The sequence below is a fragment of the Urtica dioica genome, chromosome 5, assembly GCF_054948205.1.
Source record: "Urtica dioica subsp. dioica isolate 48M chromosome 5, U.dioica_male_clone48M_v1_H2, whole genome shotgun sequence".
NCBI classification, from domain to species: domain Eukaryota; kingdom Viridiplantae; phylum Streptophyta; class Magnoliopsida; order Rosales; family Urticaceae; genus Urtica; species Urtica dioica.
In genome coordinates this window covers 26833348-26977526 of record NC_142760.1, presented here as the reverse complement: position 1 = coordinate 26977526, position 144179 = coordinate 26833348, and the positions used below count along the sequence as shown (strand labels likewise).

Genomic DNA, 144179 nt, shown 5'->3' with positions numbered 1-144179 from the left:
ATATGATGATAATGAATTTGGATCACACGACCACATTAGTGTATTGGGCCTTGAGGATTGAATTTCATTTCATGGGATTTTATGTGAAAATTCTAAATGGGTTTTTCTTATATTTTCATGAACAAATAAAGAAACATTTAGAAGCCTGTTCTAGAAGCCTCATTTTCGTCCATACCATAGAGAGAAAGAGGGTTTATTTTGTGCATTAATGTATGAAGATACTTGCCAAAAGAAAAAAGATGAAACAAATTTTCTCCATGAGGAAGCAAAGTGGGTGGCAAGCATAGAGGCAAACAAATGAGGAAACAAATCCATGTGGCATGAGCACATCTTGGACGTCCAAGAGGGAGAAAGAGGAAACAATGGATTTGCTCATGAATATGTGATATTCAATAGAAAAGAGGAAACTACATTTTCAAGGCAAACCCTCGTCCTATAAATACCCCACCTCATTCACAATATGCATCACACAAGTTTTAGAGATTGATAGCCTCTCTCTCTCTCTCTCTCTCTCTCTCTCTCTCTCTCTATCTCTCTCTTCTTGCCTTTTCGTTTTTGGCACCTAGGTCCTCACTAGACCTAGCGTTTTGTTTTAGCTCTTTGGCTCATAGACTAGTTCTTGAGTCATAGTGTTTAAAAGTGCCCACACACTAAATCATAACCATACTCGAAAGACTCTAGTGGTAGAAACGTTCGTGGTTGCTCACAGGTTCAAGAAGACTCGTGGGAGACAAGCTAAGTGGGGAGATGAGCGATTCAACCTTCCTAAGGCTTCTCAACAATCAAGCTCCATTCAAGGTTGCTAACGAGTGAAAACTCAAAGTAGTTTTAAAATTTTGAATCATACGCTCATGCACTTTGTCTAGGTAGTAAAAACGTTTTACGAGTTTTTAAAGAAATTTTTATATTCCGCCGCTTGCTAGAAGAGATAATCTTTTCTTAAACCCTAGATCTATTCCAACAAATGGTATCAGAGCTATGGTCAAAGTTTAAGAATGTGCATATAATTTGAAATGTGAGTTTAAAAATCGTTTTCTTAATTTTACTCGAGTAATGAAGTTGCTAAAATTGTTTTTTAGATTTTTTAATTTATTGCTCGTGCCTTTAAATTAAAAATCATGTTGATTTTCTACGCCTTTGGGATGATATTAAAACACATTAGAATCAGTTCTAAAAGTTTTTATTTTTTTCATAATCAAAATCACGTTTTGATAAGTTTGAGAAATTTCAAGTAATTCCATGAACAAGTAATATCGTCTTACTTGCTTTGTTTATTTACTCGCTTGTTTTATTTTAGTTGTTATTTTCTCTTGTGCTATACTATTACCTTGTTAATAAGAAACATCTAAAAGGCTTAAAACTCAATAAAACATTTCGTTACACCAAAATCTTTTGAACTTCAGTCCCCGGTCGAATTCCTGTCAAGAATTCCTTGAGCTTAAGAATACCTACTGTAAAAGGGGTGTATCTCTCTGCTCGGAACTTGGATATGAATGGTTCTAGAACCAATGCCAATAACTACTTCACTAGGCTGAACTCCATGGGGCACAGATTGATGAGGACAATCAGGTGGAAATAATCTTGAATTCCCTTTCGTACAGTTAACATCCAACTATATCATGAATAAGTTGAGTTATGGACTGTCTCAATTGTTGAATGAATTACAGACTTTTGAGTCTATCACTTGACATCGGAAGAACAAAGGGTCGGCAAATTATGCTAACAACAGTTCATCTCAGAAAACCAAGAATAAGTGGACTTCTGGTGCTGAGTCATCTAAGGCACGACCTAGTCCCTCAAAGGGGAAAGCTCCGCTAAGAGGGAACGGAAAAACTTCAAAAGGAGTGGAAAAGGAAAAGAAGCAAGAAACCGTTGATAAATGTCATTATTGTCGCTCATTTTCAGACAACGATTTAAAAGCCTCAAACGGTTCGACCCAAGGCCGAACCGAGTAGTCGCGTTTGGGCTTGAACATGTCGGACCTAGTATCCCAAGTTGTCCCTTAGCTTGAGTGTTGGTAGCATTCGTTGGAATACCTGAAATAAGAGAAAAACACGTGAACTACAAAGCAAAAACAGAGGGTGTGCCTCTGTTTATCTCTCTGACGCTCAACATTAAGAGGATTAAGGTGGAGTGTAGATGTGCTTAGAGGTTCATCGCTCGCGTTGAGTGAAACGAGTGAGTTGGATCTCAGCGGCGTTTTGGTACTCAAGCACGAGGAGAAATTGGTTACCTTTTTGGTGAAGGCCGAGCTCGATAGTTATAGAGCTCGGAGGGGTTGGGAGGCCGGTTGGAGTGGGTGGCCGAGCCCTCTCGGGTAGTGGCCGAGCGGTTCCTGGTGGATGTCCGAGCGGCCTTGGGTGACGGCCGAGTGCCTCGAGCGATGGTCGGGAGGGGCAGGATGGCCGAGCGTCCTCAAGCAATGGTCGAGAGGCCTCTGGTGGATGGCCGAGCGGCCTCGAGCGATGGTCGGGAGGGGCCGAATGGCCGAGCGTCCTCGAGCAATGGCCGAGCGGCCTCGAGCGATGGCCGAGAGGGGCCGGATGGCCGAGCGTCCTTGAGCGATGGTCGAGCCGCCTCTTGATGGATGGCCGAGCGACCTCGAGCATTGGCCGAGAGGAGCTGGGTGGCCGAGCATCCTCGAGCGATGGCCAAGTGGTCTCTTGGGGAGTGATCGAGCGGCCTCGAGCAATGGCCGAGCGACGGCCGAGAGTCTCTGCCGAGTCTTTTCGTCGAGGTGACCGGTGACTCCGGCCGAGTCGTGGAAGGTGTCCTTAGCAAATGTTTTTAAATCTCATCGGCTCAAGACGGGCCAACAACATTAGCCCCCCGAGTTTGCTTTAGAATTGCAAATCCAGACGGTAAACTCAGAGCCTTTACGATGCGTGGAGCTAAGGAGAAGTGTCGTGGTTGCGAGTCGAGAAAAGCCGACATGAAAGGTTATGTCTCGCTCTTCCTTATTTTTTATTTCTTTTTAAGTCGTGTCGCGTGCGTAACATGTGTCGCTCACGTGTCATGGGGTCCCTGAATCATTTCCATGAGGGTCCCCTTGATGAGGATATATTCTCATTTCTCTCATTCTCTCAACCCGACTTAGACAAGTTTTGGGTCCCCTCGGGAGGGTTTTACAGCCGTGCACGTGGCGAGTCTTCGGGGGAGCTTGAGGTTACCCTTTTAGTCCGTCATTCAAGATCTTCTAGCTCGTCTCAGTGTCCATTCGATTCAAATGTCTCCCACATTTTACCGAATCGTGGAGGCCTGCCATATGATGCTTCATAGGGAGACGTGTCGCGATGTCACGATGGAAGACATGAGGAAGCTCGTGACGGTGTATGTCGTCTTTGGGAAACCGAGTTTCTACTCTATCCACCATCAAAAGCAGCTTGTGATCGTCACAAAAGCGCGACAACGAAGTCCCGATACCCTTGGGTGTGGGTTTCTACGAGCGCCTTTGGACGCGCTCCTTTGACCTTTGGTGCGCAGCGGGATTCTCAAGTGACGAGGACGTGGATATGACCGAGCTTGGGATGTTGCTTAGGAGGCTCCCAAGTTCTAGGCGCCAAGCTTCGGTCTTTGAGTCACCCGACTTGATGGCGACTACGAGATGGTTCACCGGTAGTGTGCCTCCGTTACCTCGGGCTCACTCCTCTCGGAGCGACCACTCGGAGTCGGAGTCTGGGAAGGAGGACTCGAGCGCCATTCTTGATGGCACCGGCAGTATAGAGTGTAGTTCATTCTTACTGTTTGCCTCATCTCTTTCGCCTTTCGTATTATGTGTTTGCTAACCCTCGGTCCATTTGTCCAGATGATTTGGCCCGTGAGCGCTCTCGCGCTAGGTTGCCACGACCTCGCTCCCCAACTGACATGTTGGCCATGGCTCAGACGCGAGTAGCCGAGAGGCGGGAGAAGACTCGGGCGAGTACTCCTCCTTGGGAGGAGCGTGGTGAGCGCCCCTCAAAGAGGCGTCCCACTTCATCTTCGACGTGCAACGCTCCCTCGAGCTCTTGGCGCCTTTCCGACGCGTCAGCTACTGGTGATGCCCAGTCACTGCTCCTTGCGGAAGTGGCCGAACTGAGGGATCTGGCTTCCCGAGGGGTCCGTGAGTCTCCTTTGAAGAACTTCAAGGAACTCGTCGCGGTTGATGATGTGGAGTTCTTCCAGCAGGGGGTCCATGATGCGAGGAAGGTACGCTTTACTTTTGTTCTTTTGTTGTTCATATGTACTAATCGTTCTTTTGTCACAGATGCTTGTGCGCCATGAGCGAGGGCAGCGCATCGTTGATGACATGCATCGGTGAATGCGCCTCATGAGAGAAGCGGCGGATCGCATCGCAGTGGAGCATGCTAAGGCCTTGGAGGGACGACGATCAGCCCAAGAGTTTGTGGATCTCGAGGTAGAGCTAAAGAGGGCTCGTGAAGATGCCATCCTCGCGAGGTCGGGGCTAGAGGACGAGAGGGCTGCTCGTGCAGCAGTTGAGGAGTCCGCCAAGGCATTTTTGAAGGAGGCCAAGGAATTTGAAGCGCGAGCCATGGCCCTCGCGGAGGACTTGCGGGTTACGCGCATACAGCTGAGCGAGAGCGAGGCCGCGCGCGCGAAGGCGGAGGAGGAGAACGACTCCTTTCTTGGAGAGAAGCAAGTGGTCCTCGAAGACCGAGACGAGATCGCACGCGTGAAGGCCCAACTGGAGGAGAACTGGGATGTTGCTTTATATGAGGTACGCCACGCGGCCGCGGTCGGAGTGCGGAATGCGACGGAGAGGAAAATGCCTTACGGGGGACTGCCTTCCACTTTCTTAACACCATGTTTCCCGCCCTCGATGATGTGCCGTGCCCCGGAGGGTCGACTAATCCTCGCCCTACCGAGCTTGCCAACTCGTCCGTCCGGAACTCCCTCGAGCGCCCGAATGCATTATTGTCAGAGGTGGACGATAAGCGTGTGGACTTCAGATCCGAGTAGTTTTTATTTCATTTTTGCTCATGCACCTGTTTAGCGCCTTTTTCTTCGTTTCCTTTGCTAGATTCTTGTCATGGATTATGCGCCTCCATTTTGCGCTTACTGCTTTTTGGATTCAACTTGCTTTGATTTATGTCTTTTCTTTGACTTCGAGCTCTCTTCGGTTGTATGTGCGTCATATGTTCTCGATCGGTTGCCAAGGGTCCGATTGATTTGCGCGAGAGGCCTTTGGCCGTGAATAGTGTCACATTGAGCGACTTTGTTTCTCGTGGACGCTGGCCGAGCCAATTGCTCCCCCTCCGGACGCGAACTACCATGAACCCGACGTGGTCGGCTACCTATCGGTGCGCGACTTGTCCCGTCGGGCGGCAAGCATGCTACTCATCTTTGCGAACGTTACGCTTTGGGATGTACGGTGCGTGTGAGGATGAGCCTTTGATTGTGTTCTCGTGGACGCTGGCCGAGACAGTTGCTCGCCTTGCGGACGCATGCTTTGAACCCGGCGTATTCGATTGGCTATCGGCTTATGAGTCGCTTGATCGGGCAGCGAGCGTAGTTTTAAACCCGACGTGTCCAACGGCCTATCAGCTCATAAGTCTCTTGATCGAGAGGCGGGTGTTGCCTTGAACCCGATGGCCTATCGGCTTATGGGTCACTTGATCAGGCGGTGAGTGTGGCGGTCCCTCGGTGGTCGTATTCACCTATCGGTGTTTGCGTCACACTGTCGAGTTAAGCCCCTTGTTGACTTGATCCATTGGCAAGCGTGACACCTTAGTGCGCTGGCCGTTCTCCGGGGTCGTCGTATGGTGCAACCTTGGCACCTTCATGTGTTGGTCGCATTTTATTTTGAGATCTTTGCATCGTCCCCATTAGCCCCCTGATTTTCTGAGGTTTGCTAGGTAGAGTCTGAAAACTAGAATACAAGATATGCAATAACATTTTTGAGCTCAAACAACTTCTCATTGCAATTTGAAAAATTGTAATACCAAAGTCTCGGCGTATTAGCCATTTAAGTAACAACAACAAAACCCAAAATGAAAGGTGATCACAGAAGAAAGTAATATAGGGGGCCATCGATGTTGATTGGCCTCTTATTGATAGTATTGTCTTAGGTGCTCGATATTCCATGGGTGGGCGAAGGCTCGCCCCTCCATGTTTTTGAGCTCGTAAGTGCCTCCGTGAATGGCCTTTCGTATTCGGTACGGTCCTTCCCAAGTAGGCCCTAGGACTCCATCGCCTTTTGACTTCGTGTTTTGGAACACCCTCCTAAGAAAAAGGCTGCCATCTGCGAATTTTCGAAGCTTGACTTTTGAGTTGTAATATCTCTCGACTTTTCTTTTTTGTTCGGCCAGGCGGGTTAAGGCTTACGCCCTCTTCTCGTCGATTAGATCGAGCTCGAGTCTCAAGGCGTCGTCATTTCCTTTTTCGTTGAACGTTTCCATTCGGAAGGTCGGGAGTTCCGTCTCGATGGGGATGACGGCTTTAACGCCGTAAGCGAGGGCAAATGAGGTCTCCCCCGTTGCATTGCGAGCAGTAGTCCGGTACGCCCACAAGACGAAGGGGAGCTCGTCAGCCCATGCGCCCTTCTTCTCTTCCAGCCGCTTTTTTAGGTTCTCCTTTATTGTGCGGTTCACCGCCTCTATGAGCGTTGCTGATCCCAAGCGGATGTCGAGGAGAGGAGAATGTCTTGCTGATCCCGAGCTGGCTGCAAATGTCGCGTAGTGAGCGTTGTCGAATTGCCTCCCATTGTCCGTCACGATCGAGGCCGGGATGCCATGGCGGCATACTATGTTCTTCCAGATAAATTTCGTAGTGTTTGCCTCGGTAATTTTGGCTAATGGCTCCGCTTCCACCCACTTGGTAAGATAGTCGACGGCGACTATGGCGTATTAAATTGTCGTGGAGCCATTGGCAACTCACCAATTAGGTCGATTCCCCACTTCGCGAACGGTCGCGGGACAATGATCATGCAAATGGGCGCGGGAGGCTGCCGTGTGACGTCAGTGAACTTTTGGCATTTGTCGCACATTCTTACCCACGCGTGCGTGTCCTTTCTCAAAGTCGGCCAGAAGTACCCTAACCTGAGGAGCTTTTGTGTGAGGGACGGTCCCGCCGTATGATTCCCGCATAGCCCTTCGTGCACATCGTGGATGGCTTTCTTGGCCTCGCTCTCGCGGAGGCACCGCAGCAGAGGTATCGAATAACCTCATTTGTAGAGGATGTCTCCTCGCATTGTATATTTTGAGGCCAAGCTTTTCAGCTTTTTTGCCTTCTCTCGATCTTTGGGGAGAATCCCCTTCAAGATATACTCTACCAGCAAGGTTATCCATGGCGATGGTAGGGGCGCTTCTCCGATGGCTCCCACGTCTCCTCTCGAGACGTAGGCTCGGGTCAGGACTTCGATGGGAGTGCTCCCTTCTTCTCCCTCATCTATTCTTGATGGGAGCCATGCCAGGGCGTCGGCCTCGGCGTTCTCCTCGCATGGGATTTGTACGATCTCGAACCAGGAGACGGCCTCGAGGTTTTTCAGCGTCATCGTGAGATATGCGATCATATTTGGTTCTTTGGTCGTGTAGTCTCCCCTTACCTGGTTCATGATGAGTTGAGAATCGCAATGAATGTGGAGGTTTTGGACTCCCAGCCTTTGGGCCAGCTCTAACCCTACAACCAGCGCTTCGTACTCGGCCTTGTTGTTGGAAGCCTTGAACTCGAAGCGTAACGTGTATCGCAATACTTCCCGATCGGGATTCGTTAATACTACCCTTGCGCCAGCTCCTTGTGCGTTCGATGCGCCATCCACATGCAAGTTCCATACGGGTACTATCGGACCAACTCCTCTCTTCTTTGACGCCTCTCGCACGTCGTCTTCCTTCCTTGTTTCTTCTATCCCAAGCGTGTATGAGAATTCCGCCACAAAGTCGGCAAGGGCTTACCTCTTTATCGCCGTCCTAGGCTGGAATGTGATTCCATATTCGCTTAAATCTTGTGACCATATCGCCATCCTAGTCGAGAATCCCTTTTGCAACGCATTCTCTATTGGGTGCCCTGTACGCACAATGATCTGATGCACCTGGAAGTACGGTCGTAGCTTCTGTGCACTCATGATCAAGGCGAAGGATAGATTTTTAATCTCCGGATAGAGTGTCTCGGCGTCAAGGAGTGCCTTGCTGACATAATAGATGGGCCACGATCTTCTTCTCGTATGAAGACCACGCAAGTGGCCCTCTCGGACACAGCTAGATACAACAATAGTGGTTCGCCATCCTTGGGTTTGGAGAGGAACAGAGGCGTGGCGAGGTACATTTTCATGTCACGAAACGCCTTCTCCCATTCCTCGGTCCACTCGAAACCATCCATTTTCTTCAGAGCTTTAAAGAAGGGCTGACATCTGTCAGTCGCCTTTGACACAAACCGTGTTAAGGCCGCGATCTTACCGGCCAAGCTTTGGACTTCTTTCGCCTTCTATGGTGATCTCATTTCTAAGACCGCCCTGATTTTCTCGAGATTCGCCTCGATCCCTCGCTTGCTCACCATGTACCCGAGGTATTTTCCCGACTCGACCCCGAATGCGCATTTGTTGGGGTTGAGCTTCATTTTGTAGCGCTGCAAGATTGCGAACATCTCTTTTAGGTCACGAACATGGTCTCAGATCTTCAAACTTTTGACGAGCATATCGTCCACATATACCTCCATAGTTTTGCCAATTTGGTTGGCGAACATTCGATTCAACAGCAGTTGATAAGTTGCACCTGCGTTCTTCAAGCCGAACGGCATGACCTTGTAGCAGTAAAGGCCGCGGTTGGTGATGAATGTCGTCTTGATTTGAATGTTTGCATGCATTCAAATCTGATTGTAGCCCGAATACGCGTCTACGAGATGTTCGATCCTAGGGAGAGGAAAGCTATCCTTTGGGCAGGCCTTATTGAGATCTTTGTAATCGATACAGATCCGTCATTTCCCATTTGGTTTCTTTACCATGACCACATTTGACATCCACTTGGGGTGTTCCACCTCTCGGATGAAGTCGGCGGCGAGGAGTTTAACAACTTCCTCCCTAATGGCCAGATACCTTTCCCCGCTGAACTCTCTTCTTGGTTGTACCCTCTCAGGTATTCTTTTGTTGTCATTGAGGCGGTGCACCATTATTTCGGGGTCGATCCCCAGCATGTCGGTGTGTGTCCACACGAAGAAATCCTTATGCTCTTGCAAGAAGGTCGCGAGTTCGAGCTTGACGTCAGTCGGAAGCTGAACGCCTATCTTGACCACTTGGTCGAGCTTGGCATTATCCAATACGACCGGCGTAAGTTCGTCAAGTGTCTTCACCCTTCGACGCATCGTTTCTTCTCGCTGGTCCAACTCACCGAACGTCCCCCCTTCCTTAATGTCATATGGGAACTCGTCTCCGAGCTGGTACACCGTGCTCACCATCTAGTGTTCCTCATCCTTGACAACCTTGTTGTTGTCCACGGCTCGGACGTAGCACGACCTTGCCATGGCTTGGTCCCCCATCATGTGAGTCATGCCTCCCTCGGTGGGAAATTTCATCATTAGGTGATAGACCAACGTTATGGCTTTGAGGCCAATGATGGTCGGTCGGCTATGACCATGTTGTACGCGACAGGCTCCTCGACTATGAGGTACGTCACGATCTGAGTGATCACAATGTCGCCTCTTGTCCCGAAAGTCACCGGCAGATCAATGAACCCCTCAGTCCAGACCTTCTCCCCAGAGAACCCGTAGAGGGAGGGTCTTGACAGGTGTGGGTCTTACCCCATCGAGTTTCATGTAGTCCAAGGCCGACTTGAATATGATGTCCATTGCACTACTATTATCTATTAAGATGCGGCGAACGATGTTATTCGCGACCATCATTGTCACGACTATCGCATCGTTTTGAGGGTGCATGACTCTCTTGCCCTCAAGTTCGGTGAAGTAAATCGACCGAATGGGACGGACGGAGGCGGCACGTACATGAGGTTGATACTTTGGGCGATTTTCTCGTGGGAGATGGCTCTCAAATATTTCTTTCGTTGGTTGTGAGTATCACCGTATTCTGGCCCCCCACGATTGTCTTCACAATATTCATACTCGAGCTTTCGGGCTCTTCTCTTGCTTCGGGGGCCACTATCGCGGCTGTCCCATTTCCTTTTCCTTGCTGAGGCGGGCGCTCGGTCGGGGTTATCACCCTGGCGGCACGCATGACAAACTCTCTCAGCTTTCCGTCTTGGATTAGCGCCTCGATTTGTTGTCTCAACTAATAACACTCGGAGGTCACGTGCCCGTGATCTCGGTGATACTTGCAATACTTGCTCCTATCCCACATCACGGGATCCTTCTTCAATGGTGCCGACGATCCTAGCTTGTCTCGGTGGAGGGTGAGGGTTCGATCCGGCATAGTGTTGAGTGGGGTGAAAGATGACCTTCTGAGGTCGTCAACGAGGGGCTGTCGCGACCCTGGGATAGGGCGGCCGTTAGGGGCCTAGCTGACCTTGTTCCTTTTGTTTCGCGACTCGGGGCGGTCGCCGCTTCGCTCGTCTCGACGACGGCTGCTATAATCGCCACCTTTTCGCCCTTCAAGGTAGTCCTCAATTCCCATGTAAGTTCTAGCTCTCGTCATTAGCTCAGCCATGTCCCCCGGGACTTTCCCCACGATGGACTTTAGAAAGTCACTCGTCTTAGCCCCTTCGGTTATAGCAGTGATGGCGTCCTTGTCGTCGAAGCCCTTGACTTTATGCGATTTTTCCGTGAACCAGGCGAGGTACTCGCACAACATTTCGCCGATTTCCTGCCTTATAGTCCATAAGTAGGACTTTGGTTTCTTTTACGCCACGAGCGTGGCGAATCTGGCTAGGAATGCCTCTCTCAGCGCTTGGAAGGACGCAATGTTGCCCGACTTGAGACTCCGGAACCATTCGAAGCCCGAGCTCGTGAGGGTCAAGCTGAAGGCCTGGCAAAGGGTGGCGTCGGTTGTCTCTGCATCAGCATCCATGTCTCATAATGTTATATGTGAAAGTAGGGGTCGGACCGCCCGTCGTACGAAGGGATCGTGGGTAACTTGAAGTTCCCGCCGGAGGGTCGCGTGAGAAACTGGACGATGAATGGCGAATAGGATGTCTCCCCCCTATTGTACGGCCCATAAGCACGTGTCCCCGACTCTCACATCTCGAGGATTTGGTTTTGAAGACTGTGGATCATTGTTATCATGTCCAAGTCATTGGTGGGCTCGATGGCCGGGGTCATGGGCGTGACGACCCGCCTCTCGTTGGACGCTTGGTCGACAACGTTGGGCGGGTTACGTCCCAGGGTGACTCCCGCGGTGGTCCCACGGCGATTGTTGAGCCTCTCCCCCAGGTCTTCCCCTTGAGGCTCCCTTTGGGATGTGAGGCGATCCCTTAGATCCCCGTTCGTGGTTCCCACGACTCTTTGCGCGGGAAGAACATCCGGGCATCGTCCTCAACTAACGTCTTGGCTGTCCGCGCCATCTTCTCCTTGAGAAGATTGGACGTGCACGGTGAATCTAGAGCGTCCCTCTCGGGATCTCGACACCGCGCGCTTTTGGAATTCACTCGAATCTTGGCGTCTAGATGTGGACGCTCCGAGGTACCCTCTTGAGTGAGGGTGCGACCCCTCGTGTCCGTGAGCGGTCGGTGATTGGGTTAATGACTAACCCATCTCAGACGTTTTGACTGCGTCGTCTCCGACGTAGTCATGATATTGTGAATCCTCGCCCTCACCTTTGCGGCCTAGGAGGTGTGAGATGAGATCCCTATTCACGCCGGGTGTGAGGTGCGGTCTCGAGCAATGGCCGAGCGACGGCCCAGAGTCTCTGTCGAGTCTTTTCGTCGAGGTGACTGGTGACTCTGACCGAGTCGTGGTGGGTGTCCTTAGCAAATGTTTTTAAATCTCGTCGGCTTGAGACGGGCCGACAACAGTCACCACTGCAACACTGAAGGTCATTGGCAAAGGCACTGTCCTTTGTACTTGGCCGAGCTTGAGAAAAAACAAGAAGAATGCTGGTGTGGCACCTTAAAATTCATGGTTAAAGATATCCTAAAAATGTTTTTGAGGATAAATATTCATGAGCATAGTTCTTCTCTTATTGCGGAGTAGATCTGATGGAGCACACAAGTGTTGATGAGCTTGCTGAACAATGTCGAATTCAAGCCCGAGTTGTAGAAAAGCTGATGCTCCGTCTAAAGATCTAATTTCGTGCTAATTTATTTTTTTCATCCTTTGGAATGATATGTTGAACATATTAACGTGTCTTTATCATCCGAGGTTTTTCTGAAGTGTGGCCTTCGTGGCTATTTTAGAGAGTATGAATCTTCTTTTTTTTTTCTCTTATACATTACATTATGTTTTATATTCTTTTATGAACACATGGTTCTGTCATATGAATATTATCCCCTCTTTGAATCTTGGAATGCGATTGATGTTTTTGTGATAAATGTTTATGCATGAATGCCTTGTGCTTAAAAATGTTGATGTTATAGAGTATGAAGGACTTAGTGATCCGTTCATACACTATAGCATTATAATGTTCTATTAGTTAAATCTCTGTTAGAAATTTAATAAGCATTTAATTGTTTTATTTCTTATAATTGAATATGTTTATATGTTTAAGAACTCTTTGGAGCTCTGAGAGCGTCTAAAGAAAAGTTGTCTTGTTTCGACAATGATTTGTGCCAATAAAAGGTTAGAAGGAAACACAACAAAAGTTAGTGTTGATGAGTTAGTGGGAGCATCTTTGATCCTAGCCACTAATACTTCATTAATTGCGTGGGAGCTTCCTTAATTGGAACCTAGCTACTCTAGTTCTCTAAATGAGTGGGAGCTTCCTTAATTGGAACCTAGCTACTCTAGCTCACCAAATGAGTCGGAGCTTCCTTAATTGGAACCTAGCTACTCTAGTTCTATAATTGAGTGGGAGCTTCTTTAATGGGAACCTAGCTACTCTAGTTCACCAAATGAATAGGAGCTTTCTTGATAAGAACCTAGCTACTCTAGTTCAAGTGGGAGCACCCTTTAAAGGACCCTAGCCACTATGTTTTTCAAATTATTAAGTGGGAGCATCCTTAACTGGATCATAGTCACTGATGTTTAACGATTAAGTGGGAAGTTCCGAATCTAATCACTTGTTATTCAATGTATACCAACATCCTTCGTAGGATCAAGCTCATCATTAATGATGACATATTGCTATCATTAAATAATAAAAAAATTGGATACGTAAGCCACTTAAATGATATGAATTGTAAATTAGCCAACCTTTGGTAAATACTTTGTAAATAGCCAACTTGCATACGTGGCAGCCTATTAATTACCTATTTTTTTACATGTTTGGCTGGATTAAATAAGTCTTTTACTAATCTGTTAATAAGTCAACTTGGCTATTTACAAGAAATTAACCAAATGTGAGCTATATCCTAATTCACTATAGCCGTGTGGCTATATAACTTAATAACCCTTAAATAATTTAAGTGAGAGGTTCCAAACCTAGCCCACCTGTTGTTCAATGCATAGCAACATCCTTCACAGGATCAAGCTCATCATTAATGATGACGTATTGCTATCATTATATAATTTAAGTAAGAGGTTCCAAACCTAGCCACATGTTGTTCCATGCATAGCAACATCCTTCACAGGATCAAGTTCATCATTAATGATGACGTATTGCTATCATTAAATAATTTGAGTGAAAGGATAATTATCTTATCACATGGTTCGATAAATCGATACATAGAACTTAAGGAAAAATGATATTTTCCTCATGAACAGTGTTAATGAAATAGTGGGAGCATCCTTGCAAGGATCCTCGTCACCTCAATACCATCAACAATATCTTTCACTTTATGAAAGATTTGATCACGAAGATCACAATAACTTAAAAAGATGTCATAAACCCAATTTAGTAGATATGCTAGTTAAGTCTTGGACTTAATGGATTAGAAAGGATCTATAAATGATTAATGAATGCGTTTAAGCTTATATAAACCAGAAATGGTACAAAAGGGGTTTGAGCCCTTGATTAGAGACATTGGCAACAATGATGCTCTTCTGATACCACCAACCGATTCATTGGGTCTTTCAATTGGAAGTTGAATTGTCTTTGTTGATAAAGTTCTAAAAAACTTATGACATGGATCAAAGTAGTGAAACTACTAAAACCTTCACAAAGGTTGATCCAAGAATGAAATAAACTAAGTACGATTGTACTTAAGAGTTTATTGAATAAAATCGATATTTCGAGAATGATCGATATGTGTAACTCCTTAAACACGTGTTAATAACTGACACAACGAAATTGACTGAGCTGACCGTTTCTATAACCTAAGTTTTTATAAACAATTAGCTCTTTCCATATTATCTCAAATATACTTATTGACATAAGGTATATAAAGCTCGACTGATGAGGCTAAAGACATTGTCATTAAAAGGTCTAACTATTAGTCCCTTGACAATGCTCAATTTCCGAGAAATCTAACAAGTGTGCAAAACACGATGATTTATGGAAATAGTGAGATACTAAGTTATTATGAATATAGGAGAACCTTGAATCCTGTGTATATTGAATATGAACACGATCAATAAGGATCTGCTATGTAATAACCAAGTAATGGAAATAGGTCAATAACAGTCTTAAACAATATGTTCGATGATATCACACTATAGTTAGTGGTGATGAAATTGAAACATGCTATGGTATAACTAGTCTTGGTGCCAAAGGGATGTATACCTGTGATATGGGACTTATTATCAAGAAGATATAAAGTCTGGTGTATGTTCTAACTGTATGCGAAGTGTTAATATGTTCTATAGTAGATTGATTTACTAATGAACAACTTGACCTAACCTTATAAAGTTAAGTCAAGGATCACTTGTAAAGTAGCATGAACTAAAGAATGTTAAATGAGAAATACGTTGATGAGACAAAATAGATTAAGGTGAGACTCCATATAATGAGAATCTCAATCCTGGTCAGACTTCTAGCTGTCTGTATGACATAATAAGAGTAAAATGGCTAAAAGGAAATGCCGTATCCTCTCTGGTCAAAGTGGGAGATTGTTAGGAATTCTTGCCCACGAGAGATAATAAATAAATGATTACTAAATAGAATAATGGTTTACTTTATTAGCATCATATGATTAGTGGGTTGAGGTCTGAATATCGTAATCAATAGCAACTATTATCCATAGCCTCCATATTAAACTGAGTCACGTGCTGGGCACCTGAGTTCGGGTGGTGTTGCTAAAACATGGTCGATGACTGATACATGCATGGACAGCTGTATCTAAAGTCATATTTGCAGAACACTAGTGAAGGTTGATCACGACGTGCGAGCATTCTACACTTGTGGTAAGTGCACGACCCGGACAGACTTTGGTTGTAGATGTGTTGTTTAAGTACCGTTACGACACACTAACCGAGGTCGCTATGATGGTCACAGTGAGACTTGATCTAAATCTTGAAGTGATCATGGACACTGGATCATGTTACCGAACTCTTTGACTCATTCGCTAAAAAGCTACTATCATGCTAATCACAGCTTATGTTTTGGGAGTTTTCGGAGCATGATTCAAGTGGGAAATGGTTGACAGATACGAAATCCAGTCTTTGTGAAAGAAGGTCAATGTTCACTCACCTAAGGGTTGATTCTAAAACCGATAGATTGCCGGCACTTCCGAAGTATGTACGTTTGGAAGAATCTTTCGCTGGGGAAGCAACAGTGCTTAGGATATATATATATATATATATATATATATATATATATATATATATATATATATATATATCAAGAAAGATATAACAGATTAACTAACCTTTCTCGATATGGGTTGAACCTGGAGGATCTTGATAACGTGCTGACTAGATCGGTGGACACTCGTCACGATGAGTAAATATAATTCTAGTATAAAGGAGAGTTCAGTCTTGGCTTACCTAGGTGGAGTCTGACCAAGATTAGACAAATCGATATGGAAAAGAGAAAGGACTTTTTCGTCTTTTCATCGAATTTGTTAAGCTTCTATTACTAGGTCCATAGTCCCCGATTCAGCTTCGATAATACGAATAAAGAACCTCTAATAATAATTTGTTTCATTATTATAATCTCACTAGCCGTAATTGTGATTGACAGCATCAATTTTGAAATATGGGTATTTGCATAATTAAATCATTATTTATTTAATCAATTAAATAAATAATTAAATATTAATTATTTATTGTTTGATCAAGTAAATAATTAATCAATTACTTATTTGTTTATTGTTGGACCAAGTAAATAAATAATTAAGTGGGTTTTAAGCAATTGGGCCTTGCACATATTGAGGTGGACGAGTTTTGGAAGATCCCAGCACAAGATTTGCGCGAAATCCACCCTGGTCGTGTGCCATAAAAAATGTCCATGCCTTATTGCTACTTACCAATATTTTCTCTTTAGTTGTTTAAATAAAGGAGAGAGAAAAATATTTAAAATGAAATAAGATATTGTCATATATTCTCTTTCATGAATATGAGGAGATAATAATATTTAAAAGAAAATAAGATATTGTCCTTTATTCTTTCTTATGAGTATTAATGAGAGAATAACATTTAAAAGTAAATAAGATATTGTCAGTTATTCTCTCTCATGAATATTAATGAGAATAATATTTAAACGGAAATAAGATATTGTCATTTATCCTCATTCATGAGAGAATAATATTTATAAGAAAATAAGCTATTTCCTTTATTCTCTCATTAATAAATATACTCTATTTAAACAAGAAATAAAATCTCATAAATATTGATCTGATGGCTAAGAGAGAAAGTAGGATTCATGAGATGAGATCCAATGGCCAAGCTTTGATTCACTAGTATGAACACAATAAAAGGAAACAATATATTTTGGAATATCATATCCTATTGTGTAATAAATTATTTGTGAGAGTATCATAGAGATAGTCTATGTTTTTCCTTTTATGGAATATCATATCCTATTGTGAGAAACAAATAATATATTAATTATGTTATTTATTGAGAGTATCATAGAAATATTCTCTACTATCCTATTTATATAATAGCATCTCTTATTGTGGAAAATAAATAATATATTAATGATATTATGTATTGAGAATATCATGGGGATATTTCATATTAATCAGTTACTTGATTATAGAATAAAGGAGAAGTAATAAATACCATATATGAAATTTATATTTTATTTATTAAAGTATATTGAGATATTTGATTTGTTCTATTCATAGAATAAATCTCTCACATTAATTTGAATAAGATCAAAGGAAATCAAGTAAGTGTATATTCTATTTTGGATAAGTTAGAAAGCTATAAATAGAGGGCTTGGAGTAGAGAAAAATTCGCCCAACATTGCATCATTCTACCTTTCGTGCTCCTTACTCCCCTAGTCTTGGACGTTTTTCTTTCTCCCCCGGAGTTGGAAATTTGTTCATACATCTTTCCAAAGAAAGAAAGAATTATTCTGAGACCTTGTTGGAGTAATTAGTGAGAAAAGAGTTAGCCCACACCTGGTCTCTTTCCTTACGGAGATTGCATCTTGGAAGACTACGGTATCGATCGACACGAGCTTGAATACCCAAAGATCCAAGGGGCAAGGAGTCGCCAAGGAATCCGAAGGCTTGGTGATCCGAAGATCCAAGGAGCCGCTGAGGAATCCAAAAATCTTGAAGATCTGAAGATCCAAGAAGCAAAGAGCCACCGAGGAGTCCGAAGGCTTGAAGATCTGAAGATCCAAGGAGCAAGGAGCGGCTGAGATCTGAAGATCACTGCAAGCCTAACACAAGAAGCAAGGATATCCAAAAGCTAGGAGCATGGAGGATCTGTAGCTGAGCCGAAAGGTTTTTATAACTAAATCCTCTTATAGTATTGAGTTGATAATGTTTTTCCAATATTAGATATGTTGTTGATGAATAATTTTGAGTATCTTGGTAATTATTGATAACGTTAAAGATTAGCGATTGTTCATGTATTCTTCTATTCCGCATTAGTAAACATATTGTAATGGATAAGAGATTGGTTACCCAATAATAATTATTGAAACGTTTGTTCGTATTCAATACATGGGAACCTAATTGACCCTAGGAAAGTAATCTACTCATCAAATGGCAACGTAGCAATCGTTCATGTCCGATATAAATAACCTTCATTTTTCAACAATTGGTATTGGAGCGATTGTTCGTGTCCAACACCAATTTGTGACTTTTCAGCAGTGGTTATTAGAGCGATTGTTTGTGTATTATAGCACTTGACTTCCCAACAATTGGTATAGAGCTAGATTAGATTCTCTTAGTTTACCATTTGACTCAAGAATCATAGTTTTTTTTATTATTATTTAAAACCCTTATCAAAGTATAAGATATATGTTTGATCATTCGTCGTTTTATTTCAAAGCTAAAATTATTCAATAACATGTTTGTAATATTTTTTTTATTCGTTCTAGAAACTAGATTCACTGGTTTAATGAAATATGGACTACGTTCATGATATTATATAATTGTATATGATAATATTTTATTTAGTTTGATCGTTTATTAATTAAAAGATCAAAAATTGGCTATGTAAGCCACCTAAACTATATGAATTGTAAATTAGCCAACCTTTGGTAAATACTTTGTAAATAGCCAATTTGCATACGTGGCAGCCTATTAACTGCCTTTTTTACATGTTTGACTGAGTTAAATAAGTCTTTTACTAATCTGTTAATAAGTTAACTTGGTTATTTACAATAAATTAACCAAAGGTGGGCTATATCCTAATTCACTATAACCGTGTGGCTATATAACTAAATAACCCTTAAAAGATTCTATATCATTTGTATTATGGTTGGAAGTCCTACTTTAAATTTGAATTGATTTCATTGATTGGCTATCATCTCTTTTCAGTTGTATAACCATTTGGCATAGTGGGATTCTAGAACCATGGTAAATTGATGCTATTTTCGGTCATGTTCACTTATGCTATTTTTTATGCTAATATGCTCATGAATATTTTTTTAAATTTCAGCTCAAATACTTCCCTTTTTCTGTTTGGTTCAGGGTAGTCACAAACGTCAAAATCAGTTTGATCGGCATGAATCGATTCCACGATACAAATCTGGGAACCAAGTTTCTCTTTTCAATTGTATAACCATTTGGCATAGTGGGATTCTAGAACCATGGTAAATTGATGCTATTTTCGGTCATGTTCACTTATGCTATTTTTTATGCTAATATGCTCATGAATATTTTTTTAAATTTCAGCTCAAATACTTCTCTTTTTCTGTTTGGTTCAGGGTAGTCACAAACGTCAAAATCAGTTTGATCGGCATGAATCGATTCCACGATACAAATCTGGGAACCAAGTTCCAAGCTCGAACCAAAGACCACCACCATTGTCAATGGTATTTGAGTGATTTTGATTGTTTACATTTGTGTAGCCGGATCTTTTTTCGTTGTTGCTTCACTTTCATGTTTTTGGGTATATCTTTTTAGTCTTTGAGTTTGTAGGCCACTCTCGTATACTTGTTTTCCTTACATTTATACGTTTAAGGGTGATGATGGGAAATAATTTTTGTAACAACATTGATCCGAGCTAAAGATGTAATCGACATTCCAAAAACTGCAAATTTGTAACTAAATATGCAATAGTAATATGTGTTTGTATGCATATACTATATATTTTCTAAAGTTAGCTCCTAGTCTTCATTAACTACAACAACTGGGTCTTATAATCTAAGAACTCAAAAGGGTAATATAATTTTTTTTTCTTCTTCTTCCTGATAAGTAAGTGATACCACAAAAAAATTTATAATGGAATAAAAAAACGAGATATTCTCTCTCTCTCTCTCTCTCTCAATTCCCTAGTTTCTTGGCCAGAGATCAGTCAGTTTGTTTGTTGACAGTTCCCTAATCTCCCTTACTTTTTGAGTTTAGGTTTATTTTAAATTGTTGTTTTATTGTAGTCTTTGGGGGTTTTTTTTTTGTTATCATGTTTTGTGTTAGGCTTTTTCTGTTCACAAATTAAAAGTGTATTCTTGTTTATGTTTTGCGATGAATTTGATCCTTTTGCTCAAACCATTTTTCGATTTCATGTAAATGGTTTATGTATCCAAATTACAATTTCATGTAAGTATTTATGGTATATATTTCTCATTCTATCATGTTTCAATATACTCAAAAGATGTAAGTGTAAAATAGCCTTGTCTTATAATTGTTCTTATTTTATTTTAAAAAGAGAGATAAATGGTAAGCATTTCCTAATCCATATATAGTAAACGGCCAAACGCTAACGTCACTACTACAAAACTAGGATTCTACAACGCTTAAAAACAGTTGTAGAATGATTCTACAACGCTTCTCAAGCGTTGTAGAATCCTGCGTTGTAGAAGATTCTACAACGCTTCTCAAGCGTTGTAGAATCCTGCGTTGTAGAAGATTCTACAACGCTTAAAAATCCGTTGTAGAATCCAACAGCATTCTACAACGCTTAATATTCCGTTGTAAAAACTAAGCTTCTACAACGGATATTTAAGCGTTGTAGAAGCTTCTACAACGGTTTGAATCCATTGTGTAATTTCTAAATATTTTCAAACACCTCGCCGCGGCGAAGTATATATCTCGCCACGGCGAGATATTCTACAACGGATCTTCAACCCGTTGTAGAATCATTTCGCCGCGGCGGACATTATACTTCGCCGCGGCGAGTTGTTTGCCGCGGCGAAGTACGTTCCGCGCCGCGGCGACATCATTTTACAACGGATTGTCAAACCGTTGTAGAATCACGTCGCCGCGGCGGGAATTATACTGAGCCGCGGCGAGATTCACGCCGCGGCGACGTAGGTTTTGCGCCGCGGTGAGGGGATTCTACAACGGTTTGACAATCCGTTGTAGAAGCTTTCTGATTATTTTTTTAAAAACCCGCCGCGGCGACGTTGTATCTTAGCCGCGGCGTGTTGTATATCGCCGCGGCGAAACCAAAACATCGCTGCGGCGAGGTTTTGATGTATTAATAATGTGCTCTCGGTATCTTTTTTACCGCGGCGACTCTTATTTTTCGCCGCGGCGAAATGTCTAAGTCGCCGCGGCGAAGGCTTCATTTTGAAGCCGAAATCATTTTTTACACGTACTAAAACCCGGTGTAAAAAATATGGCACCTGAAAATAACCTTCAATCCAAAAAATAATATCTGCATCTTCAAAACATTCAAAAGAAATATTTACATCCAAAATTGAATACAAAAACTAACTAATCATCACAATGAATAAATGTTTGTACATAAGTTACCCATTCTTTCCTAACTCTCTCTAAATCCTCTTTTGTATAGTTTTTCTTACTTTCTAATTTTCCTACACCTCCTACGACTATATCGCGCACATATGAAATAACAAAATACCCGCATTCCATGTTTCCGGTTTGTCTCGGAGCGTTCCAAGCCTTGATGTACGTTGACTGTCCGTTATTATTGGCGTTTTGGTGCTCGAGCTTGAAATCCACAAAAACCCTATAACACGGAAATCATAAGAGAAAAAACCTCTACAATGATTTATAATAAAAATAGTTTAAAAAATCAAAATATTACCTTTTTATCAATCGAGTTAAATCGATTGGAATTTTATTTCTTAACGGGTCGAAGAACATAGCACTATCTCTCCAAGGGTCGAGGACAACGAGCATCCAATGCGCACCTTTATTGTACGGCATCAAAGCTAGTTCACCAAATTTGCATTTTCGTACTATGTTTCCAACGTCCTTGACTCGTTTTGACAAATAAGCGTCCTCGTCGTTGTTTTCGATGTACGAACTTAAGCCCGGATTTATAAAACAATAGTCTCGACTCTTCTTCGCCTTTTCTAGCCTCGAGCGTAGATAGCTATGACAAACAAGTATTTGATTGATCAAAACACTAAATATTGAATATTTATATTAAAAACGCATATAAAGAAAACACTTACTCCATATAGACCGTTATGCTCCCCGCGCCAATTTCCAAGTATTGCAAAAAGTCGGAAACATCTTCAAATGACACCGGAATCGGGATAGCCGTGAGACTTGGACTAACATTGACCATAATCACATCCCCTTCCGGTAACATTACTTTGTTGGCATGTTGAGCGAGCAATCGAAACTTTGGATTAATCATCCTGTACGGAATCTTCTTAGCATCATCGATGCTAGGTTCACTCTCAAAACCGAGCTTTGAGAGTTGTTTGACAACCGGACCGTGACTCTCTATTCCCGTGTCCATTTCGATCAATCTCTTCGGCCACGAGACAAATCCTCATATGGCATCTTCAATGGTTTGAGCTTCTTCGGTGGGAATTGGCAATTTTGCTTTTTTAATCAAAACCCCCAAAACGGTCACACGTACATTCCCTTCCTCCAAAGGTAAAGAGTGAACTACGCTCCCATTTAAGTATGCTCGCCCATTTACAACATGAATCATGCCTCCTTTCACAACATCATCTATGAAAAGAAGACACTCGACGCTTTCATCCGAAGTCGGTGTCACCGGGGTGGTTGGATTCAATGAGCAACTAGCACGAACACTATTGGGTTTTTCCACAACAATAGGATCGATCTTCGGACGATCATCGACATCGTCGTGTTCTAAGAGAATCAAGAATATTATCAATAATTTAATACCAAAACATTTATCTTTATTAATAAATAGATAAAAAAAAAATTAAACATACCTAAAGAGACCGCTTCATTGACGTGTTCTTCAACATTTGCCATCTCTTTATCATCAACAACCTTCGCGTTGAGATTCTCTTCCACACGCTCGACACTAGGCGACTCGACATTAATGCTACCATTTCCACCGAAGGCCTTCATCACCAAAGACTTTAACTCGCTCATTTCCCGATGCATCTTCATTACTTCTTCGTTGGGCGTTGGAGGAACAAAGTACTTAAAACGCGACATGTGTTTGGATTGACCGCAAACTCGCGACGTTCCCAAAGCTTCTTGCAAAACGCTCTTTCCCGATTCCGGCAACCATGTCCCTTGCGATGCTTGTTGTGATAACGTTTTCTACACATAAAATTATTTGAAAATAAAATTACAAGGTTAATTGTTATAACAAAGGTAAAGAACTTACGATTTTTTCTCCCATCAATTTGTCTTTCTCATCCTTGTAGTTATCTACGTCTTTCATTCGCGAGTCAATCCAAAGTTCCTCTTTCGTAGGCCATTCCCCCGTTTCGTCATGCTAATAAGAAGTAATTATATAATAAATTAAAAAATAATTGCAACATTTGGAATAACTAAAAGGAAAAAATGAATCTAACCTTTTCTTGATCAAGCTTTCGATATCCATTTCGGCCCGTTCGAGATTTGTACACACTTTTTTCGATATTTGATTTCCCATGTTCCGATGTTTGTTTGAACATTTCGGTTCGTCTATACTCAACAAATGCTATCCAATCTTCTTCGGTGATACTTGTATAGAATTTCAAAATACAAGCCGGTCTCTTTAAGGCGATTGGTTCGTTGATTATGTCTTTGAGTAGATCGTTGTATATCTCATGACGAAATAACCTTGCCGCTTCTCCGACTCTCATAAGGCAATCGTGTTTTTGTTCGATAGGAATCGTAAATCCTTCTTGCATTTCGTTCCAAATCCGTTCTTTAATTTGGGCGTTGTCTTTACATCTCCAATCACGCATCGAAAGTGGAACGTGTTCTCTTGCTAACACGCCAAAGTAACTCGACAACTCATCACCCTCTTTACCGATTGGTTGCCCTTTATCATCAAATTGTACGGGGATTTTTTTACCAAGTGTTTTAGCCTTATTAACCCGACCCATAAGAGTGTTTCTTCGTTTTCCTTGTTCATCGGAGTTAAGCGCTAGTTGTCTTCTAATTTTTCTTTTACCACTACCGCTAGAAGTAGTAGTAGTGGACGACATGGAATCTAATATACAAAATTCAAAACATAATCTCAATTTCTAACTCAAATCCAATCCGATTCCAACTTAAATACAACTTCAAATCAATATCAAACTCAAATACAACGAATTCAAATCCAATATACTAAAATCCAATACAAATTCTTCCTAACTTCAAATAAATACCAAATTCTAACTAAATAATAACATAAATCAAATTAAATTCAAAACAAGTTGGGAAATAACATACCCGGTGAAGGCGAGGACGTGGCGAGCGAGAGGCGAGGTGGAGGCGGGGCAGGGGCGAGGTGGAGGCGGGGTTGGGCGAGGTGGAGGCGCGGCAGGGGTGAGGTAGAGGCGGGGCTGGGCGAGGTGGAGGCCAGGCTGGGCGATGTGGAGGCGGGGCAGGGGGTGAGGTGGAGGCGGGGCTGGGCGATGTGGAGGCGGGGCTGGGCGAGGTGGAGGCGAGGAAGGGGCGAGGTGGAGGAGGGGCTGGGCGAGGTGGAGGCCGGGCTGGGCGATGTGGAGGCGGGGCAGGGGCGAGGTGGAGGCTGGGCGGGGTCAAGGCGGAGGCAATGAGTGAGGGTGAGGACCGGAGAGAGAGGGGCGGGGAAAAGAGAGTATGAGGGCCAGAGAGAGAGGGGCGGCGAGAAGAGAGGGTGGTGGCCGGAGAGAGAGCGACGGCGAGAAGAGAGAGGGGCAGAGAGAGAGCGACGGCGAGAAAGAGGAGTAGAGAGAGAAGAAGAATAAGAGTGGAGTAGAGTAGTCTTAGAAATGAAACAATGAAAAAAAAACGCTTAAAGTCTGAAAAAATAGGCGGGACGTTTGAAAAAAATGAAAATTTTTGGTTTTAAAACGCTTCTACAACGTTTATTATAAGCGTTGTAGAAACCTCACCGCGGCGACGTGTAATTCTCGCCGCGGCGAGTTGTTTCTACAATGCTTATAATAACCGTTGTAGAAGTCTCGCCGCGGCGACGTGTATACCACGCCGCGGCGAGACAAACCCAGAAAAGTGACGCTGCGGCGAGAAATATTCCTAGCCGCGGCGAGTACAGAATTCCTAAACCTAAATGTCCTCGCCGCGGTGACGTGGAATTTCCGCCGCGGCGAGTTGTTTCTACAACGCTTATAATAACCGTTGTAGAAAGTCCTCGCCGCGGCTAAGTCATATTCGCGCCGCGGCGAGAAACACGAGGCTGATGTTATATATTTTCATTTCTCTTTTTTTTCACTTAGAACTCTCATAACCTCTCTCGAAAAAGATTTCCAGCACCTTTTCGACTCATTCCACTCCGTCCTCATTTACAAGTCTCATCTACACATCCAAATCTAGTAAGTTCTTCTTTAATTTGCTCCAAATGTTGTTCTCTTGTTAGTTTACTAATTAGAATGAGTTTTTTTTTTTATATAATTAGGGTTTTCTATGAAGATGAGAAAGTGGATGTGGGAGAATAGATTAAACGAGATATATCGTAAAGGTGTAGATGAATTTTGTGATTTTGCTAGAGAGAACATGGTAGATGTGAAATCTATGCGTTGTCCTTGTATTCAATGTGGAAATCATAGACATTTTTCGATTGATGTCGTTCGGACCCATTTGTTTGTATATGGAATAATGACCTCGTATCAAAGATGGTACTACCATGGTGAGGTTTTTCTTTCTACGGTAAACGAGGATAACAATGATGTTGAAGATGATATTGATGATATGTGCGGAATGATGAACTATTTGGAGGATGATTTTGTTGAGCGACCGGAATTGTTTGAGTCCATGATGAATGATGCGGAGACACCATTATATGAAGGGTATACAAGCTTTTCGAAGTTGTCGTTTCTAGTTACATTATTTCATTTAAAGGCGTCGGGCGGTTGGACAAACACTAGTTTTACTCTATTGTTGGAAACACTAAAAGAAGCATTTCCGGAAGATAATAAAGTTCCTTCAAGTATGTATGAAGCGAAGAAGACTTTGGGCACATTAGGCATGAAGTACGAGAAATTTCATGCGTGCCCAAATGATTGTGTTTTATATAGACGTGAGTATAAAGATCTGAATGAATGTCCGACGTGCAAAGAGTCAAGGTGGAAGAAGGGTAAAATTCCATGTAATAGGGTTAAAGGAGTTCCGATCAAGGTACGTACATTTTCATTATTTGATTAAGAAATACATGTAGCTCATATTCATTATTAATTATTGAATTTCTTTAAATATATTTCAGTCATTATGGTACATGTTGGAATTGATCTAGGGTTTAAGAAAAAGTTTAACGCTTCGCAAAGCGGCGGAATTTTAAAAAATTTCTTTTCAAGTAAAAAACAGTTTTTTACTAACCTAGACAAAGAGCAAGTACATATAAATAAAAACTATTATGAGCTAAGAAGTTTACTAACCTTTCTTGAAGCTTGAACTTTGAGAAGCTTTTGGAAAGTTGCAACACTCGTCTCCCTCGCAGCACGTCTCTCTTTCTTTCCTCGGCGACTCGAGCAACCACGAAAGTTTCTATCACTAAATCACTCGAAATAAAGGAATTAGTGAGTGGGCACTTTTAAACACTACGACTTAAGAACGAGTCTTGAAGTCGCAGAGCTAAACACTAGGTCAAATGAGGACCTAGGTGCCAAAAAAATAAAACGAAATTGAAGAGAGAGAGAGAGAGAGAGAGAGAGAGATAGAGGATCGGCCAAGTATAGAGAGAGAAGCTCTCAATCTCTAAAACTTTGGAATGAATGAAATGAGAGGAATGAGGGTCCTATTTATAGGAGAAGGGTTGGCCTTGGAAAGAAGTAGTTTCCTCTTATTTTCCAAGCCTTTATGAGCAATCCCTTATTGCCCAAATCTCCAAAATGGGCGCCTACCTCAAGTCAATCCCCAAGGGATTAGTTTCCTCTTTTGTTTCCCTCAATTGGTTGCCTTGGCCGAAATACTTGTTTCCTCATAGAGGAAATTTGTTTCCTCTTTTTCTTTTGGCAAGTATCTTGATACATTTATGCACAAAATATTGTTTCTTTCCTTGGGTGTGTTGGGCGCCTAACACCTTCTAGAAGGGGCTTCTAGAAGCTTTTCCATTTTGTTCATGACAACATGAAAAAAGGCCCATTAAGAATTTTCAATAAAATTATTATGAAATGAAATTAATCCACAAGGCCCAATTAATCTTATTATGGCCGAGTGTTACTTGTCATCAAATGACCATGTCAAAAATTTTATTGACATTCATTTCATCCTATGTCTCAAAAGACAAAAAAACCCTTTTGACAATTTTCGTTCTTGTTTTGACTTAGCTTCCAGTTTAACTATTCCTACTCGATGTGATTCGTGACAGTGACCTCATGGACCCAAATGAACAAAGCTTGAGCTAAAATACTTGGACTCAAAAGTTCACAAACCTTTTCCAAGTTTAGCTTAATGCCAACTGACTCCACTAAAGAGTTGACACTGAAAATCTCTCGGTTCAAATGAATTTATTTTCTACCCAAGAATTCAACCTAATTGTAATGAGCGGATCCACAGAATACTATCAGTGTTTACCCTTCATGAATATCATCAGCTAGTCGGGATTTACAAAATTACCATTTTACCCTTCTAGTTGTTATTTCCTCAACTCCTTTGTCGCTTGTGAATAAGTTAGAAACAATATATTGACGAGGAGCTAACAAGTCACATTGTTTCATCCAAAAGAGTCAAGACTCAATTTGGACACTGGCCAGTTCATTTATTCACACTCCAAGGAACAAAGCATGAGGTGATATACATTGCATTTCAGCAATCTTGTACATGAATTCCATATCCATGAGAACTTCACAAAGTTACTCATGACATTCTCACAACTTAGTACTTCACCAATAGGCCCTGTTCGGAATCACATAGTGAGTCCGAACTCTGACTTTCTCAAATGAGAATACTAAGGTGTGAAATGACATGTCTCATTTCAGGATTAAGGTAAGCACGATGCAATTCATACGTAGTGACTTCGAGACATAAGAGGTTAAATGGTTTGTTCTTATCTTGTCTCTAGAAGTGCACTGGTCAATTCAGTACATTCGGAAGATACCTAGAAGAACTATAGAGTCTCCAACTCTCAATGCCTCATAACCAGACATCATAGATTCTTCTAAAAATCATACTGAGGTCAATAGTCCTTTGACCCTTAGATTGCGAATGTATCGTTTTAAGCAAACTACGAAGAGTTTGTTCATGCAAATCTACATTTGTCTCTTCGTAAGTTGTTTAGTTTGTTTATGGACTAAAGACTAAGGTTTTATCATAAAGCTTTCAAACAAGGAAGATTGAATGAACGTTTCAACTTTTTATTAACGAATAAGCAATTACAAGCAAGAGTCTTCATGAGACTTTATTACATCAAATGTACAATATAAAGATTACAACTCTTCTTGTGGGCACCATTGACAACAAACTCCCACATTCGCTGATGCTTCACAATGGAAATCCTTCGATTTAGAGTATAAGGATTTCAGTGTTAATACTCGAAATTTGCGCCTTGGTCTAGCGTCTGATGGTATGAACCCGTTCAGCATGATGAGCAGTAAATATAGTGTTTGGCCGGTTATACTCGTGAACTACAACCTCCCTCCAAAGCTATGTATGATATCGATGTTTATTTGGCACTGTTGGTCGATGATTTGAAGATGTTATGGGAGAAAGGGATAGAAGTCAAAGACGCTTACCGTGGAGATTCGTTCAACTTAAGGGCAATGTTAATGTGGACTATTAACGACTTTCCTGCCTATGGAAACTTGTCAGGATACTCTGTGAAATGCTCGATTGGTTGTCCGATTTGCATGAAAGACACATCTTCCATCAGGTTGAAGCATGGTAAGAAGACCGTTTTTCTTGGTCATAGAAGATTTTTACCAAGAGATCACTCATATAGAAGGTTGAAACAGGCATTTGATGGAAATACAGAAGAACGACCGCCTCCTAGAATTTTGTCTGGTGAACGACCGCATTTGATGGAAAAAAGAGTCTGAAATTGTTATTGAGGAGTTGGTGTTGTTGGTTTAGTCGTCATTCGGTGGTGGTGGTGGTGGTGAGTGCGCCGGATATTGAGGAGGTGCCATATGCGGTGGCCACTGTGGTGGTGGGTACGGATAGTCGGAGTATTGAGGATATGGAGGAAATAACACCTGGTTCTCTTGGTTGATGTCCCACCGAGAGTAGAGATCGTTCAGTTGGTTGATGTGAGAGGCGCCATACTCCGCTTGTTGGTGCATGTACTGTTGCGTGTGTTGGAACCCGCCGACGAGATAGTTGGAGCATTGAGCTATGTAGTCGATGGTGGTGGGGACGACTACCGGAGGTGCTGGTAAGAACAATCGAGGCTCGTTGACTGGTGGTCCCTCTTCCCCTTCTTCCTCCGCTTCCTCCGCTTCCTCCTCTTGTGGTTCCTCCCTAATCTTGTAGCGATCGATGATGTTATTCGTAATAGGCCCCATAGGACCCTTGATCGTATCCCTTTTCGAGCGTCCTACCCCCGCATTTGTACAAAGGCCGGTAATGATTGACGGATATGGAAAACCGTGTCGTTCATTAGTATAGTCTAGACTCTTCATCCAATTGTAGATGAATCGACCGACGTTGATAGAATAACCTTTTATGATGCAGAACAACACCTGGATACGACCCTCGTCAAGAGTGGTGAAGTGCTTGATCGGAAAGAGGCGAGCGCAAACAAAGTAAATCCAAGCTTTAGCAATCCTGGTGAGTTGGTCACGCTTGAGTACCCTTTTCCCTTTTTCAAGGACCCAATCCTCTCCTGGAATGCACAGCAACCTCGCCATCTCCTCGTGGCTGCAAGTTCTCAACCATTCCCGATTGCCTTCATTCTCGAAAGGTACATCTGAGGTCCCAAGCAAATCGTTGATCGCTTTGACGCTCACATCGACCGGTTTACCTCGGACCGTCACAACATCTCCATTGTGATCTGGTAAGTTTGCGTAGAATTCGTACACGAAGTTTAAGTTCGCCTCGAACTCGGGAACGGCACAATACTTCACCCAGTCATGACCTTGAATACTGTTGCGGATTGACACTCCTATATCGGTGTTAGAGCTCACATTGAATCCCCGCTCAGGGATCACACTGCGCGACGAGATTTTGTCGTAACGATCCTCCGCGGCCTTGCTAGTGAAGATACTTGTGTTATAATCTGCTTCAGGTGACGGTTGACGAGCTTGCTTACTTTTACTTTTACTAGGACCTTTGGAAGTGCTCGGAGCCGTGGCATCCGATGGATTTTTTGTTCGAACCATTTTTCACCTTCACAAAGCATAATCATAAAAAATTCAATCTCGACATCTACAATCAACATAACCATTTTAAATACTAACAATGTCACAACAATCACAAATTCTATATCAATTCCAACTTCATTTAAACATAACAATATCAAATTCATAAACAATTCCATCCTAACACAAATTCTAACTCAAATTCATTCTAACACAAATTCTAACTCAAATTCATTCTAACACAAATTCTAACTCAAATTCATTCTAACACAAATTCTAACTCAAATTCATTCATAATAAAATAAAAAACCCTAATTTTGTTAAATCAATAACCACCTTAAATCAATAACACTAATTTTGTTAAATCAATAACCACAACATGCAACTCGGGGAAATAACATGAAATCCATATATTCAAAAACACGAAATCCATATCAACAACACGAAATTAAATCAATAACCACCTTAAAAACTTAGAAAATCATACCTTACTATGTTAAAGAGAGAGTGACAGGCGGCAAGAGAGAGAGAGGCGCGAGAGAGTTGGGCGGCGAGGACGTAGCGAGCGAGAATGGCGGCGAGGACAAGGCGACGGCGAGATATCGCGGCGGCGAGGACGTGGCGAGGGAATTTGGAAGAGAAAATTAAGACAGACTTGGCCGAAATGGTTGTCTCGCGTTTGTATTTTGAGGAGAATGAGAAAAAAAAAACTGAAAATGGGTTTATATAGTGAAAACCTAAAAACCTCGCCGCGGCGAGAATATGTCTTCGCCGCGGCGAGAGGATCCTACAACGGATCTTATAACCGTTGTAGGATCACCTCGCCGCAGCGGGATTCCTTCATCGCCGCGGCGAGGCAGTTTCATAAAAAACTGCTTATCCACGATATCCTTGTCGCCGCGGCGGAGTATTTTTCTAGCCGCGGCGAGATTATGTCGCCGCGGCGAGAGATGACTATTGCCGCGACGACTAGATTCTACAATGCTTAAAAAAAGCGTTGTAGAAGGATTCGCCGCGGTGAGGTTTAAATCGTGCCGCGGCGAGATCCATCCTTCTACAACGCTTTTTTAAAGCGTTGTAGAAAGGTTTCGCCGCGGCGAAAATCACATAGTGCCGCGGCGACGATTCTACAACGGATTGTGTAAACGTTGTGGGAAATATGAAATTTAAGTTCTTCTACAACGCTTTACATAAGTGTTGTAGAATCACCTAGATTCTACAACGCTTTTCCAAAAGCGTTGTAGAAACACCTGGATTCTACAACGCTTAGTCATAAGCGTTGTAGAAGCGTTGTAGAAACACTAAGTTTCTACAACGCTTATGCTAAGCGTTGTAGAATCCCTAGTTTCTACAACGCTTATGTTAAGCGTTGTAGAAAGTGGGTTGTATAATCCAACATTTGTAGTAGTGCGTATTAAGAATTAGATATTCTCCATATGTTGTGCTTCTTTTGTAGTTGTTTTAACAAAAACTGATTCTTTTGTAGTATCAAGTTGGTAATGAAAAAAATTATATATTCTTTTTTAAAGTAGTAGAAAGATGCAAAACTGAGTATGTCATTATTGGGTGCTCAAAGTGTCAAATTAATAAGTATCATATGAGCTAGTTCTATATGTGATACTAAATTTTGTGCTCCTTCTATCATTTTTTTAGCCAGCTAGAGTATGGTCTATCTCTGAGCCTTTTGAGAAAGATGATAGGGCATGTTCTCAAGTAAACCGGGGAAAAAACTATTAGATCTGTGTCTTTCACTAAACCATCTATTTCACAGGTACATGCAAACTGATTTGTGATTTTTTTGCAACATTTTTTTCGTTTATTTAGGATTGTGAGACTAGAATGCATATTTTACTGTTTTAGTCTTAGGAGGAAAGAGATAATGTGAGAAGGAAAGCAAGCAGTCTAGTTATCGCATATGCAGCACATGATGCGTCCTTACTACTAACACGTAGTCATTTCAATAGAGTACATCGGCGTATCGCTAATCATAGAGATTATGATAGAATTAAATTTATGAATCGACTAGAATATGATGGTGATTGTCGCAGCATGTTGAGGATGGGAATAGAAGTGGTTAGAGCACTAGTACATCTACTCCGAGATACAAATCGCATGCAAGATACTTGGTCTACTAGTGTTGAAGAACAAGTTGCCGAGTTTCTTTATCTAATTGGTCAGAATGCTAGGAATCGAAATGTCAAATTCACTTTCTTCCGGTCCGGTGAGACGATAAGTCCTCATTTCCATGAATTTCTCAATGCTATAATATCTTTGCATGAGATCTTCTTAAGGCCACCAGAGGGATCAGAATGTCCACCATAAATTTTTAACAATGTAATATTCTTTCCATATTTTAAGGTACCTTATCCCGCAACTATTTTTTTACAAATAAAATACACATGATTTTTTTAATATCTAATTAAATTTAAGAGGTTTCACAGGATTGTGTTGGTGCAATTGATGGCTCACACTTTCGAGTCAAAGTACCAGCCAATGTGGTAAAATGATATCAAGGTCGTAAGGACTTTCCGACCCAAAATATATTGGCTGCTTGCTTCTTCAATCTAAGATTCACAAATGTTTTTCCTAGTTGGGAAGGTTCGGCGTCAGATGCTAGGATATTAAATGACGCATTAACAAGAGATTCTGATAGATTAATTGTACTTGAGGTTAAACCATGGCTTTTATATCGCTCACTAATATTCTGATTTTTTTTTAAAACAAAATGTAACTTTGAACTAACAATATAGGTAAATATTTCTTAGCGGATGCTGGGTTTCCATTAAGAATTTGTTTCCTTGTACCATATAGAAGCACAAGGTACCATCTTAAGGAGTTTGATGCATCCGGGCCACAAAATCACCGAGAGTTCTTCAACCTTCGACTTGCAAGGCTACGCAATGCAATTGAGCGGTGTGTTGGTGTTCTTAAAAAATGATTTCCAATATTAGGGAGTGGAACCGAGCTGAACACAAAATGACATTGTGTTTGCGGGGTGTATTTTGCACAATTATCTAATGGGTATTGATCCTAATAAGCGGCTTATTGATGAAGTTGATGCGGAGCTTAATTCAATGCCGATTGCAATCCAAGAAAAGAGGGCTTTGACCCAGCCGCACGAATATGGAGATGGAGAGATTTTTAGAGAGAGAATAGCTATGTCTATGTGGAATGAATATTTTTAGTTATGTCCATGTGTTTTTTATTGCATATTTATTGTTATACAGAGTGCGGAATGAATACTTTTAGTTATGTCCATGATGTCTTGGCTGATGTTTTAAAAATGCTAAAAAAAATTTATATATTATTTACTTTGTTCTCAAACTCTAGTAAATGGTATATTACTTTGTTTCGATGCATAGTATTTTTCCATTTTTACAATTATTTTTTATTATTGAACAAGATGATTATGTAGACAATGAAGGGCTCGGTTCAGTTTGAAAAAAATGTCATGTGGATGGATGATATGGACGATACGCTAATCGAATCGTTGTTGGAACAAATGCAAAAAGGTCTAAAAATAGGTGGAACATTTGTTAGATCCGCATATGTTACAGTAGCTAATATACTCTCGGATACATGTGTGGGGAAAACAATCAACGCAAACCATGTCAAAAATAGGATAAAGACCTTAAAGGGTAACTTTGCCTCGACCAAAGATTTCTTGAAGACAAGTGGATTCGGTTTCAACCATTCTACTCAAATGATTGAAGCTCCAACCGACGTATGGGTGGTTAGAAATACTGTCCACTGAAGATAATAAATAAACATGAATGATTATTGAATTTGACATGAAGTTTACTTTATTAGCATCATATGTTTAGTGGGTTGTTTTTAGAATAAAAATCAATAACAACTATCACCCATAGCCCCCACATTAAACCAAGGTTCGAAATGCCGTTTTCGGTACCGTTTCGAGACTCATGATTTACGGAAAATCGACACGCCAACGGAAAATCGAACAGAAAAATGTGGAAATGGGCAAATGAAATACCGTTTTCAAATGCCTTTTTTATTTATTTATGGAAAACCGACATACCGATGGAAAATCGAACGGATATAATGTTGTAGAATATATTAAAAATATATACATGTATGTATTTTACAATTTTAATTTAATTTATATATATATTCTGTATTTTTTTTATTTGTAGAATAATGTTGTAATATATTAAAAATTAATTGGTATTTGTTTACCTAAGTAAAATTAAAAATTATGATAATATGATTATTTTAGCCTAATATGGTCATAATACTAGAGAGGCATTGACTAATCCACATACACTACACAACGGGAATAAATAAATGACAACTAATGGAGTGTATTCCACACACCAATGGAAGCAAAACTCTCCATGTCATCTGGGCCACACATATCCCAAGAGGGCCACAATTGGCGCGTGCAAAATAGTCTTGCTTGTTTGTAGGCTGTAGCAAATGCCTTGGGGGGAGAGAGAGAGTGAGTGGTGTAAGAGGTGTCTTTATGTGTAGCAACTCGAAATTTAAGCTTAATGTTGTAAATTAAGTTCATCAAAAGGACGAGAAAATTATGTGATTAATTTTCTAAGAATCATTTCCATCATTTTTGGGTTGGAATAACACGTTTATTGAATTAGTTTAAATATATTAAGGTAAAGAGAAATCTCGGAATAAAATGAAGGATTTATCGAGTTCGTCTCGAATAATAAATGATTTTCTGATGAGACATTCTGGAATTTGATTTAAGGAAATAAATTCTCAAGGACGAGAATTATTTCCGAGAAACCTTGAATATATTTGAGTTAATCGAGAATGAACGAGAATTTTCTCGGTTTTAAGCTTTAATTAAAAGTTCGATCGGTTATAGTTGAAGTCACAAAATTTTGTGACAAGGACGTGATTGTAAGGTTTTTCTGGACTAAATTGAAATAAAAAGCTTGAGTTGGGGTTGGTTTACAAGCAGTGGAGCTAAGAGAGATTTATTCGCAAGAATTTGAAGAAATTCTTCTACACTCTTCTTCACCTTTCCCTTTTCTTCTTCTTCGATTCATTTTTTTCTTCTTCTCTTCATTTTTCGCTCGGCACCTGCAAGAACGAAGAAAAAAAAAACATCACAAACCCAAGTGAATCGGCCGATCATCACCACTCCAAGTTTCTTTTTCTTCACCTTCCTTTCTTCTTCTTCTTCTTCTCTCGCGCTCAGCCACCAGTTCCAGCCCGAGACCGCGCGCGCCGCGCGCCCCGCCGAGGAAAGGAAATCGCCGCGAGCTCGCCGTGGCCGATGCCCGAGAAAGAACCGCCCGGAAGGTGAGGGGACACTCCGAGAAGATTGAATCTCCCGAAAATAAGGTAAAGGAACTCAAACTCGAAATGGAATTTTGAGTGATTTAGGGTTTGAAATCTAATTTGGGAATTTTGATTTCAAAAAGAAATTTCGGGAATTGATTGACTTTGAGTGATTGTTTAAGCTTGGTTGTGATGTTGAGTACTCGAATTGTGAATTGAGTTTGGTTGATTGGATTTTTTCCTTGGATTTTTGGTCGAATTTCACAAAGTTAGGGTTCCTCGTTCATGAAATTGGGGCTTTTTGAATTATGAGATTGTTGATGATGTTGGAGTGTTCTCGGATTGAAATTATGCTTGAGAGTATGTTTATGATGTATCGTTTTTGGATATTTGGACAATTGGTTTTGATTTTTGGGTTATGATGTTTTGCAAGTTTTTATGACAAGTTAACGTGTTGGTCTTCGTTTGAGTTTTGTTTATCGAGGGTCTAGGCTCAGTTTAGGAAGGGTGGTTGGGGACGACGAGGACGTGACCGCGAAATGACGGAGCTACAACGCGAGTGTCGACGAGGCGAGGCCGAACAAGACCGGGAGGACGTCGGGTGGATACGGCGTTTCGGTTTTGGCTCGGAGGCTCGCGAAGTATCCGTTTAGGATTTAGTGAGTTATTGTATTATTGTTGTATAATTATGAAATTTATAGTTATTTTGTACGAATCGGTTCGAGTTAGTACGTTAGTGAGTTTAATTTGTTTTAACGTCGGTTTTAATGTAAGTTGGAAAGAAAAGAAAATATAGATTATTCGTTATTATTATTAAGCTCGTTTAAGGATTTTAAGAGTTAAGACTCGATTGTGATTTAACGTTTGATTTCTCGGTTACTTGAGCTTAGTAATAATAAGTTTGAATATTTCTTTTGGAATTCAGAAAAGAGAAGAACGAGGCTTGTTTATTAGGATTACTTCTCGGGTTTTTGAGATTGATTGTAGTTTTCGTTCGAGTTTACACGTTCTCGTATCGTTTGAAGTTTTGTTCCGAGGACTTGGTTTCCTTATAATTGGATATGTCTTTGGGTTCTATGATTATTAAATCATACGTTTGAGTTTGCGTATTGTGGACTACTCATAGGATTCTGATTCAGGATCGGTTTGATTTACCGTGATAGGACTCAAGACTGAAAGTCGTTTAGAGGGTTCACGGAGTAAGTGAACGTCTGGAGTCTCGGTTTTAGTGAATGTTCAGGTTCACAGGACGAGCGAACGTCTCGTGGAAGAGCGACATAGACGCTTACTCTCGAAGTAGGTTATTATAACCCTTCTCTCCTGATTTTATGGTTTGGCCTCAAGTATATATTATTTTCGAAATGAAAATGATTGTGAACGTGCCACGAGAACCTAAACCGTTTTTAAAAAATGTGGCGGAACTTCAACTCAGGATATCCGATCATGAAGTTGAGAATATTTTCGATATTATACATATATCCCGTATTTGCGAAATAAAATGTTTTGTATATCCTGATAGAGCCGGAAACGTATATATATGAAGCAGAGAGTGCAATCGTATATATAAGGGTGTGGAGAGTGCACCATTCTGATCAGAGGACTGTCACGGGTTATGTTGACAGGGGCTCAGGAAATAGTAGAAGTTTAAATGGGCGTAGATGCACATTTAAATTCAATTGCATTTCTTGCATTTACATTTCTAGCATCAGCATCCCGTCATTTACATTTCTGTCATTTACATTTATGCACGTTTACTTTTCTGGAAGGTATACTTGTACGTGTATGGTGATTTACACGTGACAAGAGTAGTATTATTATTAAGTAAATATTATTTTCGAAAATCTTTTTTTTAAAAATCAAACCATTACTATAGCACCTACTGAGCCTCAGACTCACCCCTATTTCCTCAAATTTTTCTTATAATCAGGATGTGAGAAGGAGAAGGGTTAGAAAGACCTCGGGATTAAGTGTGGTCGAGAGTTTGAAGGTTTTCGCTGGATAGACTATCAAGTGTCGAAGGTTGGTTTTATTTTTCGCTTTCTTTCTTTATCTTTGGACTTGTAAAGTAAATAACTGAGTATGCACCGTGGGTTAGTTATGTAAAGTTTATTAGTGTTTCATTTTATACAATAATCACACCCCCCTTTTCCCGGGGCGTGACATTATGATTTGATTTAGCTACGAAGAGAGAGAAATAAGTTTTTTATTTGAGAAAAGGATGGTAAAGTTTCATCGTTCTCTCTGGTTTCTTCTTTCTTCCTTCTCCGATTTTCATTTTCGCCGACTTAAAAAAACGATTTTTGACAGCTTTTAATGCAAGGAGTGAACTAGATTTGGCAACTGTCGTTGGGAGAAACGATAAGTCGTTCCGCCGATTTTCGAACGACTTTTTACGAGGAAACAAAAAAAACGTCTTTGTCGGCCGTTAGTGCTCCGGCAACATTTTCACCGGTGAAAATCGCCAAAATTCGCTGGCATTTAAAACCTTGCGTTAAACTGAATCACATGTTGAGCATCTGAGTTCAGGCGGTGAGCTAAAACATGGTCGATGACTGATATATGTCTGGATAGTTGTATCTAAAATCATATATGTGGAAAACAAGTGAAGGTTGACCACTCTGTGGGAGCATTCTGCACTTGTGGTAAGTGTATGGCATGGACAGACTTTGGTTGTTGATGTTTCGTTTAATTACCGTTATGACACACTAAACAGGGTCGCTAAAATGGTCATAGTGAGACTTGATCTAAATCCTGAAGTGATCATGGACTTCTAAGTCATATCTCCGGGTTCTTTGACTCATTCGTTAAAGGCTACTGAGACGCTGGGATACTTATGTCTTGGGAATCTGGAATGTGATCGGAGAAGAAAGTGTTTGACAGATATGTAATCCAACCTTCCTGAAAGAAGGTCAATGTTCACTCACCTAAGGGTTGATTCCAGAGCCGATAGATTGCTAGCACTTTCGTAGTAAGTAACGTACGAAAGAATCTTTCGCTGTGGAAGCAACGATGCTTAGGGTATATATGTATCGAGAAAGGTATAACGAAATAATTGATCTTACTCGATACTGATTGAACCTGGAGGATCTTGATCAGGAACTGACTAGAACTGACTAGATCAGTGGACACTCGTTACGATGAATAAATATAGTTATAGTAATAAGGAGATTGCTTTCTTGGATTACTTTGTGGAGTACTGAGCAAGATTGAACGAATCGATTGAAAAGAGAAAGGACTATTTTGTCTTTTAATCGGATTTGTAGGAGCTTCTATTACTAGGTCCATAGTTCCCGGCTCTGACTAAGGCGGACAAGTACTCTCTAGTAATAATAAAGATAAATTTTATTTATTATTATTACAATCTCACAGATGTAAATTGTTTAGCAGCATTCATTCGAAAATTTGTCTATTTGCCGAATTAAACATTTATTGTGGAATTAATTATTTATTGTTATATCAAGTAAATAATTAATTAAATTTTAAGTTGGACCTTATGAGCACTGTAAAATTCGAAATTCCTTGGCCCATGACCATGAAGTTGGGCGCCTACTATGGGTATTAATTTCCCAATATTCTTTCTTTAATTAGTTGCTAGATTTGTAGTATCTAATTAAATAAGAGAGAGAATAATAATGGTTGAGATATTCTCTCTCCATCAAATAAGGAAATAAGATATTGTCATTTATTCTATCTCATAATTAATTTCCTAATATCTAGGAGAATAATAATGGTAGAGATATTCTCTCTATTAAATAAGGAAATATGATATTGTCCTCATAATTCTCAAATATCTAGATTCCTTAAATATAGGAGAAAATAAGGAAATATAATATCGCCTTACCGTTACCGTTACCGTACCGGGGCCCCAATTTTAGGGGGATACCGCTTACCGAAGAGGAAACCGAGGGGGATTCAGGAAAAAAAAGGAAACCGATACCGGTAGGAACCCGTTTACCGGAGAGGAACCTGACAAAAAATGTAGGAACCCGAGGGGGATTCAGACAAATATTTTACAATAATAAAAATAGTTTTCATAGTTCATAGTTCATACTTCAAACAAAGGTTCATACCAAACATAAACTGAGTTCTTAAACATAAAATACCATAAGTAGAGTATAAAATTATTACAACACGTAATAATAATCAATTCGATTCAACATTTTAATCTCGGAATTAATTAAAATTCTATAATAATCATCAATACATATGACAATTAACAACAATCAACGTAACCACCATCAAATTAACTTTACACTAATCATCAATTCATAATCATATAACAAAAATCAACAAAATAACCACCACAATAATCATCTACATAACCATAACAATAATCATCAAATTAATTGTAATCAACACTATTATTTCAACTTCATCACACCAATAATCACTAATTCATCATGACAATAATCACAATAATCAACAATTCATAACTAAAAATTGAAAAAAATTCCCAAAAATTGAAGAACTCGGGTGGTACCTCTCGGTTCCCCGGGATTTGGACAAAATCGGCCTCTCCAGGACGGGATCCGGCGGGACGAAGGACGGACTCGAAGGGTTTCACGGGATTTGGCCGGGATTTGAGCAAAACACGAAGAGAGTCGACGGGATCCGGTCGGGACGGGACGCGCAAATTTGTTCCTCGGGAGATAAGGGTTTCGCGAATTTAGGGGCAAATTATTTATAACCAAAACGAGACCCGGTCTGGGGGGATCCGGCCCGGTTTACCCGGGATTCGACCGGGTTTGGTTCACGGGACCGGTTTATGTAAGTTCCGTCCCGGTCCCCTCCGGTTCAGGGGATCCCGACCGGAATCCGGTCGGAACCCGCGGGATTGCGAACCTTGATCTAATGGATGATAGAAAAAGTAAGATTTGTAGTAATAATCTAACGGTTCATGCTTAACTACAAAATATGAAAGAATAAAGGAGAATAATATAGTCTGGAAGGTTATAGGAATATCTCCTTCCACTGCTATTAATAGGGTGTGCCCACACTGTATTATTGTTTGTCCGGAGATTACGTTTCGGAAGACTACGGTGTCATCCAAGGAGATCCAAGAGATTCAGAGATATCCCGGAGATCAGATCGGAGCTCAAAGATTGGAGAGGACAAGAAGAAGAAGAAGGAGAACCCGATTCAGAAGCTTAAGGAGAAACCCGTAAGTTTTCTGATAACTAGTCTATTTAATTCGATTGATTGATAATTTCTCTAATGGTTTGATATTAATTAAATAAATCTCGATCTTGTTAAATAACATTAATTAACTAAGTAGCGTAATTATTTTATCCCGCGTGGTTATGATGAGGTGAATAATCACCAATAAGTGATATCAGAGCGATTGTTTATGTCTGATACCAACCTATTTTTCCAAGAAGTGATATCAAAGCTAGATGATTTATTTAATTAATCGATTCGTTCTCATGATTAAATTTAATATGGTTTGAATGAAATTTTATGTGATTATGTTTTTTTTTCATAAACTTCAATATGAAGATATGTGAATTGTTATTTGGTTTGATCGTAGAATATTTGATTCTCGCTTTTTAGATTTTAGGTTTTTTAAATTACTATTGCCAATTTAACTCATCAATTGGGAAATGGGGCACTATTTATGAGTGCATAACAGTGTTGAGTTATATAGCATTACAATTATAGTGTTGAATTATATAGAATTAAAATAAAAATGGCTTTACAAATGTGATAAATTGTAGGTACACCCGGATGCATCTAAGCTTCAATACAAGTCTATTACGCAAGAGACAAAATGGACTTAGTTTTTGGAGCTGATCGAGCAACATGGGGTATTTCAGTCAGACCGCGGAATCTATTACAATCTATGAAAACTGATGAAGTTACACCTACATTACACAACCTCAACAACACTGCCCATGAAAAACATGAGTCATCGTCGATAGCTGCTTCTTCATCCAAGAGAAGTTCCAAGAAGAAATAAAAAAAATGGAGAATGAAGGTGTGGCCGATGAATTGAAGCTTATCCGAGATGGTGGAAGCTGTAGCGGCAGCATTAGGCAAATCGAGCAGGCTGGACTTTGGTATGGAGCAAATACTCATTCAAGAGGTTGAAAAGATTGAAGGCATGAGCATGCGGTCACAAGTGAAATTTTACAAAGAGCTCACCGAAAACGAGAAGATTTCTCGAGCTTTTCCCGCGATTACCGGACAACGACGTCGCATATGGATGGAGATGCAATTTGGGTTGACGATATTTGATACATGTTAGGACATTCATTTAAGCTTAAACATGTTGTCAATGGTGCCCACAAGAAGAGTAGTAGTCTTTACTTATGTACATTTGATGTAATAAAGTCTCACGAAGACTCTTGCTTGTAACTGCTGAATCATTAATAAAAGCTGAAACGTTCATTCATTCTTCCTTGTCTGTTTGAAGCTTTATGATAATCTATAGTCTTTAGTCCTTAAACAAACCTAACAACATATGAAGAGACAAATGTAGATTTGCATGAACAAACACTTCATGGTTTGCTTAAAACAATATATTCGCAATCTAAGGATCAAAGGACTATTGATCTCAGTACGATTGTTAGGAGAATCTATGATGTCTGGTTATGGGGCATAGAGAGTTGGAGACTCTATAGTTCTTCTAGGTATCTTCTGAATGTACTGAATTGACCAGTGCACTTCTAGAGATAGAATAAGAACAAATCATTTAACCTCTTATGTCTCGAAGTCACTACGTATGAATTCATCATGCTTACCTCAATCCTGAAATGAGACATGTCATTTCACAGCTTACTACGTATTCTCATTTGAGAAAGTCAAAGTTCGGACTCACTATGTGATTCTGAACAGGACCTATTGGTGAAGTACTAAGTTATGAAGATGTCATGAGTAACTTTGTGAAGATCTCATAGATATGGAATTCATGTACAAGATTGCTGAAATGCAATGTACATCACCTCATGCTATGTTCCTTGGAATGTGAATAAATGAACTGGCTAGTGTTCAAATTGAGTCATGACTCTTTTGGATGAATCAATGTGACTTGTTAGCTCCTCATCAATACATTGTTTCTAACTTATTAACAAGCGACAAAGGAGTTGATGAAATAACAGCTAGAAGGGTAAAATGGTAATTTTGTAAATCTCATCTAGCTGATGATATTCATGAAGGGTAAACAGAGATAATATTCAGTGGATCCACTCATCACAATTAAGTTGAATTCTTGAGTAGAAAATAAATTCATTTGAACCGAGAGATTCTCAGTGTCAACTCTTTAGTGGAGTCAGTTGACATTAAGCTAAACTTGGAAAAGGTTTGTGAATTTTTTAGTCCAAGTATGTTAGCTCAAGCTTTGTTCATTTGGATCCATGAGTCACAAGTCATTTCGAGTAGGATTAGTTAAACTGGAAGCTAAGAGAGAGAAGCTCTCAATCTCTAAAATTGTGTGTTGTGAATTGTGAATGAGGTGGGGTATTTATAGGAGGAGGTTTTGCCTTGAAAATGTAGTTTCCTCTTTCCCATTGAATATCATATATTCATGAGCAAATCCTTGTTTCCTCTTTCTCCCCCTCTTGCACGTCCAACATGCGATCATGGCACTTGGTTTTTGTCTTTTTGGACATGTGTTGAAATGAATGTCAATAAATAAGTTTTTTGACATTGTCATATGATGACAAATGAAATGTACCATTCGGCCATAATAAGATTTTTGGGCCTTGAGGATTAATTTCATTTCATAGAATTTTACTTGAAAATTCTTAACGGCCTATTCTTATGTTGTCATGAACAAATGAAGAAAAATCTAGAAACCCCTTCTAGAAGGTGTTGCACGTCCAACATAGCAAAAGAATGAGAGATTATTTTGTGCATTGATGTATGAAGATACTTGCCAAAAGAAAACGAGGAAACAAATTTCCTCTAGAAGGAAAGCTCATTTTCGGCCAAGGCAAGAGAGGAAGCAAAAGAGGAAACAAATCCAAGGCCTTCAAGAAGCATAGTTGGCCATGTGACATAAGAGAAAGAGAGGCAATATTGATCATGAATATGTGATATTCTATAAAAGAGGAAACTATATTTTTGAAGGTAATCTTTCTCCTATAAATAGAGTCTTCATTCTCATTGTTTCTCATCCCACACAATTTAGAGATTGAGAGATTCTCTCTCTAGTCATTGTGGCCTCTCTCTCTCTCTCTCTCTCTCTCTCTCTCTCTCTCTCTCTCTAACTCCTTTCGTTTTTGTTTTGGCACCTAGGTCCTCATTTGACCTAGCGTTTGTTTTAGCTCTTCGACTCTAAGACTTGTTCTTTAGTCGTCGTGTTTAAAAGTGCCCACACACTTATTCCTTCTTACCTCGAGTGATTTATGTGATAGAAACTTTTGTGGTTACTCGAGTTCCCGAAGAACAAAGAAAGACGAGCTGCGTGGGGAGACGAGCGATTCAACCTCCACAAGCTTCTCAACGATCAAGCTTCATAAAGTTTGGTAAATGTGTAATCGCTCTGGGATAGTTTAATAATAACTTGTTCTTTGTCTAGGTTAGTAAAAATCGTTTTATTTGTTAAATTTTTTTTTTTATTTTCCGCCACTTGCTAGAAGTTTTAAATCTTTTCTTAATCCTAGATCAATTCCAACAAAACAATGATATAATAGTAATATGAGAAATCTTATTTTAAATTTGTAATGAATTCAAAATATTTGTTTGAAGTTTGCTATGTTATTTTTTTCATTAATATATTATTTTCATATATTTGTGCATTGTTATTATCATCTTCAACATTTTTTTCTTCTTCTTGTATTGTATGATTTTTGTTTAGAATGAAATTATGCTATAAAAGAGATATTTTTGGTCTATAAAATAAATTTCAGCTACATCAAAAAAAATTATTTTTTCAACTAAAAAAAAATAAATTTATTTCCTTCATATTTTCCATGCTTGAATTTTTAGCACATCCAAACAAGAATGCAAAAATATTACGGATTTCTTTTTTTTTTTTCTTTTGTGTTTCTTGTGCATTTCCCCTTTTATTTTCATTTTCCATCAAATTTTCACTTTCCCTTCTATTTTCCGGGTTCCAAACAGGGCCGAAAGGAAAAGTGATTTCGCTGCGGCGGTGAAATTCGTGGAAAATCGATTGCACTGTGCGTCATGTGTCGCCTCCGACCACGCGCTCCGCTGACTCCGACCCCCACCACCGTGCCGCCCCTCCTCTATTCATGATTTCCTCCAATATATTATTTTTGGGACATACTTTCACTTTCCCACTTCCCACGCAACCTACACATACGCCAAAGCTCAACAACCCCCCTTTTTTTTCTTCTACCCATTTCTCTGCTCATCTTCTTCACCCTCGCAGTCACTCACTCTTACGCAATTTTGTTCAATTAATATTTGATGACTTGCACACTTGGTGGTGGTTTTTTTTTTTTTTTTTTTTTGTAACAATATGAGGTTTTTGTAGCAATATGAGAGCGCAATAGAGCATCCATGCTGATAAAGGTCAATTATTTTCTTTGGTACAGACTTAAACTCGCTATAAAGTTTTTATTTTATTTTTTTGGTCATTATTTGTTCTTAATTATGTTCACGGTAGTGTGGTGTTGGAACAGCCAAGATTTATCTAAAAATATTAGTTTTTCCAAACAACAGAATCAAAATCTTGAATTTGAAACCTTGAAAGTAGTGATTAAATGAATAAGCTATGCAAAGCCATATTATTATGCCAAATGGTTATTCGTAGAATGGCTCTGAAGCATGCCTACGATTCAGGTTTTTTTTTTTTTTTTTTTTTTTTTAACTTCTTAATTTGAAATGCTTGATCAAACCACGGAATATGTTTGATGAATAAAAGTGGATATGGAGTGTGTTTTTTCAACATATGATTAATGACATTTATAAAAGTACTCATTCATGTTGTCTTTTGTTCAGCTAATTGTCACGACCCGTTTTTCCGCACGGTTCGTGATCCGTGGCGTTGCTTCCGCTGGACCATCTTGACTAGGAGGGTACATGCTTCAGGCAGGTGCGTGCGGGACCCTTTTGAGTTAGGCAGATCGACCCGGTTGAGTTTGGGACATTTGTCGCTGATCGTGGATCTGACTTTGAAGAAGTGATGTTACAGACTCATTCGATGGAAAACAATACCATCGACTGAGTCGTAACGGTGCAGCGGTCGGTGGGCCGCGTGGTCCGAAGGCCTAATTGGGCCGAGGTTAATTAATTTCGTTTTTATTATTTAAGCTACTGTTTTGTTTTCAGTATTTAAGTTAAGGCCTTAATCTTTTATTTATGGATTTTTTATTATGTCTTTTATTTTGTTTAGGCCTCGTTAAGAAAAGCCCGGTTGTAAGTTGACCTACATATAAATAGGTCTTTTTCATTAATAAAATTATCTTTCAGCCAAATAATCTAATCTCTCTCACGTGAGGAGAGATTAGGTTTAGCAGAGAGACAAACACTCTAATTTTCGTAATTACCTTCATCACGGGTCCTCCCGTCACGAGATCAAGGTCCCGGGCCGTAACAACTTTGGTATCAGAGCGGCTCGAGATGGGAGACGCACCAGGAAGCATGATGGAGGAGCTACGATCCTTCATGGCTCGATAGGAACAGATTGCTGAAGAGGGACGGAAGAGGCAGGACGCGTTGGAGCAGAAGCTTGCGGCTCTGACCGGCGTGGAGCAGAAACTGGCAGAGCTGACCGCGATGGTGAATCTGACAACATCACTCGAGGCAGAGTCGGCACAAGGTTTAGGATCAGAAAAACAAAGGGGAAGTGATGAGGATGACAAGTTCAACGATGTTGAGCGCACATCGCCAATAGACGAGCGATTGAAGGGCAAACTGCCGGATCAACAAGTGGGGCGAGTCGAGGGGTTCAAACCGAGTCAAGATTTTCGGACTCAAAACGGGGAATCCGGGTTGGGCGGCCAGGGCCATGGGCGTTCTGTTGGTGAGGGAGGCTGGAGCAGAACAATCAACAGCCACGGCGGAGTCGCGGTCGGGGTCGAGCACGCGGCAGCAGCAGCGGAGTATGGCCAGGACGGGGACGGCTCCTAGGAATCGGATTCAGCGAATCTCGCCAAGATTTTCGAGCATCCGAGCCAAGAGCCAACATGTACGGCGCCGACGAAAGAGATTTCGGCGATGCTCGTGGAGGAGTCGTGGTTGCTGCCAGGGAGACAAGCCGCGAAAATCGAGTTCCACGTTTCACCAAGATGGACTTCCCACCTTATGACGACACCACGGAACTAGCCGAATGGCTTCAGAAGTGCGAGGATTTCTTCGACGATCAAATGACGGCTGAAGAATCCAAAGTGCGACAAGCCACTTTCGTGTTGACGGGACCGGCGCACGGGTGGTATCGCAACCTCAGGAGGATGGTTGACCAGCCGTTAACGTGGACCGAATTTTTCGAGATGTGCATGGACCGATTTGGCCCCGAGGAACACGCGAACCCGTTGGGGGAGCTGTTTTTCCTGCGCCAAGTGGCTTCGGTCGAGGACTATTGTGTACGTTTCGAGGCGTGCCTCGGTCGACAAGTGCGCGTGACGACTGAACAGAGTATCTGGTTCTTTTGCGTCGGCCTATGTGATGTGATACGCCGCGAGGTAGAGTACCACCGACCAGAATCTCTCTATGCGGCGATGAAGCTGGCCCGGAAAAATGAGATAAAGCTCATCGACGACAGACGGCCTCGCACTTTTGGAGGCCTTCCGGCGAGCACCTCGCGACCACCTGTCGTCAATAACACGAGCACGCTAAAAGGAGGAGTGACCGGCCAGACACCACGACCTCCATCAGGAAACCCGCGAAGGTTTTTAAAGAAACTAACGAGCGAGGAGATCACTGAACGAAAAGCCAAGGGACTTTGTTTTAACTGCGACGAGTTGTTCGCGCCAGGTCATCGCTGTAAGCCAGCCCTTTTTCACATCGTCTTGGTCGAAGACGGGCAGAATTGCGAGGACGACGACGACGACCTCGAGCTCTCTTTGAACGCGATTCGAGGTGAACACAACGCCCAAACCTTCCAGGTGCGGGTAATGGTTTCCGAAAAGACCTTTTGGGCGTTGCTCGACACCGGGAGCACCCACAACTTCATAAAAAACAGCGCCGCCAAAGAGCTCGGCTTAACCGTGGAACATCGGCCGGGCATATGCGTGGCTCTCCCCGACGGAGGTCGATTGGACATCAGCGGAATTTGCAGGGACATTTCCTTATATGTCCAGGGGTACGAGTTTTCTGCTGATCTCTTCACGATCCCATTAGACGGCTTCGACATCGTCCTCGGCATTCGCTGGTTGAACCGCCTCGGTCGGATAGTATGGGATTTTGTAGCTCGCGAGATGGAATTCACGCTGAATGGTGAAACAATCACATTACACGGCGAGGTGCCTGATCGACGGTCGAAGAACAAACAGCTTTTCCATTTGTCCGACGAGCGTACAGATTTGGGATTGCTTCTCGAGGAGTTCGAGGATATCTTTGCTACACCGACATGCCTTCCTCCTCCCCGCGCTTGTGATCACCAAATTCAGCTGCTATCGGGGACCGATCCGGTGGCAGTATGGCCTTATCGTTACCCCCACATGCAAAAAGACGAGATCGAGCGACAATGCGCTGAGATGTTACGCACGGGGATCATCCGCGAGAGTCATTCACCATTCTCATCGCATGTCTTGTTGGTGAAAAAGGCAGACAACTCTTGGCGGTTTTGCGTCGATTATCTAGAGTTGAATGAGAAAACGGTGAAGGACAAGTTCCCAATTCCCGTAGTAGACGAGTTGCTCGACGAACTACATGGAGCTGCGTTATTTACGAAGCTCGACTTGACATCGGGCTGTCATCAAGTACGCATGAATCCCCACGACGTCGAGAAGACAGCCTTTCTTACCCACCATGGTCACTACGAATTCCTCGTCATGCCATTTGGATTGTCGAATGCTCCTTCGACCTTTCAAAGTTTGATGAACGAGGTATTCCGCGAGCACTTACGGCGTTTTGTTTTGGTCTTTTTCGATGATATTTTGATATACAGTCGTACCATGGAGGACCACCTCCAACACGTCCGAGCAGTCCTGCTTCTTCTGCGAGCGAACAGACTTTACCTCAAGCGTGCTAAGTGCTCCTTTGGCCTTCAAGAAGTGGCATACCTAGGTCACGTCATCCAACGCACGGGAGTCGCCATTGATCCAAGTAAAATCACGGCGATCGTGGACTGGTCCATACCACGTACAACTCGGGCTGTCCGTGGTTTCATGGGATTATCTGGGTATTACCGAAAGTTCATCAAAGATTATGGCATCATCTCAACGCCCTTAACTCGACTTCTTCGCCGGAACGGGTTCCATTGGGATGAGGCAGCAGATGCGGCTTTCCTCGCTCTAAAAAAGGCTCTCTCCAAGTCCCCCGTACTCGCCTTACCAGATTTTTCGGAGGACTTCGTTGTCGAGTGCGATGCATCGGGAAGCGGGATCAGCGCAGTGTTGCAGCAAAAAGGGCACCCAATTGCTTTCTTCAGCTGAAAACTCGTCGAGCGACACCATAAGCTTGCTGCCTACGAGCGAGAGCTCATAGGGCTGGCAAAGGCCGTGACACACTGGCGACCGTACCTATGGGGGCATAAGTTCTCGATCAAAACAGATCATTTCAGCCTCGAGTTTATCCTCGAACAGCGTCTAACGACCTCGCCACAACAACACTGGGTAAGCAAGTTGATGGATTTTGACTTCTCGGTTGAATATCGACAGGGTGCCTTAAACCGTGCGGCAGACGCCTTGTCACGGCGCGGTGAGGAGGACTCGGAGTCAGCGGGAGTAGCGCTCTTCGCCATATCCACTACCAGAATTAGCGTTTTCGATGAGCTCCGCAAAGAGATCGAAACCGATGAGTCACTACGCACCTTGCGAGACAGCGTAATTCGCGGGGAAGAGGGGAGCGCGTGGGTTGTTCGAGATGGCCTTATTTTGTTCAAGGAACGAGCATATCTAACAACCACCTCACCTTTAGTGGCGAGGATAGTCGCAGACTTTCACAATTCATCGCATGAAGGAGTCCAAAAGACTATGGAGCGCATACGTCGTGATTTTTATTGGAAGGGTTGGAAGCGGTCTGTCCAAGAGTATGTTGCGCAGTGTCAAATCTGCCAAAAATACAAGTGGGAAACTCTTCAGCCGGCAGGGCTCCTACAACCGCTTCCTATTCCGACGGCCATCTGGGCTGACATCTCCATGGACTTCGTGGAAGCCCTTCCAAAGTCGGGAGGAAAAACGGTCATCTTAGTCATCGTGGATCGTTTCTCGAAGTATGCACACTTCCTATCGATGGCCCATCCGTACACAGCAACTTCGGTAGCAGACACATTCTTCCGCGAGGTGTTTCGCCTACATGGACTTCCGATATCCATCGTCACAGACTGGGATCCAGTCTTTCGGAGTAAGTTTTGGCGTGAGCTTCTTCGTCTCTCCGGGACGTCCTTAGCCTTCACAACGGCCTATCACCCGCAGTCTGACGGGCAAACGGAAGTGGTAAATCGTACTCTTGAAATGTATCTACGATGTTTGACAGGGGATAAACCCAGAAAATGGCTACAGTGGCTACCATGGGTGGAGTACTGCTACAATACCTCTTACCACACTACTCTAAAGGCCACTCCGTTCCAGTTGGTCTATGGTCGTGACCCTCCGCGGCTACTTGATTATACGGCGGGAACCGCGCGAGTGGAAGCTGTCGATCGCGCTCTCGAAGACCGTACTGTACTACTCCGCGAAGCACGCGATCGCTTGGCACAAGCACAACACCGTATGAAGACAACATACGATGGAAAACATCGCCTCGTCGAATTCGCGGTGGGTGACTATGTGTGGATGAAGCTTCAGCCCTATCGCCAATTGTCGGTGTCAAAATCTGCGCTTCACAAGCTGTCACCACGTTTTTACGGGCCTTTTCGTGTCCTTGGCCGCATCGGACCGGTAGCCTACCGTCTACAACTTCCAGAGGGATAACGCATCCACGACGTGTTCCATGTCTCATTGCTGAAACCACATCGCGGCGAGCTACCATCTTCAACAACAGAGCTGCCTTTAATCCTTGACGGACGTACGCTGCCCAGTCCACCACACTCGGTCCTCCGCGCTCGGTTGTTCAAGGGAAGGCGACAGGTGCTGGTCCAATGGAGCAACGACGACCGTGATAATGCCACCTGGGAAGAGTTTGACACGTTCACTGAAGCTTATCCAGATTTCGAGCTTGAGGACAACCTTGATTTGGAGGGAGGGAGTAATGTTACAGACTCATTCGATGGAAAACAATACCATCGACTGAGTCGTAACGGTGCAGCGGTCGGTGGGCCGCGTGGTCCGAAGGCCTAATTGGGCCGAGGTTAATTAATTTCGTTTTTATTATTTAAGCTACTGTTTTGTTTTCAGTATTTAAGTTAAGGCCTTAATCTTTTATTTATGGATTTTTTATTATGTCTTTTATTTTGTTTAGGCCTCGTTAAGAAAAGCCCGGTTGTAAGTTGACCTACATATAAATAGGTCTTTTTCATTAATAAAATTATCTTTCAGCCAAATAATCTAATCTCTCTCACGTGACGAGAGATTATGTTTAGCAGAGAGACAAACACTCTAATTTTCGTAATTACCTTCATCACGGGTCCTCCCGTCACGAGATCAAGGTCCTGGGCCGTAACAAGTGACTGGACCATCCCTGCACGAACTGGTCGGGGACTGGAGCCGTTCCCCTGATGAGCCCAAGGGGGCGAAACCAGTCGAGATGACCCGTGCTGAGAAGGCTGGCCCGGCGTTGCGAGATTAACGCCGAGCGCCGACGGTCTTCTAAAAGTAAGCCCGTGACATAATGCTAGTTTAGGTTGTGTAGCCGTGACTTTAATTTATCCATCTATGAGTTGAAAGCTTGCTTGCAGTAGCTTTCTTGTACTTCAAGACCGATTCTCTCTGTCTCCGGCGAGTTCGAGATCGACCAGTCTCTGAGAGGACATAACGGCCTCCGGTACATAAAGTAGTAAACAAAATTACTTCAAGACCGATTCTCTCTGTCTCCGGCGAGTTCGAGATCGACCAGTCTCTGAGAGGACATAACGGCCTCCGGTACATAAAGTAGTAAACAAAATTAAAAATAAAAAACTATTTATAATTTAAAAAAATATTATTTTCGTAATAAATTTTTTTATACACTCTACTCTCAAAATCTTAATATCACGTGCCCTTTCAAGTTGAATATATGACCAAAAATTGGTTATATCGCTAATCATATATTTTAATTTTTAAGACAAATCTTAGAAAAGTCCTTTGAGAGGACTTAAACTTTAGTATTCAGAAAATATAAAACCTGTTAAATTGAGAGGAAGGGCGGGTAAGCTTATTTGAGGATACTAAGTTATGGAGTTTTTGGCTCATAGTTTTAGCCCTGGACTTCACACCACACGAACAATGCCCAATCCGTCTCTCACTCCCCCATCAACACACTCTCAGGTCTCTCTCTCCTCATTTCATCTCTCTCGTAGCCATAAATCTCAATCGATGCTTTTCTACGTAGATACGCCGTTCTCGGAGCTGGCTTCGCTGGTCTCTCAGTCGCTTGGCATTTGCTCAATGTCTCTCTCTCTCTCTCTGTCATTTCTATTAAACCCTGGGAGAGATTAACATTGTCTAACTTCCTCTTCTGTTGTTGATTTGGTACAGGAAAGTCCAAAGGGTTTGAATATGCGTGTAGATATATACGAAGAGAATGGGGTCGGAGGAGGTGCTTCGGGAATTTCCGGAGGCTTACTTCATCCTTATTCTCCCAAAGGTTCCTCTTTTTGGTTGATTATTACAAATTTGAGCTTTTTTTTTTTCCATTTCAGTTTTCATTGTAATCTTTTGGCGTTGTTTTTGCAGCGAAGCTTCTGTGGCGAGGAAGTGAGTGTTGGAACGAGTGTATGAAGCTTTTGAGTATAGCAGAAGCTACGGCTACGGCTTCTTCCGGAGATTCCGGTTCTGACCCATGTGGCTGTATTGTTCGGAGAAGGTCTTTCACTCTTTTAATTATTATAGAACTTTCAATATTTTTTTGAAATGTTGTTTAAGTTTGTGCCCGTAATGAATTTCTCTAGTAATTTTTCTCTTTATTTATTATGGAAGTTCCTAATTTTGCAGTGCTTGTTGATTGCAAACTTATTTAGTCTCTCCAAATATTCTTCGGGCACATAAAAATATCATCATAAAGCAAAGAGGATAGGTGTGTTAGTGAGTCCGTGCGTGTTAAAGCATTTAAATTCTAGGAAGGTTTTGCCTTAAGAGCTCTATAGAGATGAGATAATTGTCTAGATGTAGTTTTTACATGACAGTACTCTATTCACAATAGTAAACGGGTATATAAAATGACCAACAAACCAGTCTCTTATGATTTCTTCATTTGCGCAAGATTCGAGTTGTGGTAGTTATAGTTTTTGGTTTAATTGAAACGGTTCTAGATTTCTGATTGAAATGTGTTCGGCTCAGGGGGATCTTGAGACCAGCAGTGAGCGAAAAGAACTTGCTGCTTTTAAGCAATGTAATTATTATCTCTGAACTTTATGCACGATAAAGCGCAAGAGCTTGATTGATGTTTTACGATATATATGGCGACATATGTAATTTTGGTGCATCTTGCTCTGCACGATTAGAATGCTCGGAGCTGCCTTCCCAGCTGTAGAATTGAAACACTTGACAGCGAGGCCTCACAAAATCTTGTACCGAATCTAAGTGTGCCTTTAGACACAGCCTTTTATATGCCTGAAGCTGTAAATATTAATCCTCAGCGCTATGTTCAGGTCTGTATTGTACATTAAGTATATATATATATTTTTTTTTTTTTAATAGAAACGAAAATTTTTATTAAAAACTGAAAAATCTCCGAAGCAAAGGAGAACAGTACACGGAAAAACAAAGCTCAGGCAGGCCTAAAACAAACAGCCACCGAAAAAAACCGAGCCCACAACCTCAGACCAGAGCTGAAACCCAGTCTCTAGACAAAGTAGAAAAAGGGAAATCATAAAAATCTTTACAATTGACATGTAACCAGAGAGCAATACAATGATTAATGCTTTCCATCACCGCTCCGAAGCACCAAACCTCGTCCTCGAAAATATATATATATATATATATATATATATATATTTAATATTATGTTCTAACTTTTTTTTTTTAATCTTATAATTAAGGCCCTCTTCACAGCGTGTGAAAATCGAGCAGAGGAATTCTCAGCTTCTGGCGCCGGCAAAAAAGACTTGTGTTTACTCCGGGAATCTGTCCAGACTCTTCGTGATTTAGAAGGTAATTTTTTTATACTGGTTTGGGATTACTTATTTATTTATTTCAATTATTTAAGCAGAGAGATAATCATATAAGTTATAAATTTCCTTGCTCTTGTAATTGGAAAGTATTATAGTTTGGTATACATTGGTAATTGTAGATCTTTTTGGGGTGATGCTTAGAGAGTTGAGTGAGGTAATTAATAAGTTTGTTCCAGTCTTATAGTGTAGAGGGAGAGATTTCCTTATGTTGAATTGTCGGTTAATTAGATGTAATAATCCACTTAGCTATAAATAAGAGTACAATTTGTGTTCATAATTATCTTGGGTCCTTTTATGAGATGGTTTTTGTTGTAATTTGTGGGCTGATCTCTTTAATTCTGAAGATCTTTCTTTCGTAATGTGGCTTTTTCCTTCATCAATATAAGTCGTTCTTGTTTAAAAATAAAAAAAAATTATCCGGGGTCGAATTACATTACTATGTCTTATTGAACAAAACAATGGTCTTCTCATCTTTTTCTGTCGAAACGTAATGAAAATGCCTTTTTCATAAATGAAAAGTGAAGCATGTTGGGTTTTGGTGCGACGCTGCGAAGTTCGAGTTTGTGTTTAATTTGATTTGTTTAATGTATTTATTTGTGTATGCAATCATACTGAGGTCAATAGTCCTTTGACCCTTAGATTGCGAATATATCGTTTTAAGCAAACTACGAAGAGTTTGTTCATGCAAATCTACATTTGTTTCTTCGTAAGTTGTTTAGTTTGTTTATGGACTAAAAGACTAAGGTTTTATCATAAAGCTTCAGACAAGGAAGATTGAGTGAACGTTTCAACTTTTATTAATAAATAAGCAGTTACAAGCAAGAGTCGTCGTAAGACTATATGACATCAAATGTACATAAATACACACTACAACTCTTCTTGTGGGCACCATTGACAACACTTCATACAGTTTATGTCCAACTATATTATGAATAAGTTGAACTATGGACTGTCTCAGCTGTTGAATGAGCTACCGACTTTCGAGTCTATCACTCGACCCGGGAGGAACAAAGGGTCGGCAAAATATGCTGACAAGAGTTCCTCGCCCAAAACGAAGAAGAAATTCTCTTCTGGTGCTGAGTCATCTAAGGCACGCCCTAGCTCTTCTAAGGGAAAGGTTCCTGCTGAGAGAGGAGGGAAGAAGTTCAAGAGGAACGGAAAGGGGAAAGAAAAGAAGCAAGATAGCGTTAGTAAATGCCACCACTACAACACTGAAGCCCATTGAAAAATGCATTGTCCTTTATACTTGGCCGAGCTTGAAAACATCTAGAAGAATGCTAGTATGTAACCTTAAAATTCATGATTAAAGATATTCTAAAAATATCTTGAGGATAATTAATCATGAGCATACTTAGATCTGATCATGTTATATCGCTAATCATATATTTTAAGACAAATCTTAGAAAAGTCCTTTGAGAGGACTTAAACTTTAGTATTCAGAAAATATAAAACCTGTTAAATTGAGAGGAAGGGCGGGTAAGCTTATTTGAGGATACTAAGTTATGGAGTTTTTGGCTCATAGTTTTAGCCCTGGACTTCACACCACACGAACAATGCCCAATCCGTCTCTCACTCCCCGTCAACACACTCTCAGGTCTCTCTCTCTCCTCATTTCATCTCTCTCGTAGCCATAAATCTCAATCGATGCCTTTCTACGTAGATACGCTGTTCTCGGAGCTGGCTTCGCTGGTCTCTCAGTCGCTTGGCATTTGCTCAATGTCTCTCTCTCTCTCTGTCATTTCTATTAATCCCTGGGAGAGATTAACATTGTCTAACTTCCTCTTCTGTTGTTGATTTGGTACAGGAATGTCCAGAGGGTTTGAATATGCGTATAGATATATACGATGAGAATCGGGTCGGAGGAGGTGCTTTTGGAATTTCCGGAGGCTTACTTCATCCTTATTCTCCCAAAGGTTCCTCTTTCTTGTTGTCGATTATTAAGAATTTGAGCTTTTTTTTTCATTTCAGTTTTCATTGTAATCTTTCGGCGTTGTTTTTGCAGCGAAGCTTCTGTGGCGAGGAAGTGAGTGTTGGAACGAGTGTATGAAGCTTTTAACTATAACTGAAGCTACGGCTATGGCTTCTTCCGGAGATTCTGGTGCCGACCCATGTGGCTGTATTGTTGGGAGAAGGTCTTTCACTCTTTTATTTATTTATAGAACTTTCAATATTTTTTTGAAATGTAGTTTCAGTTTGTGCCCGTAATGAATTTCTATATTAATTTTTCGCTTTATTTATTATGGAAGTTCCTAATTTTGCAGTGCTTGTTGATTGCAAACTTGTTTAGTCTCTCCAAATATTCTTCGGGCACATAAAAATATTATCATCATAAAGCAAAGAGGATAGGCGTGTTAGTGAGTCCGTGCGTGTTAAAGCATTTAAATTCTAGGAAGGTTTTGCCTTAAGAGCTCTATAGAGATGAGATAATTGTCTAGATGTAGTTTTTACATGACAGTACTCTATTCACAATAGAAAACAGGTATATAAAATGACCAACAAACCAGTCTCTTATGATTTCTTCATTTGCACAAGATTCGAGTTGTGGTGGTTATAGTTTTTGGTTTAATTAAAACAGTTCTAGATTTCTGATGAAATGTGTTCGGCTCAGGGGGATCTTGAGACCAGCAGTGAGCGAAAAAAACTTGCTGCTTTTAAGCAATGTAATTATTATCTCTGAACTTTATGCACGATAAAGCGCAAGAGCTTGATTGATGTTTTACGATATATATGGCGACATATGTAATTTTGATGCGTCTTGCTCTACACGATCAGAATGCTCGGAGCTGCCTTCCCAGCTGTAGAATTGGAACACTTGACAGCGAGACCTCACAAAATCTTGTACCGAATCTAAGTGTGCCTTTAGACACAGCCTTTTATATGCCTGAAGCTGTAAATATTAATCCTCAGCGCTATGTTCAGGTCTGTATTGTACATTAAGTATATATATATATATTTAATATTATGTTCTAATTTTTTTTTAATCTTATAATTAAGGCCCTCTTCACAGCGTGTGAAAATCGAGCAGAGGAATTCTCAGCTTCTGGCGCTGGTAAAAAAGACTTGTGTTTACTCCAGGAATCTGTCCAGACTCTTCGTGATTTAGAAGGTAATTTTTTTATACTGGTTTGGGATTACTTATTTATTTATTTCAATTATTTAAGCAGAGAGATAATCATATAAGTTATAAATTTCCTTGCTCTTGTAATTGGAAATTATTATAGTTTGGTATACATTGGTAATTGTAGATCTTTTTGGGGGGATGCTTAGAGAGTTGAGTGAGGTAATTAATAAGTTTGTTCCAGTCTTATAGTGTAGAGGGAGAGATTTCCTTATGTTGAATTGTTGGTTAATTAGATGTAATAACCCACTTAGCTATGAATAAGAGTACAATTTGTGTTCAAAATTATCTTGGGTCCTTTTTTGAGATGGTTTTTGTTGTAATTTGTGGGCTGATCTCTTTAATTCTGAAGATCTTTCTTTCGTAATGTGGCTTTTTCCTTCATCAATATAAGTCGTTCTTGTTTAAAAATAAAAAAAATTATCCGGGGTCGAATTACATTACTATGTCTTATTGAACAAAACAATGGTCTTCTCATTTTTTTCTGTCGAAACGTAATGAAAATGCCTTTTTCATAAATGAAAAGTGAAGCATGTTGGGTTTTAGTGCGACGCTGCGAAGTGCGAATTTGATTTGTTTTATGTATTTATTTGTTTATGCCTGGGTTTTCTGCACATAAATTTTATAGGGGAATACCAGGCAGTTATAGTATGCTTAGGTGCCAAAGCTGATTTGCTTCCCGAGCTCGCTGGAAAGATCCCGTTAAGGTCGTGCAGAGGAGTCATTGCACACCTTAACCTGCCTGATGGCATCGGGTACAATTTCGTAATTTTATTTATTTTTTAATTTCATGCATCAATGGTACAATTTTGGGTACTTCTTTGCTATTGATTCTGTAAAATATTTAAATAAAGTCGTATTGTTTTAATCCCACGAGAAGCATTTGAGTGTCCCAAAAAGTGGATCACAATTTGAAATCGTGTTACGGCGCAAGTTCATTTAGAATTTAACCGCCAGTTCAACATTAGTCTTTTTTTAAGCCTGATATTTTGAAATTCAGAATTTCTATACTCAGAGCTTGATTTTCAGAAGGCAATGGTCACAAAAGCTTTTGGCCCGTTTGTTTCTTCATTTGAAAATTGTTTTTGGCTTTTCTAACTTGAACAGTTTTTTGAAAAAATTGAATTGACTGTTTGTTTGATCATTCTCAGAATACTACTCAAAAAGTTTTCAAACTGTTTTCTGTTTTAATGAAGAAAATCAGAAGACAGTTTTTATGTGTTTTCTAATTTTTTTACTCAACTTTTTTAACTTTTTTTTTTTTTTTTAATATATCCTCTTGACATTTTCTTCTCTCCTATCAACATCATTTCATTTTCCACACTTTTGATTAACGAATTTATTTTCGTTCTCTGGAAAACTTAAGTTTTACAATTATGGCAAACTTTAAACAATCGGAACTCCATTTTACAAACTATTAATTGGTCGTGATCCTCTCGTCGAGCACATGAGTTTTCACTAATTTTAGTCAACATTAGGTATCAAAATTTGATATTTGTTTTATTGACTACAAAGACAAACGGTGTTTTCCGATGAACTTGTGAACAATCATTATTGCTAAAGGTACGACCATTATATTTGCGGCAAAGACTTTCAATTAGTATATATCCCAACGCCTAATTCTTATGTGAATTATTACACTACAATTACAAAAAACTGAATAAACAAAACTGAAATCCTTACCAAACAGTTATTTGAAAACAACTGCAAAAAATTTTTAGACTACAACTATATGAAAACAAAAACAGAAAACAAAAACAGTTTGAGTGAACTACCAAACATGCACTTTGTTTCTCTTTTGGACTTCTTTATAAAGTATCACCAATGACCACCCATGATCCTAAAAGTGTCATCATATGTCAAATAAAAGTTTCGGAGCTTCATTTCACTATCCGACAACAGACAACAACAAAAAAAAACGAATTTAATCATATTTTCTAATGCAGAGAAGAGTATCCCGAGCTCGGGCCCTCGATACTGTCCGACGCCTGGCTGGCGGTCCAGGGCCCTGTAGCCTCTACGTGGGGTCCACGTGGGAGTGGAAATCGCGAAACTCGTCATCGCACGTGTCCGAATCAGAAGCCTCGCAAGCGCTCGATGAGCTCCTGCCCAAGGCCCAAGCAATCTACCCGAACCACAAGACCCACTGGGCCTTCTGTCGGGCGCGGGCAGGCCTGAGGGCGATGCCGCCACTGAGCCCCGAGGGCTCGCTTCCGCTTTTGGGCTGCGTCGACAAGATCGCGGGCCGAACAAAAAAATAAGGATGCAAATACTGGCTCTTCGCGGGCCTTGGCGCGTGAGGTTTGTTGTACCATGGTTGGCTTGGGAAGTTGATTTCAAAGGCCGTGCTTGATTGCGACGAAGGGTTAATCCCGTCCTAATTAACTTCGTGGAAGAGTAGAAATTGATGATGGATTAAAATGGATTTAAGTTAGATATTGCTCTTATTTGTAGGTTACTTTTGTGGGGACAAGTTGTCTATAAGGCGGAACATAGTAGCAATCTGGGTCCATTTTTTTTGACAAACTTGTCACGAAATCCAGTATTTTGTGACAAATTTAGTAATAGAGGTGGGAAAAAACACACTAGATATCAATATTCATGTCCATCACTGTTAGAATAGAGTAGGAGATTACAAAAGAAAATAGATTTTTTGCTTTTCCCCTTACCTTTGCCTTCCATTGAACACAATATCCTCATATAGGTCGGAAGACTGGCAGTTTTGTATCACCGATCAGAGCTATAAAATATTATTATATATAATAGACGGGAGAGAAATATGTCAACTAAAATGTAAAAAAAAAGAATAATTATTAAAATAGTAGATAAACGATGAATATGTTTTTTTTTTGTGTTATTATTTAGAAATAAAATATTATTTAATCTCACCAAAACCGTATTTTAAATATGAAATATTGATTTTGAAGTCCTCTAAATCTTGCGCAATTTAGCAGCTAGATTGCTAAGAATTCTTTTTTCTTTTAATAATATGACAGATTGCCAATAATTCTTGAGCATTTGCGATGTTACTATTTAGTCGGCGGAAATTATTATGCTAGAAAAAGTAGTGTAAAAAAGGTCGATGCAGATGCGGAAAAAAAAATCAATAAATTGCAACGCGATAATTAATTGATTTCTAACTTTAAGGAAATTAACAAAAATACTACAGAGTGATCAAAGATAACTAAAAACCTAGAGATTGTTCTGCTTATCCCTCAAGTTCTGCAACAATTTAGAAAGTTCACCATCGTATTCGTAAAATTCCAATTTTTTTTTTTTTTTTTTCCATTTAATAAGTTATAAGTCACCTTAAATAAGAGAGAACCTTGTGAACTTGGCATAAACATTTAATGATAATAGCAAAGTTAGAAACAAACTCCACTTTTGGTTAATATTATCATCTAGAAAATAATGTGTAGCTAGTAGGTTTGAGCTACCGATTGAGACCCTACGAGCAAGGCAGTTTGAGTGGCAGGGAAGGAAATTCAAGTGTGGACACTAGTACTGGTTCAGCCATGGCCTCCTCAAAAATTATACTAACCGTTCTTTTTTCATTTCATCTTCAACAATTGAACCAAGGAAACCTTCTTTTCCTCAAGTCCTCAAGTTTATCTAACTTTCCTTCTGATGTGAGAACCTCGCGTCGTCCTCAAGCCAACCTGAGCTTCGAGTGCAGCCAAATCTTATCTGGCCTTAGAAAGCTCGAGTCTGGTAGTATACTAGGCAATTAAATTGTTTTCATACGAAGACCTAATCGACGATTGATTTTATGTGCGTATGTTCTTTACAATCTGTCCCTTAGCTTCAACAGCAATGCAATCGTAGAGAATCAATTCATGGCTCTCGCTTAGAATTAAGCAATAAATTCTAATAAGGCCGAGGTTGGTGTTTTTAAGTTTTGACATCAAGGCAGGTTTAGAGTCAAGGTCAACCATGTTTACCTCGCCCAAATATTAATCACTATACCATCAAAACCAACCCTAACAAATAAATAAAACACAAGTACGCTAGATCATAATGTACTGAGTCGTAACTAACATAAGTACGCATGATTTGCAAAAGGGTATAAATAGTGAGAATTGAGAGTTTCGAAGTTCCATAAACAATCGCCAAAGATTACGAGTAAAACAATCCTATAAAGAAACTCAAGGTCATCGTCTTCAACTGATTCCATCTCCAAAATTAAAGCAATCATGACCAAACTTCAAAGTAGATGCACAATAGCTTCGACACTTCTTTGCTCTTGTAACGCTATTGCTGGCAGGGAAAGAAGAAGCATGACGTACGAGAGATGGAGTGAGAGCGATATAGAGACTGATTGCGAGCCGCGTCACTTCTTCAATCTTGTTCCATCGTAAAAGGAGACGACTCTAGTTCCACTGTCGACCATCTACATCAAAGCTGTATTTAACTTTGGAAAAACCTTCGTATATTATCCTATGCAATCGCACGACTGGAAATCAAATTCAAATCACTCGTACTAAGTCATTGTGTGTGCAGTCGATCTATATAGTTCTTATACCAACGTTGCATCTTGCATGTTGATAAAATAATAAATAAATAAAATCTGTAAAAAGGGAGATTGTTGCGATGTTTCCCACATGGATTTTCCATTGAATCAAAGATGTCAGAAACTGCTCTTACCGACCGAAAGCCGGACAAGACTTGGCCAAATTGTAATCTCTCGATGCTTTGAAGGGTTTGGAAGAGAATGGCCAAGAATATAAAAAGGTAGGAACTTTACGTGCGGAGTTAGCCTCGATGAGAACCACACTAATCTTGTGGATAGCCTCATCAAAGCCACATAAGCATTACAGTTAATTGTGTAGGAGTTGTTAGGCTTGTAGTTAGAACTTGTAACTAAAGTAGTTTAGGGAGTCATTCATTACTTGTACTTTGAAAGCAGAGAGAGAATAACATATTTGAAAGTGTTGATGATTAAGTTCAAGTGTTTTTTGGCATGCCATTCGTTCTTGACACCCAAACTCAAAGATAACTTCATGTCCAAGTTATTTTCTAGTTTTCAGCTTGATTTGTTTTCATGTTTCTATTTTGTCACTTTTGTGTTTCTCCACATTATTCTCTAACACCACTTGCCTCGGCAATAGGTGTAGAGATACTGTTCTATTTTTTCGTGATGCATTTGGGTTTCCTTTAAACACTTTTATACTTATTCCACATGCTCGAGTTCGAAGCCAACAACAAAACAGCCATAAAAAAAAATCAAAGACGCATGAAAAAGGGAATTATTGTACATGTGGTCCCAATCTGGTACAGTTACGAACTCGCCCGTGACATGATTGCACAATTGGCGAGTCCTCCATAACTAAACGAAAACAAGCGTTGCAAGTGCTCTCTATTTTATAGACATCCAACTCCAGCTTGTAAATCCGACTTGAGAGCTTCACAAATCAGCTTATTGAGCGTGCTAATCAACAGATTCTTCTTGGCAGCAAACTTCAACTGAGAGAGAAGAATCTACTTACAATCCCCTGCGAGATCCAACTTCCAATCGTCCAAAAGTCGAATATCGCAGCGGAGTGTAAGGTTATTCTTCTCTCTCAGGTGGAGCTTGCTGCCAGGAAGGATTTGCTGATTAGCACGCTAAAAAAAGAGGCTGTATCTTCGAAGCTCAATTCGGATGAACAAGCAGAGCAAGCCGGAGTGGCAAATCCCACCGTTTGTGTCTGCAGATGCAGTGGCGGCCATCACGGTGCTGATTAGCACGCTAAAAAGAGGCTGTATCTTCGAAGCTCAATTCGGTTGAACAAGCAGAGCAAGCCGGAGTGGCAGCCATTTTCGTCCTCGAGCAAGAACACGGTTCTCAGAGTCGGCTCCTTGGCCGGGTTTCGGGCCTAAGACCGGGCCAAATCCAGCTCGGTGAACCGAGGGTCAGAAGATCAAGCCGCGCCAAGACTTGCACACGAGAAGAATAAAGCCTGAATTCTAACACTAATAAGTTAAACATGATAAAATACGTATTCATGTGACCGACTCTGTATTTTTAGAAAAAACTTAAAATAAATTTATATACATTTGTTAGAATTTCAATATTTTCACACCAAACCTCGGAAGGCTGCCTAGATTTTCATTTCCGATTCGAGAAACCAAAACATATATATATATATATATATATATATATATATATATATTAATCTTACTCTGTTCTGCTCAATGACATCTCTTGCCGTATTCGCTTCCATAGTTTACCAACGCAACTCTTTCGATCTCAACGCACCTCCTGAAGAAAAAAACCCAATCAGTGTCAGAAAGACGAAAGTGAGCATCTAATGCAAAAAAGATTTACCGTTTTTCTATGGTTCGGCTGCTGTTGGGACGGTGATATGGAAAGAGAGTGAGGAAAGAGAGTGAGATAGAGGGTGAGGAGTAGGGTTTTGATATTTTATAAGGTTATTGAACCTGCGGGGTTTTAGGGTTGAGTTAATTCGGGCTTTAAAAGCCCTAATTGCAAAGAGAATGTTACGTGTGATCACTAAGCAGCTGGAGAAGTGGGTCAAAAGCCCTAATTGAAGAATACGAACTACCTCATTCCAAACCAACTAAGGCCCAAACTTTTATTTTCCTTAGGAATAAATCTAGGATCATTTAATTCTTTTTTTTTTTACTATTATTCGAAGACACCTCATTATTTAAAAGTATGACTTATAGTAGATGAGAGATAATTTATTCGGTACAAATATACCATTCTTTAATAGTTATTTTAATTCTTTCCATTAATTAATTAATCTTCTTGTAAGTTAACTAACCTAAAATTTTTCCTTCAATTTTCTGAACATCCAAAAGTTTTGGAAACCGTTCCTACTCCGGTGATGGCGATATAAAACAACAATGTGATATTACCAATGTTTGTTGTCACCATCCAGATTTTTGTACGTTGTTTCGGTATATCTCTCGTCCACCGTTGAAAAATTGAAATACATCTGCCACCGCTCCACCCTCAACGTTGTGTATCACCGACTCTCTATCCTAGTAAGTCTCTGTCTCTCCGCCTCCTCAAAAGTTGCTAATGAAGCTTGATTTTGCTTGTATTGTTAGAGCTCACCACTGTTTCCTAAATCTTTTCATCAACCGCTGGCTTTCTAATATTCAAAGACTAGAATTGGCTCACAATACACTTATTTTTGCTTCAGCTGATGGTTACTATTTATTAGCAAATATGTATAAATACAAGTGTATTATTGACAAGCATATTAATAATCAGTGTATTTATTGACAAACATGTCAGAAGTGCATCTATTGACAAAATGTCAACAATCAGTGTATTTATTGACAAAAGGTAGTTACACATAGTTTTGGAAAAAAAAATTAATGGATTCTGGTATTTTTTTTTTCAAATGTTCATACTTTTAGTGTTAGTCAATTTCCTAATTGTTGCTATTTTCGGAAACAGATGTATTAATACCTATGGCAAAACTTAAGCACTGAATTGAGTAACATAATTGATGTTTGGAGCTAAAAAAAAAATGCTTTTCTATAAAAAAAACATTTGAAAAAAATAATTATACTAAAATCAATTAACTTTTTTTTTTCTTTCCAAAACTGTGTGTGACTACCTTTTGTTAATAAATACACTGAGAAAACAAAATTTGTCGTTCAAGTCAACTGATTCCACATATTAGAGCATGGTTAAAATTAATCGGAGTTTATTTACACTTTAACTCCTCGTGTCTCTCACCTTCTTCTCGCAGATGATAGTTATGTTGTTTTCAAGGCTAACTTGAACGATGGGAGACTATTGGTGTGGTGTTAGGGGCCTACGCTCGGGCTTCGGGCCAAGTCGTGAATTTTGAGAAGTCGAAAATCTATTTTGGAAAAGAGGTGGACGAGGATATGAGGAGTCAACTGCGACTTTACTCGGCGTGAAGTTAAGCGAGTGTTATGAATACTATTTAGGTCTCCCGACAGTGGTGGGTCGCAAAAAGAAGAAGGCGTTCGAGTTTATCCGGCAGAAGGTTTGGAATAAACTTATGATAAAACATTAGTCCATAAATAAACTTAACAACTTACGAAGAGACAAATGTAGATTTGCATGAACAAACTCTTCGTAGTTTGCTTAAAACGATATATTTGCAATCTAAGGGTCAAATGACTATTGACCTCAGTACGATTGTTAGGAGAATCTATGATGTCTGGTTATGGGGTATTGAGAGTTGGAGACTCTATAGTTCTTCTAGGTATCTTCCGAAGGTACTGAATTGACCAGTGCATTTCTAGAGACAAAATAAGAACAAACCATTTAACCTCTTATGTCTCGAAGTCACTGTATGAATTGCATAGTGCTTACCTTAATCATTAAATGAGACATGCCATTTCACAGCTTACGTATTCTCATTTGAGAAAGTCAGAGTTCGGACTCACTATGTGATTCTGAACAGGGCCTATTGGTGAAGTACTAAGTTGTGAGTGTTGTCAATGGTGCCCACAGGAAGAGTTGTAGTCTTTATTTTGAACATTTGATGTAATAAAGTCTCATGAAGACTCTTGCTTGTAATTGCCTATTCATTCATTAATAAAGTTGAAACGTTCATTCAATCTTCCTTGTCTGAAGCTTTATGATAAAACCATAGTCTTTTAGTCCATAAACAAACTTAACAACTTACGAAGAGACAAATGTAGATTTGCATGAACAAACTCTTCGTAGTTTGCTTAAAACGATATATTCGCAATCTTAGGGTCAAAGGACTATTGACCTCAGTATGATTGTTAGAAGAATCTATGATGTCTGGTTATGAGGCATTGAGAGTTAGGAACTCTATAGTTCTTCTAGGTATCTTCCGAAGGTACTGAATTGACCAGTGCACTTCTAGAGACAAGATAAGAACAAACCATTTAACCTCTTATGTCTCGAAGTCACTATGTATGAATTGCATCATGCTTACCTTAATCCTGAAATGAGACATGCCATTTCACACCTTAGTATTCTCATTTGAGAAAGTCAAAGTTCGGACTCACTATGTGATTCCGAACAAGGCCTATTGGTGAAGTACTAAGTTGTGAGTCTGTCATGAGTAACTTTGTGAAGTTCTCATAGATATGGAATTCATGTACAAGATTGCTGAAATGCAATGTATGTCACCTCATGCTTTGTTCCTTGGAGTGTGAATAAATGAACTGGCCAGTGTCCAAATTGAGTCTTGACTCTTTTGGATGAAACAATGTGACTTGTTAGCTCCTCGTCAATACATTGTTTCTAACTTATTCACAAGCGACAAAGGAGTTGAGGAAATAACAGCTAGAAGGGTAAAATGGTAATTTAGTAAATCCCGACTAGCTGATGACATTCATGAAGGGTAAACATAGATAATATTCAGTGGATCCGCTCATCATAATTAGGTCGAATTCTTGAGTAGAAAATAAATTCATTTGAACCGAGAGATTTTCAGTGTCAGCTCTTTAGTGGAGTCAGTTGGCATTAAGCTAAACTTGGAAAAGGTTTGTGAACTTTTGAGTCCAAGTGTTTAGCTAAAGCTTTGTTCATTTGGGTCCATGAGGTCACTGTCACGAATCACATCGATAGGAATAGTTAAACTGGAAGCTAAGCCAAAACAAGAACGAAAATAGTTAAAAGGGTATTTTTGTCTTTTGAGACAAAGGATGAAATGAATGTCAATAAATTTTTTGACAAGGTCATTTTGTGACATGTTTCACTCGGCCATGACTTGATCATTGGGCCTTGTGAATTAATTTCATTTCATAAGAATTTTATTGAAAATTCTTAATGGGCCTTTTTCATGTTCTCATGAATAAATGAAGAAGCTTCTAGAAGCTCCTTCTAGAGACATGTTGGGCGCCCAACATACCTAAGGAAAGAGAGTTTATTTTGTGCATAAATGTATTTAGATACTTGCCAAAAGAAAAAGAGGAAACAAATTTCCCACACATGCTTGTAGGAAATTCGGCCAAGTGAGAAAAGGGCAAGCCAAGGAACAAAAAAGGAAACAAATCCAAGCCTCTAGGAGGCAGCCTTGGGCGCCCAAGATAGAATGGGAAATAAAGGATTTTTGCTCATGAATATGTGATATTCTATAGAAGAGGAAACTACCTTATTGAAGGTAAAACCTCTCCTATAAATAGGAGCCCCATTCCTCACAATTCATTCATCCAAGTTTAAGAGATTTGAGAGACTCTCTCTCTAGAACTTGGCCGAAGTCCTCTTCTCTCTCTCTCTAGTTTATTTTCGGTTTTCTCTTGTCTTGGCACCTAGGTCCTCACTCGACCTAGTCTTTAGCTCTGCGACTTCGAGACTCGTTCTCAAGTCGTAGTGTTTAAAAGTGCCCACTCACTAATTCCTTCTTTTCGAGTGATTTAGTGATAGAAACTATCGTGGTTGCTCGAGTTCCCGAGGAAAGAAAAGAGAGACGTGCTGCGAGGGGAGACGAACGTTGCCAACCTTCCAAAGGCTCATCAACGTTCAAGCATCAAAAGGTTAGTAACTTTTATAGCTCATATTAGTTTTTATTCACATGCATATGCTCTTGTCTAGGTTAGTAAAAACTAGTTTTACTTAAAAAGAAAATTTTTAAAATTCCGCCGCTTTGCGAAGCGTTAAACTTTTTCTTAAACCCTAGATCGATTCCAACAAATGGTATCAGAGCTATGGTCAAAGGAATGCATATGCATGTTTTTAAATTATGAGCTTGAAAATCGTTTTCGAAAGTTTACTAATTTTGTGACAAGTTAGAATTGTAATCTTAGATTTTTTTTAATTTATTGCTCATGCCTTTAAATTAAAAACCATGTTGATTTTCTATGAGTTTGGGATGATGTTAAAACACATTAGAATCAGTTCTAAAAGTTTTTAATTTTTTATATTGAAAAACGTGTTTTAAAGGTTTGAGAATTTTCGAGTAAATTTTGTGACTAGTTTTATTTTCTTGCTAGTTTCGTTTATTTACTTGAATCGTTTTATGCATGTTGTTATTTCTTTTATTCTATGTTATTACCCTGCTAATAAAACACAAATAAAAGCTTTAAACAACTTCATAAAACGTTCCGTTACACTCGATTCTTTTTCGCACCTAAAAGGACAAAGCTTTAATTTATTTCTTTTTCTTCGAGCTGGAATGTAAACCCGCATTAAAAGCGGCATAACTCTCTGCTCAGAAATCGAAATTTAATGATTCTTCAATCGAATTAAAGCTCTGTCTGTCCTCTGTCCAATGCCACCGGTTTCGGCTCAAAAGGACATCGGAGCCGCCAGTTATGGCGATTTTACTCCGAGGTGCGCGGCTGTCTGAAACTCCAGTTTTTTTTTGGAATCCGGATTTTCAAACCCCACTACCATGAGTTATAGAACTCTAATGAGAAAATTTTCTTGAGCAAAAATGTTTTTCATATGATTATAAACATGATGTGTAAAGATTAAAAGTTTTGATTTTTGAAAGATTAATTGAAATTGAATTTTTACAAAACTAGTTTGAATTTTGAAAAACCGTTTTCACTTTCAAACTTGAAAATATTTTGTCATCCAAATCAAATAAGTTTTCAAAATGTTTTCAAAACTATATCTATATCACATATGTTCAAAATCTATATGCTCTTGAAAATTTGAGTGGGAGGTCTCCTTGTAGACAAGCCGAAAAATAAAAAGATGTGTAATCTCAAACTTTCAAGTGTTCGAGTGAGTTGAAGTTCACACTTCCCTCACGCACTTTCCCGAAATAGAAAATAGGAAAAGATCGAGTATGTCCCTTGTGCCTTTATGCACTAATACTGCTCTGAACATGTCGATCTAGGATTCTCTTCTAGTTGTCCGCTCTGTCGCTCTCTAACTAGGAAATTTGTTTCCGAACTTAAAAAGAGTCGATGAACCAACTCCAAAAACTAAGTGGGAGGGTTATACTTGTTGTTTGTAACCCACGATCCCCAACACTAATGAAAAGTGCAAGTGTCGCCGGACTAAGAGTCACCCTCGTGGCCCTCTCTTAAATGAGAGTACTCAAGGGCGCTTTGCTCTGATCATTGCTCAATGAGCTACGTCCGAGAGTGAGACGATGATGACAAGACCTCCCCTCGGCGGATTGTTTTTCAAAGTCAATCTTTTGGACTAAGTGGTTGGTTACACACTTAGACTCAATCCCTAGTAATCCTCCCTCGAGGCCCTGCGAAAGGATGTGAGTGATCAAACCAATTTACAAGGTGGCTAGTCAAAATTGATGTATTGACATCTTGGCTATGCATTAATGATGAGTCATTTACTTATGAAAGGAGACTCGTTGCGGCCTTCCCTCGAAGGAGTAAAGTGTCATTTCGTTCATAACACCTTTGGATTTTACAAAAGTCTTAATGAAACTTAAATCCTAAACCAAAGACTAATCATAAACTTGTTTCAACTTATATAGGCAATATGTCTCTCAACCCTCTCTCTATCTTTCTTTCCTCGAACCAACTCGAAAACGAAAACTACATAGATTCGAAACATAACCTCGACATAATACCTACCGTTAACAAGCACAAATGGGTACTCACCACCCCGTGTCCTCCTCTGACGAATGATGATTCAACTCAAGAGGACAATGACGCCTTAGCGGCCTGGCTTCGATCCGATGAGATTGTGAGGTGCTATATCTTGGCATCTATGAACAATATGCTGAAAGAGCAACATCGTGACATCCAGACTGCCGCTAACATGCTCTACAATCTCCTTGAGATGTTTGGAGGGCAAAGGCGTCAAACAAGGCTACAAGCAGTCCGACAGTTTATGAACTGCCATATGCAGGCTAGGACTCCTGTTGGAGACTTCATGATACTGATCATTAGTTTTCTGAATAAAATGGAAATCCTAGGATCTGAGATTGATGGGAAGAATATCATAGATATGATCTTAGAAACTCTCCCCGCATCTCTTGATACCTCCAAGATGAACTACTTCATAAACAAGCTAGAGTACACTGTTACCAAGCTTATGAAGGAACTTCACACTGCTGTAGGTCTCACTAAGAGAAAGAGGAATCAAGGAGAGGCACATGTTACTGAGCAAAAAACCTCTGCCTCTGAAACTGTGAAGAGACCATACAAGGCCGACAAAAAGAACTGTCCCGCCTATCTCAAAGCAAAGGAACATAGTATTGTACTAGTTACCGAAGCATGCTTAGTAGCTGATAATGTATCAACGTGGATTCTTGACTCCGCTGCTACTAACCATATTTGCTGTTCCTTGAATGGTTTCAAGAAAACCAAAAGCTTAGAGGAAGGCGAGTTCTGTTTCAAATGGGGTGATGGGAGCCTGGTGTCTGCAAAGGCTGTGGGATCTGTGACGCTGTCTTTTGAAGACCGCACTTTAAACTTGAATAATGTATATTTTGTTCCTACCTTTGGGAAGAACTTAATATCCGTTGCTCGTCTTCATGAGCAAGATTATTGTTTAAAGTACATTAAGAATGGAATTCGTATTTCGTTTCCTGATAATTCTTTTGTCACTGATGCATGTATGAAGAATGCTCTTTTCTACATCTATCCCACTCAACCTTCTCTTTTAGACACCGAAATAGATAATGATCTAATTAGGGAGCCAAAGAGGACCAAACTTTCTGAATCCTCCGATCTAACAAAATCAACACACCTATGGCACTTAAGACTTGGTCATATCAGTCTAGAAAGGATTAAGAGACTTGTGAGGGATGGTCCACTCCAAGCCTCTGCAATAGGTTCACTACCTACTTGTGAATCCTGCATAGAAGGAAAAATGACTAAGCGACCTTTCTCTGATAAAGGTCGAAGAGCCACTGAGTTGCTGGAACTAATACATTCTGATGTATGTGGTCCGCTCAACCAACAGGCACGTGGAGGATACGAATACTTCGTTACCTTCACTGATGATTACTCAAGATATGGGTTTGTCTATTTGCTTAAACACAAATCCGAGACCTTTAACGTATTTAAGGTCTTTAGGGCTTTAGTGGAAAAGCAAACTGGCAAAGTGATCAAAACCCTTCGATCTGATCGAGGTGGTGAGTATATGTCTGGAGAGTTCGATGACTTTCTTAAAGAAGAAGGTATCGCTTCTCAGCTTACCGCGCCTGGCACACCTCAACAAAACGGAGTGTCAGAGAGAAGAAACCGAACTCTTATGGAGATGGTTAGATCGATGATGAGTTACTCATCACTCCCGCTTTCCTTTTGGGGATATGCCCTCGAAACAGCCGCCTACATTCTGAACCAAGTTCCGTCCAAAACGGTTCCTGGTACTCCTTATGAACGATGGACTGGCCGTAAAGTGAATCTTGGCCGCATCCGAATTTGGGGTTGCCCTGCACACGTGCTAAGGCAAAAGACTAGCAAGTTGGCTAGTAGGTCAGAATTGTGCCTGTTTGTAGGATATCCGAAGGAAACCAAAGGTTTTACTTTCTATAGTCTCGAGGACGATAAGACTTTCGTTAGCACGAATGCTCGTTTCCTTGAGGAGGACTTTATGAAGGATGCGAAACCTAGAAGCAAAATTGTGCTTGAAGAAAAGTTGGGTGAGGAAGCTTCTACCTCATCTGTAAGAACTGTTCTTACCCCAACTGAAACACAACCTAACTCATCAGAATCTCGTCAAGTAGTACTTAGACGTAGTGGGAGGGCTACTCAAAAGCCTGACAGGTACATGTCTTATGGAGACTCTCTCGTAGCCGTCTCTGACATGGATGATCCTGTTTCCTATAGCCAAGCAATGGCTTGTTCTGAATCAAACCTTTGGCTTGACGCCATGAAAGTTGAGATGCACTCGATGTATGTCAACAAAGTCTGGAAACTTGTAGACCTTCCTGAAGGGATTAAACCCGTAGGGTGTAAGTGGATATACAAGAAGAAAAGGGGTCCTGATGGGAACGTTGAGACGTTCAAAGCACGACTTGTGGCGAAGGGTTATACCCAACAAGAAGGGATTGACTATGAAGAAACCTTCTCGCCAGTCGCGATGCTTAAATCCATCCGCATACTCCTATCCATAGCTGCAGCTCTCGACTATGAGATCTGGCAAATGGATGTCAAGACAGCCTTTCTGAATGGCAATCTTGACGAGCGCATTTACATGGCTCAACCAGACGGTTTCGTGGATAAAGGTCAAGAGACCAAGGTTTGTGAGTTGCTTAAATCCATTTATGGACTAAAGCAAGCATCTAGGTCATGGAATATTAGATTCGATGAAACTGTAAAGAGCTTTGGCTTTGAACAGTCAATAGATGAGCCTTGTGTTTACAAGTTAATACACGAAGGCAAAGTTGTGTTTCTGGTACTATATGTCGATGATATACTACTCATTGGTAATGACGTGGGTAAGTTATCTGAGGTTAAGGTCTGGCTAGCAAAGCAATTCGATATGAAGGATCTAGGAGAAGCCGCGTACATTCTGGGAATCCAAATCTTTCGAGATAGGAAAAACCGGACCCTGTCGCTCTCTCAAGCATCTTATATTGATAAGGTGATGGATCGCTTCTCGATGCAAGACTGCAAGAGGGGTCAAACACCCTTTAGGCATGGAGTTTCACTCTCTAAGGACCAGTCTCCCAAGACTGCACAAGAGATTGAAGACATGAGGAAAATTCCTTACGCCTCTGCCGTAGGAAGCCTCATGTATGCTATGCTTTGCACCCGACCTGATATATGTTTCGCCGTTGGCGTAGTTAGTCGTTTCCAATCCAACCCTGGACCCGAGCACTGGATTGCTGTTAAGCATGTTCTTAACTATCTTCGAAGAACTAGGAACTTGATGCTTACATACTCAGGTACTGACCTGACTATGACGGGATATACCGACTCCGATTTTCAAGCGGATAAGGATTCCAGGAAATCCACTTCGGGATCTGTGTTCATCCTTAATGGTGGAGCTGTTGTGTGGAGAAGTATTAAGCAATCTTGCATTGCTGACTCCACAATGGAAGCAGAATATGTGGCTGCTTGTGAAGCATCCAAAGAGGCTGTATGGCTTAGAAAGTTCCTTAAGTATTTGGAAGTTGTTCCAAACGTCGACGAGCCCATGACCCTTTATTTTGATAATAGTGGGGCTGTCGCTAACTCAAAGGAACCTAGAAGCCATAAGCGCTCTAAGCATATTGAGAGGAAATACCATTTGATTCGAGAGATCGTGCAGCGCGGAGACGTGGAAGTGAAGAAGATCTCAACGGTGAACAACCTCGCAGATCCATTCACCAAGGCCCTAGCGAACAAGGTCTTCGACCAACATCGTGAGGGATTAGGCATGAAGGACTACACACACCTTCTTTGAGTCAAGTGGGAGTTTGTTGTCAATGGTGCCCACAGGAAGAGTTGTAGTCTTTATTTTGAACATTTGATGTAATAAAGTCTCATGAAGACTCTTGCTTGTAATTGCCTATTCATTCATTAATAAAGTTGAAACGTTCATTCAATCTTCCTTGTCTGAAGCTTTATGATAAAACCATAGTCTTTTAGTCCATAAACAAACTTAACAACTTACGAAGAGACAAATGTAGATTTGCATGAACAAACTCTTCGTAGTTTGCTTAAAACGATATATTCGCAATCTTAGGGTCAAAGGACTATTGACCTCAGTATGATTGTTAGAAGAATCTATGATGTCTGGTTATGAGGCATTGAGAGTTAGGAACTCTATAGTTCTTCTAGGTATCTTCCGAAGGTACTGAATTGACCAGTGCACTTCTAGAGACAAGATAAGAACAAACCATTTAACCTCTTATGTCTCGAAGTCACTATGTATGAATTGCATCATGCTTACCTTAATCCTGAAATGAGACATGCCATTTCACACCTTAGTATTCTCATTTGAGAAAGTCAAAGTTCGGACTCACTATGTGATTCCGAACAAGGCCTATTGGTGAAGTACTAAGTTGTGAGTCTGTCATGAGTAACTTTGTGAAGTTCTCATAGATATGGAATTCATGTACAAGATTGCTGAAATGCAATGTATGTCACCTCATGCTTTGTTCCTTGGAGTGTGAATAAATGAACTGGCCAGTGTCCAAATTGAGTCTTGACTCTTTTGGATGAAACAATGTGACTTGTTAGCTCCTCGTCAATACATTGTTTCTAACTTATTCACAAGCGACAAAGGAGTTGAGGAAATAACAGCTAGAAGGGTAAAATGGTAATTTAGTAAATCCCGACTAGCTGATGACATTCATGAAGGGTAAACATAGATAATATTCAGTGGATCCGCTCATCATAATTAGGTCGAATTCTTGAGTAGAAAATAAATTCATTTGAACCGAGAGATTTTCAGTGTCAGCTCTTTAGTGGAGTCAGTTGGCATTAAGCTAAACTTGGAAAAGGTTTGTGAACTTTTGAGTCCAAGTGTTTAGCTAAAGCTTTGTTCATTTGGGTCCATGAGGTCACTGTCACGAATCACATCGATAGGAATAGTTAAACTGGAAGCTAAGCCAAAACAAGAACGAAAATAGTTAAAAGGGTATTTTTGTCTTTTGAGACAAAGGATGAAATGAATGTCAATAAATTTTTTGACAAGGTCATTTTGTGACATGTTTCACTCGGCCATGACTTGATCATTGGGCCTTGTGAATTAATTTCATTTCATAAGAATTTTATTGAAAATTCTTAATGGGCCTTTTTCATGTTCTCATGAATAAATGAAGAAGCTTCTAGAAGCTCCTTCTAGAGACATGTTGGGCGCCCAACATACCTAAGGAAAGAGAGTTTATTTTGTGCATAAATGTATTTAGATACTTGCCAAAAGAAAAAGAGGAAACAAATTTCCCACACATGCTTGTAGGAAATTCGGCCAAGTGAGAAAAGGGCAAGCCAAGGAACAAAAAAGGAAACAAATCCAAGCCTCTAGGAGGCAGCCTTGGGCGCCCAAGATAGAATGGGAAATAAAGGATTTTTGCTCATGAATATGTGATATTCTATAGAAGAGGAAACTACCTTATTGAAGGTAAAACCTCTCCTATAAATAGGAGCCCCATTCCTCACAATTCATTCATCCAAGTTTAAGAGATTTGAGAGACTCTCTCTCTAGAACTTGGCCGAAGTCCTCTTCTCTCTCTCTCTAGTTTATTTTCGGTTTTCTCTTGTCTTGGCACCTAGGTCCTCACTCGACCTAGTCTTTAGCTCTGCGACTTCGAGACTCGTTCTCAAGTCGTAGTGTTTAAAAGTGCCCACTCACTAATTCCTTCTTTTCGAGTGATTTAGTGATAGAAACTATCGTGGTTGCTCGAGTTCCCGAGGAAAGAAAAGAGAGACGTGCTGCGAGGGGAGACGAACGTTGCCAACCTTCCAAAGGCTCATCAACGTTCAAGCATCAAAAGGTTAGTAACTTTTATAGCTCATATTAGTTTTTATTCACATGCATATGCTCTTGTCTAGGTTAGTAAAAACTAGTTTTACTTAAAAAGAAAATTTTTAAAATTCCGCCGCTTTGCGAAGCGTTAAACTTTTTCTTAAACCCTAGATCGATTCCAACAGTGAGAATGTCATGAGTAACTTTGTGAAGTTCTCATAGATATGAAATTCATGTACAAGATTGTTGAAATGCAATGTATATCACCTCATGCTTTGTTCCTTGGAATGTGAATAAATGAACTGGCCAGTGTCCAAATTGAGTCCTAACTCTTTTGGATGAAACAATGTGACTTGTTAGCTCCTCGTCAATACATTGTTTCTAACTTATTCACAAGCGACAAAAGAGTTGAGGAAATAACAGCTAGAAGGGTAAAATGGTAATTTTGTAAATCCCGACTAGCTGATGATATTCATGAAGGGTAAACATAGATAATATTCAGTGGCACTACAAGAAATACCACATTTAGCGACGAAACTATTAGCGACGACTTAATCGTCGCTAATAAATCGTCGCTAATCACCCTTTTAGCGACGATAATATCGTCGCTAATTTTTTGGTGCCAAAAATATTAAAGTTTGGCGGCAAAGATAATTAGCGACGAATTTATCGTTGCTAATTCTTTTTTGTCGTCGCTAAGTTCCCGGGAAAATAATTAGCGACGATAATATCGTCGCTAAATGTTTTTTTGTCGTCGCTATACAATTAGCGACGATAATATCGTCGCTAAATGTTTTTGAATTTTGACGAATTTTAAAGAGGGAAAAATCCGTCACATTAAATTACAACGAAATGATTTAGCGACGAATTTTAATCATTTAGCGACGATTTAATCGTTGCTAAATATTTTTGAATTTTGACGAATTTTAAAGAGGGAAAAATCCCTCACATTTAATCATAGTTTGATTCGTGTTTGGTTGTGTGACTTGTCTTGACAAGGATTTTGTGCCGCACCATGCAGAGTTTCAGCGCCAGCAGAAGAGCGTTTCACGTCGAGGCGGGGGAAAACGAGTGGCGGGACGACGAAACAAAGGTCGCGACTAGTGTTTTATTACATATTTTGTATATAGTAGATTTTTATTTGCATATTTGTCGATAATCGAAATCGTAACCGTATTTTATATATAAGTTCATTTCGATAATATAATTTGATTTTTATTTGATTTTTAATGTTAGAATTTCATAAACGAAAAACAAAATAAAAAATAAATAATTAACGACGATAAAAATTAATAATTTTAGAAATCGAAAAAAAAAGTTTGTAATTAGCGACGACAAAGTCGTCGCTAATTATTAAAAAATTAACGTATTAGCGACGACTTAATCGTCGCTAATTCGCGCGCGAAATTCACCCGTGGGAATTAGCGACGATTAAGTCGTCGCTAAATAATTAAAAAAACTCCTAGTTTAAACATTTAGGGACGAAAAAATCGTCGCTAATATCGTCGGTAAATATTTAGCGACGATTAATTCGTCGCTAAATATATTTAGGCACGGGCATTTAGCGACGATAAAAATCGTCGCTAAAGAGATTTAGCGACGATTATGGGGTCATTAGCGACGAAAAAAATCGTCGGTAATGGTGAGATTTGTTGTAGTGTGGATCCGCTCATCATAGTTTGGTTGAATTCTTGAGTAGAAAATAAATTCATTTGAACCGAGAGATTTTCAGTGTCAACTCTTTAGTGGAGTCAGTTGACATTAAGCTAAACTTGGAAAAAGGTTTGTGAACTTTTGAGTCCAAGTATTTAACTCAAGCTTTGTTCATTTGGATCCATGAGGTCACTGTCACAAATCACATCGAGTAGGAATAGTTAAACTAGAAGCTAAGTCAAAACAAGAACGAGACAAGTTTTATGAAAATTGTCAAAAGGGTAATTTTGTCTTTTTGGACATAGGATGAAATGAATGTCAATAAATTTTTTGACAAGGTCATTTGATGACTTAAACCCACTCGGCCAAGTTAGTTTAATTGGGCCTTGTGGATTAATTTCATTTCATAAGAATTTTATTGAAAATTCTTAATGGGCCTTTTTCATGTTGTCATGAACAAATGAAAAAGCTTATAGAAGCCCTTTCTAGAAGGACTTGGGCGCCCACTACCCAAAGAAAAAGAGAGAATATTTTGTGCATGAATGTATGAAGATACTTGCCAAAAGAAAAAGATGAAACAAATTTCCTCAAAGAGGCAAGAGGGATTTCGGCCATATGGGTCAAGGGAGAAGCAAATAAAAGAGGAAACAAATCCAATGATACACTTGGATCCTCTTGGCCGTGTGACTCATGAAGGAAAAGAGGAAATTGACTCATGAATATGTGATATTCTATAGAAGAGGAAACTACCTTATTGAAGGTGAGACCTCTCCTATAAATAAGAGCCTCATTCTTCACATTTCATTCATCCCAAGTTTTAGAGATTTGAGAGCTTCTCTCTTTAGCTTGGCCGACTCCTCTCTCTCTCTCTCTCTCTAGTCGATTTCGTTTTTTGTTTTGGCACCTAGGTCCTCATTTGACCTAACGTTTTTAGCTCTTCAACTTTAAGACTTGTTCTTAAGTCGTAGTGTTTAAAAGTGCCCACTCACTAATTCCTTTTCTCTCGAGTGTTTCTTGTGATAGAAACCATCGTGGTTGCTCGTGTTGCCGAGGAAAGAAGAGAGACGTGCTGCGAGGGAGACGAACGTTGCAACTTTCCAAAAGCTCCTCAACGTTCAAGCTTCTAAAAAGGTTAGTAAATTTATTATGCTCATAATAGTTTTATTTACATGTGCTTGCTCTTTGTCTAGGTTAGTAAAATCGTTTTACTTGTCAAAAGAAATTTTTTAAAATTCCGCCGCTTACCGAAGCGTTAAACTTTTTCTTAAACCCTAGATCAATTCCAACAAATGGTATCAGAGCTATGGTCAAAGATATGCTTGTACATGTAATTAAAATTTGAGCTTGAAAATCGTTTTCGAAAGTTTACTAATTTTGTGACAAGTTAGAATTGTTTTCTTAGATTTTTTTTTTAATTTATTGCTCATGCCTTTAAATTAAAAATCATGTTGATTTTCTATGAGTTTGGGATGATATTAAAACACATTAGAATCAGTTCTAAAAGTTTTTAATTTTTTATATTAAAAAACGTGTTTTTAAGTTTGAGAAAATTTCGAGTAAATTTTGTGACTAGTTTTCTTGTCTTACTAGTTTATTTTATTTACTTGAATCGTTTTATGCTTGTTGTTATTTCTTTTATACCATGTTATACCTTGCTAATAAAACACAAATAAAAGCTTTAACAACTTCCTAAAACGTTCCGTTACACTTGATTCTTTTTCGCACCTAAAAAGATCGAACTTTAATTATTTCTTTTTCTTCGAGCTGGAGTAAAACCCGCAGTAAAAGTAGCATAACTCTCTGCTCAGAAATCTAAATTTAATGATTCTCCACAAAACCTGTCACGACCCGCGACCTCTCGTCGCCGGTTCACGAGCTGCGACGGTGGGTTACGTCACAAGTCCCAACATCAATATAATACTATATCTCATATCAACATAAACCGAATCAAATAATCATAATACTTATGTTAAACGTAATACGATATCATATAAGTATTATAAGCCGTTATTTAAAAACCTGGGTAAATTTTTCGTTTTTCTCAATTCAAACTTTGAGTCTCACTACGACTCTAAATATTTACATAACCGCTCCTAGGTTTACGTATAATTACAAGAGATAGTTTTAGGAGCGTAGTTTACGGAAGGGGTTCAACAAAATATAGTTATTACTATAGAAGAGGTTGATCCCGAGTGAGTCTCCACTAGCCTAAAGGTCAAGAGATACACGTCTGGTCTTCGTCTTCAGTTCTGTTATTCACATCGCCGTCTTGCCCTTCTCTACATTACCAAGGGTCATAAAACTATGAGTCGATTGACTCAGCAAGTGGGAGTCTAACTTAGAAAATAAAGCGACTAAATGCCATGTGATAACATGTGACGTGCAAACAAGCACATAAGAATGCATGGATGCAAGTCTAACAAGTCTAGAGCATGACTCATGTGTACACATTCTAACTTGTACTTGTCGTCTTTAAGGTTACACACATCCCCCGCTATAACCTTCAGAACGACAAGAGACCAGCCTTAGACTTCGAGCAGCAGTCGTCCGGCGGCCTAAGAGTTGTAATGTTAGTCTGGGATCCACTAATGGTACCACTTCATTCGACGTCGGCGCAACCCCCAAGCCCTCATAGCCCGTCAAGGTGCATTCTTCAGGTCTTCATAACCTGGTAACAAGATCGGGTGCGACTCTTGGTCGACTTCCCGATAAATGAGTACTCAGCGCCATCCCCCAGGCCCTTATAGCCCGTTAGGGTTCATTTCATTTTGGTACCATCGACACAACAATTCTTTAAAGTTCGGGTACTCTGCTGCACTCAGAGTATACACCTATGCTACTTACAGGAGAGCGACTCAGGATAAATACTGAAAGAAATTTCATTTCCCTTTTATGCTCGTTAGTGTTTTAGGTTGAAGACTCGGGATGTGACTCCCGGTACTTCTACCCTCGATTTGAATTCGAGAGTTAAACATGGCTCTCTTGTCTCCCCCGTCCTAACGGGTCCATCACAGATCCTAAGGAATAATTATATCACATATCAGAGGTTGAGTTTCACAAATCTTACGTTTGAACTTATTGAGCGAACTCACGCTAAGTTTTCAGGAAAAGCGGCCGAAGCCTTAATCTTTGAGATTATTTGATTTTAAAGCTTTTCCTATTCTTGTTTACTAACAAGCAATAATGCACGTAAACAGGGTTATTCCCTTGGTATGTAGTTGACTTAAGTCTCCACACTTACCCGGAGAAGATCGTCTAAAAATTGGTTGACTTCCGGAGTTTCCTTGCTTTTCACGCTTCCCGAGACTCTACACGTCCTGGAGCGTTATCACGTTCTGAACGCGTCGAAGCCGAAGTATAGTGAATTCAGAAAAAAAAAATTTAAAGCTCGATCTCACTCGTGAGTCGTTTATAGCTTTATAGCGTTAGACTCAAGTTTCAATTATTAAATCTTTGTCTGTCCTCTTTCCAATGCCACCGGTTCCAGGTCAAAAGGACATCGGAGCCGCCAGTTATGGCGATTTTACTCCGAGGTGCGCGGCTGTTCCGAAAGTCCAGTTTTTTAGAAATCCGGGTTTTCAGCCCCACTACCATGAGTTATAGAACTCTAATGAGAAAATTTTCTTGAGCAAAATTTTTTTTCATAAGATTATAAACATGATGTGAAAGATTAAAATGTTTTGATTTTTGAAAGTTTAATTGAAATTGAATTTTTACAAAACTAGTTTGATTTTTGAAAAACCGTTTTCGCTTTCAAACTTGAAAATATTTTGTCATCCAAATCAAGTAAGTTTTCAAAATGTTTTCAAAACTATATCTATATCACATATGTTCAAAATCTACATGCTCTTGAAAATTTGAGTGGGAGGTCTCCTTGTAGACAAGCCGAAAAATAAAAAGATGTGTAATCTCAAACTTTCAAGTGTTCGAGTGAGTTGAAGTTCACACTTCCCTCACGCACTTTCCCGAAATAGAAAATAGGAAAAGATCCGAGTATGTCCCTTGTGCCTTTATGCACTAACACTGCTCTGAACATGAAGATCTAGGATTCTTTTCTAGTTGTCCGCTCTGTCGCTCTGTAACTAGGAAATTCGTTTCTAAACTTATAAGAGTCGATGTACCAACTCCAAAAACTAAGTGGGAGGGTTATACTCGTTATTTATTACCCACGACCCCCAACACTAATGAAAGAAGCAATTAACGTGAGACTAAGAGCCGCTCTTGTGGCCCTCTCTTAAATGGGAGTACTCTAAGGCGTTTTTGCTTCGATCATTGCTCAATGAGCTACGTCCGAGAGTGAGACGATGAAGGCAAGGCCTCCCTTTGGGGGTTTGTTTTTCAAAGTTGACCTTTTTTACTAAGTGGTTGGTTGCACACTTAGGCTCAATCCCTAGTAATCCTCCCTTGAGGCTTTGCAAAAGGATGTGAGTGATCAAACCAATTTAAAAGGTGGCTGGTCAAAATTGGTGTATTGACATCTTGGCTAAGCATTAATGATGTGTCATTTACTTATAAATGGAGATTTTTTTCGGCCTTTTCTTGAGGGAGTAAATTATCGTTTGGTTTATAACACCTTTGGATTTTATCAAGTCTTAAACAAACTTAAATCCTAAACCAAAGACTAATCATAAACTTGTTTCAACTTTTATAGGCAAAATGTCTCTCAACCCTCTCTCAACCATTCTTTCCTCGAATAAACTCGAAGGCGACAATTACGTCGACTGGAAACGTAACCTCGACATAGTCCTTACTGTCGACAAGCACAAATGGGTTCTCACCACCCCCTGTCCTCAAACGAATGAAGATTCGACACAAGAGGAAAAAGACGCCCTGGCGGCCTGGCTTCGATCCGATGAGATTGCGAGGTGCTATATTTTAGCATCTATGAACAATGTGTTGCAACAACAACATCGTGATATCGAGACTTCCACTGATATGCTCTACAATCTCCATGAGATGTTTGGAGGGCAAGGACGTCAAGCTAGGCAACAAGCGGTCTGACAGTTTATGAACTGTCGCATGAAGGCTGGGACTACCGTTAGAGATCATATGATGCTGATCATTAGCTATCTAAACGAAATGGAGATCCTTGGATCTGAGATTGATGGGCAGACTAAAATAGACATGATCTTGGAAACTCTCCCCGAGTCTTTTGATACCTTCAAACTGAATTACTCCATGAACAAGCTAGAGTACACTGTTACCGAGCTTATGAAGGAGCTTCAAACCGCTGAGAGACTCACTAAGAAAAAGAGGGCTCTAGAGAGGTACATGCTACTGCCTCCACCTCTGGATCTAAGAAGAGACCTAGCAAGGCCGAGAAGAAGAACTAACCTAAGGTTCAAAGGAAGAAGAAGGCGCCAAAGGCTCCAAAGGTGGACAAGTCTAACGACAAGTGCCACCACTACAATGAGCCTAGTCACTGGTGAAGGAATTGTCCTGCCTACCTCAAGACCAAGGAAAAAGGTATTGTACTTATAACTGAAGCTTGTTTAGTAGCTGATAACGTATCATCGTGGATTATTGACTCCGCTGCTACTAACCATATTTGCTGCTCCTTAACTGGTTTTAGGAAAAGCAAAAGCTTAGATGATGGCGACTTCTGCTTCAAGTGGGGTGATGGGAGCGTGGTGTCTGCGAAGGCTGTGGGATCCGTGACACTATCTTTTGAAGATCGAACTTTAAATTTGAATAATGTTTATTATGTTCCTTCCTTTGGGAAAAACCTAATATCTGTTGCTCAACTTTTCGAGCAATATTATTATTTAAAGTTTATAAAGAATGGAATTCGTATTTCTTTTTCTAATTCTTTTGTCACTGATGCATGTATGAAGAATGGCCTTTTTTTACATTTATCCCACTCAACCTTCTCTTTTAGACACCGAAATAGATAATGATCTAATTAGGGAGCCAAAGAGGATCAAACTTTCTGAATCCTCCGATCTAACAAAATCAACATACCTCTGGCACTTAAGACTTGGTCATATCAGTCTAGACAGGATTAAGAGACTTGTGAGGGACGGTCCACTCAAAGCCTCTGCAATAGGTTCACTACCTACTTACAAATCTTGCATAGAAGGAAAAATGACTAAGCGACCTTTCTCCGATAAGGGTCGAAGAGCCATTGAGTTGCTGGAACTAGTACATTCAGATGTATGTGGTCCGCTCAGCCAACAGGCACGTGGAGGATACGAATACTTCGTTACCTTCACCAATGATTACTCGCGATATGGTTTTGTCTATTTGCTCAAACACAAATCCGAGACCTTTAACGTATTTAAGGTCTTTAGGGCTTTAGTGGAAAAACAAACTGGCAAAGTGATCAAAACCCTTCGATCTGATCGAGGTGTTGAGTATATGTCTAGAGAGTTTGATGACTTTCTTAAAGAAGAAGGTATCGCTTCTCAGCTTACCGCAGCTGGCACACCTCAACAAAACGGAGTGTCAGAGAGAAGAAACCAAACTCTTATGGAGATGGTTAGATCAATGATGAGTTACTCGTCACTCCATCTTTCCTTTTGGGGATATGCCCTCGAAACAGCCGCTTACATTCTGAACCAAGTTCCATCCAAAACGGTTCCTGGTACTCCTTATGAACGATGGACTTGCCATAAATTAAATCTTGGCCAAATCCGAATTTGGGGTTGCCATGCACATGTGCTAAGGCAAAAGACTAGCAAGTTGGCTAGTAGGTCAGAATTGTGCCTGTTTGTGGGCTATCCAAAGGAAACCAATGGTTTCATTTTCTATAGTCCCGAGGACGATAAGACTTTCGTTAGCACGAATGCTCGTTTACTTGAGGAGGACTTTATGAAGGATGCAAAACCTAGAAGCAAAATTGTGCTTGAAGAAAAGTTGAGTGAGGAAGCTTCTACCTCATCTGTAAGAACTGTTCTTACCCCAACTGAAACACAACCTAACTCTTCAGAACCTCGTCATGTAGTACTTCGACGTAGTGGGAGGGCTACTCAAAAGCCTGACAGGTACATGTCCTATGGAGACTATCTCGTAGCCGTCTCTGACATGGATGACCCTGTTTCCTATAGCCAAGCGATGACTTGTTCTGAATCAAACCTTTGGCTTGACGCCATGAAAGTTGAAATACACTCGATGTATGTCAACAAAGTCTGGAAACTTGTAGACCTTCTTGAAGGGATTAAACCCGTAGGGTGTAAGTGGATATACAAGAAGAAAAGGGGTCCGGATGGGAACGTCGAGACGTTCATAGCACGACTTGTGGCTAAGGGTTATACCCAACAAGAAGGGATTGACTATGAAGAAATCTTTTCGCCAGTCGCGATGCTTAAATCCATCCGCATACTCCTATCCATAGTTGCAGCTCTCGACTATGAGATCTGGCAAATGGATGTCAAGACAGCCTTCCTGAATGGCAATCTTGACGAGCCCATTTACATGGCTCAACTAGACGGTTTCGTGGAAGAAGGTCAAGAGACCAAGGTTTGTGAGCTGCTTAAGTCCATTTATGGATTAAAGCAAGCATCTAGGTCATGGAATATTAGATTCGATGAAACTGTGAAAAGCTTCAGCTTTGAACAGTCAATAGATGAGCCTTGTGTTTACAAGTTAATACACGAAGGCAAAGTTATGTTTCTGGTACTATAAGTCGATGATATATTACTCATAGGTAATGATGTGGGTAAATTATCTGAGGTTAAGGTCTGGCTAGCAATGCAATTCGACATGAAGGATCTAGGAGAAGCCGCGTACATTCTGGGGATCCAAATCTTTCGAGATAGGAAAAACCGGACCTTGTCGCTCTCTCAAGCATCTTATATTGATAAGGTGATGGATCGCTTCTCGATGCAAGACTCCAGGAAGGGCCAAACACCCTTTAGGTATGGAGTCTCACTCTCTAAGGACCAGTCTCCCAAGACTGCACTAGAGATTGAAGACATGAGGCAAATTCCTTACGCCTCTGCCGTAGGAAGCCTCATGTATACTATGCTTTGCAGTAGACCTGATATATGTTTCGCCGTTGGCGTAGTTAGCCGTTTCCAATCCAACCCTAGACCCGAGCACTGGATTACTGTTAAGCATGTTCTTAAGTATCTTCGAAGAACTAGGAACTTGATGCTTACATACTCAGGTACTGACCTGACTATGACGGGATATACCGACTCTGATTTTCAAGCGGATAAGGATTCCAGGAAATCCACTTCGGGATCTGTGTTCATCCTTAATGGTGGAGCTGTTGTGTGGAGAAGTATTAAGCAATCTTGCATTGCTGACTCCACAATGGAAGCAGAATATGTGGCTGCTTGTGAAGCATCCAAAGAGGCTGTATGGCTTAGAAAATTCCTTAAGTATTTGGAAGTTGTTCCAGACGTCGACGAGCCCATGACCCTTTATTGTGATAATAGTGGGGCTGTCGCTAACTCAAATGAACCTCGAAGCCATAAGCGCTCTAAGCATATTGAGAGGATATACCATTTGATTCGAGAGATCGTGCAGCGCGGAGACGTGGAAGTGAAGAAGATCTCAACGGTGGACAACCTAGCAGGTCCATTCACCAAGGCCCTAGCGAACAAGGTCTTCGACCAACATCGAGAGGGATTAGGCATGAAGGACTACACACATCTTCTTTGAGTCAAGTAGGAGTTTGTTGTCAATGGTGCCCACAAGAAGAGTTGTAATCTTTATATTGTACATTTGATGTAATAAAGTCTCATGAAGACTCTTGCTTGTAATTGCTTATTCATTAATAAAAAGTTGAAACGTTCATTCATTCTTCCTTGTCTGTTTGAAGCTTTATGATAAAACATTAGTCTTTAGTCCATAAACAAACTAAACAACTTACGAAGAGACAAATGTAGATTTGCATGAACAAACTCTTCGTAGTTTGCTTAAAATGATATATTCGCAATCTAAGGGTCAAAGGACTATTGACCTCAGTATGATTGTTAGGAGAATCTATGATGTCTGGTTATGGGGCATTGAGAGTTGGAGACTCTATAGTTCTTCTAGGTATCTTCCGAAGGTTCTGAATTGACCAGTGCACTTTTAGAGACAAAATAAGAACAAACCATTTAACCTCTTATGTCCCGAAGTCACTACGTATGAATTGCATCGTGCTTACCTTAGTCCTGAAATGAGACATGCCATTTCACACCTTACGTATTCTCATTTGAGAAAGTCAGAGTTCGGACTCACTATGTGATTCCGAACAAGGCCTATTGGTGAATTACTAAGTTGTGAGAATGTCATGAGTAACTTTGTGAAGTTCTCATAGATATGAAATTCATGTACAAGATTGTTGAAATGCAATGTATATCACCTCATGCTTTGTTCCTTGGAATGTGAATAAATGAACTGGCCAGTGTCCAAATAGAGTCCTAACTCTTTTGGATGAAACAATGTGACTTATTAGCTCCTCGTCAATACATTGTTTCTAACTTATTCACAAGCGACAAAAGAGTTGAGGAAATAACAGCTAGAAGGGTAAAATGGTAATTTTGTAAATCCCGACTAGCTGATGATATTCATGAAGGGTAAACATAGATAATATTCAGTGGATCCGCTCATCAGAATTTGGTTGAATTCTTGAGTAGAAAATAAATTCATTTGAACCGAGAGATTTTCAGTGTCAACTCTTTAGTGGAGTCAGTTGACATTAAGCTAAACTTGGAAAAGATTTTGTGAAGTTTTGAGTCCAAGTGTTTAGCTCAAGCTTTGTTCATATGGATCCATGAGGTCACTGTCACGAATCACATCGAGTAGGAATAGTTAAACTCGAAGCTAAGTCAAAACAAGAACGAAAATTGTCAAAAGAGTATTTTTGTCTTTTGAGACATAGGATGAAATGAATGTCAATAAATTTTTTGACATGGTCATTTGATGACATGCATCACTCGGCCAAAATTAGATTTATTGGGCCTTGTGGATTAATTTCATTCCATATGAATTTTATTGAAAATTCTTAATGTGCCTTTCTCATGTTGTCATGAACAAATGAAGAAGCTTCTAGAAGCTCCATCTAGAGATATGTTGGGCGCCTACTACCCAAGAGAAAGAGAGAATATTTTGTGCATAAATGTATCAAGATACTTGCCAAAAGAAAAAGAGGAAACAAATTTCCTATGCATGGCAATAGGAATTTCGGCCAAGTGAGTCAAAGGCAAGGCAAGGAACAAAAAAAGGAAACAAATCCAAGCCTTCTAGAAGGATGCCTTGGCCGCCCAAATGAAAGAGGTAATAAGGCTATGTTGCTCATGAATATGTGATATTCTATAGAAGAGGAAATTACCTTATTGAAGGCAAAGACCTCTCCTATAAATAGGAGCCTTATTCTCCTCATTTCAATCATCCAAAGTTTTAAAGATTGAGAGCTTCTCTCTCTAGACTTGGCCGCCCCTCTCCTCTCTCTCTCTATTCAATTTAGTTTTTATTGTTTTGGAACCTAGGTCCTCATTTGACCTAGTGTTTAGCTGTGCGACTTCAAGACTCGTTCTTAAGTCGTAGTGTTTAAAAGTGCCCACACACTAATTCCTTTTTATCTTGAGTGATTTAGTGATAGAAACTTTCGTGGTTGCTCGAGTTAACGAGGAAGGAAGAAAGGCGTGCTGCGAGGGGAGACGAACATTGCAACCTTTTCCAAAAGCTTCTCAACGTTCAAGCTTCTAAAAAGGTTAGTAATCTCTTATGCTCATATTAGTTTTTATCCACATGTGATTGCTCTTTGTCTAGGTTAGTAAAAACTGTTTTACTTATAAAAGAAAATTTTTAAAATTCCGCCGCTTACCGAAGCGTTAAACTTTTTCTTAAACCCTAGATCAATTCCAACAAATGGTATCAGAGCTATGGTCAAAGATATGCATGTACATGTATTTAACATTATGAGCTTGAAAATCGTTATTCGAAAGTTTACTAATTTTGTGACAAGTTAGAATTATTATCTTAGATTTTTTTAATTTATTGCTCATGCCTTTAAATTAAAAATCATGTTGATTTTCTATGAGTTTGGGATGTTATTAAAACACATTAGAATCAGTTCTAAAAGTTTTTAATTTTTTATATTAAAAAACGTGTTTTTAAGTTTGAGAAAATTTCGAGTAAATTTTGTGACTAGTTTTCTTGTCTTACTAGTTTCTTTTATTTACTTGAATCGTTTTATGCTTGTTGTTATTTATTTTATATCATGTTATTACCTTGCTAATAAAACACAAATAAAAGCTTTCACAACTTCATAAAACGTTCCGTTACACTCGATTCTTTTTCGCACCTAAAAAGACCGAACTTTAATTATTTCTTTTTCTTCGAGCGGGAGTAAAACCCGCAGTAAAAGTGGCATAACTCTCTTCTTAGAAATCGAAATTTAATTATTCTTCAATCAAATTAAAGCTCTGTCTGTCCTCTGTCCAATGCCACCGGTTTCAGGTCAAAAGGACATCGGAGCCGCCAGTTATGGCGATTTTACGCCGAGGTGCACGGCTGTTCCGAAAGTCCAGTTTTTTAGAATTCCGGATTTTCAGCCCCACTACCATGAGTTATAGAACTCTAATGAGAAAAATTTCTTCAGCAAAAATGTTTTTCATAAGATTGTAAACATGATGTGTAAGATTAAAATGTTTTGATTTTTGAAAGTTAATTGAAATTGAATTTTTACAAAACTAGTTTGAATTTTGAAAAATCGTTTTCGCTTTCAAACTTTAAAAATATTTTGTCATCCAAATCAAATAAGTTTTCAAAACTATATCTATATCACATATGTTCAAAATCTATATGCTCTTGAAAATTTGAGTGGGAGGTCTCCTTGTAGACAAGCCGAAAAATAAAAAGATGTGTAATCTCAACCTTTCAAGTGTTCGAGTGAGTTGAAGTTCACACTTCCCTCACGCACTTTCGCGAAATAGAAAATAGGAAAAGATCCGAGTATGTCCCTTGTGCCTTTATGCACTAACACTGCTCTGAACATGAAAATCTAGGATTCTTTTCTAGTTGTCCGCTCTATCGCTCTATAACTAGGAAAACCGTTTCCAAACTTATAAGAGTCGATGTACCAACTCCAAAAACTAAGTGGGAGGGTTATTGTTTGTAACCCATGATCCCCAACACTGATGAAAAGTGCAATTGTCGCTAGACTAAGTGTCACCCTCGTGGCCCTCTCTTAAATGAGAGTACTCAAGGGCGCTTTGCACTGATCATTGCTCAATGAGCTAAATCCGAAAGTGAGACAATGAGACAAGACCTCCACTCGGCGGATTGTTTTTCAAAGTCAATCTTTTGGACTAAGTGGTTGGTTACACACTTAGACTCAATCCCTAGTAATCCTCTCTCGAGGCCCTGCGAAAGGATGTGAGTGATCAAACCAATTTAAAAGGTGGCTGGTCAAAATTGGTGTATTGACATCTTGTCTAAGCATTAATGATGTGTCATTTACTTATAAATGGAGATTTTTTGCGGCCTTCCCTCGAAGGAGTAAATTATCGTTTGGTTTATAACACCTTTGGATTTTATCAAGTCTTAAACAAACTTAAATCCTAAACCAAAGACTAATCATAAACTTGTTTCAACTTAATTAAGCAACATGTCTCTCAACACTCTCTCGATCATCCTTTCCTCGAACAAACTCGAAACCTAGAACTACGTAGATTGGAAAACATAACCTCTACATAATAGTTACCATCAACAAGCACAAATGGGTACTCACTAGGGGTGGCAATTTGGTCCGGACACGAAACACGAAACGGTTACGACACGATTTAAGGCGGATTTGGATCTCAATAAATGGATCGGTTCTTAATTGGATCGAACACGCTAACACGATTAAATAATGGTTAAAAACGACACGATTACGGTAACACGATAAAAAGCCGATTAACACGATTATTAAATGGTCGACACGAAACACGATTACGACCCGCACGAATATGATCCAATTAACACGATTACGAGTAACAGCACGATTACGATCCATTTAAACACGATTAATATCATATATGTAAAATTGTAAATTTATAACTATAAACATAAAATTATAATTATAAACATAAAATTAATAACTATAAACGTATTAAATTCAATTTTTTTTCAATTTTAATTCAATTCATATCGAACAATCACGATTCACAATCACAATAACTATAGTTTCATAATAATGTATCATATTCAATTTTATTGAATTTCAATTCATATTGAAAAATCGTAATTTAAAATTGACAATCACAATAACTATATTCTCATAATAACGTATCATATTCAAATTTGTTTTATTTCAATTCAATCCAATTAATATCGAACTATTCAATTCACAATCACAATAGCTATCATCTCATAATAACGTATCATATTCAATTTTATTGGATTTCAATTCAATCCATATTGCATCAAATGTTATATAACTTTAGAAAGATAATTAATTTTATTCAATTTTAAAGAACGATATTCAATTTAATCTAATTCAAGGAGCCATAACCAATTGCCTTCATAATTAATAAGAATCACATATATATCAATCTACTCAATTAGTTTTGGCAAGGTACTCAATTATTGTGTAGCCCAATGTTGATTAATACTTTTCATAACCCACGTTTCTCATTCTTAATAACAATTTAATGTTTTATAGTTAATTGAAAAGAAATTGACAACTGGCTTTTATTGATGATATTAAATATCATAATTAAGGATTAATTATATTTAAAAAAATTAGTAACAAGAAAGGCAACTTACGTTTATTTTTTAATTTTGAATACGTTAATCATTTGATAATAAAAGACTATTCATTTGTAACAAAAATTGTCCATGTAATTTTCAACTTTTAAATAGACTCATCAAATTTTTGGGTCAAATTGGGTCAAATTTTCACTAATTCTAGAAAGAGGGAAATTTTACCTCTAAAAATTTCGTTTGAAGTTTTGAAGAACTCAAATTTTACTCTGACTAAATTTTATAGCTCTTCTTAAAGAAAAATAAAAGTCAGATCTCTTATCTATCTCTAACTCATACCTCTCCACCTCTCTCGCACTTTATCTCTCTAACTCTCACCGACCCTTTCTCTCTCTTTCTCTCAATCTGTCTCCACTATCTCGTGGATCCCCGCGACGACGGCGACCGAGTTCGCATGAGCTACAACGCCGGCCCGGACCATCGACTCCGCGACCCTCTCGCCTCTGAACCCGAGCCCGAACCTCACGTAGCTGCCGAGCACGAGGTTGAAGATCTTCGCGTCGGGTCTTATCGGCTCTATCCATCGGGACAGGAAACTCGCGGCGAGGCACGTCCCGGGCTTGGTCTTCACGAAATGAAGCACGATCAATCGAACGACGTTCATCGGAGGCGACATGGAATGCCTGATCATGGACACCTTCTCAGTGCTCGACGACCGCCGTTCTCTCTGCCATTCTTTAATACGCCTTCCATGCCATTTTGTGATGCAAATTCGCTGCGGCCTCTCTTTGTGGGTTAAAAGATTTCGAGAGGTTAGGGTTTGTTATTTGGGTTTTTTTTTCGAAATTTTTCTGCTCTATTTGTCTTTTTTAGCGTATTCTATTCATGGATGACTATTTGAATTTGATGATGAGATTTGAGTCATGAATGACTGCTTTGTTCATGCCATATATTCTGTGATTTTTCTGCACAATAAGAACAAAGCTTGAACCGAAGCCATCGAACATAAAAGGGCAAACTTTCTGCGAAGACAGCACCAAGAGTGGTGAGAGTCTTAATCCTTTTTTTCGTTAAATTTGGGAACATAAAAGGGCCAAGGATTCAGTTCGACGATCCATCTTCTCAGAAGAAGCCCCACTCGTGAATATGTAGATTATAGATTTTAATATTATGCAAGTTAGATACAAAATCTTCAGATAAACAATAATTTGAATATGTAGAAGTAGAACATACAATGTGTTGTTTATGACATAGTTTCATACAGCAAGCTCACAAAATGTTCAAAATGAGCTTAGCCTAGCTGATCAGTGTTTCGAACAATTCTTTTAGTCTTAATTTTTTTTCCCCTTTGAACAGGTCTTGAAGGAGATGGAAGTGGTAGGCCAAAGCAGAGCAGAGCTGTGGTAAGTTGTAGAATTTTTGCTTATGTATTTTTTAGGGAAAATATAGGGTGTCGATCTGAGTATTTGAGCCACTACAATACTACACCTGCGACGCGGTCTCTTCCGCCCCGTCCTTCAAAGACGTTGTTGACGGCGTCCAGTATCAAATTAAGCCAAATAGAGAAATTGAGTTGCAATATCAATGTCTAGTATATTAATGTTATTATAATGAGTTAGGTATTTTTTTACTTCTTCGATATTTTCCTATTGTGTTAGATCCAGTCATCCAACCAGTAAAACAACTTCATGCTCTGCTACAGAGTGTCCATTTTCTTAGTTATGAGTCCAAGTTGATTAGAAAGACTAAAAAGGAAAAGTCGTACGCATATGAAGTTAATATCCACCTGCATGATGAAATGTTCACGTGTGTTAGTTTGCTGTAAATGTTTGCAATTGAGACTTCATAAAATTTCGCTCCTCTTTTCAAAACTGAGGGTGTAATATATTTTCTTCTGTTAGATTGAGATCAGTAGATTTAGATAACCACATTATGTATTTCAAGTTTTTGCATTGGCTAAAATTAATCACATATTTTTATTTTATTTTTGTGTATTGGATAATTAAGGTTAAATGTTTAAAAACGATTAAAACACGATTAAATAACCCATTTAACACGATTATTAAATGGTTTAATTTAAATGGATATGGATCTGTGATAAAATAAATGGTCGGATTTGGATCTAGATTTCAAACACGATTAATAAATGGTCGGATTTGGTTCTAACGATTTTTTTTAAAAACACGATTAACACGACACGATTACGATACGAACACGAAATTGCCACCCCTAGTACTCACCACCCCGTGTCCTCCTCTGACGAATGATGATTCGACTCAAGAGGGTAAAGACGCCTTAGCGGCCTGGCTTCGATCCGATGAGATTGCGAGATGCTATATCTTAGCATCAATGAACAATGTGTTGCAACAACAACATCGTGACATCGAGATTGCCGCCGACATGCTCAACAATCTCCATGAGATGTTTGGAGGGCAAAGGCGTCAAGCAAGGCAATAAGCAGTCCGACAGTTTATGAACTGTCATATGAAGGCTAGGACTCCTGTTGGAGACTTTATGATACTGATCATTAGTTTTCTGAATAAAATAGAAATCCTCGGATCTGAGATTGATGGGAAGAATGTCATAGATATGATCTTAGAAACTCTCCCCGCATCTCTTGATACCTCCGAGATGAACTACTCCATAAACAAGCTGGAGTACACTGTTACCAAGCTCATGAAGGAACTTCACACTACTGTAGGTCTCACTAAGAGAAAGAGGAATCAAGGAGAGGCACATGCTACTGAGCAAAAAGCCTCCGCCTCTGGAACTAAGAAGAGACCTCACAAGGCCGATAAAAAGAACTGCCCTGCCTATCTCAAAGCAAAGGAACATAGTATTGTACTAGTCACCGAAGCATGCTTAGTAGCTGATAATGTATCCATGTGGATTCTTGACTCCGCTGCTACTAACCATATTTGTTGTTTCTTGAATGGTTTCTAGAAAACCAAAAGCTTAGAGGAAGGCGAGTTCTGTTTCAAATGGGGTGATGGGAGCCTGGTGTCTGCGAAGGCTGTGGGATCCGTGACGCTGTCTTTTGAAGACCGCACTTTAAACTTGAATAATGTTTATTTTGTTCCTACCTTTGGGAAGAACTTAATATCCGTTGCTCGTCTTCTTGAGCAAGATTATTGTTTAAAGTTCATTAAGAATGGAATTAGTATTTCTCTTTTGTCACTGATGCATGTATGAAGAATGCTCTTTTCTACATCTATCCCACTCAACTTTCCCTTTTAGACACCGAAATAGATAATGATCTAATTAGGGAGCCAAAGAGGATCAAACTTTCTGAATCCTCCGATCTAACAAAATCAACATACCTCTGGCACTTAAGACTTGGTCATATCAGTCTAGACAGGATTAAGAGGCTTGTGAGGGATGGTCCACTCAAAGCCTCTGCAATAGGTTAAATACCTACTTACGAATCTTGCATAGAAGGAAAAATGACTAAGCGACCTTTCTCCGATCGGGTCGAAGAGCCACTGAGTTGCTGGAGCTAGTACATTCAGATGTATGTGGTTCGCTCAGCCAACAGGCTCGTGGAGGATACGAATACTTCGTTACCTTCACCAATGATTACTCGCGATATGGTTTTGTCTATTTGCTCAAACTCAAATCCGAGACCTTTAACGTATTTAAGGTCTTTCGGGCTTTAGTGGAAAAGCAAACTGGCAAAGTGATCAAAACCCTTCGATATGATCAAGGTGGTAAGTATATGTCTCGAGAGTTTGATGACTTTCTTAAAGAAGAAGGTATCGCTTCTCAGCTTACTGCACCTGGCACACCTCAACAAAACGGAGTGTCAGAGAGAAGAAACCAAACTCTTATGGAGATGGTTAGATCAATGATGAGTTACTCATCACTTCATCTTTCCTTTTGGGGATATGCCCTCGAAACAGCCGCTTACATTCTGAACCAAGTTCCGTCCAAAACGGTTCCTGGTACTCCTTATGAACGATGGACTTGCCGTAAATTAAATCTTGGCCAAATCCGAATTTGGGGTTGCCCTGCACATGTGCTAAGGCAAAAGACTAGCAAGTTGGCTAGTAGGTCAGAATTGTGCCTGTTTGTGGGCTATCCAAAGGAAACCAATGGTTTCATTTTCTATAGTCCCGAGGACGATAATACTTTCGTTAGCACGAATGCTCGTTTCCTTGAGGAGGACTTTATGAAGGATGCAAAACCTAGAAGCAAAATTGTGCTTGAAGAAAAGTTGGGTGAGGAAGCTTCTACCTCATCTGTAAGAACTGTTCTTACCCCAACTGAATAACAACCTAACTCATCAGAATATCGTCAAGTAGTACTTCGACGTAGTGGGACGGCTACTCAAAAGCCTGACAGGTACATGTCCTATGGAGACTCTCTTGTAGCCGTCTCTGACATGGATGATCCTGTCTCCTATAGCCAAGAGATGGCTTGTTCTGAATCAAACCTTTGGCTCAACACCATGAAAGTTGAAATGCAGTCGATGTATATCAACAAAGTCTAGAAACTTGTAGACCTTGTAGGGATTAAACCCGTAGGGTGTAAGTGGATATACAAGAAGAAAAGGGGTCCGGATGGGAACGTCGAGACGTTCATAGCACGACTTATGGCTAAGGGTTATACCCAACAAGAAGGGATTGACTATGAAGAAACCTTTTCGCCAGTCGCGATGCTTAAATCCATCCGCATACTCTTATCCATAGCTTCAGCTCTCGACTATGAGATCTGGCAAATGGATGTCAAGACAGCCTTCCTGAATGGCAATCTTGACGAGCGCATTTACATGGCTCAACCAGACGGTTTCGTGGAAGAAGGTCAAGAGACCAAGGTTTGTGAGTTGCTTAAGTCCATTTATGGATTAAAGCAAGCATCTAGGTCATGGAATATTAGATTCGATGAAACTGTAAAGAGCTTCGGCTTTGAACAGTCAATAGATGAGCCTTGTGTTTACAAGTTAATACACAAAGGCAAATTTGTGTTTCTGGTACTATATGTCGATGATATATTACTCATTGGTAATGACGTGGGTAAGTTATCTGAGGTTAAGGTCTGGCTGGCAAATCAATTCGATATGAAGGATCTAGGAGAAGCCGCGTACATTCTGGGGATCCAAATCTTTCGAGATAGGAAAAATCGGACACTGTCGCTCTCTCAAGCATCTTATATTGATAAGGTGATGGATCGCTTCTCGATGCAAGACTCCAAGAAGGGCCAAACACCCTTTATGCATGGAGTTTCACTCTCTAAGGACCAGTCTCCCAAGACTGCACAAGAGATTGAAGATATGAGGAAGATTCCTTACGCCTCTGCCGTAGAAAGCCTCATGTATGCTATGCTTTGCACTAGACCTGATATATGTTTCGCCGTTGGCATAGTTAGCCGTTTCCAATCCAACCCTAGACCCGAGCACTGGATTGCTGTTAAGCATGTTCTTAAGTATCTTGAAGAACTAGGAACTTGATGCTTACATACTCAGGTACTGACCTGACTATGACGGGATATACCGACTCCGATTTTCAAGCGGATAAGGATTCCAGGAAATCCACTTCGGGATCTGTGTTCATCCTTAATGGTGGAGCTGTTGTGTGGAGGAGTATTAAGCAATCTTGCATTGCTGACTCCACAGTGGAAGCAGAATATGTGGCTGCTTGTGAAGCATCCAAAGAGGTTGTATGGCTTAGAAAATTCCTTAAGTATTTGGAAATTGTTCCAAACGTCGACGAGCCCATGACCCTTTATTGTGATAATAGTGGGGCTGTCGCTAACTCAAAGGAACCTCGAAGCCATCAGCGCTCTAAACGTATTGAGAGGAAATACCATTTGATTCGAGAGATCGTGCAGCGCGGAGACATGTAAGTGAAGAAGATCTCAACGGTAGACAACCTAGCAGATCCATTCACAAAGGCCCTAGCGAACAAGGTCTTCGACCAACATCGAGAAGGATTAGGCATGAAGGACTACACACATCTTCTTTGAGTCAAGTGGGAGTTTGTTGTCAATGGTGCCCACTAGAAGAGTTGTAATCCTTATATTGTACATTTGATGTAATAAAGTCTCATGAAGACTCTTGCTTGTAATTGCTTATTCATTAATAAAAAGTTGAAACGTTCATTCATTCTTCCTTGTCTGTTTGAAGCTTTATGATAAAACATTAGTCTTTAGTCCATAAACAAATTTAACAATTTGCGAAGAGACAAATGTAGATTTGCATGAACAAACTCTTCGTAGTTTGCTTAAAACGATATATTCGCAATCTAAGGGTCAAAGGACTATTGACCTCAGTATGATTGTTAGAAGAATCTATGATGTCTGGTTATGAGGTATTGAGAGTTGGAGACTCTATAGTTCTTCTAGGTATCTTCCGAAGGTACTGAATTGACCAGTGCACTTCTAGAGACAAAATAAGAACAAACCATTTAACGTCTTATGTCTCGAAGTCACTACGTATGAATTGCATCGTGCTTACCTTAATCCTGAAACGAGACATGCCATTTCACACCTTACGTATTCTCATTTGAGAAAGTCAGAGTTCGGACTCACTATGTGATTCCGAACAAGGCCTATTGGTGAAGTACTAAGTTGTGAGAATGTCACGAGTAACTTTGTGAAGTTCTCATAGATATGGAATTCATGTACAAGATTGCTGAAATGCAATGTCTATCACCTCAAGTCTTCCAAAAAAACATTAAATACTAGAGTTTAGGACAGTAAAAACAGTAAATAAGTTATAAATGTTAGGAATTCTTGCCCACGAGAAGATACTTATGTAAATTCTCGTTGAAATTATTAATAAAATAAAGTTTGACATTTGTTATCTATTTGAATTGAAAGCGTTATTTCTTATTTAATAAGATTTATTAAACATTCATTATTCCATAGCCTCCGTATCTAACTGAGTCACGTGCTGGGCACCTGAGTTCGGGCGGTGTGCTAAAACATGGTCGATGACTGATATACGCCTGGAAAACTATATCTAAAGTCATATATGTGGAACACATGGGTGAAGGCTGATCACTATGTGGGAGCATTCTACACTTGTGGTAAGTGTACGACCCGGACAGGTCTTGGTGTAGATGTGTCGTTTAAGGACCGTTACGACACACTAACCGAGGCCACTATGATGGTCACAGTGAGACTTGATCTAAATCCTGAAGTGATCATGGACACTGGGTTATGTTACTGAGCTCTTTGACTCATTCGCTAAAAGGCTATTCATGCTAATCACAGCTTTTGTCTTGGGAGTTTTCTCAGAGCATAATTCGAGTGGGAAGTGATTTACAGATACGGAATCCAGCCTTCCTGAAAGAAGGTTAATGTTCTCTCACCTAAGGGTTGATTCCAGAACCGATAGATTGCGCGCACTTTCGAAGTAAGTAACGTTCGAAAGAATCTTTCGCTGGGGAAGCAACAATGCTTAGGGCTGATATGTATCAAGAGAAGTATAACGGAAAAATTGACTTATCTCGATACGGGTTGAACCTGGAGGATCTTGATCACGAACTGACTATATCAGTGGACACTCGTCACGATGAGTAAATATAATTCTAGTATAAAGGAGAGTTCAGTCTTGGCTTACAAGGTGGAGTATTTGACCAAGATTAGACGAATCGATGGACAAAAGAGAAAGGACTATTTCGTCTTTTTCATCGGATTTGTTAAGCTCCTATTACTAGGTCCATAGTCCCCGATTCGGCTCTGATAAAGGCGGATAAGAACTTTCGTATAATAATGTTTATCATTATTAAATCTCACTTGCTGTAATTGTGATTGACAGCATTAATTCTGGAAAACGGGTATTCGCAGAATTAAATAAATATTTATGGTAGAGTTGTTTATTTATTGTTTGATCAAGTAAATAAACAATTATTAATTATTTGTTTATTGTTGGACCAAGTAAATAAATAATTAATTGGGTTTTAAGCAATTGGGCCTTGAACAAAATATGAAAATCGAATTAGGGTTTTGGCACTAGGAATTTGCGCAAATCCCCTTGGCCGTGTGCCATCAAGTTCGAAATTTTCATAATTGGTATTTACCAATATTTTCTCTTTAGTTGTTTAAATAAAGGAGAGAGAATAATATAAGATATTTTCCTATAATTTCTCCTTATTTAAAGGAGAGTATTTAGGAGAATATTTAGGAGAATATTTAGGAGAAAATTTAGGAGAATAATATATTCTCCTTTATTATCTCACTGAATAAATTATTCTCTATTTAAATATCCCATAGATATTGATCTGATGGATGAGAGAAAAAGTAGGATTCACTTGTTGAGATCCAATGGCCTAGATTAAATCCTCTAGTGTGAACACAATAAAAGGAAATAAAATATTCTGGAAGATTCCATGAATATCTCCTTTTAACTACTATAAATAGGGGTTCATGAGAAGGCAAAAATTAAGGTTTTTGACCTAATAATTTCGTGCACTCTAGGCTACCTTAGCCGTGCAAAACAGCCTCTCCCTCCCCTCGGAAATTCGTTTCCATTCTTAGTAAAATAAGAGAAAGATCTCGAGACACCTAGTTTCGTGATCTAGTGAGATAAAGACTGTGCCCACTACTCATCTTTCTTATTCGTCTCGGAGATTACGTTTCGGAAGACTAAGGTGTCATCACATTGAGTCCTTGAAGAAGGAGTTCTTTGTTGGATCGTGTGGAAGCTTGTACGTTCAAGACGAAGACGGATTGTGAAAGCTTTCAGTTCGTGAACCGAAAATCAATGTAAGTACTCGTTCACTCTTATTTCGGTTGCTTGACTTATATGCTCTCTCATAATATTAATTAATGTAAATCTAGATCTTGTCATATAATCATTGAATTAATTAGCTCATGATTAGCGTAATTAATCAATTTTCCGCATTTATATGGTTATATGGGGGAATCATCCCCGACAATAAATTCCTAATGTACGTTTCGGTCTTGGAAGTACCGGCTGTGGAATTTGGACCTTTAGTGATGTCTTCTTTGGCCGTGTCGGAGCAATTTCCACCTGAGCAACTCCTGTTCATTAACAATGACATTGAAATTCAATTCACAAATTTACATCTATATCATCTTGACATGAATAATCAACATTTAACTTTTTATATAAATACCTGGGGGTTGCCTACGCCAACATCACTGGCTTGGGGAATTTCTGTAACGATTGTTGGCTGCCTGGGAAGTGTTTGGCTGGGCTATTCAGTCTTCATTGTTGGCTTGGGCACTAGTTTGCCGTTCTTCCTCAAGCGTTTGTATACGCGATCAAGTACAACTTTAGGCTCGGCCACCTCCTCTTGAACAACCTAAGGACGTTGTTCAAATTCCTAGTTGTTGGGTATGCTATTCGACACATCATTTACGGTAAAAACCCAATCATCTTGTAGCTTCTGCATGTCGTCCTGTGACAAGTCATGGTTAGTTTACAATACTTTCACCGTTTAGGTGTACCCAACTGCATTTACTTACTGGACTATAATGAGCAGCCTTTTCCCCTAGCAGTGGCGAAATATCATGTGAGGTAGCTATGTTAATATAGTGTGTCGACTAGTACAATTGTTTATATAACTACAGTACTACGTACCATTGAAATAGACTCCGAGGCTGTTGTCTCCACATTCAATGTCCTTTTCCAAAGCATCTGTAATTAAGATTACAATATCAGTATGTTGGTTTATCAGTTAATATGCTTCTATTAAGATCATACCATGTTTGTTAACGTCACTTGGGTGGGCTTAGGTTTTGTAGTTTTTTTCTCCCCTTTAACCTGTAAATGGATAGCGATATAACGACATTGTAATTCAATTACTAGATTCAGATTTACTTGAATACCTCTTTTTTTAGATTTGGACTGGGGTCGTCTCTTGAACAGGGGTTGTCTCTTGAATTGGGGTCGTCTCCTGAATTGGGGTTGTCTCCCGAACATGGGTTGTCTCCTATTAATTTCATGTGTGATGAGTAAATTAATCGAGTTCTATTGATGGTTAGCCTTATTTATAAAACTGTAAAATTCTTACATGAATAGTTTCATGTGTGTCGTTGTTCTTCGCCTTTGTCTGTTGGCGATGATCTCCCCGACCCCTGTTAATTGATTTTTAGATGTTGAACTAATTTAAATACAATAAATAACCCTGACCGTGTTTCTTCTTTGTTACCTCCGAGTTGCTTCGACGTAATCCTTACGGATGTATGCTTGAAATAATTTCATTAACGCGTCGCACTTTTCATGGGCCTCGTCCATACGCTGCTTGAGGACTTCTATTGTTTGGAGAGCGTGCTCCAACTTCATGTGCATGTCCTCGGTAGAATGGCTAGGCATTTCAGTTTCAGGGTCGATAGAACTGCTAGCAACGCCTTTGCCCTTGTCAACTCGATCAGGGATCGGCTCTGGACTGGCAGGGTCTACCCGTTCAATGTATCCTTCTGCCATTTCCTCCTCTGTAGCGTTCACTGGACGAATGTGAACCTAATACAAAAAAAGAAGTCGTTTACAACAATATATTTACATATTTACACTAATGAGTGTGGAGACTTATTTACTGCATCATTATCGAAGGCTTATTGATAACGGCAGCGCAGCCGATATAATCTTTAAGACCACCCTAGAGCGCATGAAGCTCGGGGGGCTCCGCCCTGTCCCTACTCAAACCCCTCTATTTGGGTTCACGGGGGAAAAGATCATGACTGAAGGAATCATTGATTTACCAGTCACCTTCGGAACTACCAGAGGTATTGAAGTCGTTCACATGGTCCCCTTTCTTGTGGTCGACCAGGAGTCGCCCTACAATGTTATCATTGGGCGACCCACGTTGAACAGACTAAGGGCTATCACGTCCACGTATCACCTACTAGTGAAATTCCCTACCGAAGAGGGAATTGGCGTCATGGCTGGTGATCAAACCCAAGCGAGGATATGCTATGTCCAAGGCGTGGACGGCAAGCCCGCTGAAAAAAGGGTTAACACGATCTACCAACTAGAAGACGACTACCCGTGTGATCAGAAAGACGCACGGCTACTCAGGGAATTAGACCCCCGTGACAATATCGAGAGGTTGAAAGTTGACACCCCCGATGATCTCACTTCGATCGTTCTCGACGAAGCTAAACCTGACCAGGTAGTGAAGATCGGTGCACAACTCCCTCTCGCCATCAAAACTCAACTCGCGTCCTTCCTTCGGGAGTTTAAGGATGTCTTTGCGTGGACACATGCAGACATGCCCGGTATAGACCCCGATGTGATTGTGCACCGGTTGAATGACGATAAAACTATCGCTGAAAAAGTACAAGCTAGACATGCGTTCAACCCCAAACGATACCTAGCGATAAATGAGGAAGTCAAAAAGCTTCTCTCCGCTGCTTTCATCCGAGAAGCCAAGTACCCCAAGTGGGTGGCCAATGTGGTCATGGTCAAAAAGCCTAATGGGAAGTGGCGCATTTGTATAGATTACAAAGATCTTAACAAAGCCTGCCCAAAAGATTGCTTTCCACTCCCACGCATCGAACAACTGGTCGACGCCACGGCAGGACATGAACTGCTAAGTTTCATGGACGCCTACTCAGGCTATAACCAGATACGAATGCACGAGCCCGATCAGATCAAGACGACCTTCGTCACTGATCGCGGCCTCTACTGCTATAAGGTCATGCCTTTTGGCCTTAAAAATGCAGGAGCTACTTACCAACGATTGGTAAACCGGATCTTCGCCGACCTAATCGGCAAGACCATGGAAGTATACGTGGACGACGTGCTCGTTAAAAGCCTACTGGCTACCAATCACGTAGACAACCTGAGGGAGATGTTCTTAATCCTCCGCCGGTACAAAATGAAGCTCAACCCCAACAAATGTGTGTTCGGGGTCGAATTCGGGAAGTTCCTAGGCTACATAGTTAGCCGTCGAGGTATCGAAGCGAACCCCGAGAAAATCAAGGCACTCCTTGACATGAAGTCTCCGCGACATGTCAAGGAAGTCCAAAGTCTGACCGGTCGGATTGTCGCCCTCTCACGTTTTGTGGCCAAAGCAACCGACAACTGTCAACCGTTCTTCAAAGCAATAAAGAAGACGGACGGCTTTGAATGGACGGACGAGTGCGAGAAGGCCTTTCAAGAAATGAAGGCCTATTTCGGGACACCTCCGTTCCTCTCCAAGCCAAAAGAAGGCGAGACGCTCTACGTCTACCTCGCCGTCTCCGAACGAGTTGTGAGCGTTGTGCTAATCCGTGAAGAAGATAGGGCTCAATGACCCATCTTCTATATAAGCAAAGCCCTACTTGACGTCGAAACGCGTTACACAGAGATAGAGAAACTCTCTCTCGCTCTCCTCGTAGCCGCCAAAAAGCTACGCCCTTACTTCCAGGCTCACCCAATTGTTGTCCGAACAGGGCACCCCTTCAGTAAAGCTCTTCAAAAGGGAACATCGACCCGCATGGCGATCTGGTCCCAAGAATTGAGCGAGTACGGGATCGAGTTTCACCCGAGACCAGCAATAAAGGCTCAAGCCTTAGCTGACTTCGTGGCAGAATTCTCCTACACTCCCGACATGGGAAGAGCAGAAGACGACTCGACCGACGACTTGTCGGCTCGAAAGAGAAAGGTCGACCCTACGGGTCCCATCTGGGAACTACACGTAGATGGAGCATCTAATGCCCAGGGAGCAGGCGCTGGCGTGATTTTGACATATCCCGACCGAGAGAAGTTACGCTACGCCCTCCACTACGGATTCCTGGCCTCCAACAATGAGGCCGAGTACGAAGCCCTCATCGTAGGGCTAGAGCTCGCTCAAAAGCTCAATGTATAGAATTTACGAATACACTATGACTCGCAGTTGATCGTAAATCATGTTAAAGGCAACTATGTTGCCAAAGAACCTAACATGATCGCCTACTTGGCAAAGACAAATGCCAAGCTAGATGCCTTCTCCTATTTGAGATCATCCAGATCCCACGAGAAGAGAACTCCGAGGCTGACGCCCTAGCTCGCCTCGGATCCGGTATCACCGAACACGGGTTGGGAACTATCCCGATCGAGTCTCTCTCGCGACCATCCATCTCACGTGACTAGGTTGGAATGATTGAGAGCACCGCTCATCCAACTTGGATGACCCCGCTTACAGACTTCTTGCGAAGAGGGGCACTCCTCGAAGACCGCAAAGAAGCCGAAAGGCTGAAAGCCCTCGCATCTAAGTACGTGCTGAGAGGCGAAGCCCTATACAAGCGCGGGTAACCCCACTGCTCCGATGCCTCAACAGCGTCGAGTCGACTAAGGTCCTCCGCGAAATCCACGAAGGCCTCTGCGGGAACCACGCCGCTGGGAGGTCCCTCGCGCTCAAAGCGCTTCGACAAGGCTATTTCTGGCCAACGATGAAAAAAGACGCCTACGATTGGGCAAGAAAGTGCGACAAGTGTCAACATTTCTCCAACGTTCCACGATAGCCGCCATCTCCCCTGAGTAGCATCGTTGTTCCACGCCCCTTCGCAAAATAGGGCGTAGACATTATCGGCAAGCTTCCCAAAGCCCCGAGGCAATACGAATACGCCATCGTCGCTATTGACTACTTCACTAAGTGGGTCGAAGCCGAGCCTCTAGCTAGGATCAACGAGGCCAACACTACAAACTTCATCTGGAAGTCCATAATATGCCGCCACGGCATCCCCGCATCGATCGTGACCGATAACGGCGCACAGTTCGACAACGCGAGGGTTAGAGAGATCTGCGCCCAACTAGGGATAAGCAAGACATTCTCATCCCCGCGACATCCACAGGCTAATGGCCAAGTGGAAGCCGTCAACAAGACGATTAAAAGCAACCTAAAAAAAAACTCGAAGCCAAAAAAGGCGCCTGGGCTGAGGAATAACCTTTCATCCTATGGGCCTATTGAACGACCGTTCGAAACGCCACCGGAGAGACCCCCTTCTCCCTAGCTTTTGGGATTGAAGCGGTGGTCCCCGTGCAAACGAAAGTCCCCACCTACCGGGTCGACACTTTCGACGAATAAGAAAATGACGAAGCCATGCGCCTCGAACTGGATCTAATCGACGAGAAAAGATCCGAGGCCATCACCAGACTCACTGCACAAAAGCGAAAGGTTGAGAGATACTACAACGCCAAAGTCAAAAGACGGATCTTCGCCGTCGGCAGCCTTGTACTCAGACGCGTGTTCCAAAACACCCAAGTGCAAGGCGCCGGGGTCCTGGGCCCAAATTGGGAAGGACCATATAGAGTTCGACAAGTCATACACGACGGAACCTACTACATCGAACACACGGACGGAACACCAATCCGGCACCCGTGGAACGCCGAGCACTTGAGGCAGTACCACAAGTGACCAAGTCCCCCCATTTATTGCTATGATTTACCTTATTCAATAAGGCCTACGTGCCACTGTTCAAGGATGTTCCCTGTTAGCAAAAATTAATAAAAAAAATGAAGTTTGCGGTTTTTTTTTACCCACTTTATTAAAAAGTTTTTAGTCATCACGGCACGGCCTGTAAACTAAAAACTTGGGGGGCTAATGGATCATGCGACATACGCTCAAGAATTCACGGCAAAAAAAAAACACCTTGAGCCCTCCACTCATGGGATACAGAGGCTTAAGAAGCTCGAACCCCGACGGCCCATCAGGCATACGGGTCCGAGAAAAGACGCCGGCCTAACCCGGCGCAACACATATGCTCGGTCGCTCAACAGCACGAGCTCAAAGACGCCGGACCAGCCCGACGCAACACATAAAGTTCGGTCGCTCAACAGCACGAACACTTTTACCCAGGCCTAAGTCCCCCACGGGGATACAGACTTAGGAAGCTCGAACCCCGACGGCCCTTCGTGCATACGGGTTCGGGTAAAACGTCGGCCTTCCCGGCGTGCCGTAAGACGCGTAAAGGCGCAGGTGAAAGACGTCTCCCGGGACGCATGTAAGACGCGTAAAGGCGCTGCCTCAAACCCTAAAAAGGCCAAATTTGAGCCAAACAAATGTTCGCTAGCCTCAAGGCATGAACACCAAAGACGCCGGCCTAACCCGGCGTAATAAGGTTTGAGTAAAAGACGTCGGCCTAACCCGGCGCAATCGCGTTCGCTTGCTCCAGGGCAAGCGAGCCCAAAAGACGTCGGCCCAACCCGACGTACCCGCGTTCGCTTGCTCCAGGGCAAGCGAGCCCAAAAGACGTCGGCCCAACCCGACGCACCTGCGTTCGCTTGCTCCAGGGCAAGCGAACCCAAAAGACGTCGGCCTAACCCGACGCAAAGCGCGTTCGCTTGCCCAAAGGCACGAACCCAAAAGAAGTCGGCCTAACCCGACGCAAAGCGCGTTCGGTTGCCCCAGTGCACGAACCCAAAAGACGTCGGCCTAACCCGATGCAAAGCGCGTTCGCTTGCCCCAGGGCACGAACCCAAAAGACGTCGGCATAACCCGATGCAAACAATGCTCGGTCGCTCAACAACACGAGCTCCGAAGACGCTGGCCTAACACCGGTGCAGTTTATGTTCGCTCGCTCCAAGGCGCGAACTCAAAAGACGCTGGCCCGACCCGGCGCAACATACACGTCCAGCCGTCAATGGCACGGACGCAAAGCCCCCGAGAACTACCCGGTATGACCTCTTCGATCGCCGAAGGGCACGAAGAGAAGTCACGGGGCCACAACCACCTAACTGGGCACAAACGCCCCCTCGCCTCGAACGTTGAACGATGACAAGTCGTAACGATAGAGTGAACGGATGACAGATCCCAGCCAGGGACGCAAAACCTGCCAAAACTATTGGTAAGGATACAAGCCCTTCGGGCCACGTTAGCCCACAGAGAAGGCATATACGAGTAAAATTGCTCGAAAAATGAGATAGGCATTCGACATGAAAGCAACGAAAATATCTCATAAATAAGAAGAGCCACAACTCTGAATCCAATGAACACGTGCTGAATAAAAAGTGCGTGAAAAATAAATAAAATCCTAGAAAAGGAAAAGAAAGCAAAGCGCTAAACATACACGCTAAAAAAGAAGCCACACGGCTCAAACAACACCCTCATCTAGCAGGGGAAACAAGGTGTCGAAGAAGTCAAAAGTGACCCCCCGGGCCTCGTTCTCGGTCGCGGTCGCATCTCGACATTCCACCGCTCCGGCGCGACGGGCCTCCTCGGACGAGGGAAAATGGAGTTTCCCCTGTCGCCCTTCGCGGGCTGGTTCGGTATGCCCACAGCACGCCTGGCAGTTCTTCTGCCCACCGCCCCTTCTTGGCATCGAGCCTTTTCTTTATGGAGTCGACTATGGTCTTATTTGTTGCTTCAGCGTGCCCATTTCCTTGAGGATATCGTGGTGTCAACATTGTTACCGGTCCGTCCCGGCTCGGTAGGACGACGACGGCCGCGATAGCGATCGCCCCGGGACTCTCCCGGCGCACGGCCGTTTCAGAGCCGGCCCTCGCCTCCACAGCCGCCTCAGAGCCGGCCCTCCTCTCCATGGCCGGCTCAGAGCCGGCCCTCACCTCCACGGCCGCCTCAGAGCCGGCCCTCGCCTCCATGGCCGGCTCAGAGCCGGCCCTCGCCTCCACGGCCGCCTCAGAGCCGGCCCTCCTCTCCATGGCCGGCTCAGAGCCGGCCCTCGCCTTCGCGGCCGCCTCAGAGCCGGTCCTCGTCTCCACGGCCGCCTCAGAGCCGGCCCTCCTCTCCACGGCCGCCTCAGAGCCGGCCCTCCTCTCCATGGCCGGCTCAGAGACGGCCCTCGCCTCCATGGCGGCCTCAGAGCTGGCCCTCCTCTCCATGGCCGGCTCAGAGCCGGCCCTCGCCTCCACGGCCACCTCAGAGCCGGCCTTCCTCTCCATGGCCGGCTCAGAGCCGGCCCTCGCCTCCACGGCCGCCTCAGAGCCGGCCCTCGTCTCGATGGCCGGCTCCCTCGTCTCCATGGCCGGCTCAGAGCCGGCTCTCGGCCAAGGGGACGCCCGAAACGCCCCTTGGTCGCCTATAAATACCGGGGTCCCTCCCCTGGTCCAGGTAATCCGAATTTGAGTACTGAAACGCTGTCGAATTCGTACCTCGCTCGTTTCTCTCAAGTCTCGGCCTCTAAACACCTAAACTCTCTACAATCTACCTCAACCCTACTAATGTTGAGCGTCGGAGAGGTAAACAGAGGCAACCCCTATGTTTCCCCTTTGTAGTTCACGCACTCTCTGCTGCTTTTCAGGTATCGAGACGAGGTGAGCTTCATCTACAGCTAAGGGACGACTTGGGATACCAAGTCCGACACGCTCGAGCCGAAGTGAGACCACTTGGTCTGGCCTTGGGTCTAACTACTTTGGGCTCCTAAATAGTTGTCCGAAAAACAGGGACAACATTTTGGCGCTAGAAGGAGGGGGGCGGCGACCTTAGCACGCTCTCCCTTCCATTCCATACATTCACTACATCTACGACTCTCGAAAGATGAGTCACATTCGTACGACCTCCATTGGCACTCGAGCGACGAGCTCGAGGTACGGTCTCCGAAACCTCGCTCACCGTCTTGAAGGACAACCTCGTGATAACGAGAGCCAGCCGCAAGACCCGGTGAACGACCCCGAGGCCGCGCTCCGAGAGGACACGGCCCGGCGGCTCGCAGAGCTTCTAGACCGTCCCGGCGTCGACGGCTCGCTCATCGCCAATCTCCTTGGCTACGACGTCGAGGATGGGTCCGCCCGAGATGACTCCGACCCCGACTATGTGGGGGAGTCAAGGACCGATGAGGCAACACCAAGCCTCGCCCCGTCGCGGTCCGAGAGGGCGAACGGTGACTTGTCGGACCGGCGCGGCAACAGGCACGCTCATATTCCCGGGGACTCGCCCCTTCGGTTTAAAGAGGCGGTCGGACACAGCCCCTCGCCGAGGAGAGAGCGACTCTGGTGGACGATGGGGCCGATAGCCGAAGCGCTCGCCGGACGGTCCGACCAAGGGCGACCTCGCCCCACCAAGCGCCGAGCGTAGACCTTAGAGAACGCCTGACGGCGCAGAGAAACTCCCGAAGGGAGGATCTCCGCCAAAGGCTCAATTCTCGGAGGGACGCTCTCCCCACCGTGACTCTCGGCCGACCTCAGGCCAACGCCGGGGACCAAGCGTCCAACGAGCGCCAACAAGCGACTCACGCAGTCCCGGCGGTCAGCCCAACTAACGGGCTTCATATGGTCACGATGATTCAAAGCCTCCAAAACCAAATCATCGAGATGAGGGAATCGGGGAGGCAAAGGCCGTACGGAGGGATTGATGAGTCATACTCTCCCTTCGCTGCTCAAATCCTCGCGCAGCCTTGCGTGGGGAACTTCAAACTGCCGTCCATTCCCCCTTACGACGGGCGGTCGGACCCAACTTCCACATCCAACACTATGAGACATGGATGACAATGCAAGGACAGTCGGACGCAACTCTCTGTCAAGCCTTCAGCCTGACCCTTACAGGGTCGGGATTCGAATGGTTCCGAAGTTTGAGGCCGGGGAGCATCTCGTCCTTTCGGGCTTTGCGAGAGGCTTTCCTTGCGCGATTCGCCACTCTCGTGGCACAAAAGAAATCAAAGACCCACCTCCTCTCCATCCGGCAAGGGAGAGACGAGACGTTGAGACAATACCTCGCTCGCTTCACCGAGGAATCTCACAAGGTCGAAGGTTTCGACGACAAGCTTGGTAATTAGAGGAGTAACCCACAAACCTTATAAAGAGCCCAGGATCGTAATACCCAGTCGATGTGGGACTATCCTTGATACACCCCCTCACGCGCACAGGCACGGGCACACATCGGCAAAGGCACTGGAAGCGTGAAGTATAGGCCCGATCAGGTAGCCCACAACCGAGAATGGGCCCTGCTCTGATACCATCTTAAAGGTGTGAGGTTCCATCTAAAACCAAGCTTGGTAATTAGAGGAGTAACCCACAAGCCTTATAAAGAGCCCAAGATCGTAATACTCAATCGATGTGGGACTATCCTTGATACACCCCCTCACGCGCATAGGCACGGGCACACATCGGCAAAGGCACTGGAAGCGTGAAGTATAGGCCCGATCAGGTAGCCCACAACCGAGAATGGGCCCCGCTCTGATACCATCTTAAAGGTGTGGGGTTCCATCTAAAACCAAGCTTGGTAATTAGAGGAGTAACCCACAAACCTTATAAAGAGCCCAGGATCGTAATACCCAGTCGATGTGGGACTATCCTTGATACACCCCCTCACGCGCACAGGCACAGGCACACATCGGCACAGGCACTGGAAGCGTGAAGTATACGCCCGATCAAGTAGCCCACAACCGAGAATGGGCCCCGCTCTGATACCATCTTAAAGGTGTGGGGTTCCATCTAAAACCAAGCTTGGTAATTAGAGGAGTAACCCACAAACCTTATAAAGAGCCCAGGATCGTAATACCCAGTCGATGTGGGACTATCCTTGATACACCCCCTCACGCGCACAGGCACGGGCACACATCGGCAAAGGCACTGGAAGCGTGAAGTATAGGCCCGATCAGGTAGCCCACAACCGAGAATGGGCCCTGCTCTGATACCATCTTAAAGGTGTGGGGTTCCATCTAAAACCAAGCTTGGTAATTAGAGGAGTAACCCACAAACCTTATAAAGAGCCCAGGATCGTAATACCCAGTCGATGTGGGACTATCTTGGTTTTAGATGGAACCCCACACCTTTAAGATGGTATCAGAGCAGGGCCCATTCTCGGTTGTGGGCTACCTGATCGGGCCTATACTTCACGCTTCCAGTGCCTTTGCCGATGTGTGCCCGTGCCTGTGCGCGTGAGGGGGTGTATCAAGGATAGTCCCACATTGACTGGGTATTACGATCCTAGGCTCTTTATAAGGTTTGTGGGTTACTCCTCTAATTACCAAGCTTGGTTTTAGATGGAACCCCACACCTTTAAGAAGGATCAACATGGCTTGAGTCTCTAGGAAACACATTAAGGTCAAGTGTTGTGATATAACCCTGACTTGGATCAAAGTCTTTTTGGTCTAAACCAGGAATAATATCTGCCATTCGTTCTTCGCACCCAAACTCAAAGATAACTTCATGTCCAAGTTATTTTCTAATTTTTTATTTGATTTGTCTTCATGTTTCTATTTTGTCACTTGTGTGTTTTTCCACATCGATTCTCTTACACCACTTGCCTCAACAACGACAATAGAAGGTGTAGAGGTATTTTCTTTCATGATGCATTTGGGTTTCTTCTTCAAACAATTTATACTTATTACACATGTCACATACTTGGATTCGAAAAAAATTGACATAAGAAAATCAAAGACGCATCAAATGCGTAGATCCTTGAGTTTTAATGAAACGTGATACTTAATAGTGATATTTACATATATCAAAATCATATCTAAGATTTATAATAAGCATAAACTACATAAGTTGTTGTACATGTGGTCCCAATTGGGCACATGTACGAACTCGCCGGTGATGGGATTGCACAATCGACGAGTCCTACGTGATTACGCGAAAACAAGTAGAGCAAGAAGTTGAAAGTGCTCTCTATTTTTTTGGCATCCATTAGTCCCACTGGGACCTTCAGCTCCGGTGCAATGGGTTACTCCGCTTGCTATTCCAACTTGAGAGAGAAGAATCTCCACCTGAGCGTTCTAATCAGCAAATTCTTCTTGGCAGCAAACTTTAACTCAGAGAGAATAATCTCCTTGCAATCCCCCACGATACCCAACTTCTGATTGTCCAGAAGTTGAATATCGCGGTGGAGTGTAAGGTTATGCTCCCCTCTCATGCGGAGCTTGCTGTGACGAAGGATTTTATGATTAGCACGCTCAAAAGGCTCATCTGCGAAGCTCTCAAATTGGATGAACAAGCAGAGCAAGCCAGAGCGGCAAATCCCGCCAGTTTGTGTCTGCACATGCAGTGGCCTGAATGGAAACTGTGGCGGCCATTTTTGCCCTCGAGCAAGAACTCAGTTCTCAGAGTAGTCTCTTCTGCCAGGTTTTGGGTCAGAATGTAGATCAAGCCGCTCCAAGACTTGCACACGAGAAGAATAAATCTTGAATTCTAACCGTAATAAATTAAACATAATAAAATATGTATACATATGATTGACTCTGTATTTTATTTTTATTTTTATTTTTCGAACACTTGAAATAAACGTATATGCATTTGTCAGGATTCCAATATTTTCAAACCAAACCTCGGAAGGCTGCCTAGTTTTTTTTTCATTTCCGATTCGAAAAACCAAAATATTAGAAAAGCTATTGAACGTACTATGTTTTGGTAGATGGCATCGCTTGCCTTAGTCGCTTCCATAGTTCACAAAGCACAACTCCCCCGATCTCAACGACTAGTTCATTGAAGAAAAAGAAAACCAAATCAGTTTCTGGTAGATGACAAGTAAGCATCAAATGCAAAAAGATTTACCATTTTTCTATAGTTCGACTTCTGTTTCAGATACTTAGAAAGAGACGGAGTAGGGTTTTGATATTTTATAAGGCCATTGAACCTGCGAGGCTTTTAGGGTTTACTTAATACGGCTTTTAAACCCCTAAATTGAAGGCTCAACACATTGCAAAGAACATGGGAGAACGTGTTATTGTTAGGAATATTGCCCACTGAAGATAAATGATTATTGAATTCGATAAGAAGAACACTGTAGCATTTATGATTAGTGGGTTGAATTCTGATATTAATATATAGAATCAATAACAACTATCCCCATAGCCTCCGGTATTAAACTGGAATACATGTTGGGCATCTAAGTTCGGGCGGTATGCTAAAACATGATAGATGATTGATACACGCGTGGGAAGCTGTATCTTAAATAATATATGTGGAACACTAAGTGAAGGCTGATCACTTAGTGGGAGCATTCTACACTTTTGATAAGTGTATGACTTGGACAGACCTTGCCTGAGATGTGACGTTTATACACCGTTACGACACACTAGCCAAAGTCACTATGATGGTCATAATGAGACTTGATCTAAATCCTGAAGTGTTCATGGACTTCTAGGTCTTGTTACTTAGTTCTTTGATTCATCACGTTAAAGGCCAATTGAGGTTGCATAAACAGATGTTTTGGGAACTCGGGACTTGATCGTAGAAGGGAAGTGTTTCACAGATACGGAATCCAGCCTTCCTGAAAGAAGGTAAATGTTCTCTCACCTAAGGGTTGTTTCCAGAACCGATAGATTGCCGGAACTCTCGAAGTAAGTTCGAGAGAATCTTTCGCTGGGGAAGCAACAATGCTTAGGGCTTATATGTATGAGAAATGTATAACAAAATAATTGACCTTTTCTCGATACAGGTTGAACCTTGAGGATCTTGATCACGTACTGACTATATCAGTGGACACTCGTCACGATGAGTAAATATAATTCTAGTATTAAAGGAGAGTTCAGTCCTAGCTTACACAGTGGAGTGTTGTCTAAGATTAGACGAATCGATCGAAAAAGAGAAATGACTTTTTTCGTCTTTTTGATCGGATTTGTGAAGCTTCAAATACTAGGTCCATAGTCCCCGATTCGGCTTCGATAAAGACGAATAGGAACTTTCTAATAACAATGTTTTTATTATGATCTCACATGTTGTAATATGATTAGCAGCATACATTCGGAAATATGTTTATTTGTCGAATTAACTATTTATAGTGGAATTAATTATTTGTTCTTGGATCAAGTAAATAATTAATTGAATTTTGAATTGGGCCATATAGACATTGCAAAATTCAAAATTCCTTGGCCCATGTAGAAGCAATTAATTTGTCCATACCCACAGTGGGTATATTGGGAAAACGCCCAAAAACAAAATCTTTTGCTCATGGGCACATGAAATTCGAAATACCCATAGTGGGTATATTGGGAAAACGCCCAATTTTTCTCTTTCATGATTTAAATAAAGAGAGAATAATATTTAAAAGGAAATAAGATATTTACCTTTATTCTCTCTATATTTAAATTCCTAATATCTACGAGATAATATTAGATTTGATATTATTTCATTATTTAAAAGGGAATAAGATATTGTCTTTTTAAATAGATTCCTTATTTAAAGGAAGATATTATGGAATAATATATCCTAGATTATGATCTAAGGGTTGAGAGAGAAAGTAGGAATTTAAATAAAGATCTAGATCTTTAATTGAAGACTAGGGTTTCCTAAAATCTCTCCACTCCACTACTATAAATAGGGTTCAAGGAAAGAAAAAATTTAACCTAATCACTCTAGAAATTTCGTCCACCTCCTCTCTGTGGTGGCCGAAATATTTTCTCTTTCCCTGCCCTTGGAATTCCGTGATTCCATTCTCATAAATACGGTGCGATCTGAATACGACATTCGAGATCGTAGTGAGATAGAGAAAGTTGCCCATTCATATGTCCTATCTGTCTCGGAGATTACGTTTCGGAAGACTACGGTGTCATCAAAACTGCATGAAGAAGATTCAAGAGATTCAGAGACATACCGAAGTAGTAGTCTTTTATTAGACTGAAGACGGATTTGTCAAGGCTTGAAGATTCAGTCCGTGAGCCCAACCCATAAGTCTCCTCGAACCTTTATTCTTATCGGTTGTTTGATTGCTTCTCCAACTTTATAGTACAAACTCGTAAAACTAGATCTTGTTTTAAATATAATCAATATTAATTAGCTTAAGATAGCGTAATTAATTCTTCCGCATGATTATATATAGGGGTTTAATTCCCAACAAGTGGTATCAGAGCTAGTTGTTTTTACTGGTTTGTTTGATCCGTTAATGCTTTTAAATATTTAATGATTTGAATGAAATTATATATGATATGTTTTTCATTCGATTCGATAATTGTTGATGCGAGTTGTTTTCGGATTTGATCGTATAATATTTGATTCTCGCTTTATTAGAAAAATTTGTGAACCCGATTAAGATGGGTATAGGCTTTACGTAATTTATTTTATGTAAATCCTCTCTTTTCTAATCCCGACGTGATCACGAAAATCGATGAGACGCCGCGACCACGAACAACCGAAGAAACCGCTGCACCGCCGTGCAACGCATCTCCCACACGGCCGAGCAGAACAGCGGGGGAGCTGCACCCGCGGCCCCGCTCCAGCCGACTTAGCGCCGCAGCCGCCACCCTGCAGAGCCACCGCCCAAGCCGTGGGCTTCAGCAGCCGCACGCCCTCCTCCGAGCCGTGGCCTTCCTCTGGTTGTGGTGCTGCTCCCACAGCCGTGCCTCTAGGGCACGACTTTGCCAAATTGAGTGCAGTCCAACCGTGGCGGGCTGCGCTTGCACAGGATTCTACTGGGCCTTGGCCCAGCCAGCCCAGTGGGCCCAAGGGCCCACTGTTTTTATAAAAAAAATTAATTTTTTGTTTAAATTAATTAATTCATATAGGCTGGACCTTAATGATTTTATTTTAAACATGAAAAATAAATAATTTGGATATTGATTTATTTTTCTAAGGGACATAGTTATGGTTCCTAATGAAAATTAATAATTTGGATAATTGATTTATCTTTCATGGGACATTGTTCATGGGCCCAATAAGAATCCATGGGCAAATATGATTGGGCTCGTCTCAATTTCTTTATAGGATCAAATAGGAAACGATCAAAACCAAAACAAACCATGCTTGCTTATTTAATTGCTTTGCCATGAATGCTTGCTATGCTTGGATATTGTATCGTGGGTTGCTTGAATATGGGTTTTCATTCATATTAAAATATCTAATCGGATTAGGATAGTTTTAATGAATGAGTTGAACAGATCGGATAGCTTTGTCATCAAGCCGATAAGAGGCTAAGCGGGGAGGTTATTAAAAAATGATGTCTTCCATCCCTACTGGAAGCTCATCCGAGAAGGGATGCTATTAGGTTAATCAAGACTAGTTGTCACGAAAACCTAATCACTAAACTATATCGAAACTTAATTGTTTTTAAGGGTAGTTTAGAAACACTCTCGAGTTTTTAATATGATTTAGTAAACTCGAGTGGATCACCTAGATTAATGTTAATGCTAGGAAAATTAAAATACTATGAGTATATTGAGTCTTAGGCCTCCAACACTGGTACAACACCGTGAGGATGATGGATCCCTGCTTGATCGGCGGTCTTATTTAAGACACTGCTCCTAAGGACAGGCTTTTCTTGATTCCAATACCAAGATTGTGTCTCTAGCGATAGGTGGGAGGGTCGAATTCGGCGTGTACTGGCTAAGTTAGTGCGTTTGGGCTAGACTTCTTTCATCGAAATGTTGGGTCGACTCAAGCATGAACCAACCTTTGGTTGCTCATGTGGCCAACGATTCCTATAAAACTGGGTAGTTAGTGAGCATAGTTATGAATGTACATGAACCATGATTGCTCACTAATCTTATATGGTACTCATTTTCACTAGGTGCACTTCGTTACGCCACCATAGTGGGACGGACTGTGGCTATTGGTGGATTACCCTGGAATATAAAAACTGGGTTCTTTTGTCTTGGTGTTTTATGTTTTTATTTCCTAAACTTGTTAGATAGTTGTTTCTTTTCATATTGCTAATAGAAGTTCTTTTATATATTCAGTAATCATGTCAAACCCTATTATGGACTTGTTATCGAAAGATGTACTTACTGGTGAAAACTTCCCTAAGTGGAAGTCAAACCTGAACATTGTGCTAGTGAGTGAAATCATTCGCTTTATCTTCACTGAAGACAGACCTCCGCTTCCTTGTCCTAATGCCTCTAGAAACCTAAAAGAGGATTATGACAAGTGGGTCACGGCCAATAACAAAGCTGTGACCTACATGCTTGCAAGCATATCTGATGCATTGCGAACAAAGATGGAAGGGAAAGAGACGGCTGTGGAGATCCTTGACGCAGAGACGGCTGTGGAGATCCTTGACGCATTGCAACAAATGTTTGGGATGCAGAGCGAGCAAGCCCGTATTGAATTCACCCGTACGTGCACTAGCAGTAGCACTAGGATGATTCCGGGAACTCGGGTAAGAGACCACATCATGAAAATGACTAACTACTTTACCGAAGCTGAGCTCCATCGGGAGCAGATGGATGAGATCACTCAGGTGAGAATCATACTGAACTCCCTTTCGAGTGACTTCATACAGTTTACGTCCAACTATATTATGAATAAGTTGAACTATGGACTGTCTCAGCTGTTGCATAAGCTACAGACTTTCGAGTCTATCACTCGACCTGCGAGGAACAAAGGGTCGGCAAAATATGCTGACATTCCTCGCCCAAAACCAAGAAGAAATCCTCTTCTGGTGCTGAGTCATCTAAGGCACGCCCTAGCTTTTCTAAGGGGAAGGTTCCTGCTGAGAGAGGAGGGAAGAAGTTCAAGAGGAACGGAAGGGGAAAGAAAAGAAGCAAGATAGCGTTGGTAAATGCCACCACTGCAACACTGAATGCCATTGAAAAATGCATTGTCCTTTATACTTGGCCGAGCTTGAAAACATCTAGAAGAATGCTAGTATGTAACCTTAAAATTCATGATTAAAGTTATTCTAAAAATATCTTGAGGATAATTAATCATGAGTATACTTCTTTTCCAGAGTAGATCTGATCATGTTATATCGCTAATCATATATTTTAAGACAAATCTTAGAAAAGTCCTTTGAGAGGACTTAAACTTTAGTATTCAGAAAATATAAAACCTGTTAAATTGAGAGGAAGGGCGGGTAAGCTTATTTGAGGATACTAAGTTATGGAGTTTTTGGCTCATAGTTTTAGCTAGGCCTGTGCACGGTCCGGTCCGGTCCAAAACCGGCCAAAAAACCGGACCGGACCGTTCAAAACGGTTCAAAAAAACTCAAACCGGACCGGACCAAAAATCTGTAAAAACCGGACCGGACCGGACCGTTTTAAATCATCTAAACCGGACCGGACCGTTTTGAACCGTTTGGACCGTTTTGAACCGTTTAGACCGGACCGAACCGGACCGTTTTGGACCGTTGGACCGTTTTGAACCGTTTTACATAATTTTTTTTAAAAAAACCATTAGTTTTCCACCAAAACACAAACATATAGTCATATATGGGAGTTAAATACATGCACAAATGCCTAATTTGGCTAATTGGACATTAATTAATTTTTTTTTTTTTTATAAATAAACCGGTCCGGTCCGGTTTAACGGTTTTTTTTTAAAAAAAAAAACCGGACCAGACCGTTTGCATTGAGTAAACCGGACCGGACCGGACCGAGGAAAAAAAACCGTTTTAAACCGGACCGGCGGTTTAAAAATCACCGGTCCGGTCCGGTTTACGGTTTTTACGGTTTTTTTGCGCCGCCCTAATTTTAGCCCTGGACTTCACACCACACGAACAATGCCCAATCCGTCTCTCACTCCCCATCAACACACTCTCAGGTCTCTCTCTCCTCATTTCATCTCTCTCGTAGCCATAAATCTCAACCGATGCTTTTCTACGTAGATACGCCGTTCTCGGAGCTGGCTTCGCTGGTCTCTCAGTCGCTTGGCATTTGCTCAATGTCTCTCTCTCTCTCTCTCTCTGTCATTTCTATTAAACCCTGGGAGAGGTTAACATTGTCTAACTTCCTCTTCTGTTGTTGATTTGGTACAGGAATGTCCAGAGGGTTTGAATATGCGTATAGATATATACGATGAGAATGGGGTCGGAGGAGGTGCTTCGGGAATTTCCGGAGGCTTACTTCATCCTTATTCTCCCAAAGGTTCCTCTTTTTTGTTGTTGTTTATTAAAAATTTGAGCTTTTTTTTTCATTTCAGTTTTCATTGTAATCTTTCGGCGTTGTTTTTGCAGCGAAGCTTCTGTGGCGAGGAAGTGAGTGTTGGAACGAGTGTATGAAGCTTTTAACTATTGCAGAAGCTACGGCTATGGCTTCTTCCGGAGATTCTGGTGCCGACCCATGTGGCTGTATTGTTGGGAGAAGTCTTTCACTCTTTTATTTATTTATAGAACTTTCAATATTTTTTTGAAATGTAGTTTCAGTTTGTGCCCGTAATGAATTTCTATATTAATTTTTCGCTTTATTTATTATGGAAGTTCCTAATTTTGCAGTGCTTGTTGATTGCAAACTTGTTTAGTCTCTCCAAATATTCTTCGGGCACATAAAAATATTATCATCATAAAGCAAAGAGGATAGGCGTGTTAGTGAGTCCGTGCGTGTTAAAGCATTTAAATTCTAGGAAGGTTTTGCCTTAAGAACTCTATAGAGATGAGATAATTGTCTAGATGTAGTTTTTACATGACAGTACTCTATTCACAATAGAAAACAGGTATATAAAATGACCAACAAACCAGTCTCTTATGATTTCTTCATTTGCGCAAGATTCGAGTTGTGGTGGTTATAGTTTTTGGTTTAATTAAAGAGAAATTGCCCTATTTGTCACTCTTTTGATAATTTTTTCACACATTCCACTAAAACATTAATTTGTCCCAAAATGCCACCATGACAAGAGTAAAAAGTCAAGTTTGCCCTTCACTATCTATTTTCTTTACAAATTGGCATCTATGTTTACTCAGCCTAAATGAAGACTCAGTCAAAACCCATTTCTCCTGTCCATCTCTTCTGTATGTCGTCCAGATCTTCTCTCTCTCTCTCTTTCCCCCATCTCATCCAAGCTCTCTCGTCCAGATCTTCTTCTCTCTCTCTCTCTCTCCCGCATCTCGTCCAAGCTGAGAAAACTCGTGAACACAACTCAAAAAATTCGTCGGAGGAGCTCAGTTATTGTCGGAGGAGCATTCCGATCAAAAAAAGAGAAGTTGCAATCCACGAAATAAAACCCTAGGTTCGTTTTTTTTTTTTTTTTTTCATTTTTCGGGCATAAAAAAAACTTTTCATTTTGAAATAATGAAGTTTTTGTTGTTTAAAAGCATGAGTTCGTTATGGGCATGTTATGTGATTTTTGAAGATGACGTTCATTATTTGTTGACATATATGTCAACAATGTTGACTTTAGATGTCAACAATGTTGACATAAATGCCAACAATGTTAATCATTTTATCTAGCAATCGATTTGGGAACTTTTGAATTATTAGAGCTAGTAGACAACTTTGTTAATCTATATGGTTAGCTCTTTTATTTTATTTTCTCTGACAAGTTCACCTCAATTTGAAAACCCCTTGGATATGCATTCACCTCAATTATTTGAATGCTTTTTTTTGTGGCCTGAAGTTTATTGAATTTCTTAATTAGGAATTGCTAAAAAGATAGGACCTTGAAATAGAACTTATTAACCCTTTCTTGCTGACTAAGTTTATCCTTGTTATTTTTCTTTGCTTGAATTGACATGTGACTGTTATGTTAATGCATTGTGATTAATACTTGAATCAGATTTTGTTCCTTTGCTTGCATTACATGATGGTGAGTTTTTGTTCTACATTGCATGTTTTTGTGACTGTGAATCAGAGTGTGGGGTTTTGCTTAATGTTGGTGTGAACTTGTGAGATGGAAAGCCTTTGGAAGTCTTGTTGACATTAGATGTCAACAATGGACGTCAACTGTTGACATCTGATGTCAACAACTAATGAACGTTGTTGACTCTAATATTGTCAAAAATATGCAGAAATGTCAGAAAAACACTCCATTGAATCTCCGGTGACAAGCTATGACGACTTCGAGCCCCGAAAGTGAAAATGTTCTAAAAATGAGGTACATTTTGATGCCAAGCAAAGCTGATTTTTGGTTATTATTTTTTATGATTGTAGACATTCATACCTATAACTGTAGTCAATTGATGTTAATAAGGCAAGCGGATCGGAACTCGGTGATGCACAACTCACGGAGTTTCAAATGAGCCAAGCTGAGTACATATGGTACTTGGATACTTTTTGTAGTGAAACTGAATCGGGTCCGATCATGTGTCTCAAAAGTGTTATGAAAGAAATCATCGGAGACGACTGGGAGACTCATTTGAAGAAAAAATGAGATTTTATGGAAGTCGTGCCCAAGGGGACACGACTGTTTATGCTGAAAACCCAAAAAGAGGAACTTCTCTATTATAGGAGGATGAAGATCAACAAGAAATGACTCTGACGATGAATTCCCCACATCATTGGTCTAAACTTCGTAATATTTATATTTTTGTATGGATTTTTGTATGACTTGAATGCTTGAAACTGCTTAATATGTCTATTCGCACTATGTTTTATATATGTGTAATGTTGTGAAGTGCATGCCTAAGTGAAGAACTAAATTCAAATTCATCCACTAGATGTGAAGTGGTTTTTGCATGTTATCATGGTTATCATGGTTTTTGCATGTTCCATCTCGCCTGTAATTTGAAGACTGCTTTTAAGGGTATTTCGAAGGATGTGAAGTGGAAATTTTACGGTGCCGCAAAGGCATACACGATGAGTGAATGAGAAAGTTACATCTCATAATCATTAAAGTACCATAATTTTTACAAAAAAACTAAGATTAAGTTAAAGTTTTACATACCATAATCATTAAAGTACCATAATTTTAACAAAAACTAGTATTAAATAAATAAGAGTTTATGAATCAATTTAGCTCATTCATCTTTGTCGTTGTCCGATTGGGCCTCTCTTGCAATTTTCACCGCCCTGTGTCGGTAGAGGTCGATGGTGTACTTTTGTCGGTACATGGTGATGTCCTCTTGTTTGATTGCTGACACATCAACAATGTTGACAATGTATGTCAACAATGTTGACAACAGATGTCAACATTGTTGACATCTGATGTCAACATTGTCGACATTGTTGACATCTGATGTCAACATTGTTGACATACATTGTCAACATCTCTTTCAACAACTCTCAATGAAGACAGAGCGTAATTACCTCTCTTCTTCGATCATATCCGCAGCTTCCTCGAAATATTAATTTTTCGCTTTATTTATTATGGAAGTTCCTAATTTTGCACTGCTTGTTGATTGCAAACTTGTTTAGTCTCTCCAAATATTCTTCGGGCACATAAAAATATTATCATCATAAAGCAAAGAGGATAGGCGTGTTAGTGAGTCCGTGCGTGTTAAAGCATTTAAATTCTAGGAAGGTTTTGCCTTAAGAGCTCTATAGAGATGAGATAATTGTCTAGATGTAGTTTTTACATGACAGTACTCTATTCACAATAGTAAACGGGTATATAAAATGACCAACAAACCAGTCTCTTATGATTTCTTCATTTGCGCAAGATTCGAGTTGTGGTAGTTATAGTTTTTGGTTTAATTGAAACGGTTCTAGATTTCTGATGAAATGTGTTCGGCTCAGGGGGATCTTGAGACCAGCAGTGAGCGAAAAGAACTTGCTGCTTTTAAGCAATGTAATTATTATCTCTGAACTTTATGCACGATAAAGCGCAATAGCTTGATTGATGTTTTACGATATATATGGCGACATATGTAATTTTGGTGCATCTTGCTCTGCACGATCAGAATGCTCGGAGCTGCCTTCCCAGCTGTAGAATTGAAACACTTGACAGCGAGGCCTCACAAAATCTTGTACCGAATCTAAGTGTGCCTTTAGACACAGCCTTTTATATGCCTGAAGCTGTAAATATTAATCCTCAGCGCTATGTTCAGGTCTGTATTGTACATTAAGTGTGTGTGTGTGTGTGTATATATATATATATTTAATATTATGTTCTAACTTTTTTTTAATCTTATAATTAAGGCCCTCTTCACAGCGTGTGAAAATCGAGCAGAGGAATTCTCAGCTTCTGGCGCCGGCAAAAAAGACTTGTGTTTACTCCGGGAATCTGTCCAGACTCTTCGTGATTTAGAAGGTAATTTTTTTTTATACTGGTTTGGGATTACTTATTTATTTATTTCAATTATTTAAGCAGAGAGATAATCATATAAGTTATAAATTTCCTTGCTCTTGTAATTGGAAAGTATTATAGTTTGGTATACATTGGTAATTGTAGATCTTTTTGGCGGGATGCTTAGAGAGTTGAGTGAGGTAATTAATAAGTTTATTCCAGTCTTATAGTGTAGAGGGAGAGATTTCCTTATGTTGAATTGTCGGTTAATTAGATGTAATAACCCACTTAGCTATAAATGAGAGTACAATTTGTGTTCATAATTATCTTGGGTCCTTTTTTGAGATCGTTTTTTGTTGTAATTTGTGGGCTGATCTCTTTAATTCTGAAGATCTTTCTTTCGTAATGTGGCTTTTTTCCTTTATCAATATAAGTCATTCTTGTTTAAAAATAAAAAAAATTATCCGGGGTCGAATTACATTACTATGTCTTATTGAACAAAACAATGGTCTTCTCATCTTTTACTGTCGAAACGTAATGAAAATGCCTTTTTCGTAAATGAAAAGTGAAGCATGTTGGGTTTTGGTGCGACGCTGCGAAGTGCGAGTTTGTGTTTAATTTGATTTGTTTTATGTATTTATTTGTGTATGCCTGGGTTTTCTGCACATAAATTTTATAGGGGAATACCAGGCAGTTATAGTATGTTTAGGCGCCAAAGCTGATTTGCTTCCCGAGCTCGCTGGAAAGATCCCGTTAAGGTCGTGCAGAGGTGTCATTGCACACCTTAACCTGCCTGATGGCATCGGGTACAATTTCGTAATTTTATTTATTTTTAATTTCATGCATCAATGGTACAATTTTGGGTACTTATTTGCTATTGATTCTGTAAAATATTTAAATAAAGTCGTATTGTTTTAATCCCACGAGAAGCATTTGAGTGTCCCAAAAAGTGGATCACAATTTGAAATCGTGTTACGGTGCAAGTTCATTTAGAATTTAACCGCCAGTTCAACATTAGTCTTTTTTTTAAGCCTGATATTTTGAAATTCAGAATTTCTATACTCAGAGCTTGATTTTCAGAAGGCAATGGTCACAAAAGCTTTGTTTCTCTTTTGGACTTCTTTATAAAGTATCACCAATGGCCACCCATGATCCTAAAAGTGTCATCATATGTCAAATAAAAGCTTCGGAGCTTCATTTCACGATCCGACAACAGACAAAAAAAAAAAAATAATTTAATCATATTTTCTAATGCAGAGAAGAGTATCCCGAGCTCGGGCCCTCGATACTGTCCGACGCCTGGCTGGCGGTCCAGGGCCCCCGTAGCCTCTACGTGGGGTCCACGTGTTAGTGGAAGTCGCGAAACTCGTCATCGCACGTGTCCGAATCAGAAGCCTCGCAAGCGCTCGATGAGCTCATGCCCAAGGCCCAAGCAATCTACTGTGGGGCCCGGGCAAGCCTGAGGGCGATGCCGCCACTGAGCCCCGAGGGCTCGCTTCCGCTTCTGGGCTGCGTCGACAAGATCGCGGGCCGAACAAAAAAAGAAGGATGCAAATACTGGCTCTTCGCGGGCCTTGGCGCGAGAGGTTTGTTGTACCATGGTTGGCTTGGGAAATTGATTTCAAAGGCCGTGCTTGATTGCGACGAAGGGTTAATCCCGTCCGAATTAACTTCGTGGAAGAGTAGAAATTGATGATGGATTAAAATGGATTTGAGTTAGATATTGCTCTTATTTGTTGGTTACTTTTGTGGAGTTCAACTTGTCTATAAGGCGAAACACAGTAGCAATCTGGGTCCATTTTTTTTGACAAACTTGTCACGAAATCCAGTATTTTGTGACAAATTTAGTAATAGAGGCGGGAAAAAAACATTAGATATCAATATTCATGTCCATCACTATTAGAATAGAGTAGGAGATTACAAAAGAAAATAGATTTTTTGCTTTTCCCCTTACCTTTGCCTCCATTGAACACAAGATCCTCATATAGGCCGGAAGACTGGCAGTTTTGTATCACCGATCATAGCTGAAAAATATTATTATATATAATAGACGGGAGAGAAATATGTCAACTAAAATGTAAAAAAAAAGAATAATTATTAAAATAGTAGATAAACGATGAATATGTTTTTTTTTTGGTGTTATTATTTAGAGATAAAATATTATTTAATCTCACCAAAACCGTATTTTAAATATGAAATATTGATTTTGAAGTCCTCTAAATCTTGCGCAATTTAGTAGCTAGATTGCTAAGAATTCTTTTTTCTTTTAATAATATGACAGATTGCCAATAATTCTTGAGCATTTGCGATGTTACTATTTAGTCGGCGGAAATTATTATGCTAGAAAAAGTAGTGTTAAAAAAGGTCGATGCAGATGCGAAAAAAAAATATCAATCAATTGCAACGCGATAATTAATTGATTTCTAACTTTAAGGAAATTAACAAAAATAATACAGAGTGATCAAAGATAATTACAAACCTAGAGACTGTTCTGCTTACCCTTCAAGTTCTGCAACAATTTAGAAAGTTCACCATCCTATTCGTAAAATTCCAATTTTTTTTTTCCATTTAATAAGTTATAAGTCACCTTAAATAAGAGAGAACCTTGTAAACTTGGCATAAACATTTAATGATAATAGCAAAGTTAGAAACAAACTCCACTTTTGGTTAATATTATCATCTAGAAAATAATGTGTAGCTAGTAGGTTTGAGCTACCGATTGAGACCCTTCGAGCAAGGCAGTTTGAGTGGCGGGGGAAGGAAATTCAAGTGTGGACACTAGTACTGGTTCAGCCATGGCCTTCTACTAACCCTTCTTTTTTCATTTCATCTTCAACAATTGAACCAAGGTAACATTCTTTTCCTCAAGTCCTCAAGTTTATCTAACTTTCCTTCTAATGTGAGAACCTCGCGTCGTCCTCGAGCCAACCTGAGCTTCGAGTGCAGCCAAATCTTATCTGGCCTTAGAAAGCTAGAGTCTGGTAGTATACTAGGCAATTAAATTGTTTTCATACGAAGACCTAATCGACGATCGATTTTATGTGCGTATGTTCTTTACAATCTGTCCCTTAGCTTCAACAGCAATGCAATCGTAGCGAATCAATTCATGGCTCTCGCTTAGAATTAAGCAATAAATACTAATAAGGCCGAGGTTGGTGTTTTTAAGTTTTGACATCAAGGCAGGTTTAGAGTCAAGGTCAGCCATGTTTACCTCGCCCAAATATTAATCACTATACCATCAAAACCAACCCTAACAAATAAATAAAACACAAGTACGCTAGATCATAATTGTGGGTGTTAAAAATCTACTTTCAAAAATATTATTTTATATTGGGCTTCAATTCAGATCGAGCCCATTATCCTCTTAGCAAGTCGGTCCGTATATCAGTCTTGGGCCCAGTTCGACTTCAACAAGTCGGCCCAAGTCCAACTGCATTCCAGATCGGCCCAAGCCCAATCACGTCTTCCAGTTCGACCACGTCATCCTGGCCAGAAGAATCGGTCAATCAAAGAGAAACCGCGCCGCGAAGACCGGGTCCAGGACAAATTCAACCCCGACGATGTGAACGGATCAAGCAACACGTGTCTTCAACAAAAGAGTCCCGCCTCGTCTATAAATAGAGAATAAGATGTCGATTTGCACACAAGAGCTTACAACTTATCTTTCAGAATTATTATTTTAGTGTTGTTGCTTTCAGTGCCGAGTTCGCCTACGAGACTTCGTCACTTCGTCCTATTGTAATTCATTTTCACGATCAATAAAGCTTATTAATAATTTCCTTTTATTACAGCCTTTCGTCCTTAAATAGTTTCTTATACGACGTCTTCTGAAACCCCGATAAAATATATATCATATACTAGCATTTTAATATTTGTGATTGTTGATCGATCCAAAAATCGACATCAACAGTTTGGCGCTGTCTGTGGAAAATTTAGAAAGACCAACCTCGAAAGAAACGGTTCGTAAAAAAAAAATCATTCATCATGTCTTCCACTCCGACTCACTACGAATCTGGAGAGGAGATCCCTCCGGGGATCAGGGCAATCCTAGATATGTTGACCAAAAAAATAGATGAGGAAGTAGAGACCAACCGGGCTCTTAATGACCGGTTGAATGCTCTCTCGACTCCTCAACACACTCCGGACCCTCAGGCGGGATCCGGAGATACGACCGCCTTGGAATCTGCTCGTCAAGCAGCCTCGGCTACGCAGACAAGCCGGACTCTCCCTCCCGGAGTCCGTCTGGATTTCTCTGGGATCCAGGTCACCCAAGGAACAGACCAGTCTCCCGGCACAAGCTTCCAGCTTGGGGGGACTGCTAGCGAAATCGCGACAGAAGTCACGATCGACCCTTCCGGTCTCCCTCCGCCTCCCCTGGGGGAAGCACCATCCGGGTCTTTCCTGACTAATACGGGATCTCACCCTTCGGCGACCTATCAAATGTTCACCCCCCCAACGTTTTGGTGGGATGAATCGTACCCGTCATAGCCCGGTCGAAGCTACCGCGGTCACACCTACACGTACGGGACCTCGCCCCTTTCATGAGGGCGAACCCAGCATGACCGAACTAGACTGATTTAAGGAGTCAATAACGGCCGAACTGATAGCTGTTCGCTCAGAATTTCAATCTGCAACCAGCTCGGCCCCCGAAATAGATCGTCTCGTTGAAGAAACAAGGAGGACTCCTTTTGCCATAAATATTACCGAAGTGCAACTGGGAGATACCGGAAAGGTTCGCCTTCCGCTGTATAGTGGCACTTCAAGTCCGAAAGCTTTTATCTTGTCCTTCAGAGTCGCAATGGGACGGGTTATGCTCGCAGAGAGAGAATTGGAGGCAGGTTATTGCCAATTATTCGTAGAAAGCTTGTCTGGGTCCGCTTTAGAGTGGTTCTCCAAACTCGAGCCGAACTCTATCGATAGTTTTGACAAACTATCGGCTGCATTCCTGAAACACTATTCGATGTTCGTGGAGGATGATCTGACCATAGCAGATTTATGGGGAATTCAACAGAAAGAGAACGAACCCTTGAAGGATTTCATGATCCGTTACAAGGACGTGCTCTCAAAAATCTCTAACGTATGTCATGAATCTGCCATAACATCTCAAAGGAACGGGTTAAGGCACGACTCGAAGCTGAAACTAGAGATGACTGTTAACCGTCCCCTCACGTTGGAAGATGTGATTCACAAAGCCGCAAATTAAGCGAAAGCCGAAGATGAATTCGCTTCCTATGAGAGGCAACGCGCAGCTGAGAAGAAACCGTCCTCCTACACTTGGATAAGACCTGTAAATGCTGGGGGCAACCCTCGCAGGGTCAACCCCCACGATGCTACACCTCATGCAAGAAATTTGTTGTCAATGGTGCCCACAAGAAGAGTTGTAATCCTTATATTGTACATTTGATGTAATAAAGTCTCATGAAGACTCTTGCTTGTAATTGCTTATTCATTAATAAAGAGTTGAAACGTTCATTCATTCTTCCGTGTCTGTTTGAAGCTTTATGATAAAACATTAGTCTTTAGTCCATAAACAAACTAAACAACTTACGAAGAGACAAATGTAGATTTGCATGAACAAACCCTTCGTAGTTTGCTTAAAACGATATATTCGCAATCTAAGGGTCAAAGGACTATTGACCTCAGTATGATTGTTAGAAGAATCTATGATGTCTGGTTATGAGGCATTGAGAGTTGGAGACTCTATAGTTCTTCTAGGTATCTTCCGAAGGTACTGAATTGACCAGTGCACTTCTAGAGACAAGATAAGAACAAACCATTTAACCTCTTATGTCTCGAAGTCACTACATATGAATTGCATCGTGCTTACCTTAATCCTGAAATGAGACATGCCATTTCACACCTTACGTATTCTCATTTGAGAAAGTCAGAGTTCGGACTCACTATGTGATTTCGAACAAGGCCTATTGGTGAAATACTAAGTTGTGAGAATGTCATGAGTAGCTTTGTGAAGTTCTCATAGATATGGAATTCATGTACAAGATTGCTGAAATGCAATGTATATCACCTCATGCTTTGTTCCTTGGAGTGTGAATAAATGAACTGGCCAGTGTCCAAATTGAGTCCTGACTCTTTTGGATGAAACAATGTGACTTGTTAGCTCCTCGTCAATGCATTGTTTCTAACTTATTCACAAGCGACAAATGAGTTGAGGAAATAACAGCTAGAAGGGTAAAATGGTAATTTTGTAAATCCCGACTAGCTGATGATATTCATGAAGGGTAAACACTGATAATATTCTGTGGATCCACTCATTACAATTAGGTTGAATTCTTGAGTAGAAAATAAATTCATTTGAACCGAGAGATTTTCAGTGTCAACTCTTTAGTGGAGTCAGTTTACATTAAGCTAAACTTGGAAAAGGTTTGTGAACTTTTGAGTCCAAGTATTTAGCTCAAGCTTTGTTCATTTGGATCCATGAGGTCACTGTCACGAATCACATCGAGTAGGAATAGTTAAACTGGAAGCTAAGTCAAAACAAGAACGAAAATTGTCAAAAGGGTATTTTTGTCTTTTTAGACATATCATGAAATGAATGTCAATAAATTTTTTGACAAGGTCATTTGATGACTTAATAACACTTGTCCATGACTTGATCATTGGGCCTTGTGGATTAATTTCATTTCACAAGAATTTTATTGAAAATTCTTAATGGGTTTTTTTTTCATGTTGTCATGAACAAATGAAGAAACTTCTAGAAGCTCCTTCTAGAGTTGAAATGGGCGCCCAAATATCCAAGAGAAAAGGAGAATATTTTGTGCATAAATGTATCATGATACTTGCCAAAAGAAAAAGAGGAAACAAATTTCCCACACATGTATTAAGGGAATCGGGCAAGTGAGAAAAAGGCAAGGCAAGGAACAAAAAAGGAAACAAATCCAAGCCTTCTAGAAGGCCGCCTTGGCTGCCCAAATGAAAGAGGTAATAAGGCTATATTGCTCATGAATATGTGATATTCTATAGAAGAGGAAATTACCTTATTGAAGGCAAAGCCTCTCCTATAAATAGGAGCCTTATTCTTCACATTTAATTCATTTAAGTTTAAGAGATTTGAGAGACTCTCTCTCTAGAACTTGGCCGAACTCCTCTCTCTCTCTCTCTAGTTAATTTTCGATTTTTTTTGTTTTGGCACCTAGGTCCTCATTTGACCTAGTGTTTAGCTCTGCGACTTCAAGACTCGTTCTTAAGTCGTAGTGTTTAAAAGTGCCCACACACTAATGTTGGAATCGATCTAGGGTTTGAGAAAATAATTAACGCTTCGGTAAGCGGCAGAATTTTAAAAAATTTATTTTACAAGTAAAAACAGTTTTTTACTAACCTAGACAAAGAGCAAGTACATATAAATAAAAACTATTATGAGCTTAGAAGTTTACTAACCTTTCTTGAAGCTTGAACTTTGAGAAGCTTTTGGAAAGTTGCAACGCTCATCTCCCCTCGCAGCACGTCTCTCTTTCTTTCCTCGGCACCTCGAGCAACCACGAAAGTTTCTATCACTAAATCACTCGAAATAAAGGAATCAGTGAGTGGGCACTTTTAAACACTACGACTTAAGAACGAGTCTTGAAGTCGCAGAGCTAAACACTAGGTCAAATGAGGACCTAGGTGCCAAAACAATAAAACGAAATTGACTAGAGAGAGAGAGGAGAGGGGCGGCCACAAGTTCTAGAGAGAGAGGCTCTCAATCTCTAACTTATGTGGAATGAATGAAATGAGAAGAATAAGACTCCTATTTATAGAAGAGGCTTTACCTTCAATAAGGTAGTTTCCTCTTCGTTAGAATATCACATATTCATGAGGAAATAATCCTTATTTCCTTTTCTCATTTTGGGCGTGTAAGCCTTGCCATCTAGAAGCAAATTTGTTTCCTATTTTGCTTGCCTTGGCCGCACATGTCATACTCTCCTAGAGGAAATTTGTTTCCTCTTTTTCTTTTGGAAAGTATCTTCATACATTAATGCACAAAATAAACTCTCTTTCACACTAAGGGCTGCACGAAATTTGGTCTCCCATTCACATGGGTTGGACGGCCAAAAGCCTTCTAGAAAGGCTTTCTAGGTTTTCTTTTAATTGTTCATGACAACATAAGAAAAACCCATTAAGAATTTTCAAGTAAAATTCTATGAAATGAAATTAATTCACAAGGCCCAATAAACATGTTATGGCCGTGTGATATAATATGTCATCATATGACATTGTCAAAAAATTTAAGGACATTCATTTCATGCCATGTCCAAAAAGACAAAATTACCCTTTCGACAATTTTCGTTATTGTTTTGACTTAGCTTCCAGTTTAACTATTCCTAATCGATGTGATTCGTGACAGTGACCTCATGGACCCAAATGAACAAAGCTTGAGCTAAACACTTGGACTCAAAAGTTCACAAACCTTTTCCAAGTTTAGCTTAATGCCAACTGACTCCACTAAAGAGTTGACACTAAAAATCACTCGGTTCAAATGAATTTATTTTCTACTCAAGAATTCAACCTAATTATGATGAGCGGATCCACTGAATATTATCTATGTTTACCCTTCATGAATGTCATCAGCTAGTCGGGATTTACTAAATTACCATTTTACACTTCTAGCTGTTATTTCCTCAACTCCTTTGTCGCTTGTGAATAAGTTAGAAACAATGTATTGACGAGGAGCTAACAAGTCACATTGTTTCATCCAAAAGAGTCAGGACTCAATTTGGACACTGGCCAGTTCATTTATTCACACTCCAAGGAACAAAGCATGAGGTGACATACATTGCATTTCAGCAATCTTGTACATGAATTCCATATCTATGAGAACTTCACAAAGTTACTCATGACATTCTCACAACTTAGTACTTCACCAATAGGCCCTGTTCGGAATCACATAGTGAGTCCGAACTCTGACTTTCTCAAATGAGAATACATAAGCTGTGAAATGGCATGTCTCATTTCAGGATTAAGGTAAGCATGATGCAATTCATACATAGTGACTTCGAGACATAAGAGGTTAAATGGTTTGTTCTTATCTTGTCTCTAGAAGTGCACTGGTCAATTCAGTACCTTCGGAAGATACCTAGAAGAACTATAGAGTCTCCAACTCTCAATGCCTCATAACCAGACATCATAGATTCTTCTAACAATCGTACTGAGGTCAATAGTCCTTTGACCGTAAGATTGCGAATATATCGTTTTAAGCAAACTACGAAGAGTTTGTTCATGCAAATCTACATTTGTCTCTTCGTAAGTTGTTAAGTTTGTTTATGGACTAAAAGACTAAGGTTTTATCATAAAGCTTCAAACAAAGGAAGAATGAATGAACGTTTCAACTTTATTATTAAATGAATAGGCAATTACAAGCAAGAGTCTTCATGAGACTTTATTACATCAAATGTACAAAATAAAGACTACAACTCTTCTTGTGGGCACCATTGACAACAACTAATTCCTTTTCTCTCGAGTGATTTAGTGATAGAAACTTTCGTGGTTGCTCGAGTTGCCGAAGAAGGAAGAGAGACGTGCTGCGAGGGGAGACGAACGTTGCAACCTTTTTCCAAAAGCTTCTCAACGTTTAAGCGTCTAAAAAGGTTAGTAAACTTCTATGCTCATATTAGTTTTTTTTACATGTGCTTGATCTTTGTCTAGGTTAGTAAAAACTGTTTTTACTTGAAAAAGAAAATTTTTAAAATTCCGCCGCTTAACGAAGCGTTAAACTTTTTCTTAAATCCTAGATCAATTCCAACAAAAGCTACACACCCCTCCTAACTACGCCTTCAACGTCGATGAAGACATTAAGGAGGGAGGTCCCCTGGAAAAAAAATGGATGCGGGACCCCAATGCGTATTGCAGTTTCCATAAAGCTAACGGCCACGACACCGTTAATTGTGAAACCACGCGCAAGGCTCTAGCAGAAAAATACACAAAAGGGGAACTAAAAGACGTTGATCTAGGACCCCCGCCAAAAAAGAAGGTCTTCAACAACAACAACAGAGGAAGGGGCAACCCCTCCCCTAAGAGATCGAGACCTGTTGAGGAAGGGGAACCAAGTTCCCCACCGACCGTCGCAAAACATAGAGTTGACTTCATAATGGGTGGCTCGAAGTTTTGCAACGGAACGGTCAACTCAATTAAAGCACATCAACGTCAGTTAAACAACCAGACCACCAGAATCAAACCAAAACAAGACGTTCAAATCTCATTCTCCGAAAGAGAAGCCATAGGGACAACCGATCCGCACGATGACGCACTCGTAATCACGATTGACGTGTCTAACTGTGAGGTCGCGAGAGTCCTAATCGATAGAGGCAGCTCCGTAGATCTTATCTTCAAAGATACCATGGCTAGGATGGGAGTCAGCGAAGACGAGATCGAAAGAGAACAAACCTAATTGACAGGTTTCAATGGATTAACTACTCCATCCTTAGGAACGATCAGGTTGCCCGTAAAAACAAGTGGAATCAATAAAATAGTGGAATTCCAAGTTTTAGACTGTCTCTCCCCCTACAATATTATCTTGGGAAGACCATGGATACATAGGATGAGGGATGTGCCTTCAACCTTTCACCAATGTATCTGCTTCCCTACGCCTGAGGGGATAAAAGAGATCTGAGGCAATCAGGCGACCTCCCGCAGTTGTTATCTCACTAGCCACAAGCATTGTGCTAAAGCGATTAAAGAAGAGCAATATCAATTAATGAACGTGGAGTCGGCCGAGAGCGTTTATGCACTAGAAGAACCTGACTCCCTTGATGCGCCGAGTATCGAGATAACGGTCCAAGTACAGCTCGATGGCTCCAATCCTTCCAAGTGTGTCGGAATCAGAACCAAGCTCAAAGGTGGTATTAGGCGAGAGTTGATATGTTTCTTAAAACGAAACAAGTCCACCTTCGCCTGGACGACCGAAGATATGCCAGGAATTAGCATTGATGTTACGTCTTACCAGTTTAACGTCGATCCTAGTTTGAAACCTATAAAACAAAAAAGACGAAAGCTCGGTCCCGACAGGGCACGAGTTGTCAACGACGAAGTCGAAAGACTGCTTAGAGCAGATTCAATCCGCGAAGTAAAATACCCGGACTGACTGGCAAACACTGTCGTCGTAAAGAAAAAGAATGGAAAATGGCGGGTATGCGTTGATTTCACCGATCTAAATAAAGCATGCCCCAAGGAAAGCTTCCCGTTGCCTCATATCGACCAGCTAGTCGAAGAAACCGCGGGACATAAGATCCTATCGTTCATGGACGCATTCTCAGGATACAACCAAATCCTGATGCATCCAGACGACCAAGAAAAGACAGCTTTCATCACCGACCGAGGCACGTATTCCTACAAGTTCATGCCCTTTTGACTAAAAAACGCTGGCGCAACCTACCAAAGGCTAGTCAACGAAATGTTCAAAGAGAAGATAGGGAAAACGATGGAAGTGTATTATATCGACGACAAGCTCGTAAAATCCCTAATGGAAAACGACCACATAGGAAATTTAGAGGAATTTTTCGAGGTATTGAACAAATATCAAATGAAACTCACTCCTACCAAATGTTCATTCGGAGTCTCATCCGGTAAATTCCTTGGATATTTAGTTACCCAACGAGGAATTGAGGCTAACCCGGATCAATTACACGCCTTGCGAGAAATGCCTTCACCCCGTAATAGGCGTGAAGTTCAGAGGTTGACGGGACGTATCGCTACCGTTAACCGCTTCATCTCTCGGTCCACGGACAAATGTCTCCCATTCTACCGGCTCCTTAAAGGAAACAAAAAGCTCGAATGGGATGACAAGTGCGAAGAGGCGTTCAAAAGATTGAAAGAGTATCTATCGATGCCCCCGATCTTGGCAAAACCCGTTGCGGGGGAGCTGCTCTACCTGTATGTCGCAGTGTCCCAAGCGGCCGTTAGTGGAGTACTCGTCAGAGAAGAGCAAGGGGACCAACGACCGATCTTCTATACAAGCAAGTCGTTGGTCGACGCTGAAACTCGATATCCTGTTATGGAAAAGTTGGCCTTGTTCATCGTTTCCGCCGCACGAAAACTTCGGCCATACTTCCAATCTCACACCATAATAGTAATGACATCGCATCCGCTCAGAAGTTAACTACACAGCCCCAATCAATCGGGAATGTTAACTAAGTGGGCCGTTGAACTAAGCGAATACGATATTGAGTACCGAATGAAGAAATCCACGAAATCGCAAGTTTTTGGCGGACTTCATCATCGAACTCCCAAGGGAAAGCCCCACCGTAGCCGAAATCGAAGGCACCTGGACACTTAAAGTGGACGGGGCATCGTCAAAGCAAGGGGCAGGAGTAGGAATACACTTGACCTCCCCTCACGGTGAGTCTACAGAACAATCATTCAGGCTCGACTTCGTTGCATCAAACAACGAAGCCGAGTACGAAGCACTAATCGCCGGACTTAGGTTGGCCACTGCAGTCGGATCAAAGAAAGTGGAAGCTTTCTGCGACTTTCAACTCGTAGCAAACCAATACTCCGGGGAATACGAGACTAGGGATAAGCGAATGGAAGCTTACCTAAAAGTCGTAAAAGAACTAACAAAACACTTCGAAGAATTCTCCATGATAAGGATCCCTCGAGGCGAGAATACTTCGGCCGACGCATTGGCTGCCTTGGCATCTACCTCGGATCCGGACCTCAAAAGGGTCATACCAGTCGAAATAATCAAACAACCTTCTATTGCCACGACCGTCACCGCAATCATAACAATAGAAGGGGGGATTGGAGAGATGAAATACTGCATTACATCACGACTGGTACGGTCCCATCCGATAAGATGGCAAAACGCAAACTCGTGCTGAGAAGCGCAAGATTTTGCATCATAGATGGAAGCCTGTTTAAAAGAAGCTTCGTAGGACCCTACCTCAAGTGCGTCGGGATGGAGGAGTTTAAACGAATCCTGGAAGACGTGCACGAAGGAGAATGCGGAAATCACGCAGGCGGACGAGCGCTCGCCATCAAAATAAAAAGGCAAGGCTACTTTTGGCCGACCATGTTGGCAGATTGCGAGGCGCACTCACGCCACTGCAACCAATGCCAACGCCATGCCCCTAACATAAAAAGACCCGCGGAAGAGTTGTCTTCTATCTCGGCGCCATACCCATTTATGAAATGGTCAATGGACATCATGGGACCAATGTCGGTCGCCCCTGGCGGACTAAGATTTCTACTAATCTTAACAGATTATTTTTCAAAATGGGTGGAAGCAGGCGCCTTCATCCTAATAAAAGACGTCGATGTCACAACATTCATCTGGAAAAATATAATCTGTCGACATGGAACTCTCCACGAGATCATAACGGACAACGGGTCACAGTTCCTATCAAAAAAATTCAAAATTTTTTGCTTCCACAATAACATCGAATTGAGGATGTCAACACCATGATATCCTCAAGGGAATGGACACGCGGAAGCTACAAATAAGACCATAGTAGATTCCATAAGGAAAAGGCTCGATACGAAAAAAGGACGGTGGGCAGAAGAGCTACCAGGCATGCTCTGGGCTTACCGAACTAGTCCGCGAAGGCCGACAGGGGAAACCCCATTTTCCCTGGTCCATGGAGTCGAATCAGTCATCCCAATCGAGCACCAAGTGCAGACCCTTAGGGTAGTGCATGCGCCGGAGGATGAATTCAAAAATAACGAATCGCTATGCGATGCCTTGGACCTCGTAGAAGAAAAACGGGACTTAGCCCTGATACGGCTATCCCACTATAGGCAATCCATTGCCAGATTCTATAATAAAGGTGTTAACGAAAGAAGATTTGACGAAGGAGATTTTACTCCGAAAGATCTTCCAAAACACGGCTGAGGCTAACGCCGGGAAACTAGGTGCTAACTGGGAAGGCCCATACAGGGTCACCAAGGTTGTGCGTCCCGGAGTCTATGAACTCGAAACTCTGGACGGTGTCCAGACTTTGAGATCATGGAACGTCCCGAACCTAAAGAAATACTATTGCTGAAAGCAATAAGAATCGAACTACGACCGACTTGATCCCTGTATAAGGGTACGTAGGCAGCCCTTAAAAAGGCGTAGTCTCCTTACAACGAAAACATGCACTTCGCCTAGGACCTCGGACTCCGGACCAAGCTCGCAGTGTATTCCATCTCAACTCTGGTAAGGTCCGAAAACTCCCCTCGATATTCCACGTAACACCTTATCGTGAGGTCGCCCCCTTGATAGAGTCGACCTCACCCATTTCGTCCCAAGTGAAACATCTATAGATCTCGGCCATCTAAGAGACTTAACTACGAAATGGTGATTACTCAAGCCTAAGTGAAAGATTTTAGACGTCAGTCGACCTAAAAGACTTATCAAATATCACAACGCTCCGACTAAGGGAAACATTTTAGATTTACACAATCTAAAAGACTTAGTGAATTATAAAGATACGACAAGATCATCGGACCTCGCCCTAAATTTTTAAGGGAAACATTTTAGACATCGACTATCTAAAAGACTTAACCAAATTTAGGGGGATCTTAAGTCAGTTCGGACCGCGATCAAGTGTCAATTCAAAGTATTCTAAAAGCACAGTTGGACGATCTGAATGACTTGGCAATTTTGCGAACAATCACACATGCACGAGTTTTGGACCAAATAATATAAAAATAAATAGTAGGAATAAAACAAAGCATAATAAAGATAGGGGTACCGAAGCCCTCTATAATTGTTCAAAATACAAAAAAAGTTTCGCCCAAAACAAGCGAGCCCAAAAAACGAAACGACGAAATAGAAATAACAAAATCATAAAATTCTTGAAAAAATGAAGGCGGGGTCGGACTCAGGACTGGCCGGGAGCGTCTTGCTCAGTTCACTCCGAGTTTGGAACCTCGCCTCCAGCGCGCTCCGGGTCGGAGTAAAGGGTTGATCCTCTTGATCCTCAGGGATGGTGGCGAGAACCTCTTCGGTCGAGCCAAGCATCGAGCCATGCTCATCAAAGGCAGGAACCTCAGAGTCGGCTGGAGCTTCGGTTGGCGAACTATCATTATACGGAGTAAAGGGGATATCCTCTACCTCCGGAATGGCGACGGCGGCGAGCTCCTTCTCGTAGTCGGCGATATCCACCTCGGTATCCGCCTGTTCGCTCGACCAGTCGGGGGCTGAATTGTTGATGACTTCGGTGATTAGCTCCTTGTTGCCCCGACACTGCTCCAACTTCTTCATGATCAGGATCGCCTCATCAGTTTTTTCCCGCTGAGCACGATACTTTAGTATCTGCTTCCGGTACTTCATCGACGACGCCTTCCTCGCCGCCAGGACTGTCCTATCTTTCTTGCCCTTGGCCGATCTCTTCAGCTTGGCGATCTCCTCCCTGGCACTGGCGAGGTCCCTGTCATTATTTTTTATCCGAGCCTTGGCCCCTACAAGCTCCTTGGCAAGTGCGCTTGAGTGAATGCCCCACTTGTCGATTGCCTTTTTACCTTTCTCCACATGGGCCTCAAGCTCCTCGATCCTCGCCTCCGAGTCGGCCTGCACCGTCTTCGACCTCGCCAAAAGGGCGTCCTTGGCCAGAACGTCCTCTTGAAGCTCAGTTACCTTCTTGCCCATCCCTTTGAGCTCGGCACAGAGGGAATCAGTTTTCTTCTTCGACTCTTCAGAGTTGGCCGCCGCGGTCTGAGCTCTCTTGATATGATCCTCATACCGGAACACACCCCAGTTGAGCTGGTGGGTGAGCTGCGAACACATGCACAAAGTCAAAACCTGAATAAAATCCCCAAGTTTCTCAGTCCGCCTACAAAAATTCTAAGACTTACCGAGGTGATCTGTTAGGCCTTGAGACGATACCAATCCGCCTCGATGAGCAGAGGCACCTTGGGCAGCGGCAAGACGTCGACAATAAGCTGCCTAAGGAGCCCGGCGGACGAGTACAAATCATCGCAGAGTAGGGTGTCGCGGTTATACCTAAAGTGGATGTTGTACTTCTTCTTCGGCTTCGAAGAAGAACCCACCTCCTTCACAGACTTCGCCGCGGTCGCCCCGCTCGAATGAGTCTCCACCAGACTCCCCTCGCCCAAAACTGGCCTCCTCATTTCCTGGGCCGCCCGAGCCGCCGTGGCCGAAGACTTCCCCTTGTCCGATGTGGACGAAGGCGCTGATTTGGCCACCCCGACCGTGGATACCGGTGCGGACACCCCGCCTCCATCGCCGTTCTTCTTCTTCTTCTTCTTCCTCTTCTTCTTGTTACCCTCATCTCCAGATGGTTCACCTTCACCTTCTTCCTCTCGGCTGTCATTTCGACGAGCCGGGTCCTTCCTTTTCCTGGGTCCGCTGGAGGGCTCGCCCGATTTTTTCGCCTCTCCGTCCGGTGCGGCCGGAGTAGAGTCAAGGGCTTGATCACCCTGAGCGGCCTCAGCATTCACCGGGACCGCGCCGTCTTCAACATCGACGACCGGGATATCGCCAGGATTGCGAGTCCCTATGATCTCGACTTCGGGTTCCTGAGAAGGAACCGGCGGCATGGTGGACGAGGAAGAGACCCTGGCGACATACTTTTTTTTACGCTTGGCGTCGCGAGCAGAGACGTTGGAGTTCATGTTGTCCCCGACAACTTTATAAAATATATATATATATATATATGAATAATAATAATAAATAAATATGATGATAAAAAGACAAAGATGAATGCAAAAATTAAGAACACCAACCTTCAAAGGTTGCAGAGGAGGTCGGCCAAAGTCCGGCCAAAGTGAATCTCTCTTCAGTAAAAGAAGGCCACTCACCGCGTCCTTCTTGCAAATGCTCGAGCTTTTCGACGAACTGAGGACTCGATGACGCCTAGATTTTTCCTGTAAAACGATGATAAAATATTATGAACAAGTATACCACTTCGACCCCTATAAGCAAATAAAGACAGTTACAAAATTGATTGTCCTACTCGGAGAGCTCACCCATTTCGACTTGAATCGAGGAGCTCGATCCCCGAGAGAGTTCTCATTGACGCTAAAGTAAAAATATCAACGACCCCAATACTTGTCCTTCGAAGGAAGGGGCGAGATCACTCCTTTGCCCGCCGCCTTCGAAAGATAGAAGCATTTCGGGTCGTGCTTCGAGTTCGTTTCACGACGCGTAAACGGACTAGGTCCATCACGTCGAGATCAACACCTTGCTCGTGGGCCACGACCATCAAACCCAGAACCATCCGAACGAAGTTCGGACACATCTGAGGAAGGGTCAGTCCCAAGGCCTCGACATAATAAAAAAGAAGAATGGGGATCGGGAACCGGAGTCCGCACTGATCCAACCAAACTTCGTATATACAACATCGATCGTCAAGAATGGTCTTCGCCGTCGCGTATGGGGGAGGAAGAATAAGCCTTATCTCGAGTGAAATCTGATGTTTTTGGCAAAAAAAGGGCGAGATCGGAACTCTTGACAGACGATGGCAAGCATATATCGTCGACGTTCGAAGGGTTGGATCCCGATGAAGGTATTTCGGAAGACGACATCTTAGTTTTTCCAGGAAGATGTTTGAGAAAATTTGAAAGATATAAAGATGTTTAAATTTGCTGAGTGAACTAAAGGGAAAACATTGAGTTCGCCTGACGAACTGAAGCGAAGTAAAATTAAAAAATATGGAGGTCTTTAGAGTTCGGCAGACGAACTGAGGGTACTTAGAGCCGAAGTCGTAAAAAGAGTTTAAAATTTTAGAGAGAAAAGTAAGCTTTTACGCGAAGAGAGAGAAAACAAAAGTTACCTTTTATGCCGAGTTCGCCGAAAGTTATAAGTAAGAAAGAAGTCTTTTCGAATTTCCCTTATTTATAAGCGCTTTTATATTAAACCAAATTCCGAGAAAAGAGGAGTAATTATGAATAAAATAATATAGAAGCGGATTAAATTCTAATCGCTTTCCCGACCCTTCGACCGCGTCTTGCGTGGACGAACGACAGCGTGCCACGCGTCTGAAGTAATCGCTGAAATCCCTGATTTTCCGTAACCCTAAACAATTTCGCTCCAATATTTCGAAAAATTTGGAATATTTTCAAAATATTCGGGGGCTAACTGTGGGTGTTAAAAATCTACTTTCGAAAATATTATTTTATATTGGGCTTCAATTCAGACCAAGCCCATTATCCTCTTAGCAGGTCGGTCCGTATATCAGTCTTGGGCCCAGTTCGACTTCAACAAGTCGGCCCAAGTCCAACTGCATTCCAGATCGGCCCAAACCCAATCACGTCTTCCAGTTCAACCACGTCATCCTGGCCAGAAGAATCGGTCAATCAAAGAGAAACCGCACCGCGAAGACCAGGTCCAGGACAAATTCAACCCCGACGATGTGAAATGGATCAAGCAACACGTGTCTTCAACAAAGGAGTCCCGCCTCGTCTATAAATAGAGAATCAAATGTCGATTTGCACACTAGAGCTTAGAACTTATCTTTCAGAATTATTATTTCAGTATTGTTGCTTTCAGTGTCGAGTTCGCCTACGAGACTTCGTCACTTCGTCCTATTGTAATTCATTTTCACGATCAATAAAGCTTATTAATAATTTCCTTTTATTACAACCTTTCGTCCTTAAATAGTTTCTTATACGACGTCTTCTGAAACCCCGATAAAATATATATCATATACTAGCACTTTAATATTTGTGATTGTTGATCGATCCAATAATCGACATCAACAATAATGTACTGAGTCGTAACTGACATAAGTACGCATGATTTGCAAGAGTATAAATAGTGAGAATTGAGAGTTTCGAAGTTCCATAACACAATCGCCAAAGATTACGGGTAAAACATTCCTAAAAAGAAACTCAAGGTCATCGTCTTCAATTGATTCCATCTCCAAAATTAAAGCAGTCATGACCAAACTTCAAAGTAGATGCACAATAGCTGCGACACTTATTTGCTCTTGTAACGCCATTGCTGGCAGTGAAAGAAGAAGCATGACGTACGAGAGATGGAGTGAGAGCGATACGGAGACTGATTGCGAGCCGCGACACTTCTTCAATCTTGTTCCATCGTAAAAGGAGACGACTCTAGTTCCACTGTCGACCATCTACATCAAAGCTGTATTTAACTCTGGAAAAACCTTCGTATATTATCCTATGCAATCGCACGATTGGAAATCAAATTCAAATCCCTCGTACTAAGTCATTGTGTGTGCAATCGATCTATATAGTTCTTATACCAACGTTGCATCTTGCATGTTGATAAAATAATAAATAAATAAAATCTGTAAAAAGGGAGATTGTTGCGATGTTTCCCACATGGATTTTCCATTATGTCAGAAATGGCCCTTACCGACCGAAAGCCGGACAAGACTTGGCCAAATTGTAATCTCTCGGTGCTTTGAAGGGTTTGGAAGAGAATGGCCAAGAATATAAAAAGGTAGGAACTTTACGTGCGGAGTTGGATAGCCTCGATGAGAACGACACTAATCTTGTGGATAGCCTCATCAAAGCCACATAAGCATTACAGTTAATTGTGTAGGAGTTGTTAGGCTTGTAGTTAAAACTTGTAACTGAAGTAGTTTAGGGAGTCATCCATTACTTGTACTTTGAAAGCAGAGAGAGAGAATAACTTCTTTGAAAGCGTTGATGATTAAGTTCAAGTGTTTATTGGCATGCCATTCGTTCTTGACACCCAAACTCAAAGATAACTTCATGTCCAAGTTATTTTCTAGTTTTCAGCTTTTGATTTGTCTTCATGTTTCTATGTTGTCACTTTTTGTTTCTCCACATTATTCTCTAACACCACTTGCCTCGGCAATAGGTGTAGAGATACTGTTCTATTTTTTCGTGAACACTTTTATCCTTTAAACACTTTTATACTTATTCCACATGCTCGAGTTCGAAGCCAACAAAACAGCCATAAAAAAAAAATCAAAGACGCATGAAAAAGGGAATTATTGTACATGTGGTCCCAATCGGGTACAGTTACGAACTCGCCCGTGACATGATTGCACAATTGGCGAGTCCTCCATGACTAAAAGAAAACAAGCGTTGCAAGTGCTCTCTATTTTATAGACATCCAACTCCGGCTTGTAAATCCGACTTGAGAGCTTCACAAATCAGCTTATTGAGCGTGCTAATCAACAGATTCTTCTTTGCAGCAAACTTCAACTGAGAGAGAAGAATCTACTTACAATCCCCTGCGAGATCCAACTTCCGATCGTCCAGAAGTCGAATATTGCAGCGGAGTGTAAGGTTATTCTTCTCTCTCAGGTGGAGCTTGCTGCCAGGAAGGATTTGCTGATTAGCAAGCTAAAAAAAGAGGCTAGCTCAATTCGGATGAACAAGCAGAGCAAGCCAGAGTGGTGGCGGCCATTTTCGTCCTCGAGCAAGAACACGGTTCTCAGAGTCGGCTCTTTGGCCGGGTCAGCTCGGTGAACCGAGGGTCAGAAGATCAAGCCGCGCCAAGACTTGCACACGAGAAGAACAAAGCCTGAATTCTAACACTAATAAGTTAAACATGATAAAATACGTATTCATATGACCGACTCTGTATTTTTAGAAAAAACAATATTTTCACACCAAACCTCGGAAGGCTGCCTAGATTTTCATTTCCGATTCGAGAAACCAAAACATATATATATATATATATATATATATATATATATATATATATATATATATATATATTAATCTTACTCTGTTCTGGTCAATGACATCGCTTGCCGTATTCGCTTCCATAGTTGACCAACGCAACCCTTTCGATCTCAACACACCTCTTGAAAGGCTACAGAAATTCACTGAAGAAAAAAACCCAATCAGTGTCAGATAGACGACAAGTGAGCATCAAATGCAAAAAGATTTACCATCTTTCTATGGTTCGGCGTCGGTTGGGACGGTGATACTGAGAAAGAGAGTGAGATAGAGGGAAAGGAGTAGGGTTTTGATATTTATAAGGTCATTGAACCTGCGGAACTTTTAGGGTTGAGTTGATTCGGTCTTTAAAAGCCCTAATTGCAAAGAACATCTTACGTGTGATCATATCAGGCTAAGCGGCTGGAGAAGTGGGTCAAAAGCCCTAATTGAAGAATAAGAGCTACCTCATTTCAAACCAACTAAGGCCCAAACTTTTATTTTCCTTAGGAATAAATCTAGGAACATTTAATTCTATTTTTTACTATTATTCGAAAACACCTCATAATTTCAAAAGTATGACTTATAAGTAGATGAAAGATAATTTATTCGGTACAAAAATACCATTCTTTAATACCTATTTTAATTATTTCCATTTGATTAACTAATCTTTTTATAAATTAACTAACCTAAAATTTTTCCATCAATTTTCTGAACATCTTGAAGTTTTGGAAACCGTTCCTACTCCGGTGATCAGTGGCGGACCTAGATACAAGGCTTAGGATGCCTTGGGCCCCCCTCCAAGCCTAGAATTTAAGGTCAAAATTTTTTTAGCTTAATTTTTTAAAATTTTTTCAGGTTAAAAAAATTTATGTCCCCCCCCCCTTTTTTTTAATGTCTGGATCCGCCATTGCCGGTGATGGCAATATAAAACAAGACCGTAATATTACCACTGTTAGCTGTCACCACCCAGATTTTTGTCCGTTGTTTCGATACGTGTCTCGTCCACCATTGAAAAATTGAAATACATCTGCCACCACTCCACCCTCAACGTTCTGTATCACCGCCTCTCTATCCCAGTAAGTCTCTATCTCTCCGCCTCTTGCCAACCACTCGTCGCCATTGCCACTCAAAAGTTGTTAATGAAGCTTGACTTTGCTTGTATTGTTAGAGCTCACCAAGGTATCCTAAATCTTTTCATCAACCACTAGCTTTCTAATATTCAAAGACTAGAATTGGCCTCACAATACACTTATTTTTGCTTCAGCCGACGGTTACTATTTATTAGGAAACATGTAAAAATACTAGTGTTTTATTAACAAGCATATCAATAATCAGTGTATATATTGACAAACATGTCAAAAAGTAGTGCATCTATTGACAAAATGTCAACAATCAGTGTATTTATTAACAAAAGGTACTTACACATAGTTTTGGAAAACAAAATTAATGGCTTCTGGTATAATTTTTTTTTCTTCAAATGTTCATACTTTTAGTTTTAGTCAATTTCCTAATTGTTGCTATTTTCGGAAACAGATGTATTAATACCTATGGCAACACTTAAGCACTGAATTGAGTAACAAAATTGATGTATGGAGCTCAAAAACATTTGAAAAAAATCATTATACCAAAATCCATTAATTTTTCTTTCTTTCCAAAACTATGACTGCCTTTTGTTAATAAATACACCGAGAAAAAAAATTGTTGTTCAACTGATATTCCACATATTAGAGCATGGTTAAAATTAATCAGACGGTTAATTTACATTTTAACTCC

The 144179-nt window shown here is 41.0% G+C and overlaps 4 protein-coding genes, 2 long non-coding RNA genes and 1 pseudogene across 9 annotated transcripts; 4 read left to right on the top strand and 3 right to left on the bottom strand.

Annotated features, from left to right (window-relative positions):
- Positions 1-6317: 6317 nt before the first annotated feature.
- On the bottom strand, positions 6318-7082 carry LOC149397686 (uncharacterized). Its single transcript, XM_089614313.1, has 2 exons — positions 6989-7082; positions 6318-6832 (listed from the first exon to the last, which is right to left on the bottom strand). Exons 1-2 carry the CDS (start codon positions 7080-7082, stop codon positions 6318-6320), a joined length of 609 nt encoding a protein of 202 aa, XP_089470439.1.
- A 77-nt stretch (positions 7083-7159) lies between these two features.
- LOC149397685 (uncharacterized) lies at positions 7160-8056 on the bottom strand. The gene is made up of 2 exons (XM_089614312.1): positions 7887-8056; positions 7160-7826 (listed from the first exon to the last, which is right to left on the bottom strand). The coding sequence occupies exons 1-2, from the start codon at positions 8054-8056 to the stop codon at positions 7160-7162; spliced, it is 837 nt and encodes a 278-aa protein (XP_089470438.1).
- A 27808-nt stretch (positions 8057-35864) lies between these two features.
- LOC149397684 (uncharacterized) lies at positions 35865-37500 on the top strand. Its single transcript, XR_016296993.1, has 3 exons — positions 35865-36009; positions 36514-36646; positions 37278-37500. It is a non-coding gene; the product is annotated as an uncharacterized LOC149397684 (long non-coding RNA).
- A 14314-nt stretch (positions 37501-51814) lies between these two features.
- On the top strand, positions 51815-55158 carry LOC149397683 (uncharacterized). Of its 2 annotated transcripts, XM_089615905.1 has the most exons (7): positions 51815-51947; positions 52036-52144; positions 52234-52363; positions 52837-52888; positions 53001-53147; positions 53538-53649; positions 54628-55158. In XM_089615905.1, exons 2-7 carry the CDS (start codon positions 52057-52059, stop codon positions 54636-54638), a joined length of 540 nt encoding a protein of 179 aa, XP_089472031.1. In that variant the 5' UTR covers positions 51815-51947; positions 52036-52056; the 3' UTR covers positions 54639-55158. The 2 variants fall into 2 exon arrangements, with proteins under 2 accessions (XP_089472031.1, XP_089472030.1); XM_089615904.1 differs by lacking the exon at positions 54628-55158 and having other exon boundaries at positions 53538-54194.
- A 35-nt stretch (positions 55159-55193) lies between these two features.
- LOC149397682 (uncharacterized) lies at positions 55194-59554 on the top strand. The gene is made up of 9 exons (XM_089615903.1): positions 55194-55263; positions 55330-55387; positions 55474-55582; positions 55672-55801; positions 56278-56329; positions 56442-56588; positions 56664-56775; positions 57416-57542; positions 58734-59554. The coding sequence occupies exons 1-9, from the start codon at positions 55223-55225 to the stop codon at positions 58963-58965; spliced, it is 1008 nt and encodes a 335-aa protein (XP_089472029.1). The 5' UTR covers positions 55194-55222; the 3' UTR covers positions 58966-59554.
- A 2446-nt stretch (positions 59555-62000) lies between these two features.
- On the bottom strand, positions 62001-142733 carry LOC149397680 (uncharacterized). Of its 2 annotated transcripts, none has more exons than XR_016297100.1 (3): positions 142637-142733; positions 142470-142570; positions 62001-62726 (listed from the first exon to the last, which is right to left on the bottom strand). It is a non-coding gene; the product is annotated as an uncharacterized LOC149397680 (long non-coding RNA). The 2 variants fall into 2 exon arrangements; XR_016297099.1 differs by lacking the exons at positions 142470-142570; positions 142637-142733 and adding exons at positions 62949-63028; positions 63095-63156.
- Positions 117478-123840, top strand: LOC149397681 (uncharacterized; annotated as a pseudogene). The gene is made up of 9 exons (XR_016297098.1): positions 117478-117533; positions 117598-117655; positions 117748-117856; positions 117946-118075; positions 121379-121430; positions 121543-121689; positions 121781-121892; positions 122548-122674; positions 123126-123840. The product of XR_016297098.1 is annotated as an uncharacterized LOC149397681 (transcript).
- Positions 142734-144179: the final 1446 nt, after the last annotated feature.

Bases quoted from the DNA above. Each gene is read 5' to 3' on its own strand.
- LOC149397686 (XM_089614313.1), bottom strand. From the start codon at position 7,082: ATGCGGGAATCATACGGCGGGACCGTCCCTCACACAAAAGCTCCTCAG. The intron at 6,833-6,988 runs GTAAGAATGTGC...AATACGCCATAG, and splicing joins GAAAGGACACGCACGCGTGG to TCGCCGTCGACTATCTTACC.
- LOC149397685 (XM_089614312.1), bottom strand. From the start codon at position 8,056: ATGAGTGCACAGAAGCTACGACCGTACTTCCAGGTGCATCAGATCATT. The intron at 7,827-7,886 runs GTAAGCCCTTGC...AGAAGAAACAAG, and splicing joins CCTAGGACGGCGATAAAGAG to GAAGGAAGACGACGTGCGAG.
- LOC149397683 (XM_089615904.1), top strand. From the start codon at position 52,057: ATGCGTGTAGATATATACGAAGAGAATGGGGTCGGAGGAGGTGCTTCG. The intron at 52,889-53,000 runs GTAATTATTATC...CTGCACGATTAG, and splicing joins ACTTGCTGCTTTTAAGCAAT to AATGCTCGGAGCTGCCTTCC. The intron at 53,148-53,537 runs GTCTGTATTGTA...CTTATAATTAAG, and splicing joins ATCCTCAGCGCTATGTTCAG to GCCCTCTTCACAGCGTGTGA.
- LOC149397682 (XM_089615903.1), top strand. From the start codon at position 55,223: ATGCCCAATCCGTCTCTCACTCCCCGTCAACACACTCTCAG. The intron at 55,264-55,329 runs GTCTCTCTCTCT...CTTTCTACGTAG, and splicing joins CCCCGTCAACACACTCTCAG to ATACGCTGTTCTCGGAGCTG. The intron at 55,802-56,277 runs GTCTTTCACTCT...TGTTCGGCTCAG, and splicing joins GGCTGTATTGTTGGGAGAAG to GGGGATCTTGAGACCAGCAG.